At 41.5% G+C, this 144,179-nt stretch overlaps 1 protein-coding gene across 2 annotated transcripts; it reads left to right on the top strand.

The window, feature by feature from the left end:
• Positions 1 to 26,639: 26,639 nt before the first annotated feature.
• Positions 26,640 to 93,896, top strand: LRIG2 (leucine rich repeats and immunoglobulin like domains 2). Of its 2 annotated transcripts, XM_082670664.1 has the most exons (18): positions 26,640 to 27,072; positions 57,134 to 57,199; positions 58,657 to 58,731; positions 58,894 to 59,028; positions 59,571 to 59,714; positions 59,835 to 59,978; positions 60,817 to 60,960; positions 61,162 to 61,305; positions 64,229 to 64,309; positions 65,025 to 65,096; positions 65,235 to 65,303; positions 70,270 to 70,433; positions 72,523 to 72,843; positions 73,909 to 74,190; positions 76,931 to 77,380; positions 78,013 to 78,162; positions 85,886 to 86,176; positions 88,576 to 93,896. In XM_082670664.1, the coding sequence occupies exons 1-18, from the start codon at positions 26,834 to 26,836 to the stop codon at positions 88,800 to 88,802; spliced, it is 3,198 nt and encodes a 1,065-aa protein (XP_082526790.1). In that variant the 5' UTR covers positions 26,640 to 26,833; the 3' UTR covers positions 88,803 to 93,896. The 2 variants fall into 2 exon arrangements, with proteins under 2 accessions (XP_082526790.1, XP_082526791.1); XM_082670665.1 differs by lacking the exons at positions 26,640 to 27,072; positions 57,134 to 57,199 and adding an exon at positions 58,017 to 58,126.
• The last annotated feature ends 50,283 nt before the right edge of the window (positions 93,897 to 144,179 follow it).

The raw sequence follows: 144,179 nt of genomic DNA, 5'->3' as shown, positions 1-144,179 counted from the left end.
GTTTCTTATTCTTCCTTTTCTGTTAAATGAGTATTCAGGTAAGCAATAAAGATTTCCACTGCCAAGCATTTTTTAAGGTAACTTACATAAGTTAAAAAGAAGTGGTAGTAGTAGAAAAAGTAGTAGAAATGGAAGAAGAAGTAAATATTATTATTTTATAAATTAGAAAACTGAGGCACAGAAAGTTAAAATACCTTGCCCAAGGGTAACCAGGGATTTGTGTACGTGACTGAGTCTACAACCACCTGAGTCTGTGTGACTCCAAGGTGAGTAATCGGTGGTGGGTGCTGGGAGCTGGGGTGAAAGGGGCTAAGGAGGAACTGAAGACTGGTCTGGCCCTGCCCTGAAGAGTCTTGGAGTGGTGCTGAGTCACAGCCCTTCTAGGTTCCCCCTCTGGAAATGACTTTAGCCTAGAGCTGGAGTCCTCAAATGTTTTTGCTCCTGTATCTTTCTGAAAGAGTTTTGAAAAACCATACATCTCTTTGTACATATTAAACTTGACATCTAACGTTTTTCATCGTAAGCTTAAAGACTTGTAAGAGTTGTAAAATATAATTACTGGCTTTTGTAAATATCAATATAATAAAACTATGAAATCATTCTTTTAAGTAAATCTAAAGGATTCATAGAAATATCATAGTAGTTTGATATTACCATCATCAATTTCGCTAATTCATACTAAACTCTCTAAATTGGAAGTTTTATATTGTTTTTTTCTTTGAAATCATATTTTGATTCCTCTTTCAAGTAATCTTGTCTTAATATAATTTGGTAGTTGAAAGCATTTTACTGATTCTCTATTATCCATACTTTTCTGCAACAAAAATACATAAATTGACATTCATTTAAAGATATTTCCAGGGACTTCCCTGGTGGTCCAGTGGTTGAGATTCTGTGCTGCCAGTGCAGGGGACCCAGGTTTGATTCCTGGTTAGGGAACTAGCTACCGGATGCCTCAACTAAGAGCCCGCATGCCGCAACTAAAGATTCCGCACCTGGCAATGAAGATCCTGCGTACCGCAACTGAGACCTGATGCAGCCAAATAAATAAGTAAATTTTTTTAAAAATAAATTTATTTATTTATTTACTTATTTATTTTTGGCTGCATTGGGTCTTCATTGCTGCGTGCAGGCTTTCTCTAGTTGCGGCCAGCGGGGGCTACTTTTCGTTGTGGTGTGCGGGCTTCTCATTGTGGTGGCTTCTCTTATCGCAGAGCCAGGGCTCTAGGCACGTGGGCTTCAGTGATTGTGGCTCGCAGGCTCTGGAGCACAGGATCAGTAGCTGTGGCCCATGGGCTTAGTTGCACCGTGGCATGTGGGATCTTCCCGGACCAGGGCTCGAACCTGTGTCTCCTGCATTGGCAGGTGGGTTCTTAACCACTGCGCCACCAAGGAAGTCCCAGTAAATATTTTTTTTAAAAGCTATTAAAAAATATTTACACTGACAGAAGGTTCTAATTATTTAAAAAATATTACTGTTACTAATAGCATTTATCAAAACAACAGATATTACAAATCTTTATAATTAGTAAGCATTATTACTATATAATACTTATAATTAGTACGAAGTGAAATTTTATTGAGAATTTGTCTCTTAAGGAGATGGAATGAATGGGGAGGTGTTTATGGTTCCTTGGATTAAAATAATTGTGGAATTGTCCCTTTGATGTCCCAGAGGATTTTATACCTTAGAGCAATGAATGCACCATTTGGCAGGATTAGAGAAGAGGGAGAGGTAAACTTCTGTTTTTTTTCAAGTGGCCAGAGGGCAATTAAGAAAGAGATAAGGAAAAGAAAATCAGGGCTGCAGATGTCCTCTGAGGCACACCAGTTTTAGGGAAGAACATGAATGAAAACTGAGGACCTGGAAATTGAGTCCTTTGAAACCACTATGGTCCTGTACCCTTTGGAAAAGATTTACATGCCCGAACCTCTAGCAGCCCTGTCGATCTCCATGTTAACTGGGTTCCCCCATGTGCCCAGGGGAAGAAACTGGGTCATGGCAGCCATAACCGAACAATGCTCTTTGTTTCCTAGCCAGTGTATTTAAACAACATACCCCTCCTTCAAGGTCCTCCTGAGTCATTCTGGAGTCACTGGGCGTGGCTTTCTTGCGCTCACAAACTGGTCTGCAGGGCCCTTTTGTGGTCTCTGCCCGTTTTGCTTATGTTCTACAGTCTGGCACAGCGAGCTGCTAGCCCTTTAGATGTCAGAGCCAAGTAGATGGTCACATGAGAAAGCTGAGCACCAGACCCTAGATCCATAGGCCTCTTCTGGCTCACACAGTGGCCTCCAGAGAGAAAAGTGACCCCCCCCCCCAGTGTCTTCCCTGGGATAGAGGGGGTCTTTGCAGGGAAAGTACCTCCTGCTGACAGTGCTTACAGGAATCTGTGAAACAAACCTTCCCATTTGGTCTCCTTTTTGGTTTAGTAGTGGTGATAAATGCCCAAAGTGGGCTGAAGTACCAGGCGCTCTGAAAGGGGACCCTCATCCCAGCCTGCATTTTCTATTTCAGCATTTCCCCAATTTTCTTCACATCCCAATACTCAAATGGCTCCTTCTCTTGCCCTTGACCTTTTGTCTCCTTGGTGAACTCATATTTACTCATCAAATCTCAGTGCAATTTCTTCTTTCAGGATGCCTTCCCTTTCCTCTGATGGCCTCAAGGGTTTTTTGCTATCTCTCTGCTCTTACTACATTTCGGTAACATTTGCTCTTACATATTTGTTAGTTTTTCTCTCCAATTAAACTATGGGCTCCTTAAGGACTAGGACTAGGTATATCAGAGTTTTCTCTGTTATCTTTCGGTACACAATCAGAAGTGAGTAGCTCTCCTTAAGTCACTACTAGATGCTTTTAAGTGCTCAGCTCTCTGGAGGATAACAGGCTTATTCCACAACCTCTGTGACTATAGAGGTTCTGGAGTTTGGAGGATGCTGAGGAGGGGACAGAGGCCTCTGGGCACAAGCTATTGAACACAGCCAGGGTTGTGTAGATAGAGTCTCCAAACCCTGCCTACTGTGAAGGAAGGGCCTATGGGATTCTCCTGCCCTGTTGGGATGAAAGAAACAGTTAATGGAGAAACAGCCTATTATCTGAACTCAGCCCCCTCCAAACAATGCTCTGCTTGATACAGTCTCTGCTCCTTTTCCAAGGGGAGGGAACCGCAGTAGGCTGAGCTATGAGATCTTCTGGCCTGGATTTGGAAGGATCTGGACTGCCTGTTGTAAGGGAGTTTGCTTTATCAGGATTTTATTCAAGCAAGCCCCTGATGCAGATCTGTATAGTCTATTCACTGCATTTGATGTACAGTAGTGCTACTCAAAATGTGGTCTACCACTGGCAGCATTAAAATATCTTGGGAGTGTTAAGAGTGTAAATTCTTGGGCCCCTCTCCAGACCTACTAAATCAGAATTCCTCAGAGAGGCCCTGGAAGCTGTGTTTTAACAAGCTCTCCTGATGATCTTGATGTACACTAAAATTGATAAAGTACTGTTATATTGGATACACACACACATTCCTTCTCTCTCTCTCTCTTTCTCTCACTCTCTCTCTCTCTCTCTCTCTCTCTCTCTCTCTCTCTCTCACACACACACACACACACACACACACACACACACACACACACCAGCTGCCTACAGCTGTTAATGCCACTTGGTCATTTCCCTGTGGTTTCCCTCATCAGGGCCCTGGGATTTGTTTTTCTCCACTGTGGATCTTGTTCATTTCCTGCTGCTTCCAAGGGGTTGGGAGAGGAAAGAGCCAGCATGAAGGCAGGAGGGAGGAGGAAGGGGTTAGCTAAGGCAGTGGAGCTTTCAAGAATGAAAAGGAAAATGCTTAGTGACAATGTTCCTTTGTGAAGAGGTAGCTTTATGATGTAGCTGCAAGTCATTAGCGATCGGGCGCGCGCGTGTGCGGGCGCGCGGCGGGAGTTGACCCGGTCGTTCACCAGGGCCAGATCGCCCTCTGCTGCCGGCTGATAAATAATACTCCGTGACTCAGGGACTGCCAAGGAAAAGAGGAAGAGTCCCTGGGGCTGGCTGGCTGGGGTGGGAGAGAGGACGTGACTAAGGCCAAGACGTCACAAAGTCACCACTTCAGGCAGTAGAATAATCTTGTTCCAATCTTGTTTGCAGGAAGGACGAAGAAGCCAATTCAGTGGGTGTTTGCAGGACCCATCCAACAAACAGTGGGGTTCTGCTGAGATCTCCACCGGCTCCCGTGATTACACGGCTCCCGTGATTACAAACTCTCAGCTTGATTTGGCTACGCAGCCACTCTTTCCCCAGTACCTCCCCTTGAAAAAAAAGAAGGGGTGTTTAAAATAGGAAGAGGGATTAAAATGAAAAACAAACACGAAAAGTTTTTGGTGTGAAGGCATCTAGGGGCAGTTGGTCAAGGCTCAGACTTTTTAAAAAATCTCATTTTCTCAGTCTCTTTTTTCCTTTTGTCTCCATGAAAGCATTATGTCTTTCTATCTTTCTTCTCTTGCCAGGGAACACCTACACCACAGATGTGGAATCAGCCATTCTTTATTGCTCCACTTTATTGCTGTTAGGAATTATGGTCATGGTTCATTATGGTTCATGCAGGTTACTGCTGAAAAGAGCAAAGATTTGTTCCTGGAATAAAAGCTCAGGCACAGCAGTTGTTCCTGCCAACCACTGGGCAGTGACCCATTTCCTCCTGGTTCTTGTTTTTGCCACTTCCCAGCTGTGACTGGAGCCAGGCACCCGGAGGCCATTACACCCATATCCCCAACTCTTGGGACTTCTGCAGATTATAGGACCCCGGCTGGGGAGATACCATGAGGGTCCAGTCCAGAAAATTACTTAAACTGCCCTAAAAGGGGTAGGGTGGAGCAGAGGAAGGGAGGAGAAGGAGAGGGTGAGAGATTAGGGAGATGACGAGTGGGGGTGGGAGTGGGGATGGGAGTGTAGGTGGGGAGGAGATGAGTGCAGCAGCCAGTTCTGGTATCATGGAACATTCTGACCTCTCCCCAAAACATCCTCATGTGCAGAGTAAGTCTATGTGATTCCAAGTCCCTCAACCAAAACACATCTTAGATAAATGGTTGTTTTCTTGGTTTTTGGTCTACTTGCGACCAAATATCTGGATCTTTAGATAACCACATTTCGATGATGGGATCTGTACGATCCCAGATATATGCTTGTTATCTATTTGTATTAAAATCAAGGCACTTTGGGCTTCCCTGGTGGTGCAGTGGTTAAGAATCCGCCTGCCAATGCAGGGGACACGGGTTCGAGCCCTGGTCTGGGAAGATCCCACATGCCACAGAGCAAGTAAGCCCCTGTGCCACAACTACTGAGCCCGCATGCCACAACTACTGAAACCCACGCACCTAGAGCCTGTGCTCTGTAACAAAGAGAAGCCACTGCAATGAGAAGCCTGTGCGCCGCAACGAAGACTAGCCCCCGCTCGTTGCAACTAGAGAAAGCCGGCGCAGCAACGAGACCCAACATGGCCAAAAATAAATAAATAATATAAATTAAAAAAAATCAAAGCACTTTATACACTGCCTTGTGGTTATGCTACTTGAAGGACAATTTCATCTCTCATAAGTGATCTATCTACTTGGTTGTCTTCATTGTGAGCAGGATTGCATCTCTGGAGCAGTTTGTGCCTGGAGTTGGACCAGAATTCTAAGTACAAGGGGCATAATCATAGACACTTTGGCTGGTGATAGTGATCTGGTCTCTGCAAACACAGGCAGCTAGGGAGCTGGGTACAGGGTGTGATTGTAACAATGTACGGTGGTTAATTTTAACCAGAATTATTGTGGTGATCATTTCACAGTATACACAAATAGTGAATCATTATGTTGTATACCTAAAATGAATATAACGTTTTATATATATGCCAATTATATACCAATTTAAACAATGGAGAGTGTGAGTAGCTACATAATATGCAAGGTTCATGGCAAAATGAAAATACAGGACCTCTTTTTTTTTTTTTTTTTTTTTTTGCAGTACGTGGGCCTCTCACTGTTGTGGCCTCTCCCGTTGTGGAGCACAGGCTCCGGACGTGCAGGCTCAGCGGCCATGGCTCACGGGCCCAGCCGCTCTGTGGCATGTGGGATCTTCTCAGACTGGGGCACGAACCCGTGTCCCCTGCATCGGCAGGCGGACTCTCAACCACTGCACCACCAGGGAAGCCCAACAGGACCTCTTGTTCAAAAATTTATTAAGAATTTCAAGATGGCAACTGCAGAACATTAAATGTGGGCCCCTTGTAAGCATGCGGGTCTGTGTGATTGCACAGGTTGAAAGCCCATGGAGCCACCTCTGGTAGAGGCTCCCCTTGGGAGGGTGTGGACTAACAAATTCAAAGAGCTGTGATATGTCCCCTCCAGTTTAGGTGTCTCCCCATTTCAGTGTCATGCCTTATACTGGACTTAAGGCTTCTGTTAGACTTTTTTGACACCCACTTGCTGGTCTTAGCTCTATTTTGGGGAGGGAAGGGCAGAGCCTGTGTCCATGTTGGGGAGACACACTTTGGGGAGAGCAGCAGCAGTATTCAGTGTTGGGGAGGAGATAGAGCCCGGATGGCATCCTGTGGCCTTGGAGATGTGGAACAGCCGCAAATGTACCTAGCGAGGAAACCTGCAAATACCAGGATCATGTTGGCTTTCTTCCGTGATTCCTGTCACAAACAAACAAGAAAGAGAAGTGGGATCCAGGGACTTCCCTGGTGGTCCAGTGGTTAAGACTCCACGCTTCCAATGCAGGGGGCCCGGGTTCCATCCCTGATCAGGGAACTAGATGCCACATGCATGCCACAACTAAGAGTTCGCATACCACAACTAAAGGAGCCCGCATGCCGCAAATGAAGATCGCGTGTGCTATAACTAAGACCCGGAGCAGCCAAATAAACAAATAAGTAAATAAACATTTTTTAAAAAAAGAAAAGTGGGATCCAATGAGAATCAGCTTCTCATATTCTAGAGAAGACGACTTGGAGTCATTATAATGTGTATATTTAAGAAGCGTGACCTGATTCTCTAGTCTTGGGCTAATGAAGTCTTGGGACACCTTGGTTTGCATAATCAGGCATAACTGGTATGACATGCCTTGTAGCTTAGGGTATAAATATAGTCTCATTTTTTAATTTTCCATTTATCACCTAGCCCCTAACTTTCTTTAGTGGCAGGAAGTCCAATATCTCCTTGGAGACCTTCCCAGCACCCTTCTGAATTGTTCAAGAAGGTCTTCTGTAGGTCTGGCCAGGTCCTTACTTGGAAGGAGGAACAGCAGCAAGGAGAGCTTGAGAGAGCAAAGGAGACGATGCCCGGGTGTTCACTGAAGCCGAGACAGCAGCACCCCCCAAATTCTATTTTATTTCCTTCCCCTCTTGGTCAGGATCAGGACTATATCTGTGGGTTAATGAGCCAATTACATTCTTCCTGACATTTTTATCTCAGAATTACGAAACCCTGATGAGCTTTCAAAACCTCACTTTTCAGAGACATCAGTCATTAAAATATCAAGACCTAGGCAACACACTGATGACATCTCATATTAAGGAAGTTAATAAAATATGTTTAACATGTATACTTTAAAATGTGTTTAAAATATGTATTTAAAATGTTTTTAAGTCTCAATAATTAACATTGCAGTTTAAAATGAGAATTGATTGTTATAGCTTCTTCCTTCTAAGGAAGGTGACAAAATGCACGCTGATAGGGAAATAAATCTCTGTCTTGATTCCTAAGCCTCCCAGGGGCTACTGGGGAAGAAGAAAGGAAAAGAGTTTTATAAGTGGCCCAGGAGGATTGGCTCTGGGAAAATGCTCACAGGTTAGCACAGCATAGTCAGGAGTCTATCTTTGCAGAGAAGGCCTGGGGTTGAGTTAGCAGGTGGACAGGTCAGTTGTTTTGCATAATGGAGAGAGGGGAACTGAATTTCTGAGAGGTCGAAGAAAGGGGAGTGGGGTCTGAAAATTGGATAAGCAAGGAGACTTTGGGGGAGAAATGATGATCAAATTCAGTTTGTGGTGTTTGTGTTTCTATAACATCTCCCCAAGTCTTCAGTAATGTCTGCTACACGCATAAATGCCTTAGGCTAACAACTAATGAAACAACAAATAATACTTGCTGTGTATCACATACTATTCTGAGTACTTTACATATACAAACTTATTTAATCCTCATAATAATCTTATGAAGCTGGTACTATTATCCCTTTTTTTTTTTAATCCTTTTTTTTTTTTTTTATCCCATTTTTATGGATGAAAATACTGAGGCACAGAGAGGGTAAGCAGTTAGCCTAATGTCACTCATGGTTATTTTGAAATGTCACTAGAAATTAACATGCTTTTACTTATTTAAATGCCAGTAATTCAAAGGGTTCAAAAAATTATACATCAAATGCCTGATGAATGAATTTTAAGTTATCAAGTTTAAAATTAATGGAGAGAGGTAACAAGGAGGAGTGTGGGCCAAGACTGATTTTTGTTGATTTGGTTGTTTCGTATTTTTCCTTCCCACACTAAAGAAGCACTAAGACCAAAACTCATCTACATTGCAGACACTGTAAGGTAGAAAGGGTCTAGCATAGCAAGTGTGAAGACATGAACAATGCTGAGAAGAAATTGAAGTCAGAGGGAGTAAGGAGATGGTAAATGAGCTTTTTTGGGGGGGGGGATTTTTTTTTTTAATTCAAACAAATTCACAAAAATTATAATCATCCTCATCAGTTCACTCAGTCCCATGTAACTAATTTTTTTTTCATCTTGATCTTTTGTTAGCACTTTTATGAATTCATCAGTTTTCCATTAGAGTTCTGAAAATGCTTATTCATTCAGTTCAGCAGTATAGTCAGTTACCAGAAGGTAAAATGAGCTGTTTAAAAATGCTCCCCCCACGAAAAAAAGTTTTTTTAAAAATGCCCCCAAATCTCTGGGCCCAGAGAATTATATTTCATAGTAGTAAAATAATTTGTTGAGGGGATCATGGATCTACTAGCAATCGTCTATCTTTGAGCATAAAGTTATAAACATTTTAACTTTAAAAAACTCTGGAGAGGGCTTCCGTGGTGGCGCAGTGGTTGAGAGTCCGCCTGCCGATGCAGGGGACACGGGTTCGTGCCCCGGTCCGGGAGGATCCCACGTGCCGCGGAGCGGCTGGGCCCGTGAGCCATGGCCGCTGAGCCTGCGCGTCTGGAGCCTGTGCTCCGCAACGGAGGAGGCCACAGCAGTGAGAGGCCCGCGTACAGCAAAAAAAAAAAAAAAAACAAACTCTGGAGAAGTTGTGGTAAAAATAAAAGGGTGCCAGAAGACAGGAAACATGAAAACATAAATTTCATAAATGAGAAAAGGGCGGATTCCAGAACCTCAGTAGCAGAATGTTGATCACAGGAAAAAATCTCAGAACAGTGTGTTAAATAGTTATGTTGACACTTCATAAAGAAAGATGTTGACACTTGGAATGAGTTTTCTAGGAATATTTCCTGTCAAATTGTCTCTGTTTTATTTTATGATAAAGTTACTAGATGTGTGAATTAGGGTGATACAATAGTTATACTCTATCCTGATTTTAGCAAGACAGTTAAAGAATTCATTGATATCATTATGGAAATGATGAAAAATGTGACAAGATTCTGATATGGTGTGCTGGGTTGTATGGGTTAAACAGCTCATGTCAATGTGAACTGATTCAGGGCCTTTGGTCCTGTCCTCCTTGGTGTTTCTTTTTTTTTTTAACATCTTTATTGGGGTATAATTGCTTTACAATGGTGTGTTAGTTTCTGCTTTATAACAAAGTGAATCAGTTATACATATACATATGTTCCCATATCTCTTCCCTCTTGCGTCTCCCTCCCTCCCACCCTCCCTATCCCACCCCTCCAGGCTGTCACAAAGCACCGAGTCAATATCCCTGTGCCATGCGGCTGCTTCCCACTAGCTATCTACCTTACTCTTTTTTAATTTAATTAATTAATTAATTTTTATTTTTGGCTGCCTTGGGTCTTTGTTGCTGCTCGCGGGTTTTTCTCTAGTTGCAGCGAGTGGGGACTACTCTTCGTTGTGGTGTGTGGGCTTCTCATTGCAGTGGCTTCTCTTGCTGTGGAGCACGGGCTCTAGGTGCATGGGCTTCAGTAGTTGTGGCACTAGGGCTCAGTAGTTGTGGCTCCTGGGCTCTAGAGCACAGGCTCAGTAGTTGTGGTGCACGGGCTTAGTTGCTCCGCAGCATGTGGGATCTTCCCGGACCAGGGCTTGAACCTGTATCCCCTGCATTGGCAGGCGGATTCTTAACCACTGCGCCACCAGGGAAGTCCCCCTCCTTGGTATTTTAATCAAGGACTTAAGAAAGTATTTTTATTAAATTAGTAGATGACAAATTTGGGAGCAACACCTAATGAATTAGCTGACAGAGCCAAGATTCAAAAAGATCTTGTTGTTTTGGAATAATTACTCCAAATCAATAAGAATGTTATTGCATCCTGCAATTAAGTCTAGAAACAGATTGAACAGATATGAGATTTTGGATGAATGGTTCTAAAGAAAATCCTATGAAAAACCCTGAGGAGAAGGGGTCTTCGTTAATATTTAGTATGACTACAAAAAACAGACATTTTTTCTATTATTCCTAATAGAAAAAAAACTGGAAATGTCTCAAACATCTATCGATAATGAATGGATAAACATACTGAGATACATCCATACCATGGAATATTACTCAGCAATAAAAAGGAATAAAATATTGATATACACAATAACATGATGGATCTCAAAATAATTACATTGCATGGAATAAGCCAGACAAAAAAAGAGTATGTTTTGAACTATTTAATTTACATAAAACTCTAGAATATGTAAACTGAGCTATAGTGACAGAAGGCAGATCTGTGGTTGCCTGTGGACAGGGTTGGTGGGTGGGGGAATGAGGGATAGATTACCAAGGAGCATGAGGAAACTTAGGGGGAGCAATTATCTTGATCATGGTTATGGCTTCACAGGTGTATATGTGTGTTCAAACTCACCAAGTTGTACACTTTAACTATAGGCAGTTTATGATATGTCAGTTACACCTCAATTAAAGCTGAAGTTAAAAGAAGAAAATGTGTGAAAGGAAATTATAAGAAGTAATTACCTCTGAAGTTAGGACTGGGGAGGCGATCATTTAATTTCTCCTTTTTGTGCTGTTTAAATTTTTATAAAAAAAGATAAAAAGTAACACAAAATGTTTTAAAAATAAAACCATTCACACAAGCAAAAAAAAAAAAAGGCTGTTTTGAACCCAGAAATTAATGGATTTGGTGAAACTTTTCAAAATGGTTGCATGCAGAACAAAAAAGGCCGCTGTAAGAAGCTGTTCGGAGGTGGCCTAGTTAGAACTGCAAAGACTGACCTATAAGCTCTCTCAAAGGTTTCCTCGTGTTCCTCTTTCCTTGGGGTCAAAGTCTTTGGGACTCAGCAGTAAGCAGAGAATAGCATTCTGCCTCTCTGGGATTAAATTAGAGGTCTTTAGGTTAAGAACTCTGGTTGTTGTTCACTTTCAACAATGTGTACTTAGTACTTAGAACACGCAAGGGACTAGGCGGGGAACTGATTGTCTTTGCTGTTAGCTGTAATCACCGACATGGCTAACCTGTGCAAAGAACCCTGCCAGAGGACTTTAGCTGCAGTATCTTGTTTAATTCTAACCATCATGTGTGATATGGATATTATTTTTTAATCCTCACTTTACAGATGAGGAAGTTGAGGCAAAGAGAGCTATCTTACCCAAGGTAATAGAGCTAATGAGTGGTAGAGCTGGGATTTTAAACTAGGTAAACTAGGTTCCTCTAGAACCAGTTTACTTAACCATCACTTTATACTGCCTCTTTAGGGATACTGAGATGAAAAAGATAGAGGCCCTGCTCCTGAGGCAACCATGGTCTGGTGGGGAAGACTGGCGCACAAACACATGGACCCTAGCATGTGAGAAGCACTATGATGAAGGTGTGTACAGAGGACCATGAAAGGACCAAGGAAGGCCCTCCTGCCCTGCATCTGGAAAATGGGGAAAGTGATACTCGAGCTGGACCTTGAAGGTGGATTTGCCATGTAGAGAAGGGGGAAAGAGTATGGCAGGCAAGGGGAACTGCATGTGCATAAGGCACTGGAGAATGAAACATGAAAGCATATTGGATTTGGAGAATAGCAAATAGTTTGATGAGAGAATAGGGTGGTGTAGTGGGGGCTGAGCATGGAGGCAGATTGTAAGGGTCCTTAAGGGGTGTTGAGGAGGCCATGGAAAGTGTGTAAGTAGAGTAACAGGGTCTGAGCTGTGGTGAGGATGCTGGTGTAAATGCCTCTCAACAACTTAACAAGGAGAACCTAAGACTTTTGCCACAAGTTCAAGAGACCCTGAGCTCAAACTGGTTATGACTTTGAAAGAAGAGTAGTCACTGCTCTGTTTGTTTATTGTTTATTTGCTTTTGCTTAGGGAAGTCAACCTTTGGGTATGGGTTCTAGAAAGAGCAGGAAGAGGCTCTAGTAAAATACTTGTTATTTTCCTGTGAAATAGAAAGAAACACCAGGCATTCCTTGTCCACTGTTATTGCTACTTACATAAGAAGTACATTATTGGGATGCTTTCAAACAGAAAAATAGACTTGAATAAGGAATTTGTCAGCTCATGATGTTAGGAAGTCCAGAGGCAACTAGCTTTAATTATTATTTTTTTATTTTTTGTTTTTAAATTTTTGGGCGGTACCATGTAGCATGTGGGATCTGAGTTCCCTGACCAGGATCGAACCCACGTCCCCTGCATTGGGAGGGTGGAGTCTTCCTGCCAGGGAAATCCAGAGAGGCAGCTTAGCTTTAGATGAGGCTTGATCTGGCAGTGAAACAATGTCTTTCTTTCTTCTCTGCTGTCGTCTTACTAAAGCTGACTCCCTTTGGGGTCCCAAGATGCCTAAAAACAGTTCCCAGGGTTACCTGCTTTCTCATTCACACTCAGGAGGAAAGACAACATCTTCGTCCCAGTATTCCCAACAATAGTCCTGAAAGTCACATGATTACAATAGATTTGATCACATGCACACTTTAAACCAATCATAGTGGCAGTGGATAAAATGCAATGGCTACCTTAGCCTTCAGGGGTCTCCTGCTTGACCTCTGAAGTCAGGGGAGGAGTCAGCTTCCCTAGGACTACACAGATCTCCCCATGTAAAATAGGATTCCTGGGAAAGTGAAAAGGGGTCAACCAACAACCATCCTCTACCATCAGGTGTCAGAGATTCAGACGACTCGCTCAGTTAAAGCAAGTCGTCTGAATATATAACCTCATTATATAACCTCATATAATATAACCTCATTCATTGATAACCTCATTCATTGATTCTTAGTAGCCCCCAAAACTTCACACACATGGCAGTGATTCTCAACACCTTCAGGGATTCTGATTTCTTGGCCTAGCCATCAGTATTTTGTTTTCAGCTCATCAGATGATTCTAGTGAGCAGCCAGGGCAGCAGTAGAGAACTACTAGGTTAATCTTTCGTTATTGCCACTTCTTTAGTCATAGGCTTAGTTTTATGTCCAGCTGAACTATGTTGAATCTAACAAATAAAAAGAATATAGGTAAACATATAATAAAAATTAATAATAACTATACTTACTGAGACTTATATGTGCCAGGCATATTACAAGGTGTTTTACATGCATTATCTCATTTCATCCTCTCAGTAATAATCCTATGAAATAGAGAATTTTATCTCTTTTTCACAGATGAGAAACATGAGGCCCAGAGAACTTAACTTGGTAGTCCAAGGTCATGCATCTAGTATGTGGTTGTTAGGACTTGAAGCCAGGTGTATCTGATTCCAAAATTCCATGCACTTAAACCCTGTTACACATTGTTCCAGAATCATGGCTATAAGAGATCTCATTTAGAGTTCCTTTCCCAACGCTTTTTAGTCTCTGACATACGTTTTTCTTCCAGTTTTACTGAGATGTAATTGACATACAGCACTGTATAAGTTTAATATTACAATGTAATGATTTGATTTACATGCCTCATAAAGTGATTATCACAAGAAATTTAGTGAATATCCTTCATCTCATATAGGTACAAAATTAAAGAAATAGGAAAAAAATGATTTTTATCGTGATGAGAACTCTTAGGATTTACTCTTAACTTCCATATATAACATACAGCAGTGTTAATTATTTTTGTCATGTTGTAGTCCCTGACATACTGTTTTTCAGGGCCTGCCAGGTGACATTTCGGTGGGGGTTTTATCTTTAAGCCACCTCTTAGTGTCTCCTGCACAGAATGTATATAAAACCTACCACATTTTATATATATTTTATTATACATACAGAGATTACACCTAGTATATGTCTATTGGTATAAAATGGGGGTATAATCTAAATAAGTGTTCACAAATTACACATGGTGCACTTACTGTTTATATCTATAGACACACATATAAAAATTGTGGATGTAGTGTAAGGAGAAGAACACTGATTTAGAGTTCCACTTTTGACTGCCACTGTGACCTTAGGCAAATCACCCAAATTTGTTAGTCTCCGTTTTATCATCTCTAAAATGGGGAGATAATGCTTGCTTTTTCTAACTGTATGATTATCTGAGGATCAAATGAGATCCCAAACCTAACAAGAAATCTTGACCGTACATTTTTTTGCCTGCTAATGAGCTGTACATTTGAATTCTAGTCAATATATATGATGTGTTGGCATCACCTTTTACAGAGTATTGCATCTCTGTGTATCCCAGTTGATGAGCCATAAATTCCACCTCCCCTTGTTTTCTCATCTGCTGACAAACCTTTGGAATTCTGTGTAATATGATGGGTCAGAGGTTGTGAATTTAATGGACAGTAGGTGAAAAGACAGAAGGAAAGGGAAAGAGTGGGAGAGGTATTTTTACAATTTACATACTAACATTTATTTATTTTTTTTTACTACAAAGTAAGTCACTGTTGGCTAGGATGGAAGGAAATGTGCCCTTTTATACACTGTTGGTGGGAGTGTAAATTGGTATAAAATTTTGGACAGTTTGTTGTCAAATTGAAGGTCAACATATCAATCCCAGTTTGTGTTAGATAATAAAAAATAAAAAATGTAAGCTTATAGTTATGCCAAGATTTAGCAGAAAAAGGTATGAAAAGATAGACAGCAGATAGTTAGCAGTGGTTATGGTGGGTGGGAGTATGTGGGAGGGGAAGTTTCACTTTGCATTTTATGTTCTTCCATATGGTTTGAACTTGCCATACAAGCATTTCTTATTTTTTGCAGAAAAACAAAAGAAGCCCAGGGCAGAGGACAGCTAGATATGCACTAGCTATGGACAGCTAGATATATCAGCTGTGCTCCTGTGTCTTTATTTTTTGGCTCTTCTCTCTGCAAGGCAGGCCCACAGTCCTCGGAGGGCGCTGAACCCTGCCCGCCAGGCCCTTCCTGTGTTGTTTTGCAGTCCATTACCAGCTGCTTAAGCAGCAGGTTCCCAGTGGCTGGTCAGCTGGAACTGCTTCAGGAGGACAAACAGGAAGGACGCAGCTACCAGCGCAGATTACCCTGTTGGCCTTGTTGACAGAAGAACATTTTTTTAATCTTAAAATGTTGAGGAAAATTTCTTGCTATTAACAACTCCCTCAAGTCTCTGCCTGGAGAGGGGAGTGAGCTGGATTTAGGTGGCCCTGAAGGAACACTTGCAGTTGCATCCATTATAAGCTTCTAGACCCAGGTCCTGGCAATTTATCCTCCGTGCTTGCTTGCTTAGGCTTCAGTTCCACAGGCTAAATCTCCTGGCGATCCCTATCCTCTAGGTCAAACTGCAGCTTTCACTAGAGAGAACTAAACCGTCTCACCATTCCTGCAGCTAGCTTTCTCTTACATAAGAGGCCTGCAAGAGCTCAGGGCAAAGAGAGATTAAGGGAGGCAATGAAATAAGGTTAAGAACTCAGGTAGGCGGAGAGCAAACCCCTGCTCTCCACCTACCTGAGTTGTGTGGTCTTTGGCAAATTACTTTACCTCTCTGAGCCTAAATTTCCCCATCTGTAAAACAGGGACAATAAACCTACTTGTCTTATAGGGCTGAAGGTGCTGCTACCTATAGAGGGTTTAGCACTCTCTGCCTGAAATAGAGGAATGTTCAATAAGAGCTACATTTATGTACGCCTGGAGCCTTATTCCCTACCACTTTCCACAATGGCAGTAGTAAAGAGTTTGGGCTCTGTTATTCATTACAAGTATGATTTTGGGCAAAGCTCTTTGGGTCTCATGGGCAAAATGAATCTAAAGTTTCCCATCTCATATGGATCTTGTGAAGATTAACTGAGATAATGCTCCTAAAACAATAAGTTGCCCAGATCACAGGCTTTCAGGAAATGAGGATGTTGCAATTTGCTGATGAAAAATTACCATGTTTCCTATAAAAAGCGTGAGTGTTGTGAAACCATCCTCCAAATCGCTGCCTGCCCACTCCCCAAACACATAGAAAGTGAGCCGCTCGTTCCAATCTGAAATCTTGTCCTGAACTCCTGTGCTGTAGATATTCCTGCCTTCATCCCCTTCCTTCTCACTCTTCCAGCTTCTCTTTCTCTCCCTGCCTAAGCCTCTCATTAGTCCAGTTAATAGACTGTCGCTGTCATTTCAGTTCAACCCCCAGGAGCAGGGTCCCGTGGGGATGCGCATTATGTTGGGGAAGTGAGGCGGCAGGGGAGCTGCAGGGACATCCTCATTTCCACAGGGGAGTAGAACGAGGAAGCAGACTTGGCAGCAGATGGGCCACCATGGGCCCCAGTCTTCTGGAGCATCATCAGGATAATCAGTGAGCACTTCATTATACAGAGGGAGAGCCTGGCTCTTTGGCAGAGTATCAGGGTCCCATTTAGGGACGGGAAGGTTCTGGCCTGGAGATAATGACCAGCCGGAAGCCTCTGGCTTTCTTCTGTGCACTGGCCTCTGGCTCCCCCTTGGGCATGCACACACACACACACACACACACACGCTCACACACACACACACGCAGGCACGTATGCAAGTTCCCTGGGTTTTAAGTCAGCTAAAAAGCTTGTGGTACATTCCAGGCCCGGAAGGCTGGTGAACAGAGTGAAGCTGGAGGGCCCAGAAACGCACGACTGCTCCTGCTGATTGCTGAGAATATCCAAACCCCGAGAGTCCCAAGAGCCCATTAAACCATCACGAGTGCCTCATCCAGAGTGGGAGTAGGTTCCCTCCCAACCTGGGAAGGATAAAGGAGCAGGCCTGGGGAGTGGCTGTGCTGGCCAAAAACAAGCCAAGGGACTAACAAGTTAGCTCAGAAGCTCAAGCAGCCCAGGGAGAGATGGTTTGTTGGGTACACAATGGAGTCAGCATTTTCAACCCCCTTTTCCCCCACCATCAGGGTGTGAAACTGGAGTTTATACCGAGGATGGGGGAGGTGGGACAGTGAGGGTTGACGGGAAGCCAGCCAAGTTACTCTCTCAGCCAGTTACATCACACATACCTGTTCAGGCATATATTTAGGGAAAAGGGAGTTCAAATCAAACTCATTCCACTGACACCTGGCTCCTACCTGCTGTACTGTCAGCACTCCCATTCGCCACCCAGGATTATGGGCTTCTGTGCTGGTCTCAGCCCAAGGTAAATGCAGAGAATGCCTCATTTTCTTTCACCGCTTTGTTTCCTAGTTTCCCACAACCACAAAAACACATGTCCTGTGTATAATAGACTTTACTGTAGGTCTCCAAGTGTGGTTTTCAAAGTGTGGACCAGCTACTTCAGCATCACCTAGGAACTTGTTAGAAATGCAAATTCTCAGCTGTCACCCCACACCTACTGAATCAGACACTCTGGGGTTTGTGTATTAACAAGCCCTTCATGTGATTCTGATACTTGCTGAAATTCAAGAACCATTGCTGTATGTTTGTATATAACTTGAAAAAGATTACGATGTAGGGAAGGAGACTAAATTAAAACAGAATTGTAAATAGGACTGTTTGCAAGTCTGTAGGAACATAAAAAAGGTCTTTTATGAAGTTTTTTTTTAATTAAGTAATTTAATTCATTTTTGGTTGCGTTGGGTCTTCGTTGCTGAGCACGGGTTTTTCTTTAGTTGCAGCGAGTGGGCCGTGTGTAGGCTTCTCATTGCAGTCGCTTCTCTTGTTGTGGAGAACCGGCTCTAGGCATGAGGGCTTCAGTAGTTGTGGCATGGGGGCTCAGTAGCTGTGGCATGCAGGCTCAGTAGTTGTGGCATGCGGGCTCTAGAGCACAGGCTCAGTAGCTGTGGTGCATGGGCTTAGTTGCTCCATGGCATGTGGGATCTTCCCGGACTAGGGCTCGAACCCGTGTCCCCTGCATTGGCAGGAGGATTCTTAACCACTGCGCCACCAGAGAAGTCCTCTTTCATGAAGGATATTTTAAAATTAATTAATTAATTTATTTTTGGCTGAGTTGGATCTTTGTTTCTGGGCATGGGCTTTCTCTAGCTGTGGTCAGTGGGAGCAACTCTTCGTTGCAGTGAGCAGGCTTCTCATTGTGGTGGTTTCTCTTGTTGCGGAGCACGGGCTCTAGGTGTGCAGGCTTCAGTAGATGTGGCTCGCAGGCTCTAGAGTGCAGGCTCAGTAGTTGTGGCACTCGGGCTGCAGTAGTTGTGGCACTCGGGCTGCAGTAGTTGTGGCGCACGGGCTCAGTTGCTCCGCAGCATGTGGGATCTTCCTGGGCCGGGGCTTGAACCCATGTCTCCTGCATATTACTAGTAATATGTTTGTACTTCTTAATCCCCTATCCCTACTTTGCCCCTCCCCCTTCCCTCTCCCCACTGGTAACCACTAGTTTGTCCTCTATATCTGTGAGTCTGTTTCTTCTTATTTATTTATTTATTTTTGGCTGCATAGGGTCTTCGTTGCTGCACACGGGCTTTCTCTAGTTGCAGGGAGCTGGGGCTACTCTTTGTTGCGGTGCACGGGCTTCTCACTGCAGTGGCTTCTCGTTGCGGAACATGGGCTCTAGGCACGTGGGCTCCAGTAGTTGTGACACATGGGCTCAGTAGTGTGGCTCGCGGGCTCTAGAGTGCAGGCTCAGTAGCTGTGGTGCACCGGCTTAGTTGCTCTGCAGCATGTGTTGGGGTCCTCCCGGACCAGAGCTCGAACCCATGTCCCCTGCACTGGCAGGCAGACTCCCAACCACTGAGCCACCAGGGAAGTCCTCATTTTTTTTGTTATATTCACTATTATGTTTTATTTTTCAGATTCCCCATATAAGTGATATTATACAGTCTGTCTTTCTCTGTCTGACTTATTTCACTTAGCATAATGCCCTCCAAGTCCATCCATGTTGTTTCACATAGCAAAATTTCACTCTTTTTTTTTTTTTTTTTTTTTTTTTTGCACTACGTGGGCCTTTCACTGCCGTGGCCTCTCCCATTGCGGAGCACAGGCTCTGGACGCGCAGGCTCAGCGGCCATGGCTCACAGGCCCAGCCGCTCTGCGGCATGCGGGATCTTCCCGGACCAGGGCACGAACCTGCGTCGCCTGCATCGGCAGGCAGACTCTCAACCACTGCGCCACCAGGGAAGCCCAAATTTCACTCTTTTTTATGGCTGAGTAGTATTCCATTGTGTATATACGTATACACACCACCACATCTTCTTTACCCATTCATATGTTGATGGACACTTAGGTTACTTCCATATCTTGGCAATTATAAATAGTGCTTCTATGAACTTTGGGGTGAATGTATCTCTTCGAATTAATACTACACTTTTTTTTTTTTTTTTTGGCCATGCTTGTGGCATGTGGGATCTTAGTTCCCCAACCAGGGATTGAACCCATGCCCCTGCAGTGGCAGTGTGGAGTCCTAACCACTGGACCACCAGGGAATTACCCCAAACCTATGCTTTTTAATTGCTACAACTTTAAAACCTATCTTGATATCTGGTAAAGCAAGTTCTACATTTTTTTAATCCAAGAGTGTCATTGCTATTACTTTCCCCTTGCAATACAATGTACATTTGGGATTTTTACTGGGATTGCATTGTCTACAAATTGACCTGAGGGAATCCATATCATTATAATAATCATTCTTTCAGTGTAAAAGCATAGTAAAACTCTCCATCTACTTAAGTCTTTTAAAAATACTTTTCAATAATGTTCTCTATATATTGATACTTTTTTTCTTGCACTTCTTTGTTTGATCTAAGTATCTTTTAGTTTACTCTAAGATTCTTTTAATTTTTACTGCTATTGCATATGCTATCTTTTAAAAATTATATTTTATTATTCCTCATCTACTAGAATAATACTGATTTCAGTATGTTTATCTTGTAGGCACAACCTTGTTGGAACATTTTACTATCTCCAATAGTTTACTTGAAGATTTTTTGGATTGTTTTCTTCAGACAATCACATCCTCTGTAAGTACGGGTAGTTTTGTTTCTTCTTTTAAAATCCTTATGTCTTTATACTGGCACAGAAAAAAAAAAGACACATAGATCAATGGAACAGAATAGAGAGCCAGAAATAAACCCATGCACTTATGGTCAATTAATCTATGACAAAGGAGGCAAGAATACAGAATGGAGAAAAGACAGTCTCTTCAATAAGTGGCGCTGGGAAAACTGGACAGCTACAAGTAAAAGAATGAGATTAGAACATTTCCTTACACCATATACAAAAATAAACTCAAAATGGATTAAAGACCTAAAAGTAAGCTTTTGCACAGCAAAGGAAACCATCAACAAAATGAAAAGACAAACTACTGAATGGGAGAAAATATTTGCAAATGTTGTGACTGACAAGGGGTTAATATCCAAAATATATAAACAGCTCATACAATTCAATACCAAAAAAACAAACAATCCAATCAAAAAAATGGGCTGAAGATTGGAGTAGACATTTTTTCAAAGAACACATACAGATGGCCAACGGGCACATGAAAAGATGTTCAACATTGCTAATCATCAGAGAAATGCAAATCAGACCCATAATGAGGGATCACCTCACACCTGTCAGAATGGCCATCATCAAAAAGACCACAAATAACAAATATTGGCGAAAATGTGGTGAAAAGGAAATGCGTGTACACTGTTGGTAGGAATGTCAATTGGTGCAGCAACTAAGGAAAACAGTATGGAGGCTCCTCAAAAACTAAAAATAGAACTACCGGGCTTCCCTGGTGGCGCAGTGGTTGAGAGTCTGCCTGCCGATGCAGGGGACACGGGTTCGTGCCCCGGTCCGGGAAGATCCCACATGCCGCGGAGTGGCTGGGCCCGTGAGCCATGGCCGCTGAGCCTGCGCAACCGGAGCCTGTGCTCCGCAACGGGAGAGGCCACAACAGTGAGAGGCCCGCGTACCACAAAAAAAAAAAAAAAAAAAAAAGTAAAGCCTTAGTCTTCTAGGCAAAAAAATTAAAATAAATAAATAAATAAAAATAGAACTACCATATGACCCACCAATTCCACTCCTGGTTATATATCCAAAAAAAAAACCCCAAACCAAAAACACTAATTTGAAAAGATACATGCACCCCAATATTCATTGCAGCATTATTTACAATTACCAAGATACGGAAGTTACCTGTCCATGAACAGATGAATGGATAAAGAAGAAGTAGTATATCAATATGATGGGATATTACTTTTCAGCCATAAAAAAGAATGAAATTCTGCCATTTGCAACAATGTGGACGGAACTAGAGAGTATTATGTTTAGTGAAATAGGTCAGACAAAGAAAGACAAATACTCTGTTATCATTTACATGTGGAATCTAAAAAATAAACCAACTACAGAATATAACAGAAAAGAAACAGACTCACAGATACAGAGAACAAACTAGTTGTTACCATTGGGAAGAGGGAAGGGGGAGGGGCAAGATAGGGATATGGGATTAAGAGATACCAACTACTATCTATAAAATAGATAAGCAAGGGACCTCCCTGGTGGCGCAGTAGTTAAAAATCCACCTGCCATTGGTTAAGAATCTGCCTACCAGTGCAGGGGACACAGTTTCGAGCCCTGGTCCAGGAAGTTCCCACATGCCGTGGAGCAACTAAGCCCATGAGCCACAACTACTGAGCCTGTGCTCTAGAGCCTGCAAGCCACAACTACTGAGCCTGCGTGCCACAACTACAGAAGCCTGTGTGCCTAGAGCCTGTGCTCCGCAACAAGAGAAGCCATCGCAACGAGAAGCCCGCGCACAGCAATGAAGAGTAGCCCCCGCTCACCGCAACTAGAGAAAGCCTGTATACAGCAACAAAAGACCCAACGCAGCCAAAATAAATAAATAATAAAAGAAAATACATAAATTTATTAAAAAAAAATCCGCCTGCCAATGCAGGGGACACGGGTTCGAGCCCTGGTCCAGGAGGATCCCACACTCCATGGAGCAACTAGGCCAATGTGCCACAACTACTGAGCCTGCGCTCTAGAACCCATGAGCCACAACTGCTGAGCCCGCGTGCCACAACTACTGAAGCACGCGTGCCTGGAACCCGTGCTCTGCAACAAGAGAAGCCACTGCAATGATAAGCCCGTGCACCTCAACGAAGAGTAGCTCCTGCTCGCCGCAACTAGAGGAAACCTGTGTGCAGCAACGAAGACCCAATGCAGCCAAAAATAAATAAATAAATAAATTTAATAATTAAAAAAAGTTAATAAAATAGATAAGCAACAGGATATATTGTACAACACAGGGAAATTTTGTAATAACTTTAAATGGAGTATAATCTATAAAAATATTGAATCACTGTGTTGTACACCTGAAGCTAATATAATATTTTAAATCAGCTACAGTTCAATTAAAAAAATCCTTATACATTTAATATTTTTACTTGTGTTCCAATCTCTAGTACACTGTTATATAGAAGCAGTGATAGGCATTCTTGTCTTGATCCTAATGTGAAATAAACAGTTTTAATGTTTCACTATTAAGTATGAAATTTGCTGTAGGTTTTGGTAAATACCCTTTATCAGCTTAAGGAAGTTCATATATTCCAAGTTGGCGAAGAGTTTTCATAATGAATATGTCTAGAATATTATGTTTTACACACATGTATATCTCATATAGTAGATATTTACATACCTTATATGGTATATGTGACCTATGTTATATAACATACTGTACTAGTGTATATATGTGTGCGTCGAAGAAGAAAATCCATACAACTATTTCAGTACATATGTCTCTGTACTGAAATAGAGACAATGGGAGAGATAATGGGCAATAGATAATGGGAGATAGGACAGCTGAATTTTAAGGGGGTAGTGTTCATACAAAGGTCTGGTATTTATACAAAGGTCTGGAACAAGGGATCCAAAGTGAGCAGTTTTCTTTAGGAGTCTGGAGCTGAGTTATCTCTGCTTATAGGTCACACTGAACTCTAAAAACTCTTCCCAGGTACTTTGGCACCCAAGGATTAATTAGATAATTCTAGGGCAATGGATACAAAAACTCTTTATTCCATTTTCATGGAGAAACAGATCACTAAACTCTTTATTTATTTATTTATTTAATTAATTTATTTAATTAATTTTGGCTGCGTTCAGTCTTCATTGCTGCACGTGGGCTTTCTCTAGTTGCGGAGAGCCGGGGCTACTCTTCGTTGCTGTGCGTGGGCTTCTCATTGCGGTGGCTTCTCTTGTTGCGGAGCACGGGCTCTAGAGCACAGGCTCAGTAGTTGTGGCACATGGGTTTAATTGCTCTGTGGTATGTGGGATCTTCCCAGACCAGGGCTCGAACCCGTGTCCCCTGCATTGACAAGCAGATTCTTAACCACTGTGCCACCAGGGAAGTCCCTAAACTCTTTATTAAAAACATGTATTTGGTAAATCTAGTTGGCTACATGGGGGCTTACACTGTGATTCTCTTTATTGCTACGTATATTTTTCATACCAAGAAAGGTGTTTTTTTGTTTTTTTGGTTTTTTTTGCGGTACACGGGCCTCTCACTGTTGTGGCCTCTCCTGTCGCGGAGCACTGGCTCCGGACTCACAGGCTCAGCGGCCATGGCTCACGGGTGCAGCCGCTCCGCGGCATGTGGGATCTTCCCGGACCGGGGCCCGAACCCGTGTCCCCTGCATCGGCAGGCAGACTCTCAACCACTGTGCCACCAGGGAAGCCCCCAAGAAAGTTTTAAAAGAAAAATTTTTAGATAACTTTATTAAGTAGAGTGTAAAATAATCTCATCATCCAGTTATTTAACAAACATTTATTGAATGTTTATTATGTGGCAGTTACTGTGCTAGTCCATATGGGAGTACAAAGATATATATAAGGTACATATAAGTGCTGTCAAATATGGTAAAAAAATAATGTGCAGAAGGAATTAAGAGCTGGGAGGGACTCCTAGCTGGTGTGACCTGTACCGCTTATTGGGGAAGACACAGGATAGAGAGCATGAATTTCTAAAGAGCCCATAGGGAAGCTGTGAAACTATAATGCAGAGTGGTACTAACATGCCTCTCCCCTTTTTTTTTGTGGGTCTCTTGCCTATGCCCAGTTTCTTAGTGGAGGTTGTTAAGCATTTTCAACAGCCGGGGAAGTGAGGCTAAGAGTAAGTTTCACTCTGCTGTCTTGGTTTTTTGTTTTTTTAAATTTATTTATTCATTTATTTTTGGCTGTGCTGGTTCTTCGTCGTTGCGCAGGGGCTTTCTCTAGTTGCAGGGTGAGTTGGGGCTACTCTCCATTGCCGTGCGCGGGCTTCTCATTGCCTTGGCTGCTCTTGTTGTGGATCACGGGCTCTAGGCACGTGGGCTTCAGTAGTTGTGGCACGCAGCTCTAGAGCGCAGACAGTAGTTGTGGTGCACGGGTTTAATTGCTCTGTGGCATGTGGGATCCTTCTGGACCAGGGCTTGAACCCGTGTCCCCTGCATTGGCAGGCGGATTCTTAACCACTGCACCACCAGGGAAGTCCCCTGCTGTCTTGGTTTTAAAAGTTCAGTTTGGATTGGAGCATTGTCCTTGATTCCAAGAAATATTTCAATATTAAGAAACAGAAAAAGGTTTTAAAAAGCATAATTGTGACTCCAAACCTGCCATGGAAAGACTGATTTCAGTTACTTTCTAGGACAACCCTATGTTCTAGGCATTATCATTTCCTTTTAACCTGCTCAGGTCTTTAATTTACAAGGGTCAGAAAACCCATAGTAATGCCAGCCTACCTCTGTTTCTGGCTAGGTTAATTTAACCTGTCTGGGCTTGTTTCCTCAGCAGCAATAACTGTCTTGCCAATTTCACAGTAGTAGAGGGATCAAACACTGTAACAGATGCGAACACTCCTTGAAGAGCATAAAAGCACTAAATGTAAGTGAACTATCACTGTTATTTTTAAAGTCTTATCCATAATTTGGGTATAATGCACGGCTGAGTGAATCTAAGGTTGTAACTGAGTAGGACCTTACATCGCCTTCCCAGGTCAGGCCTTCCCCCACATCCTCTGCTTTAGTTCTTCTCTGAATTACATAGATAACAGTATTTGATGCACATTTCCTGAGTTGTTTTACAGGTGTTAAAAACCCCCACCAAACGGATGATATTAACTACTTGATGACCATGAACACATAGCCCCAGGCCTCCTGGAGCCTAAGGACTGATAATGTTAACCCCTGTGACACTGCCCTGTTACCTCACCATCAGCCAATGAGAATTGTTCATGAGCTGACCACATACCCTGCGACTCGCCTCCCTCATCTGGCCTTTAAAAATGCTTTACCAAAACCCTTTGGGGAGCTCAGGGAGTTTTGGGGCCTGAGCCACCGGTCTCCTTCAGTGGCCCTGCAATAAACCTTTCTCTGCTCCAGACTCCAACGTTTTGGTTTGTTTGGCCTCACTGTGCATCAGGCACACGAACTTGCGCTAACAAGGTGGCCAGACTTCACTGTTCCTGGTAGGTTTTCCGCAGCCTCTGCTTCAGAATAAAAAAATTCCTTACATCCAGCTTTTACTTTGTTGACAGTTCTACATGCCCTGCTTGCTTTTTTGAGAGTGAGTGTAAATATAGGACAGCATTCTCCAAAACAGAGGAAAGAAGAGTATTTTCCTTAAAGACATGCCTTGCAAGTGCAGCCCAATCAACATTTATTGAATTCCAAGACAACAGAAGTGGAGGTACACAGAGCAAAAACAGGGCATCTGCCTTGAGGAGCTTAAGAGCCCATCAACTGATAGTGGTAACCTGCTTCCTGTTAGGAGAGTGGGAGTTTCCTTACACTTGCAGGATTGCAGAAGCCGCAGACCAGGAGGGGCAGAGGAGGACCCAGCTCGGCTCTGAAGGCCGTGGGCTACATGAAAACTCCCGCGCCCCCTTAGTGTTTGCGACTTGGAAGGCACCCCTTCTGCCATTCCCCTTTCTTGGTGCCGGGAGAAGATAAACGATACTTTTCTACTACTATAGTAGATACATCTCAAATCAGGACTTAGGACTTCAGCGCTTCAGCCCTCACTCCCTCCTAAGGAGCTACTGCACACTCCAGCGGAGGAACGGCGGCGGAGCTCCAGGGGGCTCCCCAAAGAGCTGAGCACCTTAAAGTCCTCCTTAAGGAGCTCCCTGTCTCCAGCCCCGCCCCTCGTGGAGTCCCGCCCCCGACGCGACCTCGTCCTGTGGCACCGATTGGTTGGCTCCTGTGCGTGAAGACGTTGCGTCGTGGGGCGGGGCGGAGGAGCGTTGTCCGTAGGTCCTCAGCCCTGTGTCCTCGGCCACCGCCCCCGCTGCTGACCTGTATCCGCCCCTCGCCTGCCTTTAGAGGGTACAGGCGACAGCAGTTTCTCTAGGTGGTCGAACAGCCGCCAAACGTCTCCGTCGAGCTACTTTTTCTAGTTGGCGGCTCCTCTGGGCTGCGTCCAGGTCGGGGGGGTGGGGAAAAATGGCGCCGGCGCCCCAAGGCGTCCGGGAGGAGCCGCTGCTGGAGTGTGGGTCCGGACTGCTTTCCCGGCTGCTCTTCCTCGCCCAGGCAGTCCTCCTCCTGCTGCCGGCCGCCCGGGCAGGCCTCTGCCCCGCGCCCTGCTCCTGCCGCATCCCTCTGTTGGATTGCAGTCGCAGGAAACTGCCAGCGCCCAGCTGGAGGGCGCTGTCGAGCTCACTGCCCCCCGACGCCGTCAGCCTGTGAGTAGAGTTGCCGGGCGGGGGACCAAAGGAAAGGGGGGTGCTTCCCTTCCTCGAGGGACAGGAGGGAGACGGGCCTGGTCGGAGGGCGCGGCCAGGAGCCTAAGTGCTGAAGGAGAATGCCATTGCGATGTTGTGAGCTTTTTTTTGTTGGGGAGTGGTGGTGGTTGGAGCCTGAAAACCTGGTGTTCAGGTTCTGGAGACTTGTACGAAGACCAGGGTTAAAATTCTTGGGAGCAGGGAGTCTCTGATTTCTGGGCTGGGAGGAGTTGGGGCGGCGATACTGTTAAGGGCTCACTGGTCCTGGGCTCCGGCATTGGCTCTTGAATGGTTGGGGCTCCTCGCTCGTTTTGGGCTGCATCATCCTGTGCATCAGCTTGAATGGTCCCCAAGCACGTGATTTTATAACCACGATCATAAAGACTTAACTGTTTTTTGGCTGTAGTTCAGGTTTTGGCTAATTTTGTGCTGTATTTTCGACAACTGGGTTAAAACTTCATGTGTTAACTACATCCAGTACCACCTTGAACAAATATCTTTATAAATAGCATTTTTGATCTAATTTAGGATTCACCTTGTAAAGAAGGGAAGGCGTATCTGTTACAAAATTAAGTGTTTTGTTTTCAATGCATTTCCTTGTGGCAAAGACCTTAAAAATCAGTCCTCTTTGTTTATGTATGAGAAGCAAGTACAATGGTTGGATGGATGAATTCTTCCGGAGACTCCACTGCAGAGTGATCACCTTGACAGGCCTGTGTTAGTGGCACCTGGAGAGCTCATTAGTCTGAGTCAGCCTGGTGGCATTAGGAGCAACAGTAGGTATTAAATGCTGCAATTATGGGGCTTGTTAACCACTAACATACGGTTATTTCTCTGCCGCTAACTGAGCAATGTATTTTTTTTTTTTTTTTGCGGTACTCGGGCCTCTCACTGTTGTGGCCTCTCCCATTACGGAGCACAGGCTCCGGACGCGCAGGCTCAGCGGCCATGGCTCACGGGCCTAGCTGCTCCGCGGCATGTGGGATGTTCCCAGACAGGGGTACGAACCCGTGTCCCCTGCATTGGCAGGCGGACTCTCAACCACTGCGCCACCAGGGAAGCCCTGAGCAATGTATTTATTGACAGACTTTTAACAGAGTCGTCTCTAAAACAAGACCTGTCACAAAAAAAAAAAAAAAAAGCTCGAGGTGTGATTAAAATATGAGGGGATGTTTGGATTTCCATTGGAAATGGAATACAAATAGAAGGTCTGTCTCTGCAGAGGTTAAAGTGTGTATACATTTGCAAATAGCTTATGTTAGATAGGAAAGGAAACTACCTCATAAATTCCTTGAGAAAATTAAGGTAACTTAAATAACCAAATGTAGTAGCATAGATTTGCAGTGTAATAAGGTGTTTCCTGTTGTTTTATGATAGTGACACCTGTAGCTAATTCTGGTTCTGTTGATGCAAATAACATTTAGCAGTTCATATCAGTTGCAGTATAGTCTGAATTAAACCTAGCATAACATCTTAGTAATGCAGTAACTACCTTTTTCTAAGAAATTCTTGGAACAACTACCTGATTATGACAAACTGAACCTGATTATGACAGACTAAATCTGGTGCAGGTTTAAAAACAACACAATTTCATTTAGCTGTAATTGAAATAAATGTGGCCTACTTTTTAAGATCCTCCATTGGTAGATAAACAATAATTAGAAATAGTTTTAAGATACATTTATTTTGTATCTGCATTTATGTAAGATATATTTATTTTGTGTCTAGGTTTGATTTTTTTTAATCAAGACAAATTGCCTAAAGCCAAGTGACATTCAAAAATTTTAAATGTCCTATAATGAAATTGACATTTTCAGTTGAAGTGAAATGCCTTGGAGAGCAATTCTCTTGTAGAAATGTAATTGGATGGAAGTCTTACATTAGCAGAAGAACTCTTAGAATATTAAAAGATGAGGTTGTGCTGTTTTAAACTGAGAAATGTAATATTTTTCATCAGTTGCCTTCAGCTATAAAACAGGTACATGTGGTTTTCTTTATGTAATTTTGAATTTTTAAAACATATGCAATGCTTTAAATGTATTAGTGATTCAAACTCAAATGCTCAGACTTGCAGCAATCATCAAAAAGATGGTAGACAAAATTCCTTAACCCTGGGTTTTAAACTATGTATCTGCCCCCAGTTACTGGCACAGAGCCCCTGAAACCCTTGTATCAATAATTTCCAAAGTGATAGGAGAACTAGGAGCACCTTTCCTTTTTCTATTTGGTTTTTGACCCTAATTCCTGGCACAGAGCTCCTACATCTCTTGGAATCTCCTGGGTGATAGGAGTATCTTTTGACCTAACGAGGTGACTCTTGGTGGGCTTCTGGATAGCTTCAGGATTGGGGTGGGTCACCAGAAAGACCAAGCTGTGCTTAGAAGCTTGGAACTTCAGCCCCACCCCCCGGATCCTACAGAAGAGGAGAGGGGCTAGAGATTGAGGTAGTAATTGATCATGCCTATGTGGTGAAGCCTCCATAAAAATTTTCAAAGTATGGCGTTCAGAGAGCTTCTGAGTTGGTGAACACACCTACCAGGAGGTATGCTGTGAGGGTGGTGCATCCCAGCTCCATGGAGACAGAAGCTCCTGCACCAGACCCTTCTGGATCTCGCCCTGTGTATCTCTTCCTCTGGCTGTTCATCTGTGTCCTTTATCATGTCTTTTGTTATACAGTTAACCAGTAAACATAAGTAAGTGTTTTCCTGAGTTCTGTGAGGTATTCTAACAGTGCTTGAGTCCAAGGAGGGGGGTCGTGGCAACCTCCAGTTTGTAGCCAAGTTGGACAGAAGTTGTGGGTAACATGGGGAGCTACGACTTGTGATTGGTTTCTGAAGTGGGAGGCCATCTTATGGGACTGAGAGCTTAACCAGTGAGGTCTGCACTAACTCCAGTTAGTGTCAGAATTGAATTGAATTGCAGGACATCTAGCTGGTGTTGGAGAATTGGTTGGTGTGGGGAAAAAGCACACATCTAGTGTCAGAAGTACTGTGTGTGTGAGTAAAGGAAGAAACCAGTGACAAAAATTTTTTGCTTGAGCAAACTTTAGTCAGTTTTAGCAGTATCCCTGCTAAGTTAGTTTAGTAGGAGTCCCCCACCCTCAATGTCTGATCAGATTCCTCCTCCTACACCATCGCCCAGGTGATATCTGAGTACCCTGGTCTGTCTTCAGCAAGAATCCTTTTGGGTCTGTTTAGTTAAAAACCCCCTTACCAGATGTTTTCTCTTAGTAATTTTCCATTCACCGACACCACTCTGCTCCTTAGCTATAAGTTTTCTCTTATTCATGGAGTATTCAGAGTTAAGCCCAATCTCTTTCCCCCACTTTAAAGTTTCATTGTAGTGGTTCCTTTATGTATCGAGAAAGCCCCATCCCCCAAAGTCTTCCTTACCATGCTTTAACAAGTATCATTGAGTATTTTTTTTCCTTTTAACAGTTATGGTGCCACAACTCGGGATAGGATCAGATTCATCATTGGACCCCCGGACCTCTCACCCAGGACCCTAAGTGCGTACCTTTGAAGCCTTTATCTTCACTCCTGACTGATTGATCGGGGATCCATTGTTGAGTCCGACTCCTGAATCATTGCTCCGGACTAACGTCCGTGGAAGCTGGTAAGGACAGATTTTGATTGTTAAGAGTCTGAGTACAGTTGACCTTGAACAACATAGGTTTGAACTGTGTAGGTCCACTTATATGCAGATTTTTTTCAAAAGTAAATACTCCAGTACTACACAGTCCATGGTTGGTTGAATCCATGGATGCAGAACCTTGGATACAAAGGAACTGCACGTATGGAAGGCAATTACAAGTTATATGTGGATTTTTAACTTTGCAGAGGGTCGGTGCTCCTAACCTTAGTGTTGTTCAAAGGTCAACTGTATACTCCAGAAGTTGGGATAGAGTCCCAGATAAACACAGGCTGGGTTAGAGTCCCAGGTTTCTCTGTTTGTAAGAAAGCGCAGTTAGAGTCCTAGGTTTTCTTGTCTGAAAGATACTGGGTTGGAAATCTCTCCTTCCTGGCTCTTTTTTTCCTGAGTGGGGATTATTTATTCCCTGACTCTTTGGGCTGGAAGTCTCTTTCTGGCTCTTTTTTATTATTCCCTGACTCCTTATGCTGGAAGTCTTTCTTCTTGGCTCTCTGTGAGGCCTCTTTGTCCCTCTCTTGGGTCCTGCTTTTCCCATGAGAACTTATTAGATGGCTCAAACCCCCTTCTTGAACCCCTGCTGAGTATATTCTCTGTCTCCCTCCATTCTTGTTGGCATGCTTTTGTTGAGGATAATGTGGAACTTCACTGGCTTCTTTCGGAAACTTGTGATCTCTCTACACTGGCTCCGCTAAGACGTCTCCCTTCTCATTGCTTCTGCTCCTCCTTTGCCCTCTCACCACCTTCAGTATTTCCTCCAATTCCCTTGAATACTATATGTCCTTCTCAAAGCCCCTTCATCCTCTATCCCCTGCCAGACCTTTTTACACCTCAGTCTTTTTTTTTTTTTTGCGGTACGCGGGCCTCTCACTGCTGTGGCCTCTGCTGTTGTGGAGCACAGGCTCCGGACGCGCAGGCTCAGCGGCCATGGCTCACAGGCCCAGCCGCTCCACGGCATGTGGGATCTTCCCGGACCAGGGCACGAACTCGTGTCCCCTGCATCAGCAGGCGGACTCTCAACCACTGTGCCACCAGGGAAGCCCTCCACCTCAGTCTTTATAGTCACTTGATCTTTGGACCCCCTGCCCTCCACTAGAGGCTGTTAAGAAACTTAGGGACCCCCCAAAACAACTACCTGAAGCTGAAAAGGAAAAAGGCTAATTGGAAATAGACTGTATGTTTTCAGCAGTTGGATGGGCTTTGGAGACCTGCCTCTAGATGCCTCTAGGTGTCTCCTTGGTCAACACCTAAAATTTGGTTCATAGCCTCCATAAGATTACATATCAGGGCAACGGAAGGTGGTCTGTACAAAATTGGTAAACAGGTAACCCATACTTGTCCCATTTGCCATAAACACAATTCACATAAAAACATAGAGTAGAGAAAAGACAAGAGATTATTATTTTATATAAACCAGTGAGTTTGTATTACTATGTTTTACTAACTAACTCATGACTAAAATTTTCCAGTGAAAACTTAAGATCTCTATTAGCATCTGTCTGTATGTTTATGTATGTCTGTATATATGTTGTAGAGGTGTGCTGTTTTTCTACTTCTAGATGGTATTACCAAATTAATTTATAAAATCCAATCCTGTTCAAATTAGCTGAGAGATAAATGAGCAGTTACATAAATTAAGTATTCCTGAAACTCTCAGAAACAGAGAAGCTCAGTGTTTTAAGTTTACATTATCTGGGATAATTTTTCGTAAATAAAGCTAATTTGAAAATTGTTGGTAAAATAAGAACAGGCATGTCTTCAGAGTTGTCAGCATTAAATATGGTGCAGACATTAAATCTAAACTAAGAATAAAATGTACAAAAAAAATGAATTGCTTCCTGTATGTCAAGCACAGCAGTAAAATAAAAAAGGGGGAAATACTATGTATGTAACTTTTTAGGTTTTTGCTTTTGTGATGTTTGCCTAACATGCATGTGTTATAAAAAATAGTTAATAGGGAAATAACTTCAGATGATGGCTGGCTTTGTTTGGTGTTGTGTCTGCCTAAAATAAAAATCAAAGTCATTTGTAAGTAAGATAAACTACTGAAACATTCATTATTGAACCTAAATTTAAGTTTATATACTTTTGGCATCTTGTTTTTACATGTTACAAAGAAACAAGATATTTGGATCTATTAGTAAACATTCTTTTGCTACACAAAAATTGTACTAAGAGGAATCATATGCCTCTAGAAATTGCAAAATCGTATATTCAGAAATATACTAGTTTACTACAGAAAACTGATACATGACAGACCACAATTGCCTACTTCCTAGTTTTCTGTTAAAAAAAAGTTTATTAATAGTTAAAAATCATAATCAATATATGTAAATGAAACTACTAGAAACTGTAAGAATGAAGAGAAATAACTTTGTATGCAAGGTATGAAGGATGTGTTTAGTTAAGGGAAAAAAAGATTTTTATTCTAAGGTAGAATGAGTTCCAGAATGAGAAAGAGGAAAAATACAGTACAAAAACTGAATAGATATTAGAAAAATGGTTGTAGAAGATTTGCAGAACAGGAATTTTGTGTTTGGTTAAGTTGCTGAGATTGAATGGATTTATTTGTAAGTTACAAAAAAAAAAGTGAACTTTAATATCAAAAGTGTACTGGAATTCCCTGCTGGTCCAGTGGTTAGGACTCGGTGCTTTCACTGCCTCGGCCTGGGTTCAATCCCTGGTGGGTTCAATCCCTGGTTGGGGAGCTAAGATCCTGCAAGCTGCGCAGTGTGGCCAAAAAACAAACACAAAAGTGTATTGATGCAAAACTAGAATCCCAAAGTTTTATTGGATTGTTGGTCTGTTCTTATTAAGAAACTGTAAAAAGGTTTACCTTTTAAGTAGTCTGCCTAGGAAACAAAGATTTTGTGTCTTATCAAAATAATTTCCTGTGTTTCATGTTGTCTTTATCAGGTCTTTGATTACTCTAAAACATTGAGTTTTCTCAATATTAGAAGAGCTAAGTTTTTTTTTTTTAAACAACTATGTGACTTTCTGTATTTGCCTTTGAAATCTTTTGTCACTTTGTTTAAATGGATAACTAAGTATTGTTTCACAGTGACCTGTGATCTTATTTAGTCAAGTGTTTAAACTTTTCAGTATTTTTGACAACTTCTCAAAATCAAATTCTAAATGGAGTCTTTTTGACTCCATTTAGAATGGAGTCTCGAACTACCTTCGAGACTTTCCAGAGGCCCCTGGAAAATCTCAAAGGATATGTCTCTCACGTTGTAAAAGGATATGTTAAACTAATTAGGTTTATTTGGTATTTTAAATTACATGAGAAGCATAGTCAAATAAATGAGGACAAATATTCTTAGGTTATACACGTACGGATATATGTTACTAATAATAGGTATTCCAGAAAAGTGTGAAGTTCATAGAGATTTGAAATAGCCTTGTTGTCTGGTTATTATGATAACATATTGTATGCCACAGAAATAACTAATTTTTCTTATCAAATGAACTCTCATCAGAACTTTAACCATGGCCATTTTAAGTCTTTTTTCATTCACGGACAAGTTGTTTTACTCTCATTCTTCTCTGAAAGCATAAACAGTCAGCCACAGGCAAGAATGCTCCATGATGCCATCAGTAAGGCCATGCCACGAGATTGAGAGAATTTCCAGAAGTAATGAAGAAGCTGATGGATTTATGAAACTGTTAACCCAAGATCAAGTAGAACAAGAATTAATTACATTGGACTGAATAAACTGATGAGGATGGTTATAATTTTTTTTATCACTCTTTGTTTGAAACATTACTGGTTCTTTAATGTTTTGCTCTTCAGATTTAAATAACCTTTTTCGGACTTCCCTGGTGGCGCAGTGGTTAAGAATCCGCCTGCCAATGCAGGGGACATGGGTTTGAGCCTTGGTCCGGGAAGATCCCACATGCCGCGGAGCAGCTAAGCCCGTGCGCCACAACTACTGAAGCCCGTGCGCCTACAACCGCAACAAGAGAAACCACCACAATGAGAAGCCCATGCACCACAACGAAGAGTAGCCCCCGCTAGCTGCAACTGGAGAAAGCCCCCATGCATCAGTGGAGAGCCAGCGCAGCCAAAAATAAATAAATAAATAAAAAACAAACAAATAAATAACCTTTTTCTTTTCTCTTATGTTATCTATAGCTTACAACAGTAATCTGGTAGATAATACCTTTGTGAACAAAGATGAGACAATTACTTTTTCTCCCTACCTGATTCCTCCAGAATTCAGAAACTTTTAGCCAGTATTCTTATTTTCATGACAATGTGGTAGTTTAAGTTCAATAAGAATGTGCTCTTGTAAGAGGATACAATTGGAAATATAGGTTATATTATCATGGCTTTGACTGAAATGTTATATTTAAGAGTGAACTGTGCATAGAATCTGGTTTAAGGGACTAAGGTTGCCTTCATGGAACCGGTGCTCTTGGAAAAACTGGCCTGCTGTCTGGCTTACAGCATTCTCAGCCTCATAGGTGAGTAAGGAAAGTCACTTCCTGGCAGGTCCAGGAACCTTACGATATCCTGGGGACATCAAGAAGAGAGAGAGTCACCTGAATCTTTAGGAATGGGAGATGAAGTCTGGTGGCTAGTTCCTGAGCTGGCTTCCTAGCCTCGAGAGGCTTTTAAAAACTTAATCTGAGATTCCTTATGAAAAGTTTGAGCAAAACGAACTCAAAAAGAGCCTGCCTATATGGTCAATCACTATTCTTGCTGCACTTACATGAGTAATGAGGACAAATCTAATGAGACCAGAATTATGTAAACAAGAAATAAAAGGTTAACTATAGAGGGAAGTTTTTTTTCTTTCAGTGTAAAACTGTAGTGCACCTTTGTGGCTTCTATCTTGCACACTGGCCAGTCCTTACCACATTCTCAATTCTGGTTTCCTCCAGTATCTGACTCTAACTCTCCAAACTAATGTTTCCAGTTTTTTTTTCCCCCACTCTCCTGACGTGGCATCACTGAGAACTAAAATTGCCCTTTTCCTGAAATCCTGCAAGCTGAAGCTGGATGACTTGATATAAACTTAAAAAAAAAAAAGAGCACAACACATTGTATATGGGCAACCTTTGTGCCTCCTGCTGTGTGGATCACTAACAGAATTCATCAGAACATTTAATGCCATCCATCACCAGAGACATTCAAACTGCAAACCAGGAAACTTCTTCAGGTGGCCACTGCCATCCTCATTCTACCTTTTAAAGATGCTTCAATTTCAAATCTAAGAATCCCAACTGGCTACCCTCTGGACTGAGAAACTGGATCTCTAACTATTAATTTTGGCTTTTATTTTCATAGAAACTCCCCTCATTAAATACCTGACTGCTGGTACCATTGAGCAAATATAATACCAAGTCCCTACAGAAGGTTCACCTGGTCCTTAATGAACAAAAGGCTACTGAATGAGAAAATAGACATATTGTTCAGAGGAAAGAAGAATGTCTCTTCTTTCCTTGAACAAGAAAGGGGCCTGACAAAGATTCTTTGACTAAATTTTGACTACTGAACCACCTTCATCCAGGCTCATCTGTATACTTACTTGTAAAATGCAGTTTTAGCAAGAATCCCTTGATACCTGATCACCCTTGATATCTGATCTGGTTTCTCATGTTCCACCATCCTCCAGGTGATGTCTGATCACCATGGCTTGTCTTCAGCAGGAATCCACTTAAGTCTATTTAGCCAGAACCCCCCTTACCCTTGTTTCCAGTTTTCCATCCACTGATTTTGTCCACCCTGCTCCATGGCTATAAATTCACACTTGCCCCTGCGGTATTTGGAGTTGAGCCCAATTTCTTTCCCCCCACTGCAAAATTTCATCATAGTGGTCCCTATACCCTTACAGATAACTTGCACCACCTTGAATAAAGTCTTTCTTACCAGATTTTAACACGTGTCATTGAATTTTTTTTTTTTTTCTTCTTTTAACACAGAATTTTTCCTAGATGTTTGGTATCACAGGAGTGAGATTTGCTAGAGTGGATCTGGCTAATGGAAATGTGGTTTGGGAAGAGAGGGGATAAAAAGGCAGGGGATCCAGAACCTTTGATTCCTGGGTGACCACATGGTCACCCATGGTATGGAGCGGCAGCTGTGCTGCTCTCAAGTTACTAAAGGTAAAAGTTACCAATGGAATTTAGAGATGGATCCAATTCCTAGCCTCTTGGTTCACTGGATGCATAAGGAAAGGGAAACTAGTAAGAAAAAGATGAACTGTTTAATCCCTTCGTTATTGTGGTAACCAAATTATAATAGCTAAAATTGAAATAATGTAATAAGAAGTAATATGTAAAAGTGAAATTAAAAGAGAGTGCTGGGTCAGACCTTGATGCTGGACCAAGCTCAGATTTCACTAAGTCTGAGCTTTGGTAACTAGCCTCAAAGCTGCCCACCAAGGGAAAAATTAAGCAAGGACAACAGAAAGTACCTCTAAGACCTCTGGCCACCAAGAATGTAGTCAGTGTGCGGGGAGGGCAAAACCAAGAAACTACTGAAATCAGGGAGTACAGTGTGAAGGAGTTGTTTCATTTTGTGGATCAGTAACATCAGCTTCCTGAAGAACCTTTATTAAAATGGACTGTGAGGGACTTCCCTGACAGTCCAGTGCTTAAGACCTCGCCTTCCAATGCAGGGGATGCGGGTTCAATCCTGGTCAGGGAGCTAAGATCCCACATGCCTCACAGCCACAAAAAAAAACCCCCAAAACATAAACCAGAAGCGATATCGTAACAAATTCAATAAAGACTTTAAAAAAAATAAAAAAATAAAAATGGATTGTGAGAGTCATTAATTTAGGAGCAGTATCTGGTTTTAGATGCTGCAGTGGGGAAAAGTGTGTTTGGGTTGATGGAGGATCTGCAGGTCACTATGGAACAATCACTGATGGCCATATGTGATCCAGACACAAAGTAGTTTATTCCTGAGGGAACAGCCAGCCTAATGGATTGGGCAGAAGCCACTGTAAGGTCTGTTTATCCCTGAGAAAGAGGACTGTCTGCCGCCTCCAATAAATGCCAAGTGGAAGCAGATGATATGTTTTGTGTATAAGCCATGTGGGATTATCTTTATGATAATTGGGATATTCACTTGCTGAATGTGCCTGTTACCCAGTCCATGGTAAATGCTGTGATTAAGGGGAAACTCTTACATGGGCACCCCATATAACCTTACTGCTGCAAAACTAGGGGACAGTTGGGGAAGCCTTATGTATTGGCTGCCTCAGCTTCCCCTCTGGATCTTATAAAGATGCTAATAAAAACATTAGGTTAGTTAAGAGAATGAGGAAAGGCAAAGGAGTCAGGGAACTGATGTTAGCAAGGTGGACATTTTTAAACAGTTACTAAGAAATAAGGTGAATAAAGCAAATATTGTTAGGAGCAAAACAAAGGAAATAGGGAAGAATCATGGAATTCAACCCAGCAGAATGGAAGGCTTTAGATGGTTTTAAGAAATGGGATGAATAAAACAGACATTAGTGGGGTTAAAACAAAGCTGTTATTACTGCACTACCCAAGGTTGGGCAGGCTGGAAAGACCTCCTTCTGATCCCCCAACATTAAAGGTCTCCAAAGAAGTCTGCTCTGTTTAGTTTGAAGAAATCTAAAAATCCAAATACTGAGATTGCAGTGAGAAACTTGACCAGCAAACGCTTGGGTCATTGGTTAGGCAGATTAAATGAGATAAAAATTAACAGAAAGGGACACTTTCCTGGCCGTCCAGTGGTTGGGATGCCGTGTTTCCACTGCAGGGGGTGTGGGTTTGATCCCTGGTCGGGGAACTAGGATCCCACATGTCTTGCAGCACAGCCAAAAAATAGAAAAAAAATTGACAAAAGGGCCAGGGTCCCTTGGCTCAGCCCACGAAGGGGGGACCCCAAAACCTTTTGCAGTAGAGTGGATAAAATGGTCAGAAGGTAGAGAAGTTCCCAGGATTTCCTGATAGGAGATCATCTTGCACTGTGGTACCAAAACCCACTGGTGAAACCTGATACAGCTGAGAACATAAAAATATAAGGGTTGATAGGATTATGAAAGTTGGAATGTTTAAACAGGCTTTAAGTTGTATCTTCTTTTTTTTTTTTTTTGCACTATGCGGGCCTCTCACTGTTGTGGCCTATCCGGTTGCGGAGCACAGGCTCCGGATGCGCAGGCCCAGCGGCCATGGCTCACAGGCCCAGCTGCTCCGCAGCATGTGGGATCTTCCCGGACCGGGGCACGAACCCGTATCCCCTGCATCGGCAGGCGGACTCTGAACCACTGCGCCACCAGGGAAGCCCAAGTTGTATCTTCTTTACCTGAGTGTTTTATAGGAATGGGTGTTACGTCTGTATGGGGACTGCTTCCCCTACCTAGTACTCTACAGCCAAAATTTGTTCATATAAGCCCTAATGGAGGCTCTAGTTAAGAATGTAAGGTGAAAGTTTGTAGGAGAATGGTATATTTGATCAGACTTTTACCTGATTGTATAATGAAGATGGACACTGTATCTGGTTGGGGAATGTTTTCTCTACCTAGTGTTGTAAAACAGAAGGCATGTAAATCTACACTTCAAGCAATATTACTAACTGGACACGCTAAATGGGAACCAGTAAGGTGGCCCAAGCCCACCTAGCATAGAATAGAAGCTGGAGTGTTGGTATGGGAAAATTCTCTGTGTGATAACCCTGTGTGTACCTGAGTGCCTCCCAGCAACAGCTTCTAGGACTTTGGACTGGAGAATTTCCAGTTGAAGGGTAGTTACTGGCTTCCTTTGGACATTAATTGAAACTGCCCATATGACTAAAAGTCATGAAGTAATTTTGAAAAGAATCTTGATATCTTGCATAATGTCTGATAAACACTCCAGTGGGGAGGACAGTGCCCAGAAGAGTTTCATAATAAAATGGCAATGGTTTACACAGGATCATACTGTCCAGGGCATGCGAGGAGGATATACTAAAGAATAGGGAGCCTCTGTTCCCTTAGGACTGACTCTGGAACTGTGTGAGGAGCTGCTGGATTATGTTGTCACTTGGAAGTGTCCTATAAACAGCTCATAACTGACCAAAAAAGAGCTGCTTGGTTTGTGAATGACAGTTGCAAGGTGAAGGGACAGCATTCTATTTTGAAGGCCACCACCGATAGAAGAAGGTAAAGACATTAGCTCACTGGGTTGAATTGCATGCTGTTTTCCTAGAGTAATGCAAGAATTGAACAGTGGTAAAAACCCCTGTGTTTGAGTTTTTACTGACTCATGGACAACGGCCTATGGCCAGACCATATGGTCAGGCAGAAGAACAGTGGAAACATGGCCTGTTAAAGGGATGCCCTTATGGGGCATAGCCCTATGGGAATTACCGTGGGAATTTGAAGGATGCATTAAAGTAGGGCTTTGTCGACGTCCACCAGGAGAAGCCCCTTCTAAGTTCAGAAGGTGATTAGAATCACCAGGCAGATACCCCCTGTGTGCTCACTTGAGATGGCCATGTGGGTCCATGAAATGAGTGGATATGGGGGCATTGCAGCAATGCAGAAATGGGCTAAATCCAGACGTATTTCTCTTGTATCGTCTGAGGCACAAAATGACAGTAAGTATTGACAGAATAATGTTCTGTCTGCAAGCAAAAGAGACAGAGATGGCAGATGGCTAAGTGTCAGATTCCTCTGGGGGAAAGGCCTTGAATATAGCTAGTAAGTGAGACTGATGTTGGTAGACCTGGGGGGCTACAAATGAGTCCTGATAGGAATAGACACTGACTCTGGACCAGGCTTTACTTACTTGGTGGTAGATGGAAATATACAAGAGTGCTTTGAAACAACCGGAACAGAAGATAATTGTACCAGTTTGGATGGCTGACCATCATCTCTTCAGACCAAGGAGTACACTTTATAGCCCATAATGTCCAAGAGTGGGCAGAGAGAGAGCCTCCTCAGGGTACTAGTTTGATGGAGAACTAGAATGGGCAATTAAAACATTGGTTATCTAAAATGGGAGAGAAAAAGACATGAAAGGCTGGCTTGTATACCATGAAAGTGTACTCATACTCAACATGGGGTGGGGCTAAAGGAGTGGCCCTACTGTATAGAGTCCTCTTTCTGGTGGGTCTGGGGAAGAGGGTGTGGAATGACTATGCAATTCTTACTAAGGGAGAAGTACTCTGGTGGAACAAGTATACTTTTTTCTTTCTTTCCCCTATTAACTTTCTTCCCCCTGCTTGATGCAGTGGTCATAGGACCAGGCCTGCAAATATAAGTGCTGGAAACATAGATGATTCCTAAGCAAGAAGCTAACTGTAATTTTAAATTTGGGTTCAAGATTCCTAAGTACCTGATGGGGTGGGTTGTGCCTTCACCCCATCTTGCAAAATTGAGGTAAACAGTGAATGCCACTATATTGCCTGGTGGTAAAAAGAGCCCAGGTAGTTCTGTAACTGTGTTACCTTACGCTAAATGAACTGTGGACTGAAGCGGGGGAGCTTGCTAAACTAGTGTTGCTCTTTGCTATCTAGACCAGCACAGTGGCTGAACCTGATGTTCCTTCCGAAGTTGAAAGAGTTTGGGTATACAGGGAGAGAAGGAGCAATAATAGTAGCTGAAGATAAAGAAACAAGTAAATGGGTTGTGTAGTGAGGGAAATCCAATAATAACACCTCAAAAGGGCTCAGAGTAGTCGATTATATCTCTTAATGCAGTTACACCAGATGACTGAAAGAGTGAAACCGTATGTTTGCCTAGACCACACCTGCATTTGGAACCTGACAAGATTAACTGGAAGCCTGCAAACCCGAGTGGCCTTACCTGAAAATTATTTTTCATACCATATGATGATGGACTGGTCCAGTTATTAATGACTGAATGGGATTCTACAACATGCCAGTATCTTTTGAGTATATATATATCGGTCTCTGCCCCTGGCTCCTGGCACACAGCTCCTGAAACCCTTGTAACTTCCAAAGTGATAAGTATTTGGAGTGCCTTTTGTTCTAATATTTGGTCTTTGACCCTGATTCCTGATACACAGCTCCTACATCTCTTGGAATTTTCTGGGTGATAGGGGTGTCTTTTGACCTAATGGGGTGACTCTTGGTGGGCTCCTGGATAGCTTCAGGATTGGGGTGGGTCACCAGAAAGACCAAGCGGTGATTAGAAACTGGGAACTTTCAGCCCCACGCCCCCCATCTTACAGAAGAGGAGAGGGGCTAGAGATTGAGGTAGTAATTGATCATGCCCATGTGATGAAGCCTCCATAAAAATTTTCAAAGTATGGCGTTCAGAGAGCTTGTGAGTTGGTGAACACACCTACCAGGATGTATGCTGTGAGGGTGGTGCATCCCAACTCCATGGAGACAGAAGCTCCTGCACCAGACCCTTCTGGATCTCGCCCTGTGTATCTCTTCCTCTGGCTGTTCATCTGTGTCCTTTATCATGTTGTTTGTCCAGTAAATGTAAGTAAATGTTTTCCTGGGTTCTGTGAGCTGTTCTAGCAGGTGCTTGATTCCAAGGAGGGGGAACCTCCAATTTGTAGCCAACTCGGACAGAATTTGTGGGTAACATAGGGATCTACTGTTTGTGATTGGTGTAGGGGGCAGTCTTGTGGGACTGAGCCCTTAATTTGTGGGGTCTGCAGTAACTCCAGTTAGTGTCAGAGTTGAATTGCAGGATATCCAGCTGGTGTTGGAGAATTGGTTGGTGTGGGGGAAAAAACCCAAAAATATCTGGTGTCAGGAGCATTGTGTGTGTGAGTAAAGATAGAAGTGATTTTTTTCCTAGGCAGAACCTTACTTAGATACTGTCTTTTTTAAAAAGAGTTTATCGTTGGTTTACAATATTGTGTTAGTTTCAGGTGTACAGCAAAGTGATTCATTTATATATATACATACATCCATTCTTTTTCAGATTCTTTTCCCATGTAGGTTATTACAGAATATTGAGTACGAGTTCCCTATGCTATACAGTAGGTCCTTGGTGATCATCTATTTTATGTATAGTAGTGTGTATTTGTTAATCCCAAACTCCTAATTTATCCCTCCCCTCCATGTTTCCCCTTTGGTAACCATACATTTGTTTTCGAAGTGTGTGAGTCTTTCTGTTTTGTAAATAAGTTCATTTGTATCTTTTTTTTTTTTTTAGATTCCACATATAAGTGATATCATATGATATTTGCCTTTCTCTCTCTGACTTGCTTCACTTCATATGGTAATCTCTAGGTCTATCCATGTTGCTGCAAATGTCATTATTTCATTCTTTTTTATGGCTGAGTAATATTCTATTGTATATATTTACTACATCATCTTTATCCATTCCTCTGTCAGTGGACATCTAGGTTGCTTCCGTGTCTTGGCTATTGTAAATAGTGCTGCAGTGAACATTGGGGTGCATGTATCTTTTCCAACTATGGTTTTCTCTGGATATATGCCCGGTAGTGGGATTGCTGGGTCATATGGTAGTTCTAGTTTTAGTTTTATAAGGAACCTCCGTACTGTTCTCCATAGTGGTTGTGCCAGTTCATGGATACTGTCGTTTTTATTTTGGGCCACACCACTCGGCTTGTGGGGTCTTAGTTCCCCGACGAGGGATGGAAGCTGGGTCTCGCAGTTGAGAGCACCGAATCTTAACCACTGGACTGTCAGGGAATTCCCTAGATACTGTCTTTATGCTGCTTCTTTTTTAAAAAAATAAATTTATTTATTATTTATTTTTGGCTGTGTTGGGTCTTAGCTGATGTGTGTGAGCTTTTCTCTAGCTGCGGTGAGCAGGGGCTACTCTTCGTAGCGGTGCCTGGGCTTCTCATTGCGGTGGCTTCTCTTGTTGCGGAGCATGGGCTGTAGGCATGCGGGCTTCAGTAGTTGTGGCACGTGGGCTCAGTAATTGTGGCTCGCAGGCTCTAGAGTGCAGGCTCAGTAGTTGTGGTGCGTGGGCTTAGGTGCTCCGCGGCATGTGGGATCTTCCCGGACCAGGGCTCAAACTCGTGTCCCCTGCATTGGCAGGCAGATTCTCAACCACTGCGCCACCAGGGAAGCCCTGTCTTTATGCTTCTATATGTCAGAAACTCTTTCAAATTTTATTTGGTAGTTTAAAACTTGACTGGATTCTCCATGGCAGAGCTCTGTGTCACATTGTTCTGATTTTACACACGCAGGCACAGACAGACACACACACACACACACACACACACACACACACACACACAGAAGATTGAAAGACCAGATATGTTAGTCAACTTCTTGTTTTTTCAAGTAAGAACGTTAGAACCCCTCTCCTCCAACAATTATTTGCTGTTATGGTCATTTCATGATAGCACCAAAAAATTAGGAAGTACATGATTTTTTTTTTTTTAATTTTTATTTATCTATTTAGTTTTTCGGCCACACAGCATGCAGGATCTTAGTTCCCCGACCGGAGATCGAACCCGTGCCCCCTGCAGTGGAACTGTGGAGTCTTAACCACTGGACCGCCAGAGAAGTCCCAGGAATACATGATTTTAGAGTTAAGGAAAATTCTGTAGATTAACTATATTTAGCTTTATGGAAAACTTGACCTTATTATTTTCGTTTTACTGTTGACTGCTGAAAACTTCATCATGGATTTGGGAACCACTGCTCTACTAGATTAATTGGAAAGAGATGGCAGATGACACTTAGCCACCTGCCATCTCTGTCTCTTTTGCTTGCGACAATACTTACTGTCATTTTGTGCCTCAGAGGGTACAAGAGAAATACGTCTGGATGTCATATGCATTTAGTTGTTACTTCTAGTTTCTTAGTCTCCTCTGTTCTCATAATAGTTACTGTTTAAGATTTGTCCACATTGTTCTTTGGAGTAGTTGTGAACAGATTAGTTCTTCAGCATAGGAAGAGGGCAGTTTATGTTAAATAACTCCAGGAAGTCTTTCAGATTTGCACATAACTTGAGCTTTAACCTCTTTAGCTGTTGCTTTGTGTGAGTGACATTGGTAAAATGTTTTCACTGTTAGTTACAGGTGGAGTTAGCCTCGATTCCTTCAGAGGTCCTGAGCTCACTACCAGTGACTTGCGTGATGTCAAGCAAAAACCGCAGAGCTTTGCCTATACTTCATATTTCTTTCCTAAAAGGGCAAATAATTTGTAGTATCCTTCCGTTCTACATTTTCAGTGATACTGGTAAGGACTGAGATACTCTTTGGAAAATATTCTTAGGTTTTAGAAAGGTAATATGGTAGGGGAGTTGATTTGAGGATGTTTGTTTTTCTGAAAATGAACTCTTCAACCTTCTATTGCATGTAGAGGATACAGGTTGTGAAGAAAACTGAGAGGCAGAAACATAACTTTGACATAACTTGATGCTTTTCAATTGGATAATCCAGCTGGGATGTGAAAAGAAGAATTCACTTTAATTGCTTCAAACCACAAGGTGGTGAACTGAAAATGAGTCCCTTTAAAAAAGGTACAGATTAGATTTCCCCTGTATTAAGGTCCCTCGTATTTACCCCATTTGTTACTATCTACCCTTGTTTTATACCTCCTTCTTCCATTTTGTGTTCCATGATATTTTCACTGCATTTTATGGGGAAGTGAGATTGACTGCGGGGCGGAGCACAGTGAGATTGGCTGTGGGTTTAGAAACGTGGTTTACTCTGTCATCAAACCAAAGTAGGACTTCCCTTTCTTGGCTTCTAGGCCTCTTTAGGTAGGAATCAAGAGGAAACGCTTCTTGCTCTGCCTAATATCATCCTATCCCAGTTCTACACTCCAGAGTGAAGAAGAGCTTATTCCTGGGAAGATTCCCCATGCCTTCCTTGCCCTGACCCTCACATCCTCACCACCAACCAGTATCTGCTGTGAGACCATCAGCCCCAGGCTCATTATGCCCTTTATTCTTGTTCACACCAGTCTCCACAAGAAACTCAGGACTTACAGGTTAACTCTCTTCTCCATAGAAAGCCCCAGCCCTCTTCTTGGCTTTATTTTTGTCTTTAGTAGGCATCATCTTCTGACATGCTACCTATTTTACTTTGTCTTTTCAATAGAATGTAAATGTCACGGGGGCATGGATTTTTATCTGTTCATTCATTGCTATAGAAGAACAGTGACCACCAGTAGGTACTCAAAGGTATTTGTTGAATGAATGCAGCAAATAATTGAATTAAAGAAAACCTTTTGAGGGAGATGAGGAGAAGCTCTCAAAGAAATTAAAGCAGTCCTTTCTCAATTGCTTCTTTATTTTTTTTTGTTTTTTTAAAATTTTATTGGAGTATAGTTGATTTACAATGTTGTAGTAGTTTTAGGTGTACAGCAAAGTGATTCAGTTATACATATATATATATTCATTCTTTTTCAGTTTCTTTACCCATATGGGTTATTACAGAATACTGAGTAGAGTTCTCTGTACTGTGCAGTAGGTCTTGGCTGTTTATCTGTTTTATATATGGTAGTGTGTGTGTGTTAATCCCAAGCTCCTAATTTATCCCCCCTGGCCCCCGCAATGTTTCCCCTTTACTTCTCTAGTTTTTTTTTAAATTTTATTTTTGGCTGCATTGGGTCTTCATTGCTGCGCGCGGGCTTTCTCTAGTTGTGGCAAGCAGGGGCTACTCTTTGTTGTGGTGCATGGGCTTCTTATTGCGGTGGCTTCTCTTGTTGCAGAGCACAGGCGCATGGGCTTCAGTAGTTGTGGCTCGCAGGCTTAGTTGCTCTGCAGCATGTGGGAACTTCCTGGACCAGGGAGCAAACCCGTGTCCGTTGCATTGACAGGCGGATTCTTAACCACTGTACCACCAGGGAAGTCCCTCTAGTTTTTAAAATATCTTATTAGATGATTTCTTTTCAGCGTACCTCATTCCCCACAGTAAACATTTTGAGTGAATCAGTATATTATCTTAGCTAATTATTTGTATTTTAAGATCATCTTTTTAAAAAAAATAGAGAAAAATTTCTGAATATAGGCATACTAAGTTACTACTAATTCTAACTCCCATCTCACTCTAGGATGTTTTGTTTAATTGCACCAAAATTCAGAAAAACTTCTGTGTGAACAATCTTTCATTTATTCTGATTGTCTTTGTTTTTATAGGACTTTGCAGCGTCTATTAGATATTTACTAAATATTAGTGAATAATCAGTTGCACAAAGTGTCATTATAGCTTGCAGCCATAGTTTGAGGGGTTTTTAATAGTCTACAACTTCATTCCAACCTGTACACCAGCCACCTATTTCTAAAGTTGGGATCCTTCAAAGGCATTTGGATGTCTTTCACGTACCTTATCTTTCTAGGCGCTAGCAGAAACACCAGTTTTATTCTTTAAAAGAAACAGACCCACTGGTAAATCCCTAAAGCACATTTAGGGGAACGGGGAATACACTGCTATGGTGTTTCCAAAATTCAATATCTGTTGTCCTTGGCTTGCATACTACTGTTATATCGAACTGTTTCACTTCCAACAATTATTTCAAAGCATATACAATATGCCTTTCTTGCATTGCATTAAGGATTTTAACATATTTCATCTTCTTTATCCTGGTCTGCCTGGGAAAGTGATAAACAGAAGATGTGAGCCCATGAAATTTATTGTAATCTTCAAGGCATTTTTGTTAGTTCAGAAAATAGATGAAGAAGAAAGCCTATAATGAGAGGCTTAAGAAATCTTATCTAATACATATTTGGTAAAGATCACTTAGATCTCATTGTTAACACAAGTCTACACTGAATTATCTTGATATTTTACATTGAGCCCAGCATAATTTACCAACTTAAACTCCTTTTGACACTGAGAGTGCCTGTCTTATCATACTTTCCCTAGCATTGATTATCATCATCTAAATTATTATTTGCTAATTTGCTAGGGGAAAAATCATATTGTTTTAATTGCTTTTCTTTGTACAATTTGTTTGATTCTCTTAATGTTAACTTTGTCTTCACTGGTTCCCTTGCCCTGAATGGCACTCGATTTTAGATGTTAGAACCATTGGAAAGAGGAGAGTAGTGTGCTCAGTATATCCCTAAGGAGTTTTACAATGTTGACCTTCGCCCTTTTTGACAAGATCTTTCTGGGCAAGGGAACAATAATTAAGAGATGAAGAGAGCCAAACAAGGCTACTACTGGAAAGTGGTAAAGAAACCTAGGGTCATTTCACCTTGCTATAGACTCCCATACCTAAACCCAAATCCTGACTCTCCTTCCCAGTGAGCTATGTAGCCAAGGAGCTATCTAACAGTGTACTAGTATGTCTTGCTGCGTTTACCTAAGACTTCATTTTTAAAATCTTATTTTAGGGAATACACATAAATTATAAAAGAGCATATATTCTCATTAAAAGAAATCAAGCAATACAGAAGAGAATTAAATAGAAATAAAAGCACCCATTCCTTCTTCTACCCCTTTCTATCCCACCCTCCTGTGGTACAAATAGGGATTTACAGGAATTTCATCCTGATAGTAAATATAATTTAGTGGCATTTTGGTGTCAGTGAGACTTCAGTTTAAGGTGATCCTGTAAACTCCAGGAGGGATTATATAAACTCTCCAAATGTCTGTTTTGTTCCATACTACTTAGTGCAGTGCCTGGCGAGGACAGTTTCATTGTAAGGCGAGAAAAGGAAAAGGATTGAAAGAATCTTAACAGAGCATGTCTGACCATCAGGCTTTGGGGTATTAGATTTCTGGAGAAGCGCAAGGGTTCTCAGCATTGGCTGCATGTTAGACTATCACTTGGAGAGCCTTAGCAAAATACCAGTGCTTAGGTCTCACACCCCAGTGATTCTGCTTTGATTGGTCTGGATGAGACCCCAGCATCAGTGTGTTAGAATCTTCCCTGGTAATGCTGATGTGCAGCAGTGGTGAAGAACTACTGAACCATAAACAGTTGTTGCTTACTGAATGTTAATTGAGGAGATCTGTGCTTTACTTAATTCTTTAAAAGTCCTTTATGCTTTGGAGGACACTTTTATTTTTATAGAGATTATTGTCCTAATTATGTTTTGTTATATTAAAAATATTTTGCATTTCCTTATATACAACATATATAGTAAGCACATGGATAATCAAAGAATTACTTAATTACTTGTACATTAAGATAATCATTAGGCTTCCTGATGCTAGAAAATATATTTCCCTCATCTTAGGACCATGACATTTTATATGGTATACTTTCTTTTTTAAAGGCCCTTTAATCATAATGGAAAACTAGCATTTAAGCAGTAGAGAAAACAAATCATATTAAGGAGCTTAGCAAAAATGTTTTAAAAAAAATCTGAATGCATTTGTATGATGTTTTCTTTTCTATGCCAAACTAAATGACTCAACTTGTTTATTCTGTGTTACTCCAGTTATCAAAAATGTTAAGATGTTCAGCTGATGCAAATAAAAAATAAAAGCAATTTAGGGACTTCCCTGGTGGCCCAGTGGATAAGACTTGGCACTCCCAATGCAGGGGGCCCATGTTCGAACCCTGGTTGGGGAGCTAGATCCCGCATGCTGCAACAAAGATCTTGTGTGCTGCAACTGAGACCCGGTGCAGTCTAAATAAATAAATAAATATTTAAAAAAATAAAAGCAATTTAAGTAAGTAGATTCCATCCAAATTATTAATTTCATGTTTGGGACAAAAACCAGAGGAACAGAATATTTAATGTAAGCTTTCTTTACTATGCTGTAAACCTGTTTTTTTTAAAGTGTGTATTCTTTACCTTTCCTTCTCTTGCCCTTCCCCAACTTTTCCCCAAAAAGGAGACTGTAACTGTGTTGTTTGTAATAAACTTAAATGCTGGAATAACTGTCAGAATAACTAGTAGTGATGAGTAGTTCTAAGGTTAAACCATAAACAGTGCAACATTAATGAAGTGTGGTGTAAATAAATTTGTAGCTAAACACTTCTTAACTTTGGCTTTCTCTTATATATTTTTATTTTTTGTATATCCATTTCAAAACCACTATGACATCTTAGTTATATAATCAAAATCTTGGCAGGTAGCAACAGGAAAAGCATAGCCAACCCTGAGCATAATTATGCTTATTTGAGGAAATATTAGACTTGGTGCCAAGTTAAACTATATAGGTGTTAAGAGATAATAATGAGAAACCCACCTAATGCTTGGCTTTGATTAGACCTTCCTTCTCTGCCAATAACGTAAGTGATAAGACAGTTTATATTAAATTTAATATCTATTCACTCCCCAAAATATAATAACTTAATAATTATAATAAAATATAGTCTATCCAAATATAAAATAGTCTGATAAGAAGATGTGAACCCAGTTCATAGTCAGAAAATGCTCACTAATGATGATGGAAAGTATCTTAGCTTTCTGTATATTTTCATGTATAAGCAACAGCCTTTGTTCTGCTATTGCTGAATTATTTTTTATTCTAAATGGAAAAAACATTAAAAGCATGGGATTAATATGCTGTGGTTTTGTACTGCTTGCTAAAAATTCAGCTGTTCATTGGCTTGATATTTGAAGGCCAGACACTGGGTTCAAAAATGCAATTTACTGTTTCATAGATCAGTCCAAAAACTAAATCTAGTATGTGTGTTCCACTATCTTTCTGAGGTATACTACTGATTAGGAATGCAAAATACATCTAATTATTATTTTTTCCTTTGTCTAATGTCATAATTAATCTGATTGGGTCAGTTTAGAGCATTATTCTGAAAACACTCTGTAAGAACAATTCTAGTCTCTTCGAAAAGTAACAATTAAAATCTTGTTTCCTAGTCACATTCTGGGCTAAAGATAGATTTTATGTGTGAGTTTATTTTTAGATAATACTTTCCCATGATAAACTATTAAAACAGTACAAAAGCATATAAAATGGAAAAGTAACAAGTTCCTTGTTCCACCTAAGGAAAATTCACTGTTAACTGTTTCTTGGGTGTACTTCCACAGTTTTACACATACATCTTTTCCCTTTTCTTTAGAAACACCTCCCCACCACAAAGCTGTACTATGCACTATGTATAAATATCTGTTATTCTTTTATTTTTTAATTGAAATATAATTGATTTACAATATTATGTTAGTTTCAGGTGTGCTACATAATGATTTCACATTTGCATGCATTTTTAAAAATTTGCATGCATTATGAAGTGATCACCATGATTAGTCTGGTGTCATGATAACCATCTGTCTCCGTACAAAGTTATTACAATATTATTGACCATATTCCTTATGCTATTCTTTTTACTGGCTGCAGAGATTTCCATTATATGGAGCTTTCATAAGTTATTTAACTGATCTCATTTTATTGAACATTTAGATTTCTTTTTATTTTATGATTTTGCTATTACAGTAACTTCCTGGTAGATATCTCTTAATAATTATATGACTCTATGTAGAATAGAATTCTTAGGTTATTCTAAAACATCATATCTTGTGATATAGGTTTATACCTCAATAATTTGACCAAATCTTTGGTGGGCTGCCTTGTTATTGGCATCTTTCTCATGAAATTGGAATTCAGAAGCAATATTTAATTTATTACTTTAATAAGCTAATTTAGGGGAGTAGTTCCAATTAATTAAGATTTTACCTTGGGAAGTGGATTATGCCTGTGTGTACAAAAGGTAAATACTTAGAAAAGGTGAGAGTGCTGGACCATCATTCTATTTCAAATCTAGTATTATATAATCTACTATTTACACACTGACCTGTAGTCTAAGCATTTTATTTATATCCTTTTAATCATCTGAGCAATCCATTGAGGTAGGTACTAGTATCCTCATTTAATGGTAGATGAGACTGAAGTTTAGAGAGGTTAAATGACTTGCCCCAGGTACCAGAACTGGGTGTGCAAAAACTCTATTCTTAAAGGTAGCTGTAGAATTCATATTTCTTGTTTTGTTGTTGTAGTCCCCACAATGAAGCAATGTTTTCAGTCATTCAGAACCCAGGGAAAGATGATGGAAGAAAATAAGATATGCCTCTTATTCTTGAAAATTAGTGCTCCCATTTTCCTACCACATCCAACTTTTTGGATTCATATAAAAAGTGTTGTACAGTGTAAATAAGTAATGCAGTTGAAGGATGAAACCTTAATTTGGAATAGCATTATGCTTCATGCTGTAATACAAGCTTTTGAGAATAGGCTGAACTGTGAACTTCAACGATAACAAAATTTCTGATAAAGGGGCCCTTTGCAAAAAGTTAAAAGATACCAACATATTATATATCCAGTAGTTTGGGTATGACAATGTTTTATGTATTTATCCAGCATAATTTGCCCTTTTGTGAATGGAAATCCCTGTTTTGCTAATTAGAGTGTATCCAGTGTAATTTACTTTAAAAAATATACTCAGGATTATCATTTCGCTCATTATAGTACTGTGATTTATTTATTTATTATCTATTTGTTTTTGGCTACGCTGGTTCTTCATTGCCGTGCACGGGCTTTCTCTAGTTGCGGTGAGCGGGGGCTACTCTTCGTTGCAGTGAGCGGGCTTCTCATTGCGGTGGCTTCTCTTGTTGCGGAGCACGGGCTCTAGGCGCGAGGGCTCCGTAGTTGTGGCGCATGGGCTTAGTTGCTCTGTATCAGGTAGGATCTTCCCAGACCAGGGCTCGAACGCATTGGCAGGCGGATTCTTTTTTTTTTTTTTTTTTAGTGGGGAAAGAGGCGATAGGGGAGGAGAGGGAAAGGGAAGGGACGAGAGGAGGGAAGGAGGGAGGAAAAAAAAAGTGTCTCCAGCAGGCGGATTCTTAACCACTGTGCCACCAGGGATCCTAGTACTGTGATTTAACAGGCTGATTATCTTAAGTACTCTTGGAGTATACTAAAGACAGGGATCCCGAAACAACTCAAAATTCTGTCTGCTTTTAGGTTTACTTTTCCTTTATCACTAACAGCTTTATACCGAAAGCTATCTCAAAACAGCAGATACTCAAAAACAAATAAGATTGATGATGACTCAAAAGTGTACATATATGACTGGGCAGAAGAAAACTTCAACATCTCCATTGCTACAGAACTTCTTTGCAATTAGCTTGCAGAACTTGATTCTCCTCAAACAGTTGTGATTGCTCTGCATATCTTATAAATTATTTACACCCTGATGGTACAAAATGGCTACATTAATGGCACCTCTGGCTCCACATGGTATCAAGAACGTTAATAATTCATCTTTTATTACAGCTACATCCCTGTAGATTAGCATGAGTGGGAACTGAGTATAACACTGAGCTAATAAGTAAGGCCTTCGCTGAGAGACCTTTACTCTCCAAACTTCGTATCCATAAATATTCAGATATTAGTCTTGTTAAAAAATAAAGATTATTGACTGTTAAAAAACTAGACTCTTTAGGTTGTGTTTGTCAAGCATTAGATTACTTCAACTATTTAAGTGCATTTTAAGGATATTTCAAGGGGAAAATCTTTGAAAGACATTCTCCATTTCAGGACTTGCACTTAGAAAACAAAAACAAACAGATAAACTAGAATTAGTTTATGTGAACTAAATGAAATTAATGACTGGCCACTGGCAAGAATAGAGACTTTCATTTTGAAAATTATTCAAATTCTTAATATAAGAATTTTACATCTGATATTTGAAGTCTTCAAATTTATCTTCTTCAGCCTTTTTGGACTACTTTAAAAAAATAAATCGGAAATTTCTTATGGAGAGCAAGAGTATGTCTGTGTACCTTCGTATACCCATGTCATATTAAATGCCAGAGTGAAATCTAGATATAAAAGAAAGTTAATTTACACATTTTTCAGTGAAGGATAGTAGTTGAGTTGATGTTGAGTTTATGTTTACCATTTTGAAGTGACTCCACAGAGTACTACAAATGTTGCTTTCAAAAAAGACAAAAAGGGGCTTCCCTGGTGGCACAGTGGTTGAGAGTCCGCCTGCCGATGCAGGGGACAGGGGCTCGTGCCCCGGTCCAGGAAGATCCCACGTGCCGCGGAGTGGCTGGGCCCGTGAGCCATGGCCGCTGAGCCTGCACGTCCGGAGCCTGTGCTCCGCAACGGGAGAGGCCACAGCAGTGACAGGCCCGCGTACCGGGGAAAAAAAAAAAAAAAAAGACAAAAAGGTTACTAAAGTTGACAGTGGTTGTAACCTTAGCACTTAGCACAGTGTCTGGCACATGGTTCAATAAATGCTTATTGCATGGATACCTGGTGATCAGATCAATCCATATAATTCTAGTTACACATCTGGTATTTTGAGAAAACAGCTATATGATTTATACTAGTTGCTTTCTATGATAGTACCACTTTGGGAGTGTATTTCAGCTCATTGTTAGTGTTTTTTAATCTGTTCAACGTGGATTTGTTGCAGAAAAGTCCAGAGAGCCTCATTATATGTGGTTCTGACCTGTGAGGCATATATTATTATTATTTTTTTAATTAATTAATTAATTTATTTTTGGCTGCGTTGGGTCTGTGTTGCTGTGCGTGGGCTTTCTCTAGTTGCGGCAACCGGGGGCTACTCTTCATTACCGTGTGCAGGCTTCTTATTGCGGTGGCTTCTCTTGTTGTGGAGCATGGGATCCAGGCGTGTGGGCTTCAGAAGTTGTGTCATGTGGGCTCAGTAGTTGTGGCTCACGGGCTCTAGAGCACAGGCTCAGCAGTTGTGGCAGGCGGGCCTAGCTGCTCCGTGGCATGTGGGATCCTCCTAGACCAGGGCTCAAACCCGTGTCCCCTGCATTGGCAGGCGTATTCTTTTTTATTTATTTATTTATTTATTTATTTATTTATTTATTGCTGTACGCGGGCCTCTCACCATTGTGGCCTCTCCTGTTGCGGAGCACAGGCTCCGGATGCGCAGGCTCAGCGGCCATGGCTCACGGGCCCAGCCGCTCCGCGGCATGTGGGATCCTCCCGGACCGGGGCATGAACCCGTGTCCCCTGCATTGGCAGGCGTATTCTTAACCACAGAACCACCAGGGAAGCCCGAGGCATATATTCTTTTTTTTAAAAAATAAATTTATTTATTTTATTTATTTTTGGCTGCATTGAGTCTTTGTTGCTGCGCCCAGACTTTCTTTAGTTGTGGCAAACGGGCTACTCTGTGGCAGTGCGCAGGCTTCTCATTGCAGTGGCTTCTCTTGTTGTGGAGCATGGGCTCTAGGTGTGCGGGCTTCAGTAGTTGTGTCACGTGGGCTCAGTAGTTGCGGTTAGCAGGCTCTAGAGCGCAGGCTTAGTACTTGTGGTGCACGGACTTAGTTGCTCCGTGGCATGTGGGATCTTCCCGGAGCAGGGCTGGAACCTGTGTCCCCTGCATTGGGAGGCGGATTCTTAACCACTGCGCCACCAGGGAAGCCCTGAGGCATATATTCTTAAGACAGCATTAGTCTGTAGAGAGGCTCCAAATTATTTCAGGTATCTTTTGGATTACATCAAAAAGTGTTAGAGGTTTTTCAAACACACAGAGAAAATTATTCTTTCACCCAGTAGAGACAGTGGACAGTTTTCACTGATCCTGAATATATAGTGGTTTATACTATGTATAAGTTAAATTTAATCTGATTGCTTTTGATTTCTTTAATAATGGTTTTCTTTAAAACTGATTGTCTGGTCATCATTGACATCCATGAGAGAAATATAGGGGATAGTACAATCAAAAGTTATACTGCCAAGGAGGTTAGGGTTTGGAAAGGCATTAGAGGCACTGATTAAAATGAAAGCCCTTAATCTGTAAAAGGAAAATTCCAGAAAGCATGAGATGTAGAAGTAAATGATGCTGTGGTAGCCTACTATACAGATGATATTAGCTCTGTTTGCCAGACCAGCCACCTTGCAGTAGAATATGGAGTATCTAACTTAAATTAGAGCAGTCGCATTTCTCCTTAAGTTGAAACACCACAGTAAATAAACATCTTTTCACTCGTGTGAAATTCTGTGTTTGTTGTTCAGTAGCAAGTGTGAATTGGATGACAGTGTCTGCATATAAGATTTTTATGTGGAGTGAATTCATGTTTTTCTCTCTTAACATTTCCCAACACACGCCTCCATTCATGAGTGTCCTTGAGCTGATACCTGGTGCCATATATCTTAGAATAAAGGTTTTAGAACTGTGTGAAAAAGTGACAGTTTGATCTAGCCTTAGTTATAGTATGGTGTAAATTAAGCTCTTAAATGAAAGTGGCTAGGTTTTACAGATGGACAGACATGAAACTAGCTGAGAACAAATTGTTGTGCTGTGATAGAGACATCGTTCAAAACTGCATGCCTCTGTCAACTGCCCGTGGTGGTACAGTGAGATAAAGTGATCTGTAATGTTTCTCTAGTGTATCCCTATTGCTAGCCATATTGTAATGTGTAATACATCTCTTGGGCAGACAGCTTGTGTGGGCTAGATTCCACCTCAGTCTTGAAAAGATGCCAGAAAGCAGCAAGGTGAATTTTTAAGCCTATTTAAATATTTAGACTCATGACTAATTTGAGTGAAATCTCTGCTGTATCTAATAAACTACTCACTAGAAGTGAGATGGAATTTCAAATTTTTGACTTCCTCACTTATTAGCTGTGTGACCTTGGATTGACAAATTATTAATCTCTGTTTCTGGTATTTGCCTCATAAAGTTGTTGTGTGGACTTAGGCAGATTTATATGTATAAAGTGCATAGAAGAGTGCCTGGCACTTAATAAATGTTACCTGCTGCCGCCACCACCACCATCATCATTAACGTAACTTGGAGTGAGATGAATTTCCCTTCCCTGAAGCTAGATTGCTTTTTTTGCTTTTAAGGAAGACTACATCTCTATCAAGGATGTGGTCAACCCCAATTCTAATACATAAGCTCACTGTCTTGACTTGTGAAATCTAATCCATCTTCAAGTTTATCTACAGCTAAAGTGTAATATATATTATATATTATGTAAAGTATATATTACTTTATATTATGTTACTTTAAAAGTATATATTTCTTTCAAAAGTATGTAAAGCATACTGCATTATAATAAAGTATAACATAATCACTGGAAGGGATAAAGAAACCATAATATCTCTGTGGAATGATCTACAAGATATGTTGTTAAGTGAAAAAACCAAGGGGCAAAATAATGTGTAAATTATTCTACCATTTGTGTAAAACTTTTCTGGTACATGCATAAAGTATCTGACAGGCTGTAAAAGAAATGGTATATTTTCACTTGTTGCTGTTGGGGAGGGAAATTGGATGGCTGGAGACAAGGGTGGGAGACTTTTTACTGTATATCCTTTTATACTTTTTGATTATTGAACCATGTGAATGTATTTCCTAGTTAGTAAAAACAAAAACAAAAAACCCTTATAAAAAGGAGAAAGTAAAAGAGCTATTTTGAAATCTACATAAATTTTTATTCATGCATTATAAACATTTCTTTTTATCTGTACTACTTAAATTCACATTTGATAGGGCGTTTAGATTCCTATTTTTGTTTGTTTTTTTTTTTTTCCTTTAAGTGTGCTTTCTAGGGCTAAACTAAGAATGATCTCTTATCCTCCGTTTAGGGATTTGAGTCATAATCGGTTGTCTAACTGGAACATAAGCTTGGAATCTCAAACATTACAAGAAGTGTAAGTTATTTTTATTTATTTAAACTTACATTAAATTCTTTGAGGTGATTTGATGAATTATGAATTTCAGGATGTTTAATGCAAAAATGTCAAAAAATTGAAGGAAAGAAAACTTTAGATTAAAACATGTTTAAAAGCCTAAACTTGTCTTTGGCTTTGTTAGTATCACAAACTCTCTGGGTATTATGCCATTGCATTGGTGATTTCAAGTTGTAAACTGCGTAGAAATACTGTTCTACTTCCTTGGGGCCTAAAATAAGATTTCCCCTCTTCAGAGTGAATATATTTTATTTTATTTTTTGCCAGAGTTTCAGCCAGTGAAACTCTGTATTGTGTAAATTTTTTTTTTTAATGTTTTGACTTGTCTAAGGTGGAAGCATCATGTCTGAAGTAGGTTTATATGAAATACAATATTTTTGGTATCACCTGGAATATGGTAGTTAATATAATTCAGTTTTCCTCTTCATTGAAGTTTTTCTTTTAGTACTGAGATGTATTATTACGTAGTTTCTGGAGAGAAGTTTCTAAAATATTATTAATATCAGTTATTGCATTGTGGTATTCCCAGAGGCACAACTGTTGAGGCCTGTTTACCTCTATACTAAACACCCTCAGAATCCTCAGATGAATTTTTCTTTTGAATTTCTTTCTGACAAGGGGTACTTTGTGCTCTCATTTGTTCTGCATTCTCTCCTTCCCTGCCTCAGATTGGCTGCCCCTAATCTGCTGCGGACTGAATGAACAATTGACAAGCCTATTAGCTGAAAGCGTAGGTCCTGAGGAAAGGAAAATGCTTAGTGGGAAGTGCATGGCCTTATTATTTATTACATGGACTTTGTAACTTCAGTTGTTTACTTGGAGGCCTTTTACTTCTGGCTTCTTTTCTGTATTCTAGATTGTTGAGGTTGTTCAGTGATTGAAAAACAGGTTGGTGAAATGTGATTGCATTAGGTTTGCTACTAAAACAATTGAGATAATCTTTTAGGTCTGTGGTCTCAAGCAACTTTCCCTAACTTTGAGTAACAAAAAAATATGTGTGTGTGCGTGTGTATTTTAAAAATTTATTTAATTAACTTATATATAAATTTATTTTATTTATTATAAAGAAATATATATAGAGAGATATGAATTATTCTTTTTTTGTTTAAGAAGGACTTAAATTAGCAGTCATAATAGTAACTATTCAAATAACCTTGCTGGGATTAAAAATATTTAATGTACAAAATATTTCCTAACCTTTCTAATATTGGTATCAAATCATAGATCTATACCATGAAAACATTTTTTTATTAAAATCTCTAATTTCTCAGTAGAAAATATTTAGTCTAACTCATTCTGGGTCATAGGCTTTTTTCAGATTTGGCATTTATCCTAAAGAATATGTACTAGCCAGAAACTAGAACTCGAGGTAGCATTTCCCTCACTAAATTTTTATATCTATTTTTCCCCCTACTCAGGAAAATGAATTATAATGAGCTAACTGAAATCCCATATTTTGGAGAACCAACCACTAATATTACTCTTCTCTCATTGTAAGTAAATAAAATTTCAGGTCTTTTACTTAAATTATGCATAGTACACAGTTTTTTTTGTTTTTGTTTTAGGTACCCTTGTTGTTGATCCTAATTATTTAACATTTTTGTGGTTTAGGGTGGATCACTGGCAATAGCTTTAATATAATCTTTGTTTTATAGAGTCCATAATATAATCCCAGAAATAAATGCAGAAGCATTCCAGTTTTACCCTGCTCTCGAGAGTTTAGATCTCAGCTCAAATATAATATCAGAAGTCAAGACATCGTCATTTCCTCGAATGCAGCTTAAATACCTGTAAGTAAAATAGAGTTTAAATTAGATTTAATTTGAAGTGCATGTTTATTATTCATTGATATTTATCTTCCCAGATATGTCTTATTTATTGTGATTTTGATATGCTTATATGAAACAAACCTAGGTTAGATTTTTTTGTTTTTTTTCTTCCCTTAAAGAGTACACTATTTTCAGAAAATATTAAGTATCCAGGGTAATTTTTGAGATTTAATTCTGGATTATGTTTTACTAACAGTCATGTAAAAGGTAAATGGGAGTAGTTTGTTAAACAGTGCTTAACCTGTGTAATGGTGGTGATAATTAGCGTGAGTGCTAGTGTTTTACAGTTTACAAAACACATTCACACATACTGTTTCAACCCAAATGAAGTAGGTATTATCCTTATTTTGTACTTGAAGAAACAAAGCAGTTAAATGATTTGTAAAGTTGCATACGGTTGCTAAGTGGTAGAGCTGGGGCTTAGTCATAGACTTGAGGCAGCTTTACAGTGGTAGAATGTTTAGTTTCACTGAATTTTTTTGTTGTTATCTTGTTCATTTTAGGAATTTGAGCAATAATAGGATAACCATCTTGGAGGCTGGTTGCTTCGATAATTTGTCAAGTTCCTTATTAGTGGTAAAGTTAAACAGGAATAGAATTAGCATGATTCCACCCAAGATCTTCAAGCTACCTCACCTCCAATTCTTGTGAGTAACTAAATAGATGGATTATAAGAAGATTGTTTTTTCTTATATGTCTTTCTTTTTATTATTATTAGGGCAAATCAGCAAACCAATTTTTTGACTGTAAAACTATTTCTGTTAAAGGGAACTTAAAAGAAACAGGATTAAAGTTGTGGAAGGTCTCACATTCCAAGGTCTAGACTCCTTAAGATCTTTGAAAATGCAGCGGAATGGAATTAGCAAACTCAAGGATGGAGCTTTTTTTGGCTTGGATAACATGGAAGAATTGTAAGTACTATGAACTAGAATAAGAGATTGTTAGGAAGGGAGTCTGGGGCTTTTCAGTGCCAAACAGCTAGGATAGTAGCTTTAATTATAACAGTACTTTAGCTCTTCCTCCCTTCTCTTATGTGAAATAAATTAAGATTTAAGCTTTGTTATCTAACTGGTATTTTTGTCATCATTCTTCCAAACATTTCATCTGAAAAGTTTATATTCCCTTAATGTTTGACTGATGAAAATTATTAGGATTTATCCAGAACAGGTATACTATATCTCTTGGTGAGTTGATTTTATAGATATGATATTTTAGAGAGTCTTACAGGCTTCTTGCACTAAATCTTAAGAAACATGTACATATTTATGAATAGAATTTGTCTGCTCACTTGGGTTGAGCAAAGGTATATGCCTCTCTGTGCAAGACTTAATGAAGATTTTTGGAATCTTCTCATTGCATGCCTTGTTGGGTTTTTTTTCTTAAAGATTTAATTTTGTTTATTTTTGGCTGTGTTAGGTCTTTGTTGCTGCACGCGGGCTTTCTCTAGTTGTGGTGAGTGGGGGCTACTCTTCGTTGTGGTGTGCAGGCTTCTCATTGCGGTGGCTTCTCTTGTTGCGGAGCACGGGCTCTAGGCATGTGGTCTTCAGTAGCTGTGGCTCACAGGCTCTAGAGCACAGGCTCAGTAGTTGTGCACAGGCTTAGTTGCTCTGCGGCATGTGGGATCTTCCTGGACCAGGGCTCGAACCCGTGTCCCCTGCATTGGCAGACGGATTCTTAACCACTGTGCCACCAGGGAAGTCCTGCATGCCTTGTTTTGAAACATATTCCCTCCTTTCTTTAATTCTGCAGAGAACTGGAGCATAATAACCTTACAGAAGTGAACAAGGGGTGGTTGTATGGCTTGCGAATGTTACAACAGCTCTATGTGAGCCAGAATGCTGTTGAAAGAATCAGCCCTGATGCATGGGAGTTCTGCCAAAGACTGTCTGAACTGTAAGTGTGAGATGGCATTTCAGTGGAAGCTGTGAGACTAGAGCAGATTGAATAAGTCATTCCCATGGCCAGTAATGAGATCTAATATCCCTTTTTATTAGAAGTTTGAAAGCCCTAAATTTATCATGTAAGTAGAATAAGAATATGAAAGTTGAACTAGAAGAGAGTGAATTTTTTACCTTCCATGTTTCCTGTTTTTAGTGATTTGTCCTATAACCAGTTGACCCGCCTGGATGAATCTGCCTTTGTGGGTCTGAGCTTACTGGAGAGATTGAACTTAGGGGACAACAGAGTCACTCACATTGCTGATGGTGTATTTAGGTTTCTTTCCAATCTTCAGACACTGTAAGTATATCTCTCCTTTTTGGGGATTTTTTTTTTTTTTTACTAATTTTTTTAAAGCACTAAAGCAAAACAGCTAATCAGTGTACATATTATGTATGTTAATATTTTGCAGTTCTTCTCTCCTATGCCTTGGGGCAAGACAGTCTTGCTTATCTCTATCCCTATATGTAAATTTTATGTATCTCTAGCCATTTCAGTTTGTACTTTAATTCTGAGTTAACTAAACAACAAAGCATCTCTTATTGTGCCAGTTACTGTGGAATAAAACACAGTTGCTAGTGTCAGGAATGCACATTTTCTTACTCCTCTGACCTAGAACTACCAGTAGTGTACCAGATCTACCACTTCTCATTGAAAAGGATGCAGGACATATAGTGGGAACAGCTCTGGCAGGAAACCTCTTCACTGTTACCAGTTTGCTGCATGACTTTGGACAAATAAAACTAACATTTATTAATGATCTGATATGTGCCAGGTGCATTCAGAGTACTGGGATATTATTGCTCTTTTCCATACTGGGGGACTGAGGTTCAGAGAGATTAAATGATTTGTTTAAAGTCATATACCTTGTAAATGTTTGGGCCAGGATTAGAACCCAGGTCTTTTCCCAGGTCTTTTTTATGCTAAAGCTCATGTGCTTTTTTAAAAAAAAATAAATTTATTTATTTATTTATTATTTATGTATTTTTGGCTCTGTTGGGTCTTTGTTGCTGCATGCAGGCTTTCTCTAGCTGCTGTGAGCGGGAGCTACTCTTTGTTGCAGTGCACGGGCTCCTCATTGTGGTGACTTCTCTTGTTGCGGAGCATGGGCTCTAGGCGTGTGGGCTTCAGTAGTTGTGGCACGTGGGCCCAGTAGTTGCCATGCGCTTCCTCTAGAGCGCAGGCTCAGTAGTCGTGGCGCATGGGCTTAGTTGCTCCACAGCATGTGGGATCTTCCCGGACCAGGGCTCGAACCCGTGTCCCCTGCATTGGCAGGCGGATGCTTAATCACTGCGCCAGCAGGGAAGTCCCTCATGTGCTTTTCATTTTACTGTTAGATGAACAAAATTACTTAGCCTTTCCTGGTTTTTTTTTTTTTTATGTCCAGTGAAGGATGGATATAGGATTAGATGGTTGCAAAAGGCAGTTTCAACTCTAAACTTCTGTTGTTCTGTAAGTTGAATGTTTTACCCTGATCATGGAATATAATTGAATGAAGAGGTATTTTAATGAAATATAGTAATCTCAAACATAGAGCAGAATAAGAGAAAAAGAGTAATTAGTAGAATTTGTAGATTCTTAAGGTTCCTGAATAGGGAACTTTTTGGTCATCAGGTTTAGTTGATAAATGGTCTCAGAAAAGAGGCAGGTTCCAACTTTGGGACCTAACCATAAGTGACAAAGAAAGCATGATAATTTTGTGAAGGTGTCTGTGTGTGCACCTGTGTGTGTTTGATGTTTTTTCTTTTTTTTTTTTTAACTTAATGAAGTAGTCCTCCTTTAGATTTGGCCTTGAAAAAGTAAAAGTGATTTCCTTTTTTTAAAAAATTTTTCTCTTTTCTACCTTATCAGAGGTTAAATTAGATCAGTGCAAACTCAGGAATTTATATTAGACGCAGCTGTAGTCTTTTGGCAGTGCACGGGATGGCAGACAGGTTCTTTTAGTATACCACTGATTATTACTTTTAGCATTAAAGTTTAGGAAAGTAATTGCAGACGTAAATGATTATCTAATGCTACAAAAATAGTTAAGGCAGAATTAGGAACAGATCTGAGATATTCCGGCTTTAGATCAATGCTCTTGCCAGAGTAGATATACTTCTTACTCCCTTTGGTGAGTGAGTTCTATTTATGCTGTTCTGTGGAGGAGAGGGAAAAGTCCTGCAGAGTTGAGCCATCAGTTGTTTCAGTGTTTATTCTTTAGTAAAATAAAATGATCTTTCTTAGCTTTCACTTCAGGTAAAGACATAGCTAAATGGGAAGAGTGATCTCCTATCTCCTTACTATTATTCACATAACTTTACACATGTCTTTTTTTTTTTTTTTTTTGCGGTATGCGGGCCTCTCACTGTTGTGGCCTCTCCCATTGCGGAGCACAGGCTCCGGACGCGCAGACTCAGCGGCTATGGCTCACGGGCCTAGCCGCTCCGCAGCATGTGGGATCTTCCCAGACCGGGGCACGAACCCATGTCCCCTGCATCGGCAGGTGGACTCTCAACCACTGCGCCACCAGGGAAGCCCTACATATGTCTTATAAAGCAAAAAACTTTGTGCTTTATTATGAGATGACTTAAGGAAGCAAAAGTGATTAAATATCTTTAACTGGTATTTCTTCCATGATGACATGGTGTGGTGCAATTGCATTTCGTCTGAGAATGGAACAGTGGATTTTAAAAGATCCATACTTTTCCTTTTAAAGAAAACAGAGTGATCACTCTAGCACATGGGTATATCATTCTTACTTTCCAGGGGGCATGTTTAATTGCTGTTGAGCTGTGAAGCTCTGTATTGACATTACTTTTTGTCAGCCATTTTAGATTTAAGGGCTCAGGGGAAGGCTTGGATCACCCCAAAATCCCATTAGTCTGAAATAAGATTTGTAAGCCATACCCCCTGCATCTTGAAATCCTCCTCTTTGTAGGGCCCTGACTATAATTTTTAATATGCTAACACAATTACGGGCTATTAGCTAGGAAGATTAATACTCTTAGCAGGTGCTTAATTTATTTACCAAGGTCGGCTTAATTCTTAGCTTATGAGAATTAGTTCTTATCTGCTTATCTCAGGTATTCTTTAAAAAGAAGAGTTGAGTGTTTCTCATAAATAACCTAACCTTTACTGTAAGGATCAAAATTAAAATTAGCATTGCTATGTCAGGATGATGCCTGATGGTGTAATGGTCATGTTGACTAACATAACCTGTCTATCCCTGACATTTTCGTAGAAACTTAAGGAACAATGAAATTTCATGGGCCATAGAAGATGCTAGTGAAGCCTTTGCTGGACTCACAAGTCTCACTAAATTGTATGTACTTATGATATTTATGTATGTCTATGAAGGTATATTTTAAAGAACCTATTGTAAATGTGATTGGATTGTGTCTATTTGCTGTGGCTAGAAAGTCTGAGCCTTCTGGTTCACCCACTAAAGGAAGAAGCTTCATTGTTTATTAAGGTTTTTGTTTTTTGGTTTGTTTTTCATTTTGTTTTTTTGTGGTGGGGCACTTTCTGAAAGAACATTCCTAGTGTCACTTAAAGAGAAGTTATTTATGGAACTAAAATTTTGATTTAAGTAAAAGAAATGCACTGAAACCAGAATTGAACCATGATCTGTTTAATCATGTGAAATTTATGGGTAATTTAGCAAGAGAGGATTCTCTCAAGCAAGATTTTAGATCTTCTCCCATAAGAATGTCTCCCAGACTTCACACTTGTCTGAGTTTCTTTGACCGGATGATCTTTTGCTGAGAAGAGAGAAACTGGGAATATAATCCAGTTTATTATATGAAAACTACAGGTGTATCTGTGGTCAGGATGGTTGTTTATAGATACCTCACTGAGCGCTGACATCTTAATAGACACATTTATTCTGTGCTTCACACTGGTTAATAATGAAGTTCACAACTTTCTTAAGAATGCATGTTAGGCTTATTTTCACTCGTTATAGGTAAATGTTTATTTTAATGAATTTAATTTTGTTTAGTGGAGAGCTTTATTAGAAAGGTCTGTTTGTATTTCAGAATCTTACAAGGAAATCAGATTAAGTCAATTACAAAGAAAGCATTCATTGGTCTTGAATCCCTTGAGCATCTGTAAGTATTTTTCAGCCATTTTGCTCAGTATATAAATAATCTTTGCTCTTAGCAGAGGTTTTCATGACCATTTAAAGTGTTTATATAACTTAATTGTAGAAATGGTGACTGGTAATGTTTCATTTCTCTTCATTTCAGAGATTTGAACAACAATGCTATAATGTCTATCCAAGAAAATGCTTTTTCCCAGACTCGCTTGAAAGAACTGTACGTAACTTAAGTCTTTTTTGTCACTAATTAGATCATTATCCACGCTTGTGCTTAAAGTGTGATGAATGTGACCCAGATGTTTCCCAAAGCACACAATTCAGGCAGGAAAAAAGAAAGTGTTAACATTCAGTTATTTTAGTAACTGGATGTAATTTAAAAATAACATTGAAAAGTCCAGAGTGTGTGGCTCCAAGACCTTCTGTTTTTTCCCTGTGTTGCTGATGCATATAGTTAAAGAGACCTTAGCAACGCTGCTTATGCTTTATGTTTACCCTACTGTTCCTTTTTTATTCCCCTCTTCCTTTTTGGACTGTTGGAGACATGTGTTCTCTTGGGATGAGTTACAATTAAGGTATTATGTAATTTTTGGAGGTGATCTAGCACTTTAAGTATAATGGTCACAGAGGATGTCTCTAATCTGTTCAAACTACTAAATGTTCCAAAACTGTTGAATAGTTATGATAGAAAAATACATATCATTTTAACGTTTTTTCATTCATGATTTAAAAAAATTGTTCTTATTTCCCAGGGGGGATTTCCCAGGGGTGGGTTGGTTAGTTGGGCGTTGCTCTTAATTTTAAACTCTGGTGATTCGGATATTGAGCCACTGGTGAGAATCAACGGGCTATATCAACTTACCTTGCCTTGCCTGAAGGCTGTTCAAAGGGAGGTCTGTGGACCAGAGCTGATTCATGACGAGAGAAGGACAGAAATTCAGAGCAAGCTTTTTAGAAACTTATAGAACAATTTGACCTTACTGTGACACTTCTGTTGAATTTTATAAAAGTATTGATCTATAACAGATTGGGAATTTAAAAAACTGGTCCTTCTCCACATATAGTTTGAGATGCACTGGAAGTATGTGAGTTCAAATTGCCTCGGTTTAGATTCTTGCCCCATTCTTTACAACTGTGTGTTTAGCCTAGGACTCAGTTTCCCTTCTCAGTATGGGAAGAGCACCACCCTCAGGCTTATGTGAAGATAAAATGAGATAATTTGTTTATGGAAGAAATGTTTATTGTCATCTGCTATGTAAGGTAGTGTTCTAAATGCTAAAAACGCAGTAGTGAACAAGACAAAGTCTCTGTCTTCATAGCATATTACAAAATTCTGTTAGGAAGATAAATAGTAAACCAGTAGGTATATAATATCTCATCAGATAATAAATGTTCTGAAGAAAAAGCTGGGTCAAAGGTGTACAGCGTACAGGGATCGCTATTTTGAAGTAGTGAGGGAAGGCTTTTCTGAAGATAACAGCCTTTGAGCCAGGCCCTTAGTGAGATGAAATGGCAAACCATCTTATACTGGGCGAAGGGCATTCCAGGCACAGGGAAGAGCAAGTGAAAAGGCCCTGAGGAAGGAGCTTGCTTTTTGTGCTTGAAGAACAGCAGAGACACTGATGTGGCTGGAAGACAAGAGCAAGGGAAAGAATGGTAGGAGATGAGGTCAGAGACATAAACAGGCCTGATCTTGTAGGGCCTAATAGGCCATGAGGAGTTAGGACTTTTTTCCCTCTAAGTGCATTAGAAAGCTTTTGAGGGTTTTGAGGAGATACTCCACACAAAGCCTGGCATATAGTAAAAGGTGAATAACTAAGATAATAACAAAAGTTAAAATGTTATGGAGATCATCTTTTGTTATTTTCTGCCAGATTTTTTAAAAATAAATTTATTTACTTATTTTTGGCTGCATTGGGTCTTCATTGCTGCACACAGGTTTTCTCTAGTTGCGTTGAGTGGGGGCTACTCTTAGTTGCGGCGCGCGGGCTTCTCATTGCGGTGGCTTCTCTTGTTATGGAGCACGGGCTCTAGGCACGCGGGCTTCAGTAGTTGTGGCACGCGGGCTCAGTAGTTGTGGCTCACAGGCTCTAGAGTGCAGGCTCAGTAGTCATGGCGCATAGGCTTAGTTGCTCCTTGGCATGTGGAATCTTCCCGGACCAGGGCTCGAACCTGTGTCCCCTGCATTGGCAGGTGGATTCTTAACCACTGCGCCACCAGGGAAGTCGTCTGCCAGATTTTTAAAGTGGCTTGCTTATTTATTTATTTATTTTTTTGGTCTCTTGAGATATTTTGAGTTATTTCTCCTAAGGCTTACTTTAACTTGAAAAGGCACAACTTACTGCATATCAGTATTACCTTTTTTTGGTTGTGATAATCCGAGGGCCAGCAAGAAAGTTTTAACTCTTGTTAAGAGAAATCAGTTTAAAATATAATTTTTATAGGTGAAAGCAAATATCATAGTTTCATTCTTCAGAGAGTCACTTGGTGATTTTTTGAGTTGGTTTGAACAAGCTGCTAATGCAGGAACTCTAATGCAGCTTATTTACTGAGAAGTTTTAGTTGCTCTTGGTTACTTTAAATTTAAGTCGTATTTATAATACAGAATTTCACATCAACATTTATTGAAGTATCTCTTAATACTTTTTGGTGTCCTTCACAGTGCTTTGCATAAATATTGGGGGGAGGTGGGAGAGTCAAATATGAATTAAAAATTGTTCTGCATTAAAATTATGTAATCATGGTAGAAAATTAGATAGTTAAACCAAGAGGGAGAGAAAGACTCCAAATCCCCAGTACTCAAAAGACAACCACTGTTGATATTTGGTATATATCTATCCATATACTTGCGGAGAGAATGCAGCATATACTCCATTAGGTACAGCAGAGTTCATTAGCATGTGAAGGGTGGAAAGATGCAAAAGAAACAGAAGTGAAGGGAACTAATGTGAATCTTGTGGTATCTGTGGCCAGACACTATGCTAAATGCTTTATTTAAAAAATTTTTGAGGTAGGTGTTCTTAATCCCACTTTCCAGGAATAGAAACTGAGATTTTGGAGGCATTCAGTATCTTGCCTAAGGTAAGTAGTGGAATTAGGATGTAAGTCCATGTCTCACGAGGTAACTTATATTATATCTAAGAAAGCATAAGTTAGACCATATCATTCCTCTGTTCTTAACCTTCCGGTGTCTTCCCAGCACACATAGGAAAAAAACAACTCAGGTTCTTTCCTTAGTTTATAAAGCACTTACATGGCCTGGTCCTTCTTGCCCATCTCTCTGACCTCATTCCCGTCACTGTCCCCTCACTTTCTGTGCTCTGGCTTCAGTGGCCTCCTTGCTTTTCACACTAAGCACACTAAGTATCTGCCTCAAGGTCTTTGTGCATAGTTTCCTCTGTCTGTGACAATCTTACCTCAGATCTTCATGTGATTTGCTCTCTCGATTCTTTCAGGTCTTTGCCCAAATGCCATCTCTTCAAAGAATCTTTCCCTGACTGCTTTATCTAAACTGGTAGCTGCTGTCTCTATGTCTCTGCCCAGCTTTGCTTTTCTTGACAGGACTTAACTTTCTGACACTATACTTTGCATTTGTTTGTTTATTGCTTGGCTCTAAATACATAAGCTTTGTGAGAGCTGTAGTGCGACAGCCTAGAACAGTGCCTGGCATATAGTAGACTCAAATATTTCTCGGTGAATGAATGCATATAACATAAGAATTCTGAAATGCAAAAGATAACTTTTGGCCTGCTTAATTAAAATTGCCCTTGATAAAGTATGGCTTTTGGGGTACCTTAAAGACTGTTTGAAACTTCTTTGGAATCAGATCTTAGGTATTTTTATACCAAACTTTAAAATTACTTGAGGATTTTGGTGATGCATGCAAAGCAGGTTATAATGTTGTCAAAATCACTTGCTTTCCCTACTTCCAAGTGGATGAGACATTTAAGGGTCATTAAAATAAAACACTGACTTTTCACGTATATTTTATAGGCCTATTATAACCACAAACCATTTTTCAGTGGTTCTTAGTTTAGGTTGCAGTACACATTGCCACAGGGCTGAAATGTTTTTAGTCTTGATGAAATAATTTGAAAATAATTATACCCTCTCCACAACAAAGATGTCTCTATGTCCCAATATATATAGTAAGCTCTTCCCCAAATTTCTCTGGGAAAAATTTTAAACGTCAAAAGTTTAAAGGACAGTACAATGAACATCCATATGCCATTTACCTGGATTCATCAATTGTTAACTCTTTGCTAAATTTGTTACCTGTTGCTCTCCCTCCCTCCTTCATTCTTTCCCTTTCTCTTTCCTTCTGTCTCTCTCCCTCTTTCCACACACACTCATATACGTATATACATACACTTATTATTTTGCTTAACCAGTCGAAAGTAAGCTACAGACATCATGACACTTCACTCCTAAAATATCTCAGCATGTATTTCCTATGCAGGGTTATTTTCTTATATAACCACAGCACTATTATCACACCCAATGAAATTAACATTGATAAAATAATATTATCTAATATGCAGTCCATACTGAGATTTCCCTAATGTCCAAAAATGTTCTTTGTGTATATATATTTTCTTAATGAAGGATCACGCTTTACATTTGGTTGTAATGACTCTTTAGTCTCCTTTAATCTAAAATAAATCCCTTACCCTTATTCCCCCTACCCCTTTTATTAGTGTCTTTCATGACACTGTCATATTTGAGGAAACAAGGCTGACAGTCTAAATTTGTTTTTTCATGGTTAGATCCAGGTTAAACATTTTTTTGGCAAGAAAAATGCTTAGGTGTGTAGTAAGCTTTTTTTTTCCTCTTAATTTATTTATTTTTGGCCGTGTTGGGTCTTTGTTGCTGCGCGTGGGCTTTCTCTAGTTGCAGGGAGCGGGGCCTACTCTTCGTTGTGGTGCGCTGGCTTCTCATTGCAGTGGCTTCTCTTGTTGCGGAGCACAGGCTCTAGGTGCGTGGGCTTCAGTAGTTGTGGCACATGGGCTTAGTTGCTCTGTGGCATGTGGGATCTTCCCGGACCAGGGCTCGAACCGTGTCCCCTGCATTGGCTGGCAGATTCTTAACCACTGCACCACCAGGGACGTCCTGTGTAGTAAGCTTTTAATGCTGGAGAAACTTGGAATGAAAAGTAAAGGGCACTTCTTTTCCTTTTGTTTCTGCAGAATTCTGAACACAAGCAGTTTGCTCTGTGACTGCCATTTGAAGTGGTTGCTTCAGTGGCTGGTTGATAATAACTTTCAACATTCTGTGAATGTAAGCTGTGCACACCCTGAATGGCTAGCAGGGCAAAGCATCCTGAATGTGGATCTGAAAGATTTTGTCTGTGGTTTGTATTTTTGTTTTAATATTTTGTATATTATGCACTTACTATCTTAACAACGGAATTAAAAAAAAATTTAAATAGAATGCTTTCCTACTAGCATATCTATTTCCATTTCTTTAGATTCTTCTCTAACATTTTTATATTGTAATTGTAGCTTAAATTTTGTGTTCTTCGACTTAATATATCATAAGCAGTTTTTTTCCTCAGTGTGTTCTTAAATGATCATTTAAAATACTGTCTATATTATAGCATCTTTATAAATGTAGGCCTTTACCTTTTAGGGAGATTATTAACCTTAGAATAAATATCTAGTAGTAAGATTCCTGAATCAAAAAGTGTGAGTTTTTTTTCATGAATTCATTCAAAAGCATGATTTTATATTTAGTAGATCTTGAAAAGTGCTACCAGGTGTTTTCAAACAGGTAGCACTAGTTTATGTTGTCACCAGCAATGTATGAATGTACCAGTTTCATTTGGTTTCTTTTTTTTTTTTTTTTTTTTTGTGGTACGCGGGCCTTTCACTGTTGTGGCCTCTCCTGTTGCGGAGCACAGGCTCCGGACGCGCAGGCTCAGCAGCCATGGCTCACAGGCCTAGCCGCTCCGCGGCATGTGGGATCTTCCCGGAGCGGGGCACGAACTCGTGTCCCCTGCATCGGCAGGTGGACTCTCAACCACTGAGCCACCAGGGAAGCCCGGTTTCTGTTTTTGATGCATTTTCCTAAGACAGAAGCAGCAGGGTTTGGGAGTTTTTTGGAGGGGAAGGGGGACAGAGACAAGTTGTCATAGACAAGTTGTCTTGATTCTAGCACTTAATTATAATTTCAAGTATACATCTATATTGTTTTTTCTCAATTTGTAAATTTTTCTTTTACATTTACATTTCCTTTAGTAACAAATTCTTAGCTTTACACAGTGGAACTTTTAGATTAGTGTATCTGTGTTGCATATCACTAGTAACTCTGATCATTTAGATACCTGTATATTGCCAGATGTATTTCCACAGTCTACTTAAAGATGCTTAGGACATTTGGAAGTTCAGGCACATAAAATACTTAAGTTATTTTTACAAACTTTAAGGAAGAAAACAAAGAATCTAGTAATGATTAAATTCTGCTTACATTGCCATGAATGCCCTTCTGACTTTAGTTTTAAACATAAGCTTACACCATACAATTTATCTTCCTTTTTTAGTTATCACTTTTATGGCACAGTGAAATGTTACCCAGTGAAGACATTGGTTAAGAATTCATATACCTGCTTCTCTGAATCAGTCCAATAATATATTATTATTTATGAATCTATAGTTTATTAGCCAGTCCTAAGCCAGTCTTCATTTGGACATTTGACATGTTTGGAATTATTCACTATTTTAGGTGAAAGTTATGCACAAAGTACTTTCAAATAGTATGTTTTATTAATAGGAATACCTTTTTTTTTTTTTTTTTTTTTGTGGTACGCGGGCCTCTCACTGTTGTGGCCTCTCCCGTTGAGGAGCACAGGTTCCGGAGGCGCAGGCTCAGCAGCCATGGCTCACGGGCCCAGCCGCTCCGCGGCATGTGGGATCTTCCCGGACCGGGGCACGAACTGTGTCCCCTGCATCGGCAGGCGGACTCTCAACCACTGCACCACCAGGGAAGCCTGGAATACCTATTTTTATATATGTTACATATACACACAAACACACACATACACATACACACAAGGGGTAATAGAATTAGAGCTTGTTTTAAAATTCTAATTTAGGTTTCTCCTTTTCTCAGTAACTGGTAATACTTAAGAAGTACATTCAAAGCATAAGTGACAGTAAGGGATGGTAGAAAGAGTGCTAAGCCCTGAAGTCTGAAAACCTGGGTTCCAGTCCAGGCTTAGCTGTGGACTTACATATCTTAGAGCAAGTCATTTGACCCTTCTGGGCATCATTTTCCTCATCTTAAAACAAGGGAATTGGATTCTAGCTCTATAGTCCCTTTCAACCTTAACATGACATTTTGTAAACATAACATGCAATTTTACATTATTTGTTTTAAAATTGAATCTATAGAAGCAAAAATAAATAACTGACTTGGCTCCTGCCCCATTTTTTTCTCCTTAGATGATTTTCTCAAGCCGCAGATAAGAACCCATCCTGAAACCACAGTTGCTCTAAGAAGCATGAACGTGACTATGACATGCACTGCAGTGAGCAGCAGTGATTCACCCATGTCTACTTTGTGGCGCAAAGACAGTGAAATCTTGTATGATGCTGATGTTGAGAATTTTGTTCGTTATCAGCAACAAGCTGGAGAAGCTCTGGAATACACTAGTGTCTTACATCTTTTCAATGTAAATTTCACAGATGAAGGAAAATATCAGTGTATTATTACTAATCACTTTGGTTCTAACTATTCTCATAAAGCCAAACTGACTGTGAATGGTAAGAAATTATGCTCCCTGATAGTTTTGTGGTTAGAAGGATTTTTCATGTTTGATTTTTGAATCTTTGACCAAGAAAATTAGGATAAACCTGACATTGCAGGGGGATTCCTTACTGTTTTTGTCTTTAGGGTTATGACAGTATACAGACTGGATTGCTAATTTACCCATTTACTGTCCCTAATCAGTCTTTGACTGAGGGGTAAAGGTGAATTCTGTGGCTCTAGGAGATGGGCTACTTTCACTTTTATTTATGCTTTTGAAAAAAAAATTTTTTTTAATTCTCCATTTTCTTTCCAGAACCATAATTCTGTTCTAAAAACTATGAAATTTATTCCTGACATTGTTCACAGGCCGTCCAATAACTGGGAGTATTGAGAACATTTCTGGGTCCAGTGATCATTGTCATTGTCTAAATGTAGTCACACAAAACCATTTTTGAAAATAATGCTCTTTTTCATTGTGGCTGTGAAAGAAAAAAACAAAACAGCTTGATTGATATATCACCTGTTAGGCTGAATAACTACAACACTTCAGGCTTTGTGCAACCAAAAGATGTACATATGTCTTGATCCTGGGTTGTTTTATGAGATGTTTTGAAGGCATAAATTTTTTTTATCATGCAGTTTCCTTGACAGCTTTGTAGATGTTTGTTTGGGAAGCACCATTTAGTCTCTTAAGTAAGGGAGTCATAGTAAATATTAGGTTCTAAAATATATGTTCAAAAAGGTTTGTGGCTTCTGCTTTTTCTGTCCCTATCAAGGAGATCAGGTAGATTTGCCACACATTCTAGAAGAGTTAGTCATCACTGTACTCCATGCCCTGAGGTTCTGGGAGAAAAGATGGCCTCTGAAGTAGCATTTATTGTCAATGCAGGGAGCATGTCTTCTCAAAGAAATGGAGCATTGCAACAGTCGGTATTTTGCCTAATAGAGTCTCCCTCCCTTGTATGTAGGTATGAGTGTATGTATATGTGTGTGTGTGTGTGTGTGTGTGTGTGTGTGTGTGTGTGTGTGTGTATTCCCCCCACCCACCCACTTTCTCTTGGTGATCTTTTTTGGAACAGAGATGCCATCTTTTCTGAAAACTCCAATGGATCTAACTATTCGCACTGGTGCCATGGCCAGATTAGAATGTGCTGCAGAGGGGCACCCTGCACCTCAGATTTCCTGGCAGAAAGATGGTGGTACTGACTTTCCTGCGGCTCGAGAGAGACGCATGCATGTCATGCCTGAGGATGATGTCTTCTTCATTGCAAATGTGAAAATAGAAGACATGGGGATCTATAGCTGCATGGCACAGAACATAGCAGGCGGCCTCTCAGCAAATGCTTCATTAATCGTGTTAGGTATGTTTATTGCTCCGTGGGTCCCTGCTTTTGTGGGAGTCTTTTTATTATGGATTGACTCTTGGTCTTAATGGCAAGAAGAATCTATGTTTGAGATTTTAGTTGGGATTCTTATGTCTTTGTTTCCTTGCTCTGCCAATTTATGCAGGGTTATGTCAGCCTAGGATATTAGTGGATCAGTAAATTGAAATCTGGGGAAATTCTGAGGGCAGAATTAGAGATTTTTATCCCATGAATTGAATATTCAAATCCCTTTGTCCTGTTATGTTTCCCTCTGTAAGTTTTCTACTTCATGTATATGTTTTTTCTACTATTCAATAGTGAGTTTGCACTTTTATACTGCCTCACATACCTGCTTCACAGAGAACTTGAGACAATGTAACTTTCCCCCCAGTTCATTTTTTTTTAAAAAATTATAAGATGAAAAAAATGATCTGTCTTCTGGTTAGATTTCCTGTTTTCCTTCCAGTGTGCTCCTGTTAATCCTATCCTCTGGTAAAATGTCTTTTCCTCATAGATTTCCCCTGATAAGCCAGTTTGTTTTCTTATGAGAACACTTTTCTTTTCTTTTTAAATTGGGATATAGTTGTTTTACAGTGTTGTGTTAGTTTCTGCTGTACAGCAAAGTGAAGTAGAGTTCCCTGTGCTATACAGCAGGTTCTCATTAGTTATCTGTTTTATATATATTAGTGTATATATGTCAATCCCAGTCTCCCAATTCATCCCACCCCCCACCCTCTTCCCCCTTTGGCGTCCATACATTTGGAAAACACTTTTCTTCATGGGACTCAAATTCAAGGTAAATTCTCTTTTCCTCTAGATGTTAGGGTTTTTAAAAACGTGTTGGTTTGTGTAATTACTTGTGTAATCAGAAAAATAAGTTTATTGTTTAAAAAATTTAAGATATGTAGAAAATTAGAAAAAAGAGGGAAGGTCACTCAGACACCGTTAAAGATTTTGACATATTCTGGAGTTTTAAAACACTCATCTTGGGACTTCCCTGGTGGTTCAGTGCTGAAGAGTCTGCCTTACAATGCAGGGGATGTGGGTTCAATCCCTGGTCAGGGAACTAAGAGCCCACGTCCCTCAGGGCAACTAAGCCCGCGCACCACAACTACTGAGCTCACGCCTCAACTAGAGAGCCTGCCTGCCACAAACTACAGAGCCCATGCTCTGGAACCCACGTGCCACAACTATAGAGCCCGCACGCCCTGGAGCCTGTGCACCACAAGTAGAGAAGAGAAAACCCACATGCCACAACTAGAGAGAAGCCCATGCGTGTGCTGCAAGGAAAGATCCCGCATGCCTCAGTGAAGATCCCGCATGCCACAACTAAGACCCGACACAGCCAAAAATAAAATAAATAAATAAATAAATAATAAATCTTTAAAAAATCCCACAAAACTCATCTTGGGACTTCCCTGGCAGACCAGTGGTTAAGACTTGGCCTTCTGGGACTTCCCTGGTGGCGCAGTGGTTAAGAATCCACTTGCCAATGCAGAGAACATGGGTTCGAGCCCTGGTCTGGGAAGATCCCACATGCTGTAGAGCAACTAAGCCCACGTGCCACAACTACTGAGCTTGCGCTCTAGAGCCCGTGAGCCACAGCTACTGAAGCCCGTGCACCTAGAGCCCGTGCTCTGCAGCAAGAAGCCACCGCAATGAGAAGCCCACGCACCACAACAAAGAGAAGCCCCTGCTCACTGCAACTAGAGAAAGCCCGTACGCAGCAATGAAGACCCAGTGCAGCCAAAAATAAATAAATAAATTTAAAGAATTAAAAAGATCAATGAAAGAAATACTTATAAACAAAACAAAAGCTTCACCTTCCAATGCAGGGGGTGCAGGTTTGATCCCTGGTTGGGGAGCTAAGATCCCACATGCCTCACGGCCAAAAAACCAAAACATAAAACAGAAGGAATATTGTAACAAACTCAATAAAGACTTTAAAAATGGTCCACATCCAAAAAAAAAAAAAAATCTAAAAAAGAAAAATAAAACACTCATCCTTATGTGGTTATGTATACCTACTTTTTTCCACTTAATTTTTTTTTTTTTTAAAAGAAGATGTTGGGGGTAGGAGTTTATTAATTAATTAATTTATATTTGCTGTGTTGGGTCTTCGTTTCTGTGCGAGGGCTTTCTCTAGCTGTGGCAAGTGGGGGCCACTCTTCATCGCGGTGCGCGGGCCTCTCACTGTTGTGGCCTCTCTCGTTGCGGAGCACAGGCTCCAGATGCGTAGGCTCAGTAGTTGTGGCTCACGGGCCTATCTGCTCCACGGCATGTGGGATCCTCCCAGACCCGGGCTCGAACCCGTGTCCCCTGCATTGGCAGGCAGATTCTCAACCGCTGCGCCACCAGGGAAGCCCTTTCCACTTAATATTGTATCACAGGGTTACCTTGTCATTAAGTCTTCATGAATATCATGTGGCTGTGGTATAATTTACTTACTCATTTTTCTGCTAGATTTTTAGATTTTTCCCTTTACCTTTAAAAATTACAACTAATTTTGTAATAAGCATTTTTGTATATAAACCTTTGAATTCTTTGCTTAGGATAGCTTGCTCAAGGTGTAATTCCTGAGATGAGATTTAGATTTTTTGAGGCTTTTGCTTTTCTGAAACATTAACTTCTAATCCTCCCATGAGCATATGAAAGTGCTTATTTCATCGTAACCTAATTAGTCTAATTCAATTAGGAATAAAACTGCCTAATATTTTTTAATGCATCTTTCTGTTAGAGACACCCTCATTTATTAGACCTCTGGAGGACAAGACAGTAACCCGAGGTGAAACTGCAGTATTACAGTGCATAGCTGGAGGGAGTCCTGCCCCTCGCCTCAACTGGACCAAAGATGATGGACCACTGCTGGTGACAGAACGGCACTTCTTCGCTGCAGCCAACCAGCTTCTCATCATTGTAGATGCTGGGCTAGAAGATGCTGGGAAATATACCTGCATTATGTCCAACACCCTTGGGACAGAACGTGGTCACATTTACCTAAATGTGATTTCCACCCCCAATTGTGACTCTTCCCAAAGTAGCATTGGGCATGAAGACGATGGGTGGACCACAGTTGGCATTGTCATCATTGTTGTGGTCTGCTGTGTTGTGGGTACCTCTTTGATCTGGGTCATTGTTATTTACCACATGAGAAGGAAAAATGAAGACTATAGTATCACGAACACAGGTGAGTGGTACCCGGTTGACCCTTGTGGCTTATACCTGAGTCAGGAATGTAGTGTAGGATTTGTTGTTAAATATAAAAAACTAAGGAGCTTTGATAATTTATTTGTGATAGAAGGAAGAGTTTTTCTGTTAAAATGTCCTACTTTCTTGATATAATGGAACCGCTCTAGTGAATAAGCTTAAGAATTTGTAGACAGTCCCCCCAAACTTTGTTCTTTTAAACAGTTGCATGTGCACCTTCTTTCTTTAATACCTAAGGCTCATTTCCATTGTAATTTTCCTTTGGGGAAGAGTGGAGTCGTTATGACAGAGATCAGTCTTTCACACCTGTCCCCCACCCTGAAATCCTGTAAGAGAAGAGGTATAGCCAGATAGATTGCTAAAGTGTGTCTGTGGATAAGATTTCAGACTTCAGGTTTTTTTTCTTTTGGTAATACTTTTAAAATGAAGCTTGGGGGAGAATTCTAGTGAGAAATAATTTTCAGAGAAAATTCTAGGAGTTGTTGAGTTCCTAGGTACATAACATTTTCCTGGCCATTAGTACCAAAGTAGAATGCATTTGCAAGATAGTCTTCTGAGTTTTGGCTTAAATTGCCTAACTTTATTTGAGAGTTACAGATGTCTCTTTTACAGACGAGCTCAATCTGCCTGCAGACATTCCCAGCTACTTGTCTTCCCAAGGAACACTGTCTGAGCCACAGGAAGGCTACAGCAACTCTGAGGCAGGTAGTCATCAGCAACTTATGCCTCCTGCCAATGGATATTTACACAAAGGCGCTGATGGTAATGACTTTTTATTATCTGTGCTTACAATTTCAGCCTACCCTGTTTAGTTTTTTTTTAAGTGTATAGTTTTCCACAGTAATCTGAAGCAATATTTTAAAGTAAGCTACTCAATGAAAACATTTGCCCCATGCAAAATAGGATGAAAATTGACTAAAGTCTTTTTTTTTTGAGTTTTTGAATTTTATTTTATTTATATTTTTATGCAGCAGGTTCTTATTAGTCATCAGTTTTATACACATCAATGTATACATGTCAATCCCAATCTCCCAATTCATCACACCACCACCACCATCCCCCACCGCTTTCCCCCCTTGGTGTCCATACGTTTGTTCTCTACATCTGTCTCAATTTCTGCCCTGAAAACCAGTTCATCTGTACCATTTTTCTAGGTTCCACATATATGCGTTAATATACGATATTTGTTTTTCTATTTCTGACTTACTTCACTCTATATGACAGTCTCTAGATCCATCCACATCTCAACAAATGACCCAATTTCGTTCCTTTTTATGGCCGACTAATATTCCATTGTATATATGTACCATATCTTCTTTATCCATTCATCTGTCGATGGGCATTTAGGTTGCTTCCATGACCTGACTATTGTAAATAGTGCTGCAGTGAACATAGGGGTGCATGTATCTTTTTGAATTACGGTTTTCTCTGGGTATATGCCCAGTAGTGGGATTGCTGGATCATATGGTAATTCTATTTTTAGTTTTTTAAGGACCTCCATACTGTTCTCCATAGTGGCTGTATCAGTTTACATTCCCCCCAGCAGTGCAAGAGGGTTCCCTTCTCTCCACACCCTCTCCACCATTTGTTGTTTGTAGATTTTCTGATAATGCCCATTCTAACTGGTGTGAGGTGATACCTCATTGTAGTTTTGATTTGCATTTCTCTAATAATTAGTGATGTTGAGCAGCTTTTCATGTGCTTCTTGGCCATCTGTATGTCTTCTTTGGAGAAATGTCAATTTAGATCTTCTGCCTATTTTTGGATAGGGTTGTTTTTTTAATATTGAGCTGCATGAGCTGTTTATGTATTTTGGAGATTAATCCTTTGTCCATTGATTCGTTTGCAAATATTTTCTCCCATTCTGAAGGTTGTCTTTTCATCTTGTTTATGGTTTCCTTTGCTGTGCAACAGCTTTGAAGTTTCGTAAGGTCCCATTTGTTTATTTTTGTTTTTATTTCCATTACTCTAGGAGGTGGATCAAAAAAGATCTTGCTGTGATTTATGTCAAAGAGTGTCCTTCCTATATTTTCCTCTAAGAGTTTTAAAGTGTCTGGTCTTACATTTAGGTCTCTAATCCATTTTGAGTTTATTTTTGTGTATGGTGTTAGGGAGTGTTCTAATTTCATTCTTTTACATGTAGCTGTCCAGTTTTCCCAGCACCACTTATTGAAGAGACTGTCTTTTCTCCATTATATATCCTTGCCTCCATTGTCATAGATTAGCTGACCATCGGTGCATGGGTTTATCTCTGGGCTTTCTATCTTGTTCCATTGATCTATATTTCTGTTTTTATGCCAGTACCATATTGTCTTGATTACTGTAGCTTTGTAGTATAGTCTGAAGTCAGGGAGTCTGATTCCTCCAGCTCTGCTTTTTTCCTTCAAGACTGCTTTGGCTATTCAGGGTCTTTTGTGTCTCCATACAAATTTTAAGATTTTCTGTTCTAGTTCTGTAAAAAATGCCATTGGTAATTTGATAGGGATTGCATTGAATCTGTAGATTGCTTTGGGTAGTATAATCATTTTCACAATTTTGATTCTTCCAGTCCAAGAACATGGTATATCTCTTCATCTGTTGGTATCATCTTTAATTTCTTTCATCAGTGTCTTATAGTTTTCTGCATACAGGTCTTCTGTCTCCCTAGGTAGGTTTATTCCTAGGTATTTTATTCTCTTTGTTGCAGTGGTAAATCGGGAGTGTTTCCTTAATTTCTCTTTCAGATTTTTCATCATTAGTGTATAGGAATGCAAGAGATTTCTGTGTGTTAATTTTGTATCCTGCAATTTTACCAAATTCATTGATTAGCTCTAGTAGTTTTCTGGTAGCATCTTTAGGTTTCTCTATGTATAGTGTCATGTCATCTGCAAACAGTTTTACTTCTTCTTTTCCAATTTGTATTCCTTTTATTTCTTTTTTTTCTCTGATTGCTGTGGCTAGGACTTCCAAAACTATGTTGAATAAGAGTGGTGAGAGTGGACATCCTTCTCTTGTTCCTGATCTTAGAGGAAATGCTTTCAGTTTTTCACCATTGAGAATGATGTTTGCTGTGGGTTTGTCATATATGGCCTTTATTATGTTGAGGTGGGTTCCCTCTATGCCCACTTTCTGGAGAGTTTTTTATCATAAATGGGTGTTGAATTTTGTCAAAAGCTTTTTTTGCATCTATTGAGATGATCATATGGTTTTTATTCTTCAATTTGTTAATATGGTGTATCAAATGGATTGATTTACATATATTGAAGAATCCTTGCATCCTTGGGATAAATCCCACTTGATCATGGTGTATGATCCTTTTAATGTGTTGTCGGATTCTGTTTGATAGTATTTTGTTGAGGATTTTTGCATCTATATTCATCAGTGATATTGGTCTGTAATTTTCTTTTTTTGTAGTATCTTTGTCTGGTTTTGGTATCAGGGTGATGGTAGTCTCATAGAATGAGTTTGGAAGCTTTCCTTCTTCTGCAGTATTTTGGAAGAGTTTGAGAAGGATGGGTGTTAGCTCTTCTCTAAACGTTTGATAGAATTCGCCTGTGAAGCCATCTGGTCCTGGACTTTTGTTTGTTGGAAGGTTTTTAATCACAGTTTCGATTTCATTACTTGTGATTGGTCTGTTCATATTTTCTGTTTCTGCCTGGGTCAGTCTTGGAAGGTTATACCTTTCTAAGAATTTGTCCATTTCTTCCAGGTTGTCCATTTCATTGGCATAGAGTTGCTTATAGTAGTCTCTTAGGATGCTCTGTGTTTCTGCAGTGTCGTAACTTCTCCTTTTTTGTTATATTGATTTGAGTCCTCTCCCTGTTTTTCTTGATGTGTCTGGCTAATGGTTTATCAATTTTGTTTATCTTCTCAAAGAACCAGCTTTTAGTGTTATGGATCTTTGCTGTTGTTTTTTTGTTTCTATTTCATTTATTTCTGCTCTGATATTTATGATTTCTTTCCTTCTGCTAACTTTGGGTTTTGTTTGTTCTTCTTTCTCTAGTTCCCTTAGGTGTAACATTAGATCGTTTGAGATTTTGCTTGTTTCTTGAGGTAGGCTTGTATTGCTGTAAACTTCCCTCTTAGAACTGCTTTTGCTGCATCCCATAGGTTTTGCATCGTCGTGTTTTCATTGTCATTTGTCTCTAGGTATTTTTTGATTTCCTCTTTGATTTGTTCAGTGATCTCTTGGTAATTTAGTAACGTATTGTTTAGCCTCCATGTGTTTGTGTTTTTTACGTTTTTTTCCCCTGTAATTGATTTCTAATCTCATAGTGTCGTGATCAGAAAAGATGCTTGATATGATTTCAGTTGTCTTAAATTTACTGAGGCTTGATTTGTGACCCAAGATGTGAGAGAATGTTCCGTGCTGACTTGAGAAGAAAGTGTAATCTGTTGTTCTTGGATGGAATGTCCTATAAATATCAATTAAATGTATCTGGTCTAGTGTGTCATGTAAAGCTTCTGTTCCCTTATTAATTTTCTGTTTGGGTGATCTGTCCATTGGTGTAAGTGAGGTGTTAAGGTCCCCCACTATTGTTGTGTTACTGTTGATTTCCTCTTTTAGAGCTGTTAGCAAGTTGCCTTATGTATTGAGGTGCTCCTATGTTGGGTGCATATATATTTATAATTGTTATATCTTCTTCTTGGATTGATCCCTTGATCATTATGTAGTGTCCTTCCTTGTCTCATTCTTTATTTTAAAGTCTATTTTATCTGATAGGAGTATTGCTACTCCAGCTTTCTTTTGGTTTCCATTTGCATGGAATATCTTTTTCCATCCTCTCACTTTCAGTCTGTATGTGTCCCTAGGTCTGAAGTGGGTCTCTTGTAGACAGCATATATATGGGTCTTGTTTTTTTATCCATTCAGCAAGCCTGTGTGTTTTGGTTGGAGCATTTAATCCATTCACGTTTAAGGTAATTATTGATATGTATGTTACTATGACCATTTTCTTAATTGTTTTGTGTTTGTTTTTGTAGGTCCTTTTCTTCTCTTGTGTTTCGTACTTAGAGAAGTTCCTTTAGCATTTGTTGTAGAGCTGGTTTGGTGGTGCTGAGTTTTCTTAGCTTTTGCTTGTCTGTAAAGCTTTTGATTTCTCCATCAAATCTGAATGAGATCCTTGCTGGGTAGAGTAATCTTGGTTGTGTAGGTTCTTCCCTTTCATCACTTTAAGTATATCATGCCACTGCCTTCGGCTTGTAGAGTTTCTGCTGAGAAATCAGCTGTTAACCTTATGGGAGTTCCGTTGTATGTAATTTTTCATTTTTCCTTTGCTGCTTTGTTTTTTTTCTTTGTCTTTAATTTTTGTCAGTTTGATTATTATGTGTCTCAGCGTGTTTTTCCTTGGGTTTATCCTGTATGGGACTCTCTGCGCATCCTGGATTTGGGTGGCTATTTCCTTTCCCATGTTAGGGAATTTTTTGACTATCATCTCTTCACATATTTTCTCGGGTTCTTTCTCTCTCTCTTCTCCTTCTGGGACCCCTATAATGTGACTGTGGCTGCGTTTAATGTTGTCCCAGAGGTCTCTTAGGTTGTCTTCATTTCTTTTCATTTTTTTTACTTTATTCTGTTCCACAGCAGTGAATTCCTCCACTCTGTCTTCCAGGTCTCTTATCTGTTCTGCCTCAGTTATTCTGCTATTGATTCCTTCTAGTATATTTTTCATTTGTTATTGTATTGTTCATCTCTGTTTGTTTGTTCTTTAATTCTTCTAGGTCTCTGTTAAACATTTCTTGCATCTTCTTGATCTTTGCCTCCATTCTTTTTCCAGGTCCTGGATCATGTTTACTATCATTATTCTGAATTCTTTTTCTTGAAGGTTGCCTATCTCCACTTCATTTAGTTGTTTTTCTGGGGTTTTATCTTGTTCTTTGATCTGGTCCATAGCCCTCTGCCTTTTCATCTTGTCTATCTTTCTGTGAATGTGGTTTTTCTTCCACAGGCTGCAGGATTGTAGTTGTTCTTGCTTCTGCTGTCTGTCCTCTGGTGGATGAGGCCATCTAAGAGGCTTGTGCAAGTTTTACTCATGGGAGGGACTGGTGGTGGGTAGAGCTGGCTGTTGCTCTGGTGGGCAGAGCTCAGTAAAACTTTAATCCGCTAGAGTGCTGATGGGTGGGGCTGGGTTCCCTCCCTGTTGGTTGTTTGGCCTGAGGCGACCCAACACTGGAACCTGCAGGCTCTTTGGTGGGGCTGATAGCGGACTCTGGGAGGGCTCACGCCAAGGAGTGCTTCCCAGAACTTCTGCTGCCAGTGTCCTTGTCCCTTGGTGAGCCACAGCTGCCCCCCGCCTCTGCAGGAGAACCTCCAACACTAGCAGGTAGCTCTGGTTCAGTCTCCCTGGGGTCAGTGCTCCTTCCCCTGCGTCCTGATGCGCACAGTACTTATGTGTGCCCTCCAAGAGTGGAGTCTCTATTTCCCCCAGTCCTGTCAGAGTCCTGCAGTCAAATCCCGCTAGCCCTTGAAGTCTGATTCTCTAGGAATTCCTCCTCCCGTTGCTGGACCCCCAGGTTCAGAAGCCTGACCTGGGGCTCAGAACCTTCACTCCAGTGGGTGGACTTCAGTGGTATAAGTGTTCTCCAATTTGTGAGTCACCTACCCAGCCTTATGGGATTTGATTTTATTGTGATTGCACCCCTCCTACTGTCTCATTGTGGCTTCTCCTTTGTCTTTGGATGTCGGGTATCTTTTTTGGTGAGTTCCAGTGTCTTCCTGTTGATGATTGTTCAACAGTTAGTTGTGATTCTGGTGTTCTCGCAAGAGGGAGTGAGAGCATGTCCTTGTACTCTGCCATCTTGGTTCAGGCTCTAAAGTCTTAACAGAGGAGAAAATCTTCTGACAGAAAGGAGTAAAACACATCCTTAAACAAGGGATTGGAGAACACAGCAGAGGCTCCCAAACCAAAGTATTGTTGTAGGAAGGAGATGCTCTAGAAACTTTCTTCAGGTGTCTTTTATCCTTTTCAGGCATGAGCACCCTTCAGACCATATCCCGGGGAGGTTGTATCTCCTGCTGACAGGTAGACATTCACTAAGGTTTAAAGGGTATTGATGATTCTCATCTTAATTTGGAGAACATCAGAGAGATATAAAATAGTTAAGTGAACCTGACTTCTCAACACTAGTTTTCCCGACTCCACTCTTCCCATAGGGAGTGACAGAACACAGGGAAGTGAATTAAGGGGTAGAATTCGGTTTGACTCCCAGTTCCTCTTTCCAGCCGTGTGGTCACCAACAAGTTACCTAAAAGCTGAGCTTTAATCTCCTCATTTTAAAAATAAAGAAACAATATTTTATAAAGCATTTCTCTCATGATTCTTAAATATTCTTTCCACAAATCTGTGTAGTACTTCAAGTAGTATACACATGGAAGCTCTATTCCGTTATTTTGGCTTTCCATGGAAAGGAGGGTATTTCTAGCTTTTTTTTTTTTTTTTCCTTTTTGGCTATACTGTGTGGTTTGTGAGACCTTCCCTGGCCAGGATGGCCTCTAGGCGCGCAGGCTTCATTAGTTGTGGTACGTGGGCTCAGTAGTTGTGGCACGTGAGCTCTAGAGCGCAGGCTCAGTAGTTGTGGCACACGGGCTTAGTTGCTCCGCAGCATGTGGGATCTTCCCAGACCAGGGCTCGAACCCGTGTCCCCTGCATTGGCAGGCAGATTCTTAACCACTGTGCCACCAGGGAAGTCCCCCTCTAGCTTTTTAAAGAATACTTAAAAGCCTCTACTTTTTGCAATTTGTAGGAAATAACACTGCTTTCTGGGTTAAACTTAATTACTTCCTGTTCTTTTCCAGTTCTAACATTCTGTTGCTTGAACGTGAATAAGTCTCTATTTCTCACTTTCCTCTTTTTTTATCATTCAGTTTTCAAAGCACTTAATTGTCCAGGGAGCTCATTATTAAACTTTTACTTCTGCCAAACACACACTTGTCAGGCAGGACTCTTCACCATCAGAGGCTTTCTCTAGGGGTCCTTTTAGCAATTAGTGTTGCTTAACCTCTTGACTTAACAAAAGTTATGTGGGCTTTTGTGAAATAAAGTCATCAAAACCCCTTGTTCTCTGCTTTAGTTTGCTTAAGCCAAACATGTGTCTTGTAGCACAGTGCCAGCCTTATCTTGGCTCCCTTGATTTGCGCATGACCTTATCCAGGCTTGTCAAAGATGGCTTAACGTACTACTCAAGAGCATGGGTGCTGGAGCCAGAGGGCCTGAGTTTAAATTGCAGCTCTTCACTCAGGCAGTATGTATGTCTTTGGGCCTTACCTGACCTCTCTGTGTTGTAGTTACTCTGTCTGTAAAATAGGGATAATAATAATACTTACCTCTTAGGGATGTTATTAGGATTAAATTAGTTAGTTCACAGAAAGACCTTGAAACTTCATCTGGTTTATAATGCAAGTTTTGAACAAATGCAGATATGATGACAACTGTTAGAGAAAACTAATAGTTGGCAAAACTGATTCCTTAACTGAAGGATGTTTGGATTCTTTCCCGTGTTGTCATTAGGTGGCACTGGCACCCGGGTTATCTGCTCAGATTGTTATGACAATGCTAACATCTACTCCCGGACCCGAGAATACTGTCCATACACCTATATTGCTGAAGAGGATGTTCTAGATCAGACACTGTCCAGCCTTATGGTCCAGATGCCCAAAGAGACTTATTTGGCACATCTTCCCCAAGATGCCACCACCCTGGAGAGCCTGGTATCAGCAGCAGATAGAGAGATGTCTGCCTTTCCCACCAACCATGAAAGGATAAATGAGAAGAAACTTTCCTCCACACAGAAGAGCAGTGGTAAAGGGCACAGTGTTTTTTGTTATTTTGGTTTGTTTTCACTTTCACCTACTTGAGTTTTCCTTCTGTCATATAGGTAGCACTCTCATTTGACAGAAGCAAACAAGTTGGTAAATGGAGTAATTAGCTACTATTAATTGATATAAACTAGAGCCAAAGATTTTTAGAGATTAGATTTAGAAAGAAGTCTGGATCTGTAGGATGAAAACAGCTTTTGTGGGAGTAACAAGATCTTACTTCTAAAGATTCAGAAGCCATGTAGAAAAAGTTTCTATAAAGACGTTTCATACAGGCACTACTTTTTTCTTCCATGTTTATTTAAATAATGGAGACTTGAAATGCTAAGGATATAATGATTTGGGCATAATTTGATGAAGATTTTCACTGAGAAGATTTAAAAATGTTTTATTTGGTTGCTGTTCTATCAGGTAAATGTTGCATGTCAGTATCACTTGTCAGGTATTTGCTTTCATCTGTGCAGTATTACAGTCAGGGCCATAATTGGGAAAGCAGTTTGGGGATAGTAGCCCAGGAAAAGAAACACATGTTATATTGTGCCGACGAGGCATTTGAAACAACCCAGTCAATAAAGCAAAGCAAAACAAAACAAAACTCTTTCTAGACCATGAAGGGCACTACTGAGCATGTCTTCCTGTCCATCCAGGCTTTTTATCCACTGTCACCCTCCTGTCTGCCTGAAATGAAAGAGCGCTGGAAATAGGGTGGGGCTTTGCACCGCAGGTTTACAGTGGAAGACATTGTATAGTGGTGCTTCCAGGGATGGTTCTGGCTGGAGTGAATGAAATGACATGGACTTTTACGATGTGCTCTGTTGTTCTTAGTTAAGAGACCACCTCTAAAGTTTTCTAGAGGGTACAGGTCAGAGAAAAATATCCTGTTATTGAAGTTAGTCTCTTGTCTTTAAAATTCTGTGTCCATGAAAGAAAGGCACCAACACTAAATCCATTTCCCCGTGTCCTAGAAGAGATATACACGCACAAAATAACTGTCAGTAGAACTAAAAATGCAGTATCTTTCCCCAACTTTCGGCATGTCTTAATTGTTAATCTGGTCTGTAAGTGAGGAAATCAGCAAATGAGAGGGCTTTGGTGCATTGCTTGTTCCTTAGCTAGGATGCTCTAGCTCCTTGCTACTCAAAGTGTGGTCTGTCAGCATCAGCATTACCTAGGAGCTTGTTAGAAATGCAGAGCATGGGTCCCACCCCAGACCTAGTGAACCAGAGTCTATATTTTAACACAGTCTCCAGGTTATTTGTATGAATATTAAAGCTTGAGAAACCCTGCTCTAGCTTACTTTGCACATGGGTTTTATTTTTATTTCTGAGTGTTTGTTTCTAGAATATTTGGCTAGCATTTTCCAAAATACATCCCCATGAAGTTAATATAACTTTCAGTAAATGTTCTCTGGGGAAAGAGCCCACCACTGCAGTAAATAATAATGAGAAATGCATATTTTTGAAGCCAAAGTATAGATAACCTGATTTAAAATACCAGCTTTTGGTTATTATTTTGTTGGTAGAGTTATTAATGCTTGCTAGAAGCTGGAGGGGAATGGTTGTTTATTTTTAAAATGATTTTTTAAAATAAATATATTTACTGTATGTATTTTATTTTTGGCTGCGTTGGGTCTTTGTTGCTGCTCTCAGGCTTTCTCTAGTTGCGGCGAGCAGGGGCCACTCTCTGTTGTGTTGTGCCGGCTTCTCATTGCGGTGGCTTCTCTCGTTGCAGAGCACGGGCTCTAGGCATGCGGGCTTCGGTAGTTGTGGCACGTGGGCTCTAGAGTGCAGGCTCCGTAGTTGTGGCACGTGGGCTTAGTTGCTCCGCGGCATGTGGGATCTTCCTGGACCAGGGCTCAAACCCATGTCCCCTGCATTGGCAGGAGGATTCTTAACCACTGCGCCACCAGGGAAGCCCAAAATGATTTTTTTTAAGATAAGCATTTAATTGTTATTTAAAGATACAATGACTGCACTGAATCAATAATTTTTACTTATGTATTGTGCAACTTTCATTACTATATGGATACTAATTCTCTTTTAGTCTGTTTCCATGTGTCTAAAGAGTTTTAAGTTTTATAGCAGTAGAAACACCAGTAATAGGTGAAAGCAGATGGCACAGCATGGTTTCAGTAATTAATTGGTAAAGTTGTTGAGTAGAAGTGTTTGAAAGACCATGGTTTCAGTTTTTGTTTTGTTTTCTTTTTTTTGTTTTTGCTAAGAAAATGGCAAGTATACATTTTATCTTAACGTCCTTATTCAGGAATACTGGGTTATTTCTTATTATTTCTTTGAAGACTTGGGTAGAAGAAAATTAAGTTTTAGAAAATTAATTTTATACTTCCATTCACCACTGATAATTATTACTGTCTCTCGTTCTCAGAACCCTTGCAGCGGCCTCTGTGGAACATAAGCAAAGAACCAGGTATGCCTCATCCTCCTTTATCGCAGCAGTCAGTCTTTGAGTCACCACAACTCCATCAAAACGAGGGCCTGGCAGAGAGTGATCCAGACTGTTCCACTTCCCCCATGCCCTGTCACAGGTTACACGACCACACTTTTGATTTTAGTAGGACTCGGAACATTCAAGATGGCAGTGAGGGCACATGAAACTCACTCCAGAATGAAATCTGGGCAGACTCAAATTAGTTGATTTTGTATTTACTACCTCAGAGTTTGGAAGAAACCCCAAAGTCAGCATTTGCTTTGCTCTTTGTCTACAATTACATCTGACCACATCAAGGGGGCCCAGACATTTGTTTGGGCTTATACTTGACGAAGAAAGGGTAATGGCTGACAGAAATGGGTACATCTAATAGAAAATGTGCAACACAGGCGGAGGAAGATAGAGGACAGAGTGCTGTCTTATGGTTCTACTGGGATGTGCCCAGGTGCTCATTGCCTGTTAGGGAGAGTCTCATTGCTGCTTAACACCCTGGATTGTCTCAACCTACCGAATGATCCTGAGTAAACAATGCTGTTCTATTTTGCCTTCCAAGGAACAAAAATAACTTTGGAGCCCCCCGGGAAGTGTGCCTGGGATTCTGCAGTGGTTTTAATCCTATAGTTGAGAGTGGGGCTTTGATATTCAAGGTCTTCGACAAGAATCCCAGACTTGACCAACTATTACTAGGTCGAGCGTTTTGTATTCTTGTGAATATCTCTCTTTCTCTCTCTCTCTTTTTTTTTTTTTTTTTGGTCCCTGTTGCCCAGGGATCTCACTGTATATATATGTGCATTTATAAATAATTTTCTTATTCATTGGTCATATGTGTTGCAATGTAAATATTTTTGATATGCCAAAATTATATATAATATTCAGTTATAATATTGACAGCTGCTTCTCAGACCACAGATTTTGTACAACTTGGTTTAGTGAATCCAAAGACTTTGTTTAAAGTTTTAAATACGTGTTTGTTAAGAAGTATAAGTATGGAAGCAGGGTACCTAGTAATTGCGTACACACAAACACCATCTTGGTGTAATTAACCACTTTCTTTATGCCTAAAGATTTGTACAGCTAATCATTTGTCATCTGTTTACAAGTGCCAGGTAATATAATCTTTCAAGCATAAAAAGGCTTTTTCAAACGACTAGCAGTCTTGTCATTGTCATATGCGCATAGATAAAGGAAAACTTGTTTGGGGAATATCTTCCTTCAGCAAAGTACTTAGTTGATGAGGAAACCAAAGATTGCTTTTTTTTCTGTGTGTGTGTGTGTTTGTTTTTTAAAATAATATCTCTTCTACCAATGCACAGTATGTCTTAAGAAGGGAAGACTGCTTTTGGGAGTAGAAGAACGTGCAGAAATTCTTATACTGTAAAGCTTTAGAGTGGTCCTTGTTTTGTACAAGTGATTTTTTTTTTTTTTTTTGCGGTACGCGGGCCTCTCAACTGTTGTGTCCTCTCCCGCTGCGGAGCACAGGCTCCGGATGCGCAGGCTCAGCAGGCATGGCCCACGGGCCCAGCCGCTCTGCGGCATGTGGGACCTTCCCAGACCGGGGCACGAACCCGTGTCCCCTGCATTAGCAGACGGACTCTCAACCACTACGCCATCAGGGAAGCCCTGTACAAGTGATTATTTAAGCCAAAAAGTTTTCTTGAATTTCTGATAGCAGAAAGTTTTATGTAAACAAAAGACTTAGTGCTCTAATAAAGTGTAATGGACTAAAGCTCTTCTTTCTGCTTTCAGAAAAAAAAGAAAGGCTGTTGGATTCTATCCTCTAAATTTAGTGAGGACTAGTTACATACTAGATGACTTCAACCACTTAAATGAAAATAATCTATTTCTAAGTCATTGTGCATTTCAAGGGTTTTAAACTCACATAATTTCTCAGCTCTTTGCCAGGAAGTTTAGCTGAATTTCATACTGTTTTTCAATCCTAAATTTTTCTCCCATAGGCAGCAGCACTTTTCTAGCTGTTTTATGCCATCATGCATTTGTCTTTTTCCTTTTTAAATTGTCAGCCTCTCTTCATTTTCACTTTGAACTCCTTAAGTATCACTATTTTCTTCTCCCTTCAATTTCTGATCCATCTTCTTACTTTACTAGGTTGTAGTATAATTTGTACTGGACTGACTTAGAATCACGAAACCTGATTTAGTTCCTAGCTCTGCTGCTTACTAGTTGTGTAATCAAGGGCAAGTCCCTTTACATCTCAGCCTGACTTTCTCATTTATGAAATGAGGGCATTTTACTAGATGCTTTAAAGCCCTTTCCAGCTGTAACATTCTGTGAATCTGTGATCCCTCCTGGAATCAAGGAGGATTATCTACTCTAATAAAAAGCTGCTTTCATGAAATATTTTTTAGAGTAGAACAGGAGTGATGCTGCTTACTCTGACTTGAGCCAGATTTATTTCCTCTCTAGCAGGAGTAATGCTATAAGAAATCCTCATAAGGAGAAGAAATATTCAGCTTCTGAAACAGTGTCAGTAAACATAAAGAATCTTGAGTAGATTGAGAACCACCCATTGCCCTCCAGAACACCAGGTCTGAATGCTAGTATTACAATACACCAGAGTATCAGAATCAGTTGAGAGGTGTGCCACAACTAATTTGTAACTAGTTTGTGACTCACCTTTCTAATGTATTCAAGGTCATCTCTCTAATTATAGTACTCTGACATTCTGATGGACTTTATTTAGTGAAAAAAGTGGAGTTAGAACAAGGCTGCAAGTGAGCATCAGCTGTTACATGTGAGAGGACAAAAACCAGGCTGCAAACCAGTGCTCTAGAAAACTTAAAATACATGATTGCTGCCTCTGCTTTAGCAGTGGTCTTTCTACTGCCAGTGGTGTCAGGCTGGTCTCCCGAATAGCCAAGTTCTCTGTCAACTCGAATGGTTGAGATGTCCTCCCAGGTATTGCTAGCTTTCCTAAATAACTAAAAAACTTGCCTGAAAAACTAGTCAGGAATTTGTTTAAATGTGAATAGCCTATCCCTGGTCTTAAAAAATAGTAAATTTCATAAATTCTAATCTTAGGAGTTGGAATTCCTGAAATTTTTCAGTATTGCATATGTAGAGCATATAGCAAATGCTCTACTATAAACCGGATTAGTGGCTCATCTGTGTTTCTTCCCATCAGTGTAATGTCTGCCTGCCACCAGTTTAATCAAAAATGTTGCAAAAGCAAGGCAAACTAAAATGCTGAGAGAAATATTGTCCCTATTACGACTTCATATCAGTAGGGATACATAAAGTCTCTTAATTTGTTTGTGCCCCTCTTAGACTGATTCTGTAAGTATACCTGGAAGAAGAAATAACATTGTGCTTGTACTCCAAGTCTTCCTGCCACAGAGTCTATGCCTGACCCGTTGGCTGCCTGTCACTCAGTAGCCTCTAAAGTGCTTTCCCTAGATGTAAGTTAATCTGTAGGATAGGAAATACCAGAAACCCAGCCCAGTGTGCCATTCCCTCTAATGTGCCCTCTTAGAATGCTTTAAATGTGTATTTTCTCTGTAAGGTAACTTTCATGTTTAAAAACAGTTGCCTTCACATTGCCCATTGGCAAGTGGTAAAAGAAACATTAAGATGTTAAGCAACTTAGACTCTATTATCCTTTTTCCTAAGAAAAGGGAGAGATGATAAAAGTCTTTAGTTACTTAAAGGGTTGTCATATGAAACAAAGATTAGATTCACTCTTTTTATTCCAGCAGACAGGGGTCATATCAGTGGGGAAGAAGTTACAGGGAGATGTAGTACACACTTGCCAATAATTCTATATAAGCTAACACTCTAACAATTAGATTTGTCTGACATTTGGAATAATCAGCCTTTCATGGAAAAAGTGTATACAGAAGCTAAATAATCATCTGTTAATAGCATTGAAGAAATTTCTGCATTGAAATCAAATATGGGCAAGATGACTTTTAGCTCTCTTTCAATTTTATCATTGGAAATCTTCAGAAGCAAGACAGGCTTAAAACTTTGTCTTTCAGAGTTCTTTATATACAGTAAGTGTGGAACACTTAAAAAGATTTTTTTTTTAAACTAAAAGATTATGTTCTTTGATTGACAAAAGGAGCCAGTTTTGTGTTAATGGCTGAAAACATGAAACTCTGGGCTTATTCTTCTGAGAAAATCTATAAGGTTCCTAACCCAAATGGTATGACCATAATAAAAAATTTTAAAGCCTATAATGTATTATAACCTTCCCTTTTACTCTTTAATTTTTATTCCTGTTTCTTTGTATCAGTGGGACTCCATTTGGAATGGGGTTGGAATTGTGATGTTCAAGTTTATACCCAGTATTTTACCCACGTGTGTTATGGCATCTTCTTATCATTTTAATATCCACAGAAATGCCAAACGGGTAATGGAGTATCCGAGGTAAATTGGCTGTCATTTTATGCTACAGCCTCCATTTCTTACTTTGCTTCTTGATGCAGATTACTGAAGTAATTGTGAAACAGTTGGACCTTAGAAAGTTGAGCTAAGATTTTTAGGCAACCTGTAAGTAATGATTCATTTTTCTCTTACGTGGTCTCTTTCCCAGTTCACTGTGGCAGATGTTTTTCCCTCTTTCTTCTAATTTAAAACATTTTTGTTTGGAGTACAATCTAAGCCAACATCAGTTAGCCTTAATTTTCTTCCTTCCTTCCCCGCTTCCTCCTCATTTGTTGACAAAAATAACATGTTCTGAATTGGGATATGTTATAAGCTTCTCTTAAAACAACACCTGAAAGCCCACAAATCATCTGGAGGTTTTGTGGGTAGTAAGGGGTAGGGGTGTGTGTGTATGCGTGCATGCGTGGGTGAGGAGTAATATTTGGACCTGCTCCTTCAAGGTTGTGTGTTTGAGTGCTTCTTAGCAATCCTAATAATCTCCACCAATAGGTGGGGTGAAGGTGAATAAAAAGCTTGATTTGAGCCTGTTTTCAAATGTAAGGAGTAGACTGATCTTTTGTCAACTCTGTCTTTAAAGAGAAATTGATCATCGGGGGGTCAAGTGCTCTTGGAATATCTTTTGGCTACTTAAAGTGGCCACTTGATCCATTGAGAGACTACTTTTACCCTCTACTTTCCCCCTGTTCTCCCTTTTACCCCTATCAGAGGATGTCAGTCTGAGCAGCCCTGGTACTAGATGTACCTAAAGAGAGTTATAAGCCAAGTTGTTGTGTTCAGTGTGGCCATTTCCTAGTGTCTATTTATATTTTCTCACACATGAGAATGTATATTTTATAAAGCATGTGTTTGTCTACTTGTTTGTCTACTGTAATATGTCTTCAATAAAGCTAAAATACATTATGATTTTCTGGTCTTCTCTTGCCTAAAGGACAGGAATGAAATGGTTCATTTTTAAGTTTGTGATCCTTTTGAGAGGGTCTCCAAATAGCTGTGCAAGTTAAAATGGGAAAGAGTTGCCCTTCTCTAGTTCCTGCCGTGTTTAAGAGTCACACACACAGCCTCGAGCCTGCCACTGGTGCACCCTGCACTGTGAGCTGCTCCAGGCAGGCACTGTGCACTCTCTTCTTTCTCCTTCATGCTACCCACCAGGGTGCTGTACACTTGGCAGGATGAAAACAAACACACCTAACGGTTTGTTAGAAAACAAGAGTGCTTTCTGCACCGAGAAGAATTTGAAGGCAGTGTTTCTAATCTGGTAAATCTTTAACAAGATATTTGAAGAATGTCAGTATTCTGGTCAGCTTCCTCACTGTACCATGTTAGGGGCTATTTCCTTTGAGTCTGTCAACTCTCTGAAGGCTGAGCTGACAATACTGATCCCATCGTCACCTGTGCTGCACTTTATTCTTTATGAGGCGCATCCCACAGACATTATTTTATTCGACTCTCACAGCACTCTTAAGATGTAGATTGGGCAGAGGATTTTAATCTCCACTTTTTGTAGTTAACAAAAGTGGCGCAGTTAGATTATCACCTACACAATGTCAAAAAGCTTTTAAAGCCCGAATTTGAATGCAGAATTTCTGACTCATATTCAGGATTTTTCCCACTGTGATACCTTCCAGTTCTGAACAGAGTATTATGTCTCCAGTCTTTATAAACATTGGAATAAAAGCCTCTGGACATTGATCACTTTCAATATGGTGAGAGTCTGGACTGGAATGTATACTGGAAATTGATTTTTACTTTATTCCTGACTATCATTTTCTTATTAGGTGGAATAAAGAAAAATGCCATGGTTTTATCATATTTTTTGTTTTGAAATGAGATGTACTAGGGCCCAAGTAGTAGGGTCCTGCTGAGTTATGAAAGATATTTATTCACACTCAGCTATTTAGAAGCTTGTAAGCTAGTGTTGAAGTTATCTGTGCTGCAGGGCCAGTTGCCATGGACCATTACTTTTGTAAAATATAATAAGAATGAATTTCTAGAAAAATAAAGGACACAAAATAAAAGTTAAAGTTTTTATTATAGATTTAACATATAAAAGTATTCAGTCAAACTGCTGTTAAAGTTTCTAAGTGCTTATTCTGTGCTTTGTCAGGGACTAGTAGCAAAGAGTTGGCAGATAGGCAAGATCTGAAGACCACTTTTGGAGTAGCACTGCTGCAACCATGTAGTAACACGGTTATGTGTCATGATGGGGGTTGGTCTTGCTCATTTCTGGAGGTTCCCTTTAAACTTGCTGGTTTGCAGTGGTTGAAACGGAGAACTAGGCTTCTGTCTAGAGTCTTCCCTGACTAGAAGTAACAATTACAACACCTTTCAGCTCAGCTACCTCCCCTTGGTCTAAAGCTCCTCACTTGTGTGGTAGAGTCCTTTGTAGATGCTGCTTGTGTTCCAGTCCTGTTATCTTTCTTGCCAGTGCTTTCAGGACGGGCTGCCTGTGACTGTTATAGGGGAAATTCTGTCACGAGATAGGCTAAGGAAAGCAGAAGTACAGGGGTGGTCATACTGGGAAGGAGATGGTCTGATGCTCTGGGGGTCTGATGTGGACTTGTGTAATCAAGGCTCTGTTGGCAATGTTCCATCTGCCACCTCTGCTGCTTTCTTCAGCCAATCAAGAAATCTTGAAATCTCTAGGACCAAGTTTGGTCACTTTGTTTATTTAGTTCACAGGCCATCATCAAGGCCAGTTGCCAGAGCTCTTTAACAAAAAGAGACAAGTAGGAAGCATTAATCACAATTATTGCTAGGAACAAATAATGCAAAATTAGCAAATACATTCTGCCTACCCCTTCCAGGTATTGTTAAGCACTTTACATACTCAGCACTTTATCTTCACAACAGTGGTTTGAGGGAGGTAGTCTTATTCCCATTTTACAGATGTTGAAACAAGCAACTTGGCCAAAATCACATAATTAGCAGGCAATAGAACCAGGAGTTGAAATTATGCTTTATGATTCCAAAGCACAGGTTCTTTTCCCATGTCAAAGAAAGGAAAAAATGTGAGCTTTCATCAAGGCCCTACTTTGTCATTTAGTCTTAGTTATGGGCTGAACTCCATATTCAGCCCCTCAAATTTCAGGCCCCTCAAATTTCAGGCCCCTCAAATCGAAGCCCTGATCTCTGGTACCTCAGAATGCGACTGTATAAGATCATTAAAGGTAATTAAATTAAAATGAGGTCTTTAGGGTTGGACCTAATCTAATATGACCAGTGTCATCATAAGAAGAAGGAAATTTGGGCATCAGACCTGCATGTGCACAGAAGAAAGACCATGTGCGAGAAGGACACAGCGAGAAAGCAGCCATCTGCAGGCCAATGAGAGGCCTCAGAAGAAATCAGAGCTGCTGACACATTGATTTTGGACTTACAGACTTCAGAACTGTGAAAAAATAAATTTCTGTCATTTAAGCCATGCAGTCTGTAGTATTTTGTTACAGTAGCCTGAGCAAACTAAATACAGCCTTCCAATAACCCAGACAGGTTGGCAGAATTTTCTTATAACTCAGGCTAAATGAGTTGCTTACAGTCACATGATCTGAAGCCCACGGTCTTCCACTGAGCTGCTGCTGCTTCTCTGACCCCAGTCAATGCTTTGTATACTGAAATGCACTGTAGAGAAACTGGAAATGAAACTGATGAACACACTGGCTGGCATGCTTGCAGTTCTGAAGCACCACACATCCCTAGCCACACAGCGGTTCAAACAAAAGGGACTGCAGCACTGCACGATGCTTTGCCAGAACACAAAAAACTGACACGTGTTTACAGCATAAATGATTGTAAGTTGAGTGCACCTGGGAACAAAGAAGCAAAGTATTTGGCGCATTCAAGAGTAAGTGCTTCTTGGCGCATTCAAGAGTAAGTGCTTTTAAGCTTCTATTTTATTCTCTTCCAAGGAGAAGCCGACTTTTTAAATCAACAAGTACAACCCCATATGTGGAATGAGTGGCTGCTCTTGAGTCATATGCCAGATCAAATAGTTTAATTGTGTGTCCCTTTTAAATGTTCCATCAAAGCCTATGTGAATTCCTCTCTCTCAAAAACATTAGGCATCCACCAGAGGGCTGACAGCAGAAGCAAGAACAACTACAATCCTGCAGCCTGTGGAACAAAAACCACATTCACAGAAAGATAGACAAGATGAAAAGGCAGAGGGCTATGGACCAGATCAAGGAACAAGATAAAACCCCAGAAAAACAACTAAATGAAGTGGAGATAGGCAACCTTCCAGAAAATGAATTCAGAATAATGATAGTGAACATGATCCAGGACCTCAGAAAAAGAATGGAGGCAAAGATAGAGAAAATGCAAGAAATGTTTAACAAAGACCTAGAAGAATTAAAGAACAAACAAACAGAGATGAACAATACAATAACCGAAATGAAAAATACACTAGAAGGAATCAATAGCAGAATAACTGAGGCAGAAGAACGGATAAGTGACCTGGAAGAGAGAATGGTGGAATTCACTGCTGTGGAACAGAATAAAGGAAAAAGAATGAAAAGAAATGAAGACAGCCTAAGAGAACTCTGGGAAAACATTAAACACAACAACATTTGCATTATAGGGGTCCCAGAAGGAGAAGAGAGAGAGAAAAGACTCGGGAAAATATTTGAAGAGATTATAGTCGAAAACTTCCCTAACATGGAAAAGGAAATAGCCACCCAAGTCCAGGAAGTGCAGAGAGTCCCATACAGCATAAACCCAAAGAGAAACACGCCAAGACACAGAGTAATCAAATTGGAAAAAAAGACAAAAATTACTGAAAGTAACAAGGGAAAAATGACAAATAACTTACAAGGGAACTCCCATAAGGTTAGCAGCTGATTTCTCAGCAGAAACTCTACAAGCCAGAAGGGAGTGGCATGGCACATTTTTTTTTTTTTCTTTGCGGTACGCGGGCCTCTCACTGTTGGGGCCTCTCCCTTTGCAGAGCACAGGCTCCAGAAGTGCAGGCCCAGCGGCCATGGCCCACGGGCCCAGCTGCTCCGTGGCATGTGGGATCCTCCCAGACTGGGGCACGAACCCATGTCCCCTGCCTCAGCAGGCGGACTCTCAACCACTGCGCCACCAGGGAAGCCCTGGCATGGCACATTTAAAGTGATGAAAGGGAAGAACCTACAACCAAGAAAGGATCTCATTCAGATTTGATGGAGAAATCAAAAGCTTTACAGACAAGCAAAAGCTAAGAGAATTCAGCACTACCAAACCAGCTCTACAACAAATGCTAAAGGAACTTCTTTAAGTGGGAAACACAAGGGAAGAAAAGGACCTACAAAAACAAACCCAAAACAATTAAGAAAATGGTCATAGTAACATACATATCGATAATTACCTTAAACATGAATGGATTAAATGCTCCAACCAAAACACACAGGCTTGCTGAATGGATACAAAAATAAGACCCATATATATGCTGTCTACAAGAGACCCACTTCAGACCTAGGGACACATACAGACTGAAAGTGAGAGGATGGAAAAAGATACCCCATGCAAATGGAAATCAAAAGAAAGCTTGAGCAGCAATACTCATATCAGATAAAATAGACTTTAAAGAATGATACAAGAGACAAGGAAGGACACTACATAATGGTCAAGGGATCAATCCAAGAAGAAGATATAACAATTATAAATATATATGCATCCAACGTAGGAGCACCTCAATACATAAGGCAACTGCTAACAGCTCTAAAAGAGGAAATCAACAGTAACACAATAATAGTGGGAGACTTTAACACCTCACTTACACCAATGGACAGATCATCCAAACAGAAAATTAATAAGGAAACAAGTTTTAAATGACACAATAGACCAGATAGATTTAATTGATACTTAGAGGACATTCCATCCAAAAAGAACAGATTACACTTTCTTCTCAAGTGTGCACAGAACATTCTCCAGGATAGATCACATCTTGGGTCACAAATCAAGCCTCAGTAAATTTAAGAAAATTGAAATATCAAGCATCTTTTATGACCACAACGCTATGAGATTAGAAATCAATTACAGGGGAAAAAACGTAAAAAACACAAACATATCGAGGCTAAACAATACGTTACTAAATAACCAGGAGATCATCTAAGAAATCAAAGAGGAAATCAAAAAATACTTAGAAACAAATGACAATGAAAACATGATGATCGAAAACCGATGAGATGCAGCAAAAGCAGTTCTAAGAGGGAAGTTTATAGCAATACAAGCAATACAAAACAATCTAATGTTACACCTAAGGGAACTAGAGAAAGAAGAACAAACAAAACCCAAAGTTAGCAGAAGGAAAGAAATCATAAACACACTACAGAAATACAAAGCATCCTAAGAGACTACTACAAGCAACTCTATGCCTATAAAATGGACAACCTAGAAGAAATGGGAAAATTCTTAGAAAAGTGTAACCTTCCAAGACTGAACCAGGAAGAAATAGAATATATGAACAGACCAGTCACAAGTAATGAAATCGAAACTGTGATTAAAAACCTTCCAACAAACAAAAGTCCAGGACCAGATGGCTTCACAGGTGAATTCTGTCAAACATTTAGAGAAGAACTAACACCCATCCTTCTCAAACTCTTCCAAAAAATTGCAGAGGAAGAAAACTCCCAAACTCATTCTCTGAGGCCACCATCACCCTGATACCAAACCAGACAAAGATACTACAAAAAAAGAAAATTACAGACCAATATCACTGATGAATATAGATGCAAACATCCTCAACAAAATACTGGCAAACAGAATCCAACAACACATTAAAAGGATCATACACCATGATCAAGTGGGATTTATCCCAGGGATGCAAGGATTCTTCAGTATATGCAAATCAATCAATCAATGTGATACACCATATTAACAAATTGGAGAATGAAAACCATATGATCATCTCAATAGATGCAGAAAAAGCATTTGACAAAATACAACACCTATTTATGATAAAAACTCTCCAGAAAGTGGGCATGGAGGAAACCTACCTCGACATAATAAAGGCCATATATGACAAACCCACAGCAAACATCATCCTCAATGGTGAAAAACTGAAAGCATTTCCTCTAAGATCAGGAACAAGACAAGGATATCCACTCTCACCACTATTATTCAACATAGTTTTGGAAGTCCTAGCCACGGCAATCAGAGAAGAAAAAGAAATAAAAGGAATACAAATTGGAAAAGAAGAAGTAAAACTGTCACTGTTTGCAGATGACATGACACTATACATAGAGAATCCTAAAGATGCCACCAGAAAACTACTAGAGCTAATCAATGACTTTGGTAAAATAGCAGGATACAAAATTAATGCACAGAAATCTCTTGCATTCCTATACACTAATGATGAAAAATCTGAAAGAGAAATTAAGGAAACACTCCGATTTACCATTGCAACAAAGAGAATAAAATACCTAGGAATAAACCTACCTAGGGAGACCAAAGACCTATATGCAGAAACCTATAAGACACTGATGAAAGAAATTAAAGATGTTACCAACAGATGGAGAGATATGCCATGTTCTTGGATTGGAAGAATCAAAATTGTGAAAATGACTCTACTACCCAAAGCAATCTATAGATTCAATGCAATCCCTATCAAATTACCAATGGCATTTTTTACAGAACTAGAACAAAAAATCTTAAAATTTGTATGGAGACACAAAAGACCCCGAATAGCCAAAGCAGTCTTGAAGGAAAAAAGCAGAGCTGGAGGAATCAGACTCCCTGACTTCAGACTATACTACAAAGCTACAGTAATCAAGACAATATGGTACTGGCACAAAAACAGAAATATAGATCAATGGAACAGGATAGAAAGCCCAGAGATAAACCCACAGACCCATGGTCAACTAATCTACGACAAAGGAGGCAAGGATATACAATGCAGAAAAGACAATCTCTTCAATAAGTAATGCTGGGAAAACTGGACAGCTACATGTAAAAGAATGAAAGTAGAACACTCCCTAACACCATACACAAAAATAAACTCAAAATGGATTAGAGACCTAAATGTAAGACCAGACACTTTCAAACTCTTAGAGGAAAACATAGGAAGGACACTCTTTGCCATAAATCACAGCAAGATCTTTTTTGATCCACCTCCTAGAGTAATGGAAATAAAAACAAAAATAAACAAATGGGACCTAATGAAACTTCAAAGCTTTTGCACAGCAAAGGAAACCATAAACAAGACGAAAAGACAGCCCTCAGAATCGGAGAAAATATTTGCAAACGAATCATTGGACAAAGGATTAATCGCCAAAATATATAGACAGCTCATACAGCTCAATATTAAAGAAACAAACAACCCAATCCAAAAATGGGCAGAAGACCTAAAAGACATTTCTCCAGAGAAGACATACAGATGGCCAAGAAGCACATGAAAAGCTGCTCAACATCACTAATTATTAGAGAAATGCAAATCAAAACTACAATGAGGTATCACCTCACACCAGTTAGAATGGGCATCATCAGAAAATGTACAAACAACAAATGCTGGAGAGAGTGTGGAGAAAAGGGAACCCTCTTGCACTGTTGGTGGGAATGTAAATTGATACAGCCACTATGGAGAACAGTATGGAGGTTCCTTAAAAAACTAATAATAGGGCTTCCCTGGTGGCTCAGTGGTTGGGAGTCCGCCTGCCGATGCAGGGGACGCGGGTTCGTGCCCCGGTCCGGGAGGATCCCGCGTGCCATGGAGCGGCTGGGCCCGTGGGCCGTGGCCGCTGGGCCTGCGCGTCCGGGGCTTGTGCTCCGCGACGGGAGGGGCCCCGGCAGTGGGAGGCCCGCGTACTGCAAAAAAAAAAAAAAAAAAAAAAAAACTAAAAATAGAATTACCATATGACCCAGCAATCCCACTACTGGGCATATACCCAGAGAAAACCATAATTCAGAAAGACACATGCACCCCTATGTTCACTGAAGCACTATTTACAATAGCCAGGTCATGGAAGCAAGCTAAGTGCCCATTGACAGATGAATGGATAAAGAAGATATGGTACATATATACAATGGAATATTACTCAGCCATAAAAAGGAACGAAATTGGGTCATTTGTAGAGACGTGGATGGACCTAGAGACTGTCATACTGAGTTAAGTAAGTCAGAAAGAGAAAAACATATATCGTATATTAACGCATATATGTAGAACCTAGAAAAATGGTACGGATGAACTGGTTTGTAGGGCAGAAACAGACACAGATGTAGGGAACAAACTTATGGACACCAAGGGGGGAAAGTGGCGGGGGGTGGGGGGGTGTTGTGATGAATTTGGAGATTGGGATTGACATGTCTACATTGATGTATATAAAATGGATAACTAATAAGAACCTGCTGTATAAAAAAATAAATATAATAAAAAATACAAAAAACAAAGACCAAAACAATAGGCATGTGTTTAAAGTCAGCAGTGATAGAGGGTAGCTTGAATTATTTATTCTTCTGGGCAAGTTCCAGAGACAGGTGCACGAGTATATGTTCCATGCCACAAATAGCTAGTGCAGAGAAGAAATACAGTTGTCATCAAACAGTGAATTACTGCTGCTTCCATGGCCCTGTTCTTTATACAAGTAACCTGGGGCTGGTTCAGGGACCACAGCGATGAGCTCTTACTGAAAAAAGAACTTAAGATTCAAGTGTGTAAATGTTCATTGCAGCTCTCTTTACAATAACCAGGAAATGGAAGCAACCTAAGTGTCCATCGACAGATGAATGGATAAAGAAAATGTGGCACATATATACAATGGAATATTACTTAGCTGTAAAAAGAAATGAAATTGAGTTATCTGTAGTGAGGTGGATGGACCTAGAGTCTGTCATACAGAGTGAAGTAAGTCAGAAAGAGAAAAACAAAAATCTGTATGCTAACACACATATATAAGGAATCTAAAAAAAAAAAATCGTTCTGAAGAACCTAGTGGCAGGACAGGAATAAAGACACAGACGTAGAGAATGGACTTGAGGATACGGGGAGGGGAAAGGGTAAACTGGGACGAAGTGAGAGAGTGGCATGGACATATATACACTACCAAATGTAAAATAGATAGCTAGTGGGGAGCAGCCGCATAGCACAGGGAGATCAGCTCGGTGGTTTGTGACCACCTAGAGGGGTGGGATAGGGAGGGTGGGAGGGAGACGCAAGAGGGAGGGGATATGGGGATATATATTTATACGTATAGCTGATTCACTTTGTTATACACCAGAAACTGACACAACATTGTAAAGCAATTATACTCCAATAAAGATGTTAAAAAAGATTCAAGTGTGTAATGTTGAGAAATTTTGACTTCTGGAGAAGCACAAAATCACAATAAGTTCCAGATTTGGGGAAAAAGCAATGCATCATGTTGGCAGGAGTTTGGCATCCTGGGCCCCACTCCTCCAGAGCACCAGTTTTCTCTGACACCTTAGTCACCTGTCTTACTTCTGAGTATGTACCATTTCCTGAAGGCCCTTTGAGCTGGAAAGACTTTAATACCCAGTGAGGCAAGTAGTTTGAAAACTACCTCCTCATCTTCCCCTGTTGAATGTCTTGGTGTTTCTTCCATTGGGCAGTCTTAATTTAGAGAAGGCCGTAAGAACTGGCTGGGTATATTTCTTCCCTCCAGGAAAGGGATTCTATACAGAGAAATTCCAATTTACAGAGATAGCTGGTTCATTTTCCCCAGAAGTCCTTCATTGTGTCTAATTCAAGTTCTAGCATATGTAAGATCTGTTAGTGAAATGGTTACTGGGGGTAGTGAAAGAATTTAAGAATGGCATAGAATTTCTTCTGTAGCTCTTGAAGGCAGAGTGGGCTTTTAGAATACCTTTGGTTTAAAAAGCAAGCCTGTTTTCTTTCTGTCCCCACTAAACCTCCGGTCCTGAATGTTTTCTTCCGTATTGATCATCCTACTCTTCCCCCACCCATCCAGTAAGAAAGTTTGGGCAGAAGAAGCAAGAAACTAAACTCCTAAGTCCCGCATCTGCCATCCATGGTGGAAATGCCCTCTTTCAAGCTCGGCCGTGTCTGTGGTTTTCTGTAGAGACAGCTGACTAGTATATGAGGATTCCCTATGAACAGCCAACATTTGAGTTTTCCTGGGCCCTGCATTTACTATGTGGTTTTTAAGTCACTGATTTGGACTTTGATGTAGAACAGAGCTGTTCCAGTCCTACCTTCATCTCTTACAAGTTGTAAAAGCTTAAGCCAGTTCCTTGTACCTCGTTCTCCTTTTCTGTAAAGTGGAAAGAATCATGCCTACCTTATACGGTTGTTGGGAGGAGCTAATGCATTTAAAGTTCTAAGCACAATGCCCAGCACAGCTCAACAAAATTTCACTATTGGCTATTGTTATGGGCACTCAGAAAGGAGCCCTCCTCTCCGCTCCCTTCCCCTCTTCTCCATTCTATTCCCCTCCCCTTCCCATCCCATCCCATCCCATCTGGAACAGCTCAAGATGGGGAGTGTCCCCAAAGAGTCATTTCAGGGGTATCCCTGGAGATTTGGTTTCCTAGCTGGATTTTATTTAGAAACAAGATACAATCTCCTGAAACTGATTAAATGAAAAGTGCCTTCAGGTAGGAACCAGTTGGACTGGGATTCTGATCAGCTCTGCCACTCAGAGCTGTGATCTTGGGAAGTCGCTTAACTGCTGGGTCTTGATATCGGCTGCCAAGAGAGCATTTGGACTGTCATCACATGCTCTCAGAGGTCCCTTCCAGCTCTGAAATACTGTAATTTTTCTGGGTGAAGAGACCATCCTCACCACTGTCCCTATTGTGCCTTTGTTTTTTCCAATTTTTGTTTAGTTGTTCTCCTTCTCTCTCCCAGGAGGAAACTCACTTTATCAGAGAATAATAATTACAACACTTGCATGGGATTTTTTAGGGGACAAAGAGCCTGTCTAGCTTCAATGAAAGGAATGAAGTGGGAAACAAAATCAAAAGAAGTCTTTTTGTTTAATTGAGAAACATTGAGCCTCCCAGAAAGCGTATTGTGTGAACTGACCTCCAGTGAGCATTATTTCTGAATGAGGGTCATCCCTGGTCTACAAAGTCCACCTTAAAGTGTAGTCCTAATGCCTGTGTAAGAATTCTTGCAACAATCTGTGGCAAACTGAATTGTTTTTCAGAATATCCTCTTCAGTACTTAATACATTGACTTCATGCCAAGAGAGATGGTGACCTTGGGAAAACTGGAAGCAGAGCACTTGAGTTCAAACCTTGGCTACTTCACTTACAGGAAAATTACTCACCTTCTTTTAGCCTCCATTTCTTTCTCTGCAAGGCAGCAATGATAATAATATTCATCTCAGGATCTCACATCGAGGTTGTTGTGAACACCAAGTGGAATTGTTTCTACCGGGGAGAAGCAAATTTCAGTTTTAGTAAATCTAACTTACTTGAGAGTATAGGTGAAAGAAATGACAACTTCACTTCCTCTGGGCTCTTTGGCCAGTCAGTGGACTGCAGTTTATCCATGAGAAACAGCTGTAGCTTTTTAATGGATTCTAGTTTTCCCCAGGTTCCTCAGGGTTTACCCTGAGTTTGAATTGTCCTTGGTGGGAAGAGGGACCAGCAGCTGCTTGGAGGCAAAGACGTGTTGTCGCCCCTGTGGGTATTCCGGGGATACTGCACGTAGTGCCATCTTTAAGCAGCATAAACTAGGACGCTTTGATGGACAATGAGACCTTGAATATTTCATGTATCTTGTTTTCCAATTATACTTGAGTTCAGTAAGCTCAGTAGTAGGAAACTAAATTGCAGGTCTGGCAAAAGATTGAAGAGAAAAACCTAAAGTAAGAGGGTTAAAAAAAACCCTCCTTGCTCAGTTTGAGAGCTTTGGTTTACTTTTCTTGATACTTTTCTGCTACCATCTGGCTTGGATTTTCTTGAGGCAAAAATAACTCTGTGCTGATTTTGAAGTATTGGCTTATCTTTGATGCCTTTGTAGACTCGCCCAGCTACTTCTGAATAAATGGCCCACGAGAAATGTGTGTTCATGCTCAGTGCAGGGTAGCTGATTCCAGAAATGTAAGCAGAATCAGCAAAGTCTCCCCAAGAGGAGGACTTATCCACGGAAAAACCATTTTCCCAAGCTAGCCAGAGAGTCTGAACTTCGGGGTAGGAGAGGAGGAGCAGGTGGTTGGGGTCTGGGCTGCAGGGCGAACTGGAGGGTTTTCTTGGCGTGTTTGCTCTTCGGGTCTAGAATTTACAGTATGTGAGAAACAGTGACATTCTCACACTGGTCCCTAGCCATGGAGGAAACCCTGTCCGGTGAGAAGCTGAGACATTTCAGCTCCTGACTCAGCAGACGACAGGGGGCCTGATGGGTTTCTCTTACTGGTCCTCTGCCGTTTTCTTGCCTTTTAGTCCTTTTAACATCTCTTTTCCGCGTTTCGCCCTGCCGAGGCAAATTTTGAAACGTACCTACCCAGTCGTTTGAGCTAGAGCTGGCCTCTAGGTGGCGCTTCAGCACAGAGAATGGCAGTGGCTGGCGTCACCTCGGGCCAACATTTCTCAGGGATATTCATTATATAAGGCGATTCATGGGAATCGGGCTCCTCGGGTTACACAAGAGAGGGGAGACCTGGCCTTTGTCACGTTCAGGCTACAACCTTGAAGAGATCACGGGTGGCAGGGGTCCGCAAAAGCGCCTAGCTCCCAGCAGCATCACACAGGTTTAGGTTCCTGCCACGCAGAGCCCAGAGTAGCTTGGCCTGGGCAGCAAGGTTTGGGCTTGACTGGCTGGGAGAGTGAGCCCAGGGCTTCTTCAGGCTTTGTCCCCTCACATCCAGGAGGCCTTGCCCAGTCTCCCAGACCCAGACGGAGCACTTAGCTTGGTCAGCTGCCTGCCCAAGTTCTCCAGACATGGCAGACAGTTCCTGGGTTATGGCCCTCCCCTCCTCCCCGCATACCTCATTCTCACCCTCTGCTGTTTACAAAGCACTTTCCCCTGTGTGATCTCATTTGCTGCTCCCAGACTCCCAGGGAGGAGGGACAGGGTGGGGCCGTCCCTTGGTTTCCGGAGCCTTGCGAGGACACAAGGCATCATTGTAAGGACTCTTTTCCCTGTCTGTCTCTACCAGCAAATAGTGAGTTCCTTGGGGGCAACTACTGAATTCAACTTAGTGGTTTCAGGGTTTAGCAGTGGTGCTTGGCACAGAGAGGCGCTCAGAATTGTTTAATGAATGAAAAAACATCTACAGATGAAGAAACCAAATCAAGGGACAGTACGTGGAAGAGTCCAGTCTAGAGGTTAGGGCTTCAGGCTTCTAGGACCAGTGACATTGCTGCAGTGGGTACTAATTACATCATATTTTTTTTCCAGTCAAAAATATGGATTGCTATTACAGGGACCCATGCAGATCTGTCTCCACGTCTGGCATTCAAGAACATGAACATTGTAAGCTGGGTCAGGCACTGGGGCCCCAGTCTGCTATCTGTCAAGGGGACACCAGGAGATGTGGGTAGGTCTGGGGGAGTGGCTGGCCTTTGTGAGGACTTCCTTAAAAGTAGGAGGGCATGTTAGGCACTCTGAGCTTCTCATCTACCAAAACCCTTCTGTCGGGAATTCCCTGGTGGTCCAGTGGTTAGGCCTCCACACTCTGACTGCCAAGGGCCAGGATTCAATCCCTGGTTGGGGAACCAAGAGCCCACAAGGCACACAGTGTGCCCCCAAAAACAAAACAAAACAAAAAAGCCCTTCTGTCTTTGATAGACTATCTTGGGATCAAAAGCTCCATCCAGTTATTATCCACCCCCATCCCCCCGCCACTCCAATCTATGAATTAACACTTTCTTTGTTGTTAAATGTACATATTTCAGGTACTTTAGGACTCTGCAATGAGACTACATGAGTTCAAGTTCTGGCTCCATCACTTCCTAGCTGCTGGCCTTGAGCAAACCATTTAAGCTCTTTGTGCCTCTATTTCTCATCTTTGGAATGATGAGAATAAAATATTTAATCCATAGCATTATGGTGGGGATTCAGAGAGTTAATATATATAAAACACTTTAAACAGTCCCTGGTAATAATTAAAGGCTAGAGAGTATTCTGTTGATCTCTCCTAATTGTATTCCGGATTTGAGACTGGTTTGTGTTCACCGTATGGGGACTCTTCGTGATTTTGTAGAATTCCCTGGAATTCCTGCGTTCTAGCTGCCAGGCTCTCAATTTGCTCCCACTCAGTTAAAGCTCTTTTGAGATCTCAAGAGGAGAGAAAGTAACTTGAAATGCATTTTTCTGCTGATCGGAGCAGTGACATTATCTTTGTCTCCACAGAGCCTCCCCTGGTGGCTCCCGTTGCAGTTCAAGGGCTTTCTTCTCCACAGTGGTGCTCGCCACATAGCACATAGTAGGTGTTTAATCAGCACTTATGGAAGGAGGAAAGGAAGGAGTATACCGTACAGAGGATAACATTAGTACAGAGTAGTTTATATGGACAAGGTCCCTATGGAATTGAAACTTGTGCCCTAAGACCTACTGACTAAGCATGAAAATCACCAAGGAAATGTGATCAGCTTGGAGGAGAAGGAGGGGGCGGAGGAGAAGGAGGGGGCGGAGGAGAGAGAAGAAACTGGAGCAGCCTGCTACCTGACTGAAGATATCAGTGTTTCCAATGATGATGGTTCCATTTGTTCAGGCCAAATTGAAAACCTTGCCGCTGCCGAGGGACATCAAAGCCATCTCCAATTGCTCTTTGCCCCAGAGATTCATCTTTCTAGGGGTAGTTTGTCATTTGTCTTGTAGCCGCTCAGGTGCTCTTCTTTATGGCTAGAGCCTAGCCAGCTCACCAGACACTTCTTTGGGTTTTGGCAGGAGAAAGAGATGGGAGGTGGTCTCTTTCCTGTGCTCCAGGACAGTTCTTAGTTGAAGCCCTTCTGACCTTGGCAATCTTATTCTAATTCTTATGCCAAATTAGACTTCTAATAGAGCCTCTCCCCCAGCCCGGATCCTCCAGCCTAAAAGACTTGGAATAGATAGGCTGTAACTAGAGACTAGTTTAAGGTTCCATAGAGAGTTGAAATTGAAACTCAACAGAGCTTTTCTAGTAAACACATTAGCTATTTAATCAACTAGGTCATTGATGGTAAGTAGAACTGTCTCAACTGGCATGCCAACTTTGATTGATGGATAATACCTGCCTGGGGAACAGTGTTGAGAAGGATTCTGAATCTACATCATCGCATCTGGGGCTTAGGAGCAAGTGCTGTGATCAGTCAACAGTGTCTGTCATAGATGTGGGAAAGGGGAGTAGCCCCAAGAGGGGTAGATATTTACCTGCTAAAGTTGCTAATGAGAAGAGGAGGCTGTTTATTTGGAAGTTGGGAAAACAAAAATGTTTGAATGGCCACCCATGCTCATGTAAGTAAATCAAGACGGGCCTTGAGAAATTCAACGCTGGGGGAAAATGAGGTACCAGCTCAAGAAGGAAGGCAAAGAAGGGATAGCGGTGGTGATAGACTAGTGTTCTAGTTCCACGTCGCTGTAGGACATTTACAGTATTCAAAAACAGCCAGATGGAGAGAGGGCAGGCATGACAACCTTAGGTGGTTGTTCTGAGTTGGAGTTCAAGACCTGGGAAGACCCCAGAATAGAGAGTCAAGTCATTGATAAGCAGGTGGAAGATCATAGAGAGTGTTTCCCAAGCTGACTTCCGTGAATCACTTAGTATCCGTGAGATGTTATCAGTATTTTGCCGTGAAAAACAGACAATGGTGGGGAGAGGATGTTCCACAGTGTTCAAGTTTGGGAAACCCTCTGTCAAAAATATTCAAGAAAGTCAATTGTAGCCCAGGGTGGCTCTTGGCCAGAGGGGCTTGTGGAAGAGAAATGCAATAAGCTATAAAAGCAAAAATGTGGCCTGTGTGATCTCATTTCCTGTTCACAGACATAGTAAAAACAAAAATGTGCTGAAAGGCCTTGAATGACAGGCTGAGGAGTTAGGGTTTGATTGGTAGACATGGAGGATTGTAGGCTGGAGCTGTAATGCAATCAGAGTTGGGGTTAGGAAAATGTTGATGCCATGAAGGAGAGATTGAAGAGAGGAGAGATCGAAGGGCAGAAGATTAGCTAGGAAGCTGCTATATGGTCCAAGCAAGAGGTATTAACAGCCTAAACTAGGGCAGCAGCAGTGGGAATGGAAAGAAAGGGCCAAAATCAAAAGCCATCTCACCAGTAGTATTGTTGGGACCAGGCTGACTTCAAGCAGCACTCAAGGTCATGAAGGTCGTGCTGGAGGGCACCAAATAGCCCTGCTCTACAACTCTGAGAACAAAGCCCTCAGGGCTGGAGGTAGATTGCTGAGATAGAGTGTTTGATTAGACAGAAGGTATAACTTCTCACCTCTAGGGTTGATGAAACCCGGGGAGAGCATCAAGGGCGTTAGCATTATTCTTCTGGAGCTCTCTCACAGGCAAGTGGCCGTCTGCCCTGGGCCCCTAAGGTGCATGGTCACTGCAAGCTCCTTTTGCTCCCTGAGTCTGTGATTTTAATTTAGCACATGAATATTGGAGAGGGCCTTAGAGCATAGCTAGCATAGTGGCTTTCCAACCTGACTGAACATCAAGATTCTCCAAGGAGCTCATTAAAATGCAGATTCTCGGTCTCCCTTTCCAGACTTGGATTCATGCCGGAATCTGGGAATCTGCATTTTATGATGTCCTGAAGTGATTTGGATGCATAGTCAAAGTTAGGAATTATTTAGTCCCTTCTCTTCATTTTGTAGGTGAGTAAACTGAGGCCCAGATTGGAACAAGGATATGCCCAAGGCCCCAGGCCCTTGCACCAAGGCACCAGTTAGTAGCAGGGCTGGACTAGTACTTCATGCTTAAGGCTCCTCCTGTGTATTGTGAACTAGTACTTGGTCCCATTGCTAGTCTCTAGGCTGAGGGTTACACAGCGATTCAAAGTTCAGAAACCTTCTCCTATCACCTCCCTGCACTGTGAGACCCTCCAGGAGATGTGTTGCTTGAGTCTAGGATATACACAGAAGAGTGCTGAGGGCAAAAATAATAACAATAATAGTAGCTAACATTTACTGTGTGCCAGGCATTGTTCTAAGCACTTTGTATGTAGAACTCTTTGTTTTTTTAAATTTTTATTTTGCGGTACGCGGGCCTCTCACTGTTGTGGCCTCTCCCGTTGCGGAGCACAGGCTCCGGACACGCAGGCTCAGCGGCCGTGGCTCACGGGCCTAGCCGCTCCATGGCATGTGGGATCTTCCCAGACCGGGGCACGAACCCGTGTCCCCTGCATCGGCAGGCAGACTCTCAACCACTGTGCCGCCAGGGAAGCCCTGTAGAACTCTTTTAATCCTCACAATAACCACATGGGTCAATATTATCCCCATTTTACAAAAGAGGAAACTGAGGCATAGTGAGGTTAAGAGGGCAAGAAACTGCTTTCTTTTTTCTTTTTTTTTGGCTGCATTGGGTCTTCATTGCTGCACATGGGCTTTGTCTACTTGTGGTGAGCAGCGGAGCTGCTCTTCATTGCAGTGCGCGGACTTCTCATTGCAGTGGCTTCTCTTGTTGTGGAGCACGGGCTCTAGGCGTGCGAGCTTCAGTAGTTGCAGCATGCGGGCTTGGTAGTTGTGGCACGCAGGCCCTAGAGCGCACGGCCTTCAGTAGTTGCGGTGCGTGGGCTCAGTAGTTGCAGCACGTGGGCTCTAGGGCATGTGAGCTTCAGTAGTTGTGGCTTGTGGGCTCTAGTAGTTGTGGAGCACGGGCTTAGTTGCTCCGTGGAATGTAGGATATTCCTGGAGCAGGGATTGAACCTGTGTCCCCTGCATTGGCAGGCAAATTCTTAACCACTGTGCCACCAGGGTGGTCCCAAGGAGCTGGTTTCACTATGTCCTGTTCAGGTGACTGTTTTCCTTTGCCTTGGGGGTGCTTCTAGCCCCTACTTCTTTTATTCCACACTCAGAGCTGGCCCCTTCGCCTGCCTCCTTGCCCCCAGGGAGCCATTCAGCACAGTGCTGGGGGAATTTGGCTACAGTGTTGCCCTCAGTGCCAGGTTCTGCTATGGGCCTCCCTTTACTGAGGGGCTGCAGTCAGAGAGCCAAGCCATCAGGAGTGTTTAAGCAGCTGGCAGCATGCCCTGGCCACCAGCCCTGCCAGTGAGCCTGGAAGGGGACTGCACGTCAGCTGGGCAGGCAGTGGGGAGAGGCTGCTTCTCCTGACAGCCCCAACTTGTGCTTAGATGGGCAGGCATATATCCAGGGAATTCATTCATCCGTGCAGGAGGAGGGGCCAGAGCAGAGGTGTAGAGTTGTGTGTGGTGCCTTAAATGAGCTTTAATTGCAGCTGATACATGGCCTCAGAACTGCTGTTGAAACATTGTCTAACTCTGTTACTCAAGGCCCTTGTGTTAGGACTCACTTGATAAAAGTTCCTCTTGGGCTTAGTGAACAAAGTTTATCTCATTTGGAAGTTGGGAAAACAAAGATGGTTTTCTAAATCTAGATGGACCTTGCAGGTCCTGGTGGTGAGTTCTCTTGGCTGTGTTTTAATTTTTGCAGTGGCTGCTAGGAAGCTCAGGTTTCTGTCTGTTGCTTAAGTGAACACTGCATCTGATTTTGAGTTCTTGATGAAATTAACTTCCCCTCTCTAGTTTTCATGGTTATTAATCTCAATCAGTTTTAATTTGCCATGTTTCTAACTACAATATATGAAAGTATCAGTTTCATTGCCTCTTATCCGTTAATCTGACATTTTTAATAGCTTATTTTTGGTTGCTATTTAATTTTTATATCTTTGTTGAACTTTTTTCATGTTATTTTCTTCTGTAAACTTTTGTGCTTTATGTCCTGTCCTCATTAATCTAAGTGATATTGGTGCTTACTTGTGATCTGTATAATTTCTTTAAATATTAAAATTACCCTTGTGTTATAAAAAAATTTTTCTTTAAATTGCCTGGTAGTATGTGTGCTTTTATTTTAAGCTGCCTCAAATAGTTTACCAGAAATAAGCAGGGCAGAAAATGAATGAATGAATTAAATTTCTTGTTTGTGTACCACAGTGAGTGTTTATGGAGCAGTCTTTTTGACATTCCACTTTATCTGCATTTGGTTTCTGGTGATAAGAGCAATAGCACTGATTGAGTGGTTATTATGTGCTGGACACTGTTCTGTACATGTTAACTTATTTCATAACAATATTATGCGGTAGGTATTATTATTATCCCCATTTTACAGATAAGAAAACTGAGGCCCGGATTAAACAACCTGCAGTGCTCACACAGCTAGCAAATGATAGAGCCAGGATTCAAACCTAAAGCCTTGAAGACTGTGCAGCAGTGGTTCTTAATCAAGGGGTTATTTTACTCCCCGGGGGACATAGGAAATGCTTGGAAACATTTTTGGTTGTCACAGCTGGGGAACTGCTCACTACTACATAGTAAATAGAGGCCAGGGAAGCTGCTAAACATTCTGCACTGCACAGGGCAAAGAATGATCTGGCTCAGATGTCAATAGTGACAAGTTTGAGAAACCCGTGTAGACCACCCATTATATCATCTCTTTAGGATTCCCGAAAGCTTTTTTATCTGGTTCTCCATCTTTGATCTGCCTGCGCAACTGAAATGCCTCACAATGGGTGGGCTGCTGTATCCACAGTGGCCCATCCCACGGAGGGGAGCACAGGCGTCCTGAGAGCACACCCTGGCTCTTGGGGAGCCTAAAGGGTAGAAACCTCATGAGAAAAGAGTGCTGAATGCCAAAAGCACAAAGCACAAGGCTTTAGGTCCATTGTCATTGCTGGTCCCAAGAGGGGCAGAGGCTGCGGAAGGAGCTTGTGGGTTTGTTACCTTAGGGAGGAGTGCCCCCTCCCCTGACAGGAACCAGCCAGAAAGCCCCAGGTCACTGAAGCCCCAAAGAGAGTGCTTCACATGCCCCACATACCTGCTTCTCCCTCTGCTCCTGGCCCCCAGGCACTAACCCCACATCTTACCCCATCCAGCCCTCTGAGAGCAGATCCTTCTTACCCCCTCCATCTCATCTAGATACTGACCCAGCCGCCACTGGAAGCTTCCTGGGGTGGGATGAGTCCTGTTTCCCTTGGACCCTCACACTAGCTCACTGCAGGTCCCTCGTGGGGAAGTCTCAGTGGCATCCTTCCAGAGGACACAGCAGGGAGAATGCTCCTAATCCTGGCAGCTCGGGCATCACTTCTGGAAGGCAGTCCTGTCGTGGAAAGAACACTGCACAAGGAATTGGCAGACCTAGGCTGGTGGATCTGTGTACTCAGGGGCCTGGCATGGGAGTCAGTGCGAGCCTGAGTTACATTTGTCTCCTCCACGGTGCCTGGCACGGGGCTTTGCGTGGGGCTGGCTGTCAACAGTTATTTTTTTGGGTGGAATAAATGCATCACTGCTCTGCTCTGCTCTCTGATCTGGACAGATTGAAACCACCTCCACAGACAGATCTGGGTGGCGGCGGCAGTCTGCTCCATGGCAGAGGATGCATGATACACGCGATCCACGTATGGAACACGACTGAAGGGCTTACCAGCCTCCTCCTGCCTGCTGTGCAGGTGCCTGGACAGCGTGGTCATGGTGAGTCCTGCTCTTGCCTGCGGGCTTGTCTCAGCCCACCTCATTCTACCTCCCAACCACGCACACCTGGGCTAGAGGACCTTTGCGGTGAGGGCCTTGTGAATTAAACGGAAACTAATTAGGGGACTACTTTGTGCCAAATACTGGGCCAAGTGTTGCGGACACAGCAGTGAATAAGAAAGACATGGTCCCTGACTAGTGGGGAATAGAATTTTGAACTAGTAAATATTAGTGGGATGTGTGTAATGAGGAAGTATTAGGGGAGTTTGTTATTGATATATAGAAATTCAATGGATACAATTTTCATCTCAGAAGCCACATTAGTGCCCCATTCCTCTATGCAGTTCCCGCCCATAGGCAAAGGTGGCAGTTATGTGTATGGCCTGATTCATTTCAAGTTATGTCCACCCCAAAATATCTGGCCCTATGGTCTATTATGCTGTAGTTAAAAGAGTACCTGGTCTATTATGATATAGTCAAAAGAATTTTGAAAAGATCTGGTTTTGAATCCTGTCTCTTCCTCTTCTGGTCTGTTAGTTAATGTTTCTGAGACAATCTCCCCCTCTGTAAAATTAGAATAACAATAACCATCCCCAGAATTCCAGGAAATGCTCCTTGAGTTACTACATGGAGTCAGCCTTGGGACAGCCCTCATTTTCTATGACTGAAAATCCCTGCAACCAGAGTGAGGTGCGGCCACAGGACAAGGTCACGTCCTAAGAGGCAATAATTAAAAGTCCACTTTAGTTGAGGAAGGAACAAAGGCAAGGCCTGGTCCTCTACCCAGTGGGCTGGTTTGTAGACCACCCTTGAAGACCCTAGTCCAGGATTCCCAAATGGTAGAAATCAGATAGTGACAGGGAGAGTGAACATTTCTAACTTTACTATCTAGTGTTGATTTTAATGTGTTTTGGGAAATACAACCAGCATAAACAAATGCATGATTTTATGAATATTTTTGTTTAGAATGATGCTAGGTTTAAATAAATGCATTAATTTAAAGAACTAGGTAGATAATTGTTCAGTTGGCACAATGATACAACAAAAATCATGAAGGCGGCTCACAAGTGACTGGAGTATGGAGAACATAAGCCTCTTCATGTTAGTGCTGAAAAAACTGAGGTCCAAAAGGGTGAAGTTTAAGGTTGGCAAGAAGCAGACCTGGGGTTAGAACTGAATCCTCCAGAGCCCAGTGTGATGTTCTTCTTAGTAGCCCAGGCCACCTTCCCCCCTTGAGCTCCCTGCACCAGAAGGTGTTTTGATTAGGGCTCTTTTGCTTTTAAATAACAGCTTTATTGAGATATAACTCCCGTACCATAAAATTCACCCTTTTAAACTGTGCAGTTCAGTGGGTTTTAGTATATTCACAGCATCGTACAACCAACAGTACACTCAATATTAGAACATTTATCAGCACCATATCCATTAGTAATCACCCTCCCCCTCAAGCCCCTGACAACAACTAATCTACTTTCTATCTCTATAGGTTTACTTGTTCTGGACATTTTACATAAATGAAATCATATACTATGTGGTCTTTTGTGCTGGCTTCTTTCACTTAGTGCATATTTTCAAAGTTCATCCGTGTTGTAGCATGTATCAGCACTTCACTACTTTGTGAGGCTGAGTAATATTCCATTGTATGGATGTACCACATTTCAGTTACTCATTTATCAGTTCATGGACATTTGAGCTGTTTCCACTTTTGGCTATCATGATGAATGCTGCTAAGAACATGGGTGTACAAGTTTTTGCATGGATATATGATTTTTCTTGGATATATACCTAGAAGTGGGATTGTCTGGTCATATGCTATGATTGGGGTTCTTGATTGCAAACAACAGAAATTGCCCCTGACCCTCTTGAACAAAGAAGAAATTATCAGCAAGATAGTGGAGGCTTCCAGAATCCACAAGGGCAAAGGCTGAAGGGCCGGGCCTGGAAAATGGGACAAGAGCCACAGATAGGTCAGTGGCCAGGCAATTGAGCCTTAGGCAGGGCCACCCCATGGAAGTGCTCAGGCCTGCACACCACTGTAGCCTGCCAAAGGGGAATTAAGGAAACGGTATGAAGTTGAAGTTGGAGGGAATGATGGACATCCCCCAAAAGACAAACATCTACTACAATATGGACAGATTATAAGGGGGAAAGGCCAGGCCTCCTGGAGTAGCAGAACCTAGCAAACCTGGGACAGGAAAGGCAGGCAGAATTAAATACAGAGGTAGGAGTAGGTAAGGAGAGCAGGTGAGAGAGGCTCAGCTGTAGGATGGCCACTGGTTGGGCCCCAGACTGATCTGCCTCTCCATTTCCCCCCATCTCGACTTTTCCTCCATTCTTCTGCCCTCCCTTGCTGGCTTCTTCTAGCAAGATTTTGAAGACACTGAAAGGAATATATATACACACTGGAAGAATTCACTAGGCTGTAAGCTCCATGAGAACAAGGGACCAAATCTGCCTTTCTCCCCACAGTAGCCTCACTGCCTAGAACAGTGCCTGGCACAGAGTAGATGCTCAATAAATACCTATTGAAATCATGAATGAATATGGGCAAAAAGTAGCTGAGAAAAAAAGAATCCCATATCATATAGATTGAATTATTACTCCCAATTCTTTACTCTTTCCTGTTTCAGTTACTATACATACATGTCCTTTGCCATTGAGCTTTGCAGTACCTGTTACAGAGTAGGTGAAGAATATGTCCCTGCTCCATTGATGTTGGGCACAGCCATGTGATTTGCTTTGGCCAATGAACTGTTAGTGGACATGAGGCCAGCAAAAGCTTAAATGTGCTTGTGCAATTTACTTGGTCCCATGCACTCCTCCATCCACCTTGAGAGCCTGGGTGGCCCCCGAGTAGCCACTGGCCCAAGAAAAATGAAGAGGTTTGTGGAGCCATTCTGAACACAGCCTGCAGCTGGAGCCAAACCCAGTGGGTCTCAGGAGAGCCACAGCTGATCCACAGACCTGCGAGTGAGAAAAATGAGTGTATAAATGACTTTAGAGTCCAATAGACCTAGGTTGAACTTGAGCTTATTAATTCTGAGGTAGCAACATGCTGTATGATTCCAACTATGTGACATTCTGGAAAAGGCCAAACTATGGAGACAGTAAAAAGATCAGTGGTTGCAAAGGGTTCAGAGAAGTGAGAGAGGGATGAGTATGTGGCGTACGGGGATTTTTAGGGCAGTGAAATTATTCTGTATGATATTGTAATGGTAATATACATCATTACACATTTATCAAAACCCACAGACTATGCGATATGAGTGAACCTTAATGTAAAGTATGGACTTTAGTTGATAGTAATGTATCAATATTGGCTCATCAGTTTTAACAATTGTACCATACTAATGCAAGATATTAATAATAATAGAGGAAACAGTCAGGGATGGTGGTAGTGGTGGTGAGGGGGTATAGGGGAATTCTCTGTACTTCTCAATTTTTCTGTAAGAAAAAAAGTCTATTAATTAATTTCAAAAAAACAAAACCAACCAACAAATAAAATTCTATCATCCTGTACTTAATGTCTCCATGTCTGTTTCCACGTCCCTAAAATGGGGATGACGCCTACCTTATGGAGTGTTGTGAGGGTGAACATACTTAGCTGCAGAGCCTCTCACGGCAGGGCTTGGTAGATTGTTGGCTGCCCATGAAGCATCCATTCCCTCTCTCACAAATCCCAATTTTTACATAGGTTTCGCACACGTCCTCCTGTGCTTCCTGCGGAACTGACCTCACCCCGAACTTCGGAGCTGGTCTTGATTGGTGTAGGGCTATCCCAACCCTCTCACCACCATTGTTGGTTCAGGAACTCAGGTATGTGCTGGTCAGCAGAGAGCACGGGTCCAGCCCCAGCCATGTGCTCAGGAACGGGTGTGTGAATCAGTCAGGCTCTTAGCTGCAATAACAGAAGCTGACTCTGGGTGATTCAGCACTTTACAAATTTATTAAAAGGACAATGGGTGGCTCACACGATCATAAGGAGAGCTGGAGAGCCAGGATCCAGACCAAACTGGCCCAAACCGCTCCACAGTGCAGAGCTACAAGAAAACTGCTGCCACCACCAAGCTCTGGATGCGGGTACTGCAGACTGTACCCCAGCGGCTTCTGTGCCAGGAGCTCAACTTTACTGCAACCTCTGATGACTGCACTGTAGGAGGGAGAGAGGAAGGAGGAGAAACAGGCTCTGTACTTTTCTTCTTGCATCACTAGCTGCAGTAAAAGTCCTGTGTCTGTGTCAGGAGAGCAAAATCTGGCTTCCACCTTGGGGAGGTGGGGCTAAAGATTTTAAACTTGTGCTAATGAAGGATGAGTGTTCAAAAGAGCCAGAGTGGTAACAAGTATGACAGATTCTGCCACAAGTTTGGCTCCAGTTTGAGAAAATGAGGCACAGCAGCATTGTTTGTTGGGACTTCTTAGGAAGAATCTTCCTCATGCATTAGGCAGACACAAGAAGAGACTCTCTTTTCCTCTGGACATTGTGATGTGTTGGTGTGCTGTTTGGAGTGCAATAAATCATTTTGGCATGAGGGAAGCCAGCCTGAAAATGAAGCCAATACATGGAGGAGGGAAGAAATAAGAGAGGAGCAGAAGGAGCACAGAGCCACTGTCCTGCTCTGCTTCTGAAGCCATCCAACCTCTGCATTTCCAGCTACATGAGCAAGTGTGGCTTGGATTTTCTGTTGCTTGCAGCCACATGCATCCTAACGGATGCAGTAGTGATTACACACAAAAAACTACTAGAGACCACAAAAGGCAAGGAAACCAGTGAAGACCTGGGTTCTAGCCCTGTTTCTGCCTTGCTCCTCTTAGCCAAAGCATTTAATCTCTGAGCTGCAGTTTTGCCCCTTTCACAGAGCTGCTGTAGAGTGAAATCAAGGCTGGAAGATCCCTGTGTAGACTGGTCTAAGTGCAGCGGATTATTATTCTTCCCCACAGGCTCTTGTGATCAAATGAGACAGGGGTAAAAACATGGTAATAAATGAACAAACAAACAGCTGTTTTCTCAAAAGCTTTAACATTCCAGGCCCCCACTGGGCCCAAGTTTTCATGTATTCTCTATACTTGGCAGCTGGGTGGGAGGTCATGGGAGATTAGGAAAGAGAAGGAAATGCTTTGAAGTAGAATTAGGTCAAAGCTGATCACTAAACTGCATGTAGATTTGGGGAGTTTGCTTTTCCCTTTCTCTGTATTCTTAGAGATGCATCAGGAAAACGGTAGGCTCTTGTTCAGGAGGGGAGGGAGGGAGGGAGGACGCCAGATACGCCTGATGTTTTACCTTTATTCTCTTATATTATCCTCACCGCAGCCCTTGGAGGTGGGGATGCTAGCTTCCAGTTTCAGGTGTGGAAACGGTTTAGCGAGGTCAAGTCACCCGCCCTCGGCATGAACTTGAACTTAATCCTATCAGCTTCCAGACCGCGTGCTCTGTTCAGTATCCCTCACCAACCCCCAGGAAAACATAAAAACACACTCCACTTGGGTATTGAGCTCCAGAGGTTTAAACTGAAGCTTAGAGAGGGCTGAGGGAAGACACTGTTTCCTTGGGTTAACTTCAAACGTTCTTTTCCCCTGAGGGAGGCACCGGTGGTCATATGTGTAAATACCAAGGATGTCTTTGAAGGACATGTGAGGGTGGCAGGGAAGGGAACAGGGCCTCTGGGGGATGGTGGAGAGAGAGGCTCTAACTTTTCACTGTTGGCCTTCTCCTTGGTAAACGTTGTACTATGTGCATGTATTATCTACTGAGAAAGTAAATTATATGATATTTGGTGTTTAGGTATTAGTCTGCTGCTTTCCAACAGTGACCTGGTCTAGTCACTCTTTAATATTTCCTCATTTGTAAAATAGGGATAAAAATGTCTACCTCTCCGACCTGCTCGGAAGGTTAGATCATAAAATGCGAAGGAAAGGGTTTAGCACTGAGTAAACGCTCAATAAACAGAGGTCATTTCTCGAAACAGCAAAGCTCTGGCCATATGAAAGCTACAATGAATAGGCCATTATTGTTTGTTGTCCAGGGCATTTACACAGATAATTTTGGAATATTTAAATTTTCAACCTGTGCTACCTCTTGGGTCTGAAATAGTTTGGCAAATTCACCATGAGAACAAGCCATATGTTACAAGAGAACATAGGTGTGAGGTCAGACAGATCTGACTTCAGAACCTAAGGCTGTGTAACCCTGACAAGGCGCTCAAGCTCTCTGAGCTTTAGCTCCCTTGTAGCCCTGGGATGATTGGATTCTCATGGGTGGTCTTCATTCCTCATCAAATGCCCACATCCCAAACCAGATTCAACTCCATAACACATTAGTTAGAAATCTATTGGGGGACATAGGGAAAAAGACACAGATCACACACTACATAATAGACACAATCAGATTCTCCATCAGATACCTTTCTTTTCCAACCATCCTCCCAAATTCCTCTTCCCTGCCAATCATTTTCTTGCTCTCTCCTTTTCACCTCTATTAACTTTAAAAAACTCTCTCTGTTGTCGGGAGTAGTTCGTCTCTACCCTCAGCAGGTGAGCCCCACTCAGCAAAATAAGACCAAGCAGAAGACACTTTTTTGGTTCTTGAGTGTGTCTCTTTGGAGAGGGGATGGGGGCAGCCTCAGTCCATCCTGCCATGTGTAATTGGGGGATAATTATACTTGCCTTGCCAGGTTGTTGTGAGGATGAGCAGAGCTGGAATTCAAGTCCAAGTCTTCTGACCTCAAGTTCAATATCCCTTCCCACAGCTACAACAGAATATTATAGAATCTTGGTTACTAGAAATTCACCTAGCTTGAACTCTCAATCTAACTTTTTCTAATTTTGTTGTCGTTATACGTTCAGCTTTTAGAAGAGACAAAGAGCTAGTCAGGAATGTGAAAGTAAAAATTCAGTTTCCAGAATAAGTGCTGGGGTCAGTACAATTTTATGCCAACGTCTTATTCTCTCTGTATCTGTGATGCCAACCAGGGAGACCTGAATTTAGAGTGATGACCCCCGAAGCAGAGCGACATCCTCCATTGTCAATGAGCCATCTTACTGTGCTTACTCACCTCCACTTAGTTGGACAAGAAGTTGGACTGAGATGTTTCAAAAATCATCCGGAAGACTTGAGATGTGATGAGGCTTTCTTCTTAGCCTGACTTCCCACTTTCTAAAAACCTTCTAGCAAGTTGGGATTTCATTGTATAAGACCTCTCAGAAAGTGAAAGGAGCAAGGGTGACCAAGCCTATCAAGAAGCTCAGCAGAGGGCTTCCCTGGTGGTGCAGTGGTTGAGAGCCCCGCCTGCTGATGCAGGGGACACGGGTTTGTGCCCCTGTCAGGGAAGATCCCACATGCTGTGGAGCGACTGGGCCCGTAAGCCATGGCCGCTGAGCCTGTGCGTCCGGAGCCTGTGCTCCGCAACAGGAGAGGCCACAACAGTGAGAGGCCTGCATACTGCAAAAAAAAAAAAAAAAAGTTCAGCAGAGATGCAAGCTGGCTGAGGCATGCAGCAGCGGGGCCAGGAGTAGATTATGTATAAGTTTCCTAGGGCTGCTGTAACAAAGTATTGCAAACTCTGTGACTTAAAACAACAGAAATTTATCCTCTCAGTTCTGGAGGCTGTAAGTCCAAAGTCAAGGCGTTGGCAGGGCTGTGTTCTCTCTGGAGGCTCTAGGGGAGGATCCTCCCTTGCTTCTTCCTAGCTTCTGGTGCTGCCGGCAATCCTTGGCACACTTTGGCTGGTAGATGCGTCACTACAGTCTGTGCCTCAGACATCACATGGTGGTCTCCCTGTGTGTCTCTTCCTTTTTTATTTCTTCTTCTTTTTTTTTTAATTGAAGTATAGTTGATTTACCATGTTGGGTTAGTTTTAGGCTTACCTTTTTCATATTCTTTTCCATTATAAGTTATTACAAGATATTGAACATAGTTCCCTGTGCTATACAGTAGGACCTTGCTGTGATCTCTTCTTATAAGGACATCAGTCACTGGATCAGGCCTGCCCAATCCGGTATGACCTCATCTTAACTAATCACATCTGCAAAGACCCTATTTTCAAATAAGGTCACATTCACAGGTCCTGGAGGTTAGGACTTCAACTCATCTTTTTGGGGGACACACTTCAACTCACGACAGAGTGCTCTTCCTATCTTCCAAGTTTGTCAGCCAAGGTACCTGCTGAAATGATTCAAAAGCTAGCACACAGCTAACAGTGACTGAAGGGAGGAGGCTGGTGGGAAGGCGAACTTGTGGGCCTTTCCAAAAATGGGGCAGTGGAGGCCTTGAGTGCCAACTCAGTTCTTAATCTCCTCCTCCAGTCCTGGTGGAGGCACAGTTTCATAACATCTGAAGTACAGGATACTTTGCTAGTCTTAACCTAACCCATAACTTCAAAATTAATGTTGGCAAATTGGCTCATTCATCATTTATAAGATACAGTTTCACATGATGGTTAACATCCCCTTCCAAGGTAGATGTGTGTGTAATTCATTCCAGTTTTTAAGAGACATCTCCCAGAATTCTCAAATTTATTGTCAAATAACAGTTCCAAAAAATTGCATCTGGTGCTGACTCAGGCCTGGCAGGGAGAGTTGCCACTGGCACTGAGCTCTGGCACTGATTTGTGACTTCCCAGCGGGAGAACCCCAGGGATGGAAGCCCACAGGCGTGATCTCCCTCTTAGATTAAGATTTAATAGGATGGCCTCCCCCACCCAGGCTGCCAACCCGGATCAGTGCCACAAGCCAACTCTTGGCCTTGCTGTGAACAAGGGCAGTGAGGAAGACTTGGCAAACTTTTAATTAACTGAAGATAAATAAACATACAGAGGGAGCATGAGTCCATTAGCTGGCACCACCACCCGGAGGGAAAAGACCTCACTAATCACACGCCACAGCAGGTGAAAAGACCTGCAGACCAGCAGTGTCCATTTGCTCTCAAATTGAAAACCGTATTTTCAAAATAAATATGCATGGGGTTTCTGTTTGTCATGTTGTTTCTCCTGAAAAGCAGGAAAGCTGGGATATTAATGAGCAACTGTTTTTGATATTTCAGCCCAGGAAAGCTGAAAACACAAGTGCAGCAAAACAAGGCTGGAATGCCCCTTCCCGCAGAGGAGAGAGAGAGGGAAGTTGTTCAGGAAGCCAAGCAAAGGCAATCAGAAATTGAGGACCCATCTCCAAGGGAAAACACAAATAACGCAGTCAGCCTGGGCTGGATCAACTGAATCTAGACGTGGTGGAAGATCAGGTGTGGCAGAGGTATGCTATTTGCTCAGGGTCAAGGAGTCAGCAAGGTTAGATCCTAGGTAGGCCTGCAATTCACCAACCTTGGTTTGGATTGCAAGATGGACAAGAGACAGGGCTGGAACTTAAGTTTACAACATTCTAGAGGAAGATTTTATACAGTTTTAGAATCTCGTCAGAAAGCAGGCACTGCATTTACTCATTACGGTATTTATGCATCACTTACCGCATAACAAGTGCTATCCAGATCTGGAGGCACAGCAGTGAGGAAGATTTAACGAAGTCTATTCTCACGAAGCTTACATTCGAGCTGGAGGAAGGGAATGACAAAACCAGAAAAGATCAGGTGGCAGCTAAGTGCAGAGACCTGAATGGCCAGAAAGAGCTGGCTGTGCAAAGACCTGGAGAGCATTCCAGGGGACAGCAAGTGCAAGGCCCCGTGGGGGGTGGGAGCTTGGTCTCTTGGAGGAATGGAGGAAAGGCCAGTGTGGTTGAAGCTCAGTGAGAAAGGAGATGAGTAGTAGAGGAAAAGAATAGGCAGGGACAAGGTAAGGAGATTGGATTTTATTCCAAGTGCAATTATTTATACTTATTTACACGAAAACTGCCATTCCCTCTAGATTACAAACTTCAAGAGAGCAGAGGCTATATCTGTCTTGCTTACTCCATACCTAATTTGCATTCCAGGGCATGCACTGCCTGCCTTTTTTTTCTTTCTCCTCCCTCCCCTCCTTCCTTCCTTCCTCCTCCTCCTTCTTCTTCCTTCTACTATTACGGGTCTATAAGATTTCTCCCCCACCCCCAACTAAGTTGTGAACTATTTGATGGCTTGAGTCTGGTCCTCTTCTTCTGACCTTTCTATAGTGTGGTGGGCCAGCCTCCAAGATGACCTCCAGTAACCCTTGCTTTCTTGCATGGTCCACTTTCACACTGAATCAGGTCTGTCACTGTGTGACTAGTAAATAAGTAGGAGGGATAGTGTATGACATTCAAGGCTAGGCTGTAAAAGTCACTGCAGCATCTGACTTGGTCTCTTGGTTTCTTGCCTGGGGGGAGGCCAGCTGCCATGCCATGAGGGCACTCAAGCAGTGACATGGAGAGACCCACATGGAGAAGAACTGAGTCCCCTGACCTGAGCCAGCAGCAGTTTGGCAGTCAGGTGAGTGAGCACCTTGGAAATGGATCCTCCTGCCCCAGCCAAGCCTTCAGATGATTGTAGCCCCAGCTGACGTATGACTGCAACCACATGAGAGACCCTGGGCCAGAACTGCCCCCTGCGTCCTTCCCAAATTCCTGACCAACAGAAACTGTGAGAGATAATAAATGATTGTTTTTTTTTTAAGCCGTTAAACTTTGGGTGACTTCTTAGGCAGTATTAGATAACCAGGGGGCATAGCATAAGGTCATGCACAAAGTGGCGGGGTGAAAACACAGCTATGAGGAAGGCCCTTTTTCTGTGGGACAGAGGGTCAGGGAGCACCTGAAACAAGGGGAGGGCTAATGCTATGCCTGAGGGCATCTAAGAGTCAGGTCTGAAAGAAGGGACCACTGATGAGACCATCCAAGAATAAATGTGGAGGGCAGAATTTTTCAGCTATTATCTCCTGCAGAGAAGACCAAAGCCAGGAGATCCAACCAAATTATATCTGCAAGAATCTAGAACCTGTGTAACTTCCCCAGGTTTGTTGTTTTTGTTACCCTGGTCTATTTTGCAGAGTGAAAAGCTCTTGAGTGTTTGTTTAGGGTAACACATCACAAAGAGTCAGGGAGAGGGGTGGGAGGAGGCAGCTACCAGGAGGGGAGTGAGGCCCTGGGACCTGCTGCGGGACTCAAGTCAGGACAGAAGGCCGACTGGGCCTGAGTCGCTTCATAGTTGAAAGTCCACTGCCTGAGTCGCTTCATAGTTGAAAGTCCACTGCACATGCATGTTGCACAGAGTGAAAACGTTTCAGTAACATCCTGGGGCATAGGCACAGCCGTTTCCAAATCTGCCCTCTTCCTAAGACTCTTTGCTTTTATCAGAGCTGGCACCTCGCAGGTGGAAATGTGGAGTCATCTCAGTTAGCTGTGTGAGGCATATGCCCAGCAAATTATTTATCCTCAAACAACCCCCTCCTGACAACTTTGTCTGGCTGCTTATTTGTGTAATTAATTTACGTCGTTCAGTTGAAGTCTGTTGAATTATTTCAAAATAAGTTTTATCTGGAACTCCCATATATGAAACCAATAAAAGCAGTGCTGTTGGGAGACGCAAGAGGGAAGAGATATGGGAACATATGTATATGTATAACTGACTCACATTGTTATAAAGCAGAAACCAACACACCATTGTAAAGCAATTATACTCCAATAAAGATGTTAAAAAAAAAAAAAAAAGCAGTGCTGTTGCAGTTAAGGCGGGAGTGGGAGAGGGTGCTGGACCCTGCCTCCCCTCAGCTTCCCCTCGCTTCCCAGGAGCCCTAATGTTCTCAAGATCATAGCTTGAAAGTCACAGATCAAGGGTATTCTAGAGTCTGCCACAGGGTTTTATAATGATCTGACATTTGTGATTACTTATGCTGCTCTTTTCTTCCATGACTGAAAATAAATAGATTAATCTTCCTCAGATACCACCTTATCACATACTTCCCATGCCTAACACCTCTTGTGCGGTCCTGCTTCTCAGAAGTTAAAGCGCAAACTGTTTTCTCGGTGTTGTCTCTGCTCCTGGTAACGAACCCCCTCTCCAGTCACACTCCCTCTTCACAGTCCCCGTGTGTCCTCCCTTCAGACCCGGTGTTTGCATCTCCTCCACTGGAACACCATCTCCTCCCCCATCCACATGGGCACTGCTTAGACGCCACTTCCTGGGGACTTCTCTGCACTCCCCCCCACAAAGGATTTCCCTCATCTGTATTCCTTTGGCAAACACTATCTGGACCAGCTGATGACCCTTCAAATTACTATGGATCAAAAGTCACAGAAACATGAGGGTTGCCAGGAACCTGAGGGATGGTCTATTTCAAGCCCTTATTTCATGGATCAAGAGAATAAAGCCCAAGAGCTGAAGTAACTTGTTCAAGGCCACACAGCTAGTTAGTGCCAAAGTCACACAGAGAGTCCAGTTCTTCAGGCTAGGTTCAGTACTTTGGGAGCCTTTGAAGGCAGAGACTGTGTTTCATATTTCCTTGAATTCCTTCATGTAGTAGGTGTTCAATTAATATTTGTGACAGTGTTGATTGATTGGTGGTTGAGGACTTCTCTTCACCTTAGCGGTTAATCAGAAGCCAAGGCTGAGGATGAAGTCTCAGAGGCAGCAGCTGCAGAAGACAGGGTTTGCTACCCAAACTACAAGTGCCAGATCCTGCATCTGGAGGGCAAACGTAAAAGAAGGGCAAAGAAGCATCCCTGACCCTGAAACTGTGTTTCTCTGAATGTTAACCTTCTGGTCTGTAAAATCAGGATAGTATGAGGATTGGGAAAATGTATGTAAAGTACCTGGCACACCTAGGGACTCAGTAAATGTTTGCTGTTTTAAAAAAATCACATTACTCTTGTTTCTAACATTTTGTTGCAAAATTTTTCAAACACATAGCAAAGTGGAAAGAATTTTACAGGGAACAGCTGTCTACCAGCCACCTAAATTCTACCATTAACAACTTACTAAAATTGCTTTCTCACACATTTATCCATCTATCCATCCATGAATCTATTTTATTTTAGTGGTGCATTTCAGTGTAATTTGCAGACATCAGAACACTTTCCCCTAATTACTTCAGCATGCATATCATTAACTAGATTTCAATCTTCGTTTAGTTTTTTCATTTGAGGTAAAATTTAGATACAATGGAATACACAAATCTTAAGGGTACTTTCACCGAGTTTTGACAAATGCAAGTGCCTGTGTAATCCAAACTCCCATCAAGATGTAGAGAACACTTCCGTCACCACAGAAAGTTCCCTCACATCCCTTCCTGTTTCATCTCTCCCCCGACCCATAAAGGCCACCATTGTTTGGATTTTTTCCCCACCCTTAATGACCTATTAGAGAGCATCATATAAATGGAATTATATAGTATGTACTCTTTTACGTAAGGCTCCTTTCACTCAGCATAATGTTTTTGAAACCCATCCATGATGGTGTGTGACTAGTGGTCCATCTTTTTTGTTGCTGAATAGCATTCCATTGTATGAATACACTACCATTTTTTTTTCCACTATCCTGCTATGAATTTTTAAAAAATCCTGCTATGAATTTTTTTTACGTTTATTTATTTACTTTTCTTTCTTATTAGTCATCCATTTTATACACATCAGTGTATACGTCAATGCCAATCTCCCAATTCATCCCACCATCATTCCCCCCCACTGCCTTGTTGTCCATACGTTTGTTCTCTATATCTGTGTCTCAATTTCTGTTATCAAAACGGCTCATCTGTACCATTTTCTAGGTTCCACATATATGCGTTAATATACGATATTTGTTTTTCTCTTTCTTACTTACTTCACTCTGTATGATAGTTTCTGGATGCATCCACATCTCTACAAATGACCCAATTTCATTACCTTTTATGGCTGAGTAATATTCCATTGTGTCTATGTACCACATCTTCTTTATCCATTTGTCTGTCGATGGGGGTTTAGGTTGCTTCCATGACCTGGCTATTATAAATAGTGCTGCAATGAACATTGGGGTGCATGGGTCTTTTTGAATTATGGTTTTCTCTGGATGTATGCCCAGTAATGAGATTGCTGGGTCATATGGTAATTCTATTTTTAGTTTTTTAAGGAACCTCCATACTGTTCTCCATAGTGGCTGTATCAATTTACATTCCCACCAACAGTGCAAGAGGGTTCCCTTTTCTCCACACTCTCTCCAGCATTTGTTGTTTGTACATTTTCTGATGATGCCCATTCTAACTGGTGTGAGGTGATACCTCATTGTAGTTTTGATTTGCATTTCTCTAATAATTAGTGATGTTGAGCAGCTTTTCATGTGCTTCTTGGCCATCTGTATGTCTTCTCTGGAGAAATGTCTTTTAGGTCTTCTGCCCATTTTTGGATTGGGTTGTTTGTTTCTTTAATATTGAGCTGTATGAGCTGTCTATATATTTTGGCGATTAATCCTTTGTCCAATGATTCGTTTGCAAATATTTTCTCCGATTCTGAGGGCTGTCTTTTCGTCTTGTTTATGGTTTCCTTTGCTGTGCAAAAGCTTTGAAGTTTCATTAGGTCCCATTTGTTTATTTTTGTTTTTATTTCCATTACTCTAGGAGGTGGATCAAAAAAGATCTTGCTGTGATTTATGGCAAAGAGTGTCCTTCCTATGTTTTCCTCTAAGAGTTTGAAAGTGTCTGATCTTACATTTAGGTCTCTAATCCATTTTGAGTTTATTTTTGTGTATGGTGTTAGGGAGTGTTCTACTTTCATTCTTTTACATGTAGCTGTCCAGTTTTCCCAGCACTACTTATTGAAGAGATTGTCTTTTCTGCATTGTATATCCTTGCCTCCTTTGTCGTAGATTAGTTGACCATGGGTCTGTGGGTTTATCTCTGGGCTTTCTATCCTGTTCCATTGATCTATATTTCTGTTTTTGTGCCAGTACCATATTGTCTTGATTACTGTAGCTTTGTAGTATAGTCTGAAGTCAGGGAGTCTGATTCCTCCAGCTCCATTTTTTTCCCTCAAGACTGCTTTGGCTATTCGGGGTCTTTTTTTTTTTTTTTGCAGTACGCAGGCCTTTCACTGTTGTGGCCTCTCCCATTGCGGAGCACAGGCTCCGGACGTACAAGGCTCAGTGGCCATGGCTCACGGGCCTAGCTGCTCCGCGGCATGTGAGATCTTCCTGGACCGGGGCACGAACCATGTCCCCTGCATCGGCAGGCAGACTCTCAACTACTGTGCCACCAGGGAAGCCCTATTCGGGGTTTTTTATGCCTCCATACAAATTTTAAGATTTTTTGTTCTAGTTCTGTAAAAAATGCCAGTGGTAATTTGATAGGGATTGCATTGAATCTGTAGATTGCTTTGGGTAGTATAGTCATTTTCACAATATTGATTCTTCCAATCCAAGAACATGATATATCTCCCCATCTGTTGGTATCATCTTTAATTTCTTTCATCAGTGTCTTATAGTTTTCTGCATATAGGTCTTTTGTCTCCCTAGGTAGATTTATTCCTAGGTATTTTTTCTTTTTGTTGCAATGGTAAATTGGAGTGTTTCCTTAATTTCTCTTCCAGATTTTTCATCATTAGTATATAGGAATGCCAGAGACTTCTGTGCATTAATTTTGTATCCTGCAATTTTACCAAATTCATTGATTAGCTCTAGTAGTTTTCTGGTGGCATCTTTAGGTTTCTCTATGTATAGTGTCATGTCATATGCAAACAATGAGAGTTTTACTTCTTTTCCAATTTGTATTCCTTTTTTTGCTTTTTCTTCTCTGATTGCCATGGCTAGGTCTTCCAAAACTATGTTGAATAATAGTGGTGAGAATGGACATCCTTGTCTTATTCCTGATCTTAGAGGAAATGCTTTCAGTTTTTCACTGTTGAGAATGATGTTTGCTGTGGGTTTGTCGTATATGGCCTTTATTATGTCGAGGTAGTTTCCCTCTATGCCCACTTTCTGGAGAGTTTTTATCATAAATGGGTGTTGAATTTTGTCAAAAGCATTTTCTGCATCTATTGAAATGATCATATGGTTTTCATTCTCCAATTTGTTAATATGGTGTATCACATTGATTGATTTGCATATACTGAAGAATCCTTGCATCCCTGGGATAAATCCCACTTGATAATGGTGTATGATCCTTTTAATGTGTTGTTGGATTCTGTTTGCTAGTATTTTGTTGAGGATTTTTCAGTCTATATTCATCAGTGATGTTGGTCTGTAATTTTCCTTTTTTGTAGTATCTTTGTCTGGTTTTGGTATCAGGGTGATGGTGGCCTCAGAGAATGAGTTTGGGAGGTTCCCTTCCTTTGCAATTTTTTGGAAGAGTTTGAGAAGGATGGGTGTTAGCTCTTCTCTAAATGTTTTATAGAATTCGCCTTTGAAGCCATTTGGTCCTAGACTTTTGTTTGTTGGAAGATTTTTAATCACAGTTTCAATTTCATTACTTGTGATTGGTCTGTTCATATTTTCTATTTCTACCTGGGTCAGTTTGGAAGGTTATACCTTTCTAAGAATTTGTCCATTTCTTCCAGGTTGTCCATTTTATAGGCATAGAGTTGCTTGTAGTAGTCTCTTAGGATGCTTTGTATTCTGCCCTGTCTGTTGTAACTTCTCCTTTTTCATTTCTAATTTTATTGATGTGAGTCCTCTCCCTGTTTTTCTTGATGAGTCTGGCTAATGGTTTATCAATTTTGTTTATCTTCTCAAAGAACCAGCTTTGAGTTTTATTGATCTTTGCTATTGTTTTCTTTGTTTCTCTTTCATTTATTTCTGCTCTGATCTTTATGATTTCTTTCCTTTTGCTAACTTTGGGTTTTGTTTGTTCTTCTTTTTCTAGTTCCTTTAGGTGTATGGTTAGATTGTTTATTTGAGATTTTTCTTGTTTCTTGAGGTAGGCTTGTATAGCTATAAACTTCCCTCTTAGAACTGCTTTTGCTACATCCCATAGGTTTTGGATTGTCCTGTTTTCATTGTCATTTGTCCCTAGGTATTTTTTGATTTTCTCTTTGATTTCTTCAGTGGTTTCTTGGTAATTTAGCAACATATTGTTTAGACTCCATGTGTTTGTGTTTTTTATGTTTTTTTTCCCTTTAATTGATTTCTAATCTCATAGCACTGTGGTCAGAAAAGATGCTTGATATGATTTCAATTTTCTTAAGTTTACTGAGGCTTAATTTGTGACCCAAGATGTGATCTATCCTAGAGAATGTTCCGTGCACACTTGAGAAGAAAGTGTAATCTGCTGTTTTTGGATGGAATGTCATATAAATATCAATTAAATCTATCTGGTCTATTGTGTCATTTAAAGCTTCTGTTTCCTTATTAATTTTCTGTTTGGATAATCTGTCCATTGGTATAAGTGAGGTGTTAAGGTCCCCCACTATTGTTGTGTGACTGTTGATTTCCTCTTTTAGAGCTGTTAGCAGTTGCCTTATGTATTGAGGTGCTCCTATGTTGGGTGCATATATATTTATAATTGTTATATCTTCTTCTTGGATTGATCCCTTGATCATTATGTAGTGTCCTTCCTTGTCTCTTGTAATATTCTTTATTTTAAAGTCTATTTTATCTGCTATGAGTATTGCTACTCCAGCTTTCTTTTGATTTCCTTTTGCATGGAATATCTTTTTCCATCCCCTCACTTTCAGTCTGTATGTGTCCCTAGGTCTGAAGTGGGTCTCTTGTAGACAGCATATATACGGGCCTTGTTTTTGTGTCCATTCAGTGAACCTGTATCTTTTAGTTGGAGCATTTAATCCATTCACGTTTAAGGTAATTTTTTTTTTTTTTTTTGCGTTACGCAGTCCTCTCACTGCTGTGGCCTCTCCCGTTGCAGAGCACAGGCTCCGGACGTGCAGGCTCAGCGGCCATGGCTCACGGGCCTAGCCGCTCCAAGGCGTGTGTGATCTTCCTGGACTGGGGCACGAACCCACGTCCCCTGCATCGGCAGGAGGACTCTCAACCACTGTGCCACCAGGGAAGCCTGGTAATTATTGATATGTATGTTCCTATGACCATTTTCTTAATCTTTATGGGTTTCATTTTGTATGGTCTTTTCTTTTCTTGTGTTTCCCACTTAGAGAAGTTCCTTTAGCATTTGTTGTAGAGCTGGTTTGGTGGTGCTGAATTCTCCTAGCTTTTGCTTGTCTGTAAAGCTTTTGATTTCTCCATTGAATCTGAATGAGATCCTTGCTGGGTAGAGTAATCTTGGTTGTAGGTTCTTCCCTTTCATCACTTTAAGTATATGATGCCACTGCCTTCTGGCTTGTAGTGTTTCTGCTGAGAAATCAGCTGTTAACCTTATGGGAGTTCCCTTGTATGTAATTTGTCATTTTTCCCTTGCTGTTTTCAATAATTTTTCTTTGTCTTTAATTTTTGCCAGTTTGATTACTATGTGTCTCGGTGTGTTTCTCCTTGGGTTTATGCTGTATGGGACCCTCTGCACTTCCTGGACTTGGGTGGCCATTTCCTTTCCCATGTTAGGGAAGTTTTTGACTATAATCTCTTCAAATATTTTCTCGGGTACTTTCTCTCTCTCTTCTCTTTCTGGGACCCCTATAATGCGAATGTGGCTGTGTTTAATGTTTTCCCAGAAGTCTCTTAGGCTGTCTTCATTTCTTTTCATTCTTTTTTCTTTATTCTGTTCTGCAGCAGTGAATCCCACGATTCTGTCTTCCAGGTCACTTATCTGTTCTTCTGCCTCAGTTATTCTGCTATTGATTCCTTCTAGTGTGTTTTTCATTTCAGTTATTGTATTGTTCATCTCTGTTTGTTTGTTCTTTAATTCTTCCAGATCTTTGTTAAACATTTCTTGCATCTTCTCGATCTTTGCCTCCATTCTTTTTCCGAGCTCCTGGGTCATCTTCACTATCATTATTCTGTATTCTTTTTTCTGGTAGATTGCCTATTTCCATTTCTTTTAGTTGTTTTTCTGGGGTTTTATCTTGTTCCTTGATCTGGTCCATAGCCCTCTGCCTTTTCATCTTGTCTATCTTTCTGTGAATGTGGGTTTTGTTCCACAGGCTGCAGGATTGTAGTTCTTCTTGCTTCTGCTCTATGAATTTTTAAAAAATGCTAGTGAGCTCCCTTCCTTCCTTATGGTGGCTCATCATCAACAAAATCAACCACCACAAAACTCAGCTTGAAGGGAATTGGCATTTCTGAGATAGAAAAGGCCCTGGGCCAGTGGGAGAAAATGCTTCTCACAATGAGTCTTCAGCTAGTTCTTTCCTGGCTTAAGTCAGCACATAGATGGAGCATCATTCTAGTGGAAGATTCTATTTTAATTTCTTCCCAGGAGATCTCTCACCCTGTCTTCTTCTTATTCAGTGCATTTTTCCTAGCTGCCTCCACCGTGAAATACGTTGGAGCCTATTAAGAGCCTTCTGCCTCCTCATCAGTGATATTTATGACTATGGAAATATTTATGATGCATGGAGAGGGCTTGGGTCAGAGAGGAGTCCAAGCTTTTACTGTCCTTGTAAATGGGATTTGTCTCCTGCTTGCTTTGTCAGGCTTGTAAAAAGGAGTGCGCATCATATAGTTTCAGGGTTGCTTTTTTTCTTTCTTCTAACCTTTGCATTCAAGCTGTGGATTAAACGCTTTTTTATTACTGACCTCCGTGCTTGGAATGAAGGAGGCGTTTTGGTTTTCTGGACTCTTTGGTAGCGTTACCTCCTTTTTCTGAGCTTGCCCTCAAATGCCCTGTCCAGGCTAGAGGTATAATGTTCTATGGTAGACATTTTAAATCCAATGACAGAAATCCTGCATTCTGTAAGAGGCTCAAGAGCTTCTGAAATCCATCTAAATGCCTCTGCGCAAATAAGAAAGAGTCAGAGTTGTTTCATGTTTTGGGAAACTTGCTAGGGAAGCAGTCCTTTCACTGCAAAATATCCATTTTTTTTTCTTTTACCCTCCCTGCATGCCATCATTCCTGTCTTCCAGGAATGTCCATTTCCTGACCAAGTCTAAGGCCTCACCTGCATCCCATGCTTTCCTACTCAGACCTAGCTTGCCTCCATCTTCAAACACTCCATTGCGAATGGTCTTCCACCTCTGCCCACAATCTGTTTCTATCTCTCCTATATATTCAGATATAGTTTATAAAAACAAATGTACATATGATTACACATTTTTAAACTTTTTAATTTAATTTAATTTTTAAAAACATGTTTTGGGTCATGTTAAGCCTTAGTCTCATTATTTTAGAGACTTACAGTTTCATTCTTTTTCCCATTTATTTATTTATTTAGTTATGGCTCCATTGGATCTTTGTTGCTGTGCACAGCTTTCTCTAGTTGCAGTGAGTGGGGGCTACTCTTCGACACAGTGTGCGGGCTTCTCATTGCGGGGGCTTCTCATTGCGGTGTCTTCTCATTGCGGAGCAGGGGCTCCAGGCATGTGGGCTTCAGTAGTTGTGGCTCATGGGCTCTAGAGAGCAGGCTCAGTAGTCATGGCACACGGACTTAGTGGCTCTGTGGCATGTGGGATCCTCCTGGACGAGGGATGGAACCCGTGTCGCCTGCATTGGCTGGCAGATTCTTAACCACTGGACCACCAGGGAAGTCTTTGATTACACATTTTTATGAACAGATATATTTATGGAATGCCTCCTTTGTGCCAAGCTGCCCTTTCTTGTGACTGCCCTCTCTTCCCTTCCCTTATCTAATTCTTGAAACTGCACTCGCTGCCTTAGTTTCCTCACTCGTTGGCTCCTTGTAGTGTGGTCCACCCTCACTACTGTACCATGAGGGCCCCGAAGGCACCTTCAACTTCTCAGCTGACATATGGATCAGCCCCTCCTCACTCCCGCCTCCTCTGGTCCCGGTGACCTGTCCCCTCCCCATCGACTTGAGTCAGCAACATTCCCATGACCTCCCACAAGCCTATTATTCTGTCTTTTCCTTTGTTGCGCTGTATATTTCCTCCCACATCCCGAAGGTGGTCGTTCTTCAAAGCAATGTTACACCTTCTCCCACCAGTATCAGCTCTCCCTTGGGCAGCTGCATCCCAAATCTGTGTCTGGCTCCAACCTCCTCTCTCATCCTCAGCCCCACATTCCACGTTGATTGTTAGATGCCTCTTCCTGAGTCACCTTACACCTAAACTCCACCTTAAAGAGGTATAAAACGTGGGTTCTGCCCTCTGGGAGCTTATAATTTAGTTGGAGACACACAGGCAGACTTTGAAATGTTCTGTAACAAACCCTGAGATTTAATTAATATGAAAGGTGATGATATAACGAGTCACGCCACATGTGAAGTCAGTGTCTGTGGACTTATCAGTGCTTAGGGCCAATGAAGACATTTCTTGGGCCCAGGGAGTGTCTCACAAGAATACTATAAATGTATGACTGAGGAGTTGCTGGAAATAGTCACGATGCTGAAGAGACGCCTCTGCGGGAGGCAAGACTGAAAAGATTTGTAGCCGGGAAGCCTGCAGCCTAATCAATGGTGCTCTGTCTTATCTGGGGGAAGACTGTCAACAGATGATGGGAGTCCAGTCGGTTGGTGTGTTGGTCAACGAAAAGCTACCCAGTAACTACTATGTCCCGGGCACTGGGCTGGGCGCTGGAATAAAGCGCGAACAGTGCACTGTCCCTGCGCCCAGGTCGGGGAGGGGGCAACAGGCAAAATTACTGGAGACATAGACACATACATCCAGACAGACATAAAGAAGATTACAGGTCATCAGGGAGCCTAGAAGATGGTGAGTCTGAGAACAACGATTGGGCAGGTGTAGTCAGCCTTCTCAGTGGAGGCAGAGGGGGTTCTTGGTCACTGGTCACTTGATAACTGGCTCTTCAGGTCTCCCCAGCACTGGAGGAAGACCACAGGGGCTGAACGGGGCAGGGCCCAGTGCTCGGGAAGTCAGAGCCAGGAATCAGAGCCAAACTCCAGGCTTCGGGCAGGAGCAGGACTTGGCCTGGGGCAAGGGGCGCAGGAAGATGCTGGTTGGTCATCAGGAAAAGGGCTGAGGGTGCGGTCTTGGTCTTACTGGCTGTTGGGCTTGTGGGGGCGTGGTCTGACTTAAAAGAACTTACCAAGTTGTGGATGAGGCGTGGGGGAACCACAGGGATGTTGGGGTGATTCCGCAGCTGGTCAGTGGAGCTGTAACCTCCTTAAGTCCTAAGTGAAGGGAAGGGAAGTGAATACCGAAACCAGGAAGGGGAAGAGTAGAGATGAGAAGGCTGTCTCGAGAGAGACTGAAGGGCATAACTAGTCTGGGTCCTCCTCTCAGGGAGGCCACCAGGAATAAATACTGTGACCTTTCTCCCCTGCCCTCCAGTCTTCTGTCAGCTCCCATTGGCCGAGCCCAGTGAGAAGTCAGAGAACAGAGAGCAAGGTCCGAGGGGTGAACAGAAGATATGCAGCACAGGATGACCGCAGATCACAGGCAGTCCTGCTACTGGAAAGAAACCCTCCACTGTAAACAAGAAGCCTGTCTCCCATGAGATTGGCTAGCTTCCTAAAGGAAGAGGAACTAGGAACCAGCCTGGCACCGGCCCCCAATATGATTCTTTTACCTTGTCCAGCTAACTGCATCAGGTACCACAACCTTCCTCTAGGGATCTGTCTGCCTCTCCGCATCCCCACTGCCACTACCTCTGGCCACCACCTTCTCTTGCATTTCTCTAACAGCCTCGTGCCTGGACTTCCTGCCTCTGCCCCTATCCAGTCTTCTCTCCACCTGGCAACCAAATCTTTCTCACGTGCTGATCTGAGCATGTCATTTCCTTTCCTAAAACCACCTTACCAACATAAAGTCCAAACATCTTACCATGGCTTATGAGGCTTTTTCATGGTCTGGCTCTGGTTTACATGTCTGGCCTCACTTCTTGCCAGTTCTACCTCTCCACCTTCCCTCAGCCAAACTTTCCTTCTTAAATCCAGCTCACTGTGGTCTAACCATACAGAACTGCTTTCTGATCTCTCTCTAATCCTAGGGCCTCTGCACGTGCTGTTTCTTCTCCTGAAAGTCAGAAAGTCTATTCTAACCTGACTAACTTTCGCTTATTCCTCATCCGTCCATTGCCGCTGCCCTTGGCAAGGGTTCAGTGCCTCTCCTTCATGTTCCCATAGCACCCTGGCCCTGCACAAATTGTAATATTTATTTTAAAAATTAATTTGATACTTACTGAATACCTGTCATGCACCAGGCCCTTACCACCCCAGGGCCTTTAGTCACGCTGTTCTTTCCGCTTGCCATGTTCTTTTATTATTCTTCATCTGACCAACTCTTACCCTTTCAGTCTCAGCTAAAATATTTCCTATGAGAAGTTCTGCCCCCTTATTCTCTCCAGCATGCCGTATGATTTAGTTTATTTGATATCGGTGTCTCCCTCTCCATACCTAGGAAGGTGCAAGATCTGCTTCATCTACTACTGCGTGCCCATCCCTAGCTCAGAACCTGGTATTCAGTGATCACATATATAATGAGCAGGGGGAGGCAATTGAGTTTTCCCATGAGACCATGACAAGGAGTAAACCATGACCATATGCTCCAGGGGTGTAGGAGGGGCCTGAAACTTAGACAATTTGAAGGGCCCTCTTTAAGAGAAATACAAAATTACAAAAGCAAAATTAGGTGTGAAAGTGGATCTTTATTTAGATTGAGAAAAGAAATAATAAATTGTAAGACTTTTAAAGCTGAAAATGTTCACAAATATCAGAAGATACAGAAAAATAATACAATGTTTTTATTAATTAACCGCCTAGCACACTGCTGTAATACTTTCTTCCGCTGCATTTTTTGTCGAATACTCTTTTATCACTTCTTTATATAACAACAGTTTTGTGATATTTGCTATATAGAGAAAGGAAAGAGAAGTAAGTCTTTCTTCCAGCATAATAAAAATTAGATTTATTATTGATGACTGGGATGCATAAAACATGCATAAAACCAGACATACTTGCTGTTTGTAGGACTGCTACAGTTTATACCCTACCAACATATTTTGATAAGTCCTATTTGGCATAATTGTCATCAAAATAAAAAAAAAGTATAGCATAGAATTGCATAACTATTACTGAATATTCCTACTATATATGACTAGGTATCTGTGAGAACTGAATCCTGCATTTAGAATTTTACACATCTGACAATTGGAAGACTTTCCCATAGACTAACTTTTGGCTCTATGCAATTCAAATCTTGTTTCTTTCCCCACCCACATACTTCCAGTGCCAGTTTCCGTAGGACACATTCAAATCTGATGTGAACTTTGGCCCTGCTCCTTAGTGCCACGTGCCAGATGAGAAGGTACCATGGGCAATAGGAGGATCCCTGGAGGCCATTTCCACACTGAGATGGCTAGCAAAAACTTATTTAAAAAGTGACTGCAAACCACCCCACAAAATGCAAACCCAGTTGTATCCCCAACTTGCCCTCAGCCAGATCCCATGAATGCCACTTCAGTGTCATCCTGCACTAAGGGAAATGTGACAGAGTCTGAGTGGAAAGAGACACCATTCTTAACTAAGTGTGGTTAAAATAGCTCACTTTTGCAAAGTTTTCCAAAACGTGTACAACACTGCTAGCATCCCTTTCTGGACTTGTGCTAATGGGAGGCCCTAAAGCTTAAGCTTCTTTAACTTCATGGTAAATTTGCCTCTGTATCTTAGTTGTTATTACGTATTGCCCCGGCACCTCTCCTGGCACACAGTACAGTAGTCCCCACCTTATCCTTTTGCTTTCTGCAGTTTCAGTTACCCCGCAGTCAGCTGTGTCTGAAAATACTAAATGGAAAATTCCAGAAATAAACAATTCGTAAGTTTTAAATTGCGTGCCATTCTGAGTAATGGGACGAAGTCTCGCGTGTCCTGCTTCATCCCGCCTCCTCCTGTGAGGAGGAGACGCGAATTGTCCCTTCGTCCAGGGTACCCTGCCCGTTAGTCACATAGTAGCCATCTCGGTTATCAGCATGACTGTTGTAGTATCGCAGTGCTTGTGTTCAAGTCACCCTTATTTTACTTAACCGTGGCCCCAAAGTGCAAGAGTTGTGATGCCGGCAGTTTGGTTATGCCAAAGAGCAGTTGCAAAGCGCTTTAAGTGAGAAGGTGAAAGTTCTCCACTTAAGGAAAGAAGAAAATCCTATGCTGAGGTTGCTAAGATCTACGGTAAGAATGAATCTTCTATCCGTGAAATTGTGAAGAAGGAAAAGAAATTCGTACTAGTTTTGCTGTCCAACCTCAAATTGCAAAAGTTAATGCCACACAGCCTGAATGGGAGGGGAGTTTGGGGGAGAATGGATACATGTATTTGGATGGCTGAGTCGCTTTTCTGTGCACATGAAACTATCACAACATTGTTAATCAGCTATACCCCAATATAAAATAAAAACTTAAAAACAAAGTGAATGCCACAGTGCGTGATAAGTGCTTAAAGTGGAAGAGCCATTAAATTGTACCATAAGATATTCTGAGTGAGAGAGAGGGAGGGAGAGACCACGTTCATATAACTTTTATTCTAATATATCATTATAATTGTTCTATTTTATTATTAGTTATTAATCTCTTACTATGCTAATTCATAAATTAAGCTTTTTCATAGGTTTGCATGTATAGGAAAAAAAGCATAGTATATATAGGGTTTGGTACTACCTGCAGTTTCAGTCATCCACTGGGACTCTTGGAATATATTCCCTCAGATAAGGGGGGACTGCTCTAGTTTGCTTAATAAATATAGGCTGAGTGAGGAAAAGTGTTGCTTAGCCTCATTATCCAGGACATATTCTTTCCCCCAGTAGAGCTCATTGCCTTGATTTAAAGCTGGTGCTCAAGAAATAGTTGAGCAGAGTTACTGGAGGCAGTGGGAGGGGGGAAGAGGGGACCACTTGGCTGGGTGAGCTTTCCCATCCCCTCATCACTGGGTGAATGAGCCAATGCCAACACATCAGCTGCCCTCATTAGCGGCGAGGCTGCCCTGGCTGCCCTCTCCGGGTAATTCTAATTGGCTCCAGTCAGGGAGAGCTGGGTCTGGGCTTTATTAACACTGACAGCAGCTCCACCGTTAGAATTGCAGGTAGAAAGGTCACATTGGAAACACCATTTCTGAGCACAGAGTAAATACGGACAGAACTCATTCTGGCTTTCACAGCTATGCTGAAGAATCTTTATTTATCCAGCCCTACTCCTGAGGGCCTTCCTTTCCCTGCTTCCATGTTCTTCCTTGTTGTGAGGGGGGTTGGCCTTAGGATTCCCACATACATTTTTCTTCATGGCTGCAGGTCCAGCAAACAAAAACAGTCTGGATTTCCAAGGGGCTACAAGGGTCTCCGCTGCTGAAGAATTCGAGTCTAAAATTCCAGAGAAAGGAGAATGGGCTGCATTTCTAGAAAAAAGATGGTTGGTTATTGGAGGCCAGTGGTTTACATGTACTGGTGTATGAAAACCAAGTACACTTCACACTTTCTTGCAGCCACGGCATGTGCAGCTCATCTGCTGTACTTTGGTGAAATCTTCCCTGACCCTCAGGCAGTGAGTCATTCCTCTCTTTGTGCTCCCACAGTATTTGGCTCATGTCTCAATTACAGGACTCGTTGCACTGTATTTTATTTATGTACCTAGCCATCTGTCTTCCAAGATGCACTGCCAACTCCTCGAGGGCACTGACCAAATCATCCATATTTATATTCTTGGTTTATTCTCTAGCTCAGAGCCTGGCACTTGGTAAATATTTATCGAATGATTCTCCAAATGAAGGGAGTGGAAGACTGATCATAATAAGATGAACCAATGTGGGTATAGAGTTGTACGGTAGAAACAGCATGTCAAACTGGTTAATTTTGGCCTTCGGAGTCAAACTGGTTTAAGCTCTAGCTCCACCACTATGTTAATTAGGACTTGGTTTGCGGTAAATGACAGGGAACCCAAAATAATGGCTTAACCAAGTTGGGTGTTTCTCTTTCATGTAAAAGTCAAGGGGTGGTTACCTCAAGATGGCTGAGTTGATTTGGTTCCATGGAGTCCATGGGGACCGAGGTTCCTTCTACCTTGTGGCTCCGCTCTTTGTGGCCTTGGTCATGTCACAGCTCGAGCTGGCACCCCTCCAGCTCCAGCTCTCAGGTCAGCATTCTACCAGCGGGAAGGAGGAAATGAGAGAAGGCTGACGTTTCCAGGAAGTGGCACTTAGCACTTTGCTTACATCTTGTTACCCACGATTTAGTCACAGGGACACACCTAGCTTCAACAAAATCTGGCAAATAATTGTCTTGATTCTAGAAGGCCACATATTCAGCTAATAATGGGAGTCTATTATTCTATAAGAAGGAGAAATTGGATTTTAGAGGAAAATAGTCCCTGTCATATTCACTTACTAAACGTGACTTTGGGGAAGTGAATTGACCTCTCTGATTCTCTGGTTCCTCATTCAAGAGTTAAAGGAGGGCTTCCCTGGTGACGCAGTAGTTGAGAGTCCGCCTGCTGATGCAGGAGACACGGGTTTGTGCCCCGGTCTGGGAAGATCCCACATGCCGCGGAGCGGCTAGGCCCAAAAAAAGAGTTAAAGGAATGCAAGCAAATGCCTTAGCAAAGTGCCTGGCACTCACTAAGGGTTCAGTTATTTTTATTATTACTGTGGTGCAGCTAGGCTGGCAGGAGGAGGTGTCCCTAGCAGGGAGCTTGTGCACTCAAGTCAGACTGCCTGAATCTGAGTCCTAGCTAGTACCACTTACCTACTCTGTGTCTTGGGGTTAGTTACTTGACCTTTCTGAGCCTTTTCTCATCTATAGAATTTCTCATCCACAGCATGGGGGTAATAACACTCCTTTCTTCACAGAGTTGTGAGGATTATTTGAGATATTTATGTAAAGCATTTTGCATAGTACCTAGCAGTAAATACTCTGTCATTGTTGGCTTCTTCTATTACTAGTCCAGGCAAGTCCTGAGTGACCTTGAGATGGGCCATGAAGAGGATGATGGAGAAGATTCCACAGGATTCTGCCTGGTCACCGGACTCCAAAACTCAACTCGTCCTAAGGGGACGGGACCACTGCTGTAACCAGGAGGCAATAAATTAACTTGGCCTGCGGTGACTGCATGAGTACGCTTGCGTCTTGAATGAATTGCCTCCAAATGGAGCTGACTCTAAATGCAATGGGAACGTCCTCTGCCTTCCTGCTTGTTTCCATTTCCCAAAGCTGTCAGAAATTCTCATCGACTGGGGGCTTTTCCCAAAGGGGTCAGGTAAGAAGCTGTGAGAGGAGGAGTGCCAAGAGCCGGAAGGAATTTCTGGCTGGAGAAGGACCAAAGGTGCTGTGCCCAGGCTGCATTTGTGTTGGGACTTCTGTCCTCTCAGGCAGAAGTTGCAGGGGAGCAGAAAATATGCCAGGATCAGGGTCAGACAGATTGCAACTTGATGAAATGAGCAAAATACATCATTTCTCTTCTGCTCAGGCTCCTGGGATTAGCGGTTAGGTCCCCCTAGTGTCCCAAGTGTTTATTCTCAGGAGACCCAATGTTCAGCGGCCTGGGAAGAGCTGAAGGCACAGAACCTCCCCAGGTAGCTTGTTGGGTTTGCTTCTTGCAGTAGCTGAAATGGGACCCTCTGTCATTTACCCGCTGTGTTCACAGGCTGCTTCCTACTCAGTGCTAGCTGAGTAGCTGCCAGGGGTCCCTGAGAGGCAGGCAAGTCTGGGTGGGAAAATGCATAATCAAGCCCGGCTCTGGCTCTCTGGCTCCCAGCCCTCCCTCCCCACCCAGGCTTTCCTCCATGTTGACCGCTCCATCATCACCGTGGCCTCAGGGCGACTCCTGGGTACCCACCTGTAAATGGAGCCACTGTTTGATACCAGGAAACTCCCAGTTAAATCAAGAATCTGCTGCTTTTCTGCAGTTTGCAAAGGAATACATCATTTGAAGCGAAAAATTGCAAACAACCTAATGACTAAGGAAAAGAATGATCGTGCAAATGAGGGTTCCATCACTTCAAGTGATATTATGCGCCATTAAAAAATATAATCGTGAAGATTATGTGGTGACTTGGGAAAATGCTTATATTATGATGTTAACTGAAAATATAAAATCTCATCTTTGCCATGAGTGTAACTGTAAAAATTATATGTGCACATGGACAAAGATAGAAAGGAACACCAAAAGAAAAAACGGGTGATAGGGTTGTGGGTACAATTTTCTCTTTCTTTTATGTATTCTGATATTGTTTCCTGCTATTTGCACCTATCATGAACTTCTACCCCACCCCCCAAAGGGAAAAATAACTCAAACCACTGGAATTTGCTAGTCTGGCTTCTTTGCTTATTTTGATATCAACTTTTCAATCAATATTCTCGGGAAAAGACATGACTATTTTAAGTTGAAAGCAAACCCCAGATGAGCCCCGTTCAATTCTCTTCCCAGTAGGTGGTGACTGATGAAAGCAGGTCCTTAAGGGCCAAATCAATCCCGCCCTTGCACTGAGGCCTGTAAACAGCGGGGAGCCCTCAGGTGCTCAGCCTATGAATTCCAGGATTACCTACAGCAGGCTCACCTGAAGTAGGCGTTACAGGTGCGGACAGTTACTGTTCTGATCCGGGAACAAAGCCACCCTGCCCCAAAGCTCTTGACTCTTTGGATTTGGCTGAGTGGACAGGAGAAATAAGAAATCATTACTTAACAATGACCCAGAATTTCAGGAGCTGCTTTAATACCATTCCTGCCACCAATTTATTGTGTAAACCGGAGTGAATCACTCAGCCACTCTCCAGATTAAGGGGGAACTGATTGTAACCCGTCTCTA

This window comes from Grampus griseus (assembly GCF_964374135.1).
Source record: "Grampus griseus genome assembly, chromosome: 1".
NCBI classification, from domain to species: Eukaryota; Metazoa; Chordata; class Mammalia; order Artiodactyla; family Delphinidae; genus Grampus; species Grampus griseus.
The sequence above is the reverse complement of the archived record's forward strand: the minus strand, read 5'-3'. Positions and strand labels throughout refer to the sequence as shown.

What these genes read in the sequence shown, in the direction of transcription:
- LRIG2 (XM_082670664.1), top strand. Translation starts at nt 26,834, where the DNA reads ATGGCGCCGGCGCCCCAAGGCGTCCGGGAGGAGCCGCTGCTGGAGTGT. An exon ending in TCTGAAAGATTTTGTCTGTG is followed by an intron (nt 70,434 to 72,522) that starts GTTTGTATTTTT and finishes TTTTCTCCTTAG; the next exon opens with ATGATTTTCTCAAGCCGCAG. An exon ending in CTCCACACAGAAGAGCAGTG is followed by an intron (nt 86,177 to 88,575) that starts GTAAAGGGCACA and finishes TCTCGTTCTCAG; the next exon opens with AACCCTTGCAGCGGCCTCTG.